Source organism: Diabrotica virgifera, chromosome 9, assembly GCF_917563875.1.
Source record: "Diabrotica virgifera virgifera chromosome 9, PGI_DIABVI_V3a".
Classification (NCBI taxonomy): domain Eukaryota; kingdom Metazoa; phylum Arthropoda; class Insecta; order Coleoptera; family Chrysomelidae; genus Diabrotica; species Diabrotica virgifera.
In genome coordinates, this window is record NC_065451.1 from 13965671 (window position 1) to 14082263 (window position 116593).

Below are 116593 nucleotides of genomic sequence, written 5' to 3' on the forward strand. Positions count from 1 at the left end.
AATCAAATGGGTAGGTATGGTATGTTAAACAGTAAATGGTTAAGTTCAATTAGTTACCACTATAAACAGCCCGGATTAACCGATAATAGTATAAAAGGCTCGGTTTCAGGTAAAATTTATTTTAGACTTTATTATGGGAGTACCGTCTAGTCAGTGTTAATTGCAAAAGACCAACTCTGTCTACCTCGGTGGCTTATCGCTCCGGGTGGGTCTTAACAATGGGCCAGGTCAGATAAATTTAATAATATTTACGACCTCACTAATTGAACTCAAACCTTTTACTGTTGAACAAACCATACATAAGTTAGAGAGAGAAAAAATATTTTAAAATACCCAAATTATGGGTACTTTGTAAATCTTCTCGGGCTCTTAAGCATCTTATTATAATAGTTTCACTAATCCGCTTAGGCCCAGCGGGGCTTAAGCTGTTTTGAATGGCACCCAGAGCAATAGTAATTGTAACTGACACGTTTATGGACTCAAAAAATGTGATTTCGATAAACTGTAATTGCAATTTTCGCCATAATTAATCATAATTAAGAGCTGGCGCAATGATAAGAATTGACCGTTAATTTAAAACGATTTTTTTTTATTAAACGAATCTATTCGTATAAATTTTATTGAATTTGAGTGACATTATATTTTCCATAAGATGTGTGCGGTGTCCAATTAGACGCATATGTGGCTTATACAATATAAATACCTGGGTAAAGAACAGAAAAGAAGAGTGGATTAAACACATAAGCAGGATGTCTGAATCAAGGATAATAAAAATAGCCAGGGACAAGTCACCCATGGGCAAAAGAAGTATAGGACGCCCAAGGAAAAGATGGAATGATAATTTAGGGGCAGAATAAAAGGTACCGTTAAAAAAACAGGCAGTACTGCCTATATAAAAGTAAAAGAAGAAGAGGATTTTTCAGCTGTCTATGTAGCAATGGGAACATAAGGGCATTGACCAATCTGACCTTAATCGAATTCCAGGAAGCTGATGTCTAGCCCAAAAATGTAGCTAACAACAAACCATCAACAATAGTAAGTGAAGTGGTAGCTAGCAACGTTGAAATAGTGTTAAAATCTAAAATATAATGCAAATAGTTGAAGTAAATTAGTTAACTCCCGTTCTCTAGTGCGCCACTGTATTCAACAACAGTTCAACACTACTACTATCCACATGTATTTCTATTTTATATTTATCAGGTATTAATATTCATCAAGTTGAGACTGTTTATTTTTGTCCTTTAAGGTGTCTGGTAAAGTTTTCCGCCGTGTCGCGGCGCGTAGCTAAAATGATCTTTTGTAAATTTGTCCGTAGGATTAAATTGGATTAACCGTCGCAAATTCGGGCGGCATTTGTCACAATTCAGACTTAGTAGAGCACGAATGTACACCATTAAAGTATCTTAATATTAGTCGGCTCTAATATATTATACAGAACAAACGAATTTTAGAGAGTCGAGGAAATTAGAGAGGAATATCTAAACTTGTACACGGATTCGTTCGATATACACTGTGGGCCGAAATAAAGGAGTACATTTTTTAGTTGAAAATAACTTTTTTGTTTTTTGGGCGATTTAATTTCTTTTTGCAGGGCTAATAGCCTAACATGTCCTCAACATTATTGAAAATTTGGAAGCAAAAATAACGTACAGGGTTGGACTTATAAAAAAAATTATGGAATGGTGCATTTGAGCTCGTTGCAAATGAAAACTGTCTTGGATAAAATTGAACTGATATGCTGTTTTGATAGGTTAACTATCCAGAACACTTCAGTAAAAAGGAAATTTTTTAAAATTACCGGATTCGCAAAATATTATTTTTCTATTTAAATAATGGTAAGGATATGCCTTCGCCATAATATTTAAAAACATCCCTAATTTGTGAAATTCATTTTTCACTTAAATTAGGAAATCTTATTCGAGTACTTTTCTAATATGTTCACCAGAACGAAAGCCTCTTAACACTAAATTACATCTTTTCCATCGTTTTTGCCTCATATTGGCAGTATTTTTTTTTAAATGTCTTAAGAATTTCTCAAACGCTCAAATATGTCTATTTTGCATAGTAAGTCATGACTGCTTAGGTTGCCATGGAATTTGTTTTACATTTATAGTTTAATAAGTACATTGCCAAGTTCATAATGCCACTTTTAAGCAAAGAGGACAGAGTATAAATTAAATATTACCGTGAAAAAGATAATTATGATGCAAGAAAAATTGTAAATGTATTTTCTGAGAAAAATGGACAAATTGGAATGATAGGAAAGTTCTTAAGATATCTAAGGGAAACCCATGGGTCTATTGAACATAAAAGTGGAAGAGGAAAGAAGCGAAGCTCATAAGAAGATTCCACTCTCGTGCAGACATTACAAAAATATGGTTTTCAGATGAAAAAATGTTTTATTTACGGCCTCCTAAAAATACCCAAAATAATAGGGTGTATTCTGACTTACAATTTAGAGAGAAATTCCTCCAGAGCATCTTTTACTTGAAAAAAGTCATTTCCCAAAAGGTGTAATGGTTTCTGTTACAGTATCCATGTTGGGAAAATCTCGTCTGATTTTTGTTGATACCGAGGTAAAACTTAATTCAGAAACATATCAAGAACAAATCTTGCAGCACCTATTACCTGAAATTAAAGAAGTATGTTATGATTACACTTTCCAGCTGGATGGTGCTCCTTTGCACACTTCCCACAATACAAAGATATTCTTGAGTAAAAATTGCCCGGACTATTTTGAGCCAGAGATGTGACCACCTAACAACCCAGAATTAAATCCGGTTGGCTATTCAATTTGGGGAATTTTGAAAATTTAAAACAAAATTTGTATGATGGACAACAATTTGAAACCATCGAATAGCTCAAAGAAAGAATGTAGTTTGTTTGGAACAATTTCAAGACTTCAAGAGTGATAAACAATAATGGTGGCCACATTTATAATATTTGTCTAAGTTTTAAAATTATTAAACTGTTTTCAAAAATGTGTTATTAATTAAAATATTATATTTTCCTAATTTAATAAAAAAAATGATATTTTGCAAATTCCGTAATTTTGAAAAATTTCCTTTTTATTGAAGTGTTCTGGATAGTTACCCTACCAAAAGAGCATATCAGTTCAATTTTAGTTAACACAGTTTTCCTTTGCAACGAGCTCAATCCACCATTACATAATTTTTTTTATTAGTCTGACCATATACGTTATTTTTGGCTTCCAAATTTGCAGTCATGTTGAGGACATGTTAGGCTATTAGCCCTGCAAAAAGAAATTAAATAGCCCAAAAAACAAAAAGTTATTTTCAACTAAAAAATGTACTTCTTTATTTCGGCCCACAGGTATATGCTTTATGGGATAAATCAACAAAAAATTCACATTTGTCTTGTCTCTGAAATCGATTTTACAAATGAGGGTGGTGTCGTTTTCATGTTCAGCAACCCCAAAAACCCCACTCTAATCTGTTTGCATCAATTTAGTGCACTCGAATCTCCAGAAGATGACTTGCCTTAGCAGTGACACTGGGCACCAGGTGCTCCGGGGGTAGGTTCTGATGGCGTATTCGTGTTCAGCGATCCCAAAAACCCCCGATTAACAAAACAATATGAATATGAATAGTTTGACATATCTATGCAGTTTAAGCTGCAATGTATACACTTTAAAATGCAATTATACATTTGAAACCAATTTTTATATACTTAGTGGAGTCACTGAAGGTTTTCACCTCCGATTGCGTTGAACCTCCATCGATTTTCATGAAAATTGGTAAGTATGTAGAGGATACCTCAAGAAACAAAGGTGACATGGTGCCAACTTGCGCTTTTACCCTGGGGGGATGCCATCCCTTCTCGCGGGTGGAAATTATTTTATTAAAAATAATACCACTAATCGATAGAGGGACAAATTATAAGTAAAATTTGTTATATAAAGTTATTTCAATAAATCAATAGTTTTTGAGTTATTAAAGATCGAAAGTTTTGATTTTTCCTGAAAAAAATCCATGTTTTAAAGCAGTTTTTCATAAATAACTCAAAAACCATAAGTTTCTTCAAAAAAGTTGTTATAACCAAAATCGAAGATAAGATAAAAATAAATAAGCTCTTTATTCGAAAAATCCTTTATTACACATACAAAGTGAGTTATATGCAATTGAATGTATATTTTTTTTTCCGCGAGTACTCAAATCTTAGTATTCAAGCTTAAATAACAGGAAAACGATGCACTTTGTTAAATATAGATATTAAACATTTTAATAAAGTACTTAAAGTTAACTATCAAAAAGCTATATAAGAAGTCGATTGCATCAAAATTAAGCAAGTTATGATGGAAATAAGAGGACCCTTTCAGATTTTTTAGGGAAGAATGAAAAATGAAACATACGTCATTTCCACAAAAATTAAAATTTATAGTAACCCATTTAAAACTTTATTTATTTTAAACTGACTAATAACTTCAACAATTTCTACCGGTTTAGAATGCATATTTTTGAACAAAAATACGATTAAAAAAAATTAGAATTTTTCAAATTTTCGTGAATTTCATTTTCTTTTGATAATAACTCCAAAAATACTCGATATACTTAAAAAATGGTAGAGAATAAAATTTTAGTTTTAACTTTATTTAAGCTTTTTCTTTTTTTAATATTTTTTTTGCGACAAAAAATAACCGAGATAGAAACATTTAAAACCTAAATTTTACTGCGACAACCATGTAACCGGGGCCCTTTCACCTTGTATTTAAAAAAAAAATAAAGGATTTAGAAAATTATGTTTAATACAGTGTTATAGAACTTTTACTTAGCTTTGTAATGGTTTTTGTATAAATCTCATATTTTAAAATTTAACGGTATTATTTTAAAAAAACCAATAACATTTTCTTTGAAAAAATTTTATAGCGGATATTTTGTATGTATACAGGTTGTGGGAAGTCCAATTAGTCGTTTGTTGTAGGAGATACGAAAAAAGTTTATTTAGGTGAGATTGGGGCATAGATAATATCAGAATTTAAATACATTTCTAAATATACAGGGCCACCCATATTGACAGGGTGAAACAAAATTATCTTTTGTTTAATGGAACACCCTGTATATTTTTACATTTTTGGATTCTCCTCTATGTTTTATTTCTTAAAATATCAGGTTTTGTGATGTTATACGAAGTAGTTTAGAAGATAATTACGTTTTTATTTTCAAATCTCATAGCAATATTCACCCCCTGTATAATTGTAGTGATTTGACATTAGAAAATCAATTTATGTTCAAGTGATTTTTAACATAATCTATTATTGTTAAAAATTATTAATCTAGCAAAACGTTTAATTTTAGCTAATACAGGGTTGGTCGAAACTGAATGAGTGTTTTCTCAAAGTTTGAGAGTATGAGTTTTCTCAAACGGAGCAGCCTGTAATGCCTGTAATGAGCATTGTAATGAAATGCTATTGTATGGCACTTTATTATTTCCCACCCTGCCAGTGAGAACTGAATTTATTTTTGAAATCCCTAAATTTTTGTCTTTAATTATTTTAAACATTGTAAACGATTAAAAAACAATCAAATTAAATTGAAATGAATAACCAGTGTATATCTTCCACATTTACTTCATATTTAACGTAGCCTGTACCATAACATTGCACAGATTATTATCCCTGTATAGCAACGATATACCATGAATGTGAATTCATACTTGAGAAATGTCCTATATCCAGTCTCACAAAAAAAAGGGATTCCTCAAACATAATATATATGCAGACACAATCAGCCAAAGTGATTTGCGATATCTAATTAAAGGCCCTACCAAGTTGGTTTTGTTGAATATAGCATGGAAGCACGACGATACTTTAGTGATAAGCGTATTTTTCGTAGTAGCTCTAGTATGTTGTTTTATATTATGTATTACCTATATTAAATTAGTTTTAGTACGTTTCGTTTATATAAAAAAAATGTAAAACAAACAAAAATTCTGTTTATCTTGTAGTTGTTTTTTCGTATAGATATTGTTTTATATTGTAGTAAATTGAATTTAGTTTTAGTATGTTCCGTTTGTTTGTAGAATTATATTTAATTAGATTTGCTTTAATTACTAAAATAAATAAATTTTCAATTATATTTTATGTATTTGTGGAAAAGGAAACCAAGCATTAGCGGCCACATTTCTATAACGGCCAATTGTTTTCTATTTTTAGTGGCCGTTATTGTCAGGTTTTACTGATACTTGATAAAAGAAAGTTTGCTTAGAATTTACTCCTCTATCTAATTATGGGGTTATTTTTAATAAAATAGTGTTCACCCATGAGAAGGGGTAACATCCACCCCCAGGATAAAAGCGCAAGTTGGTACCACATCATTTTTGTTTCTTGAGGTATCCTCTAACTACTTACCAATTTTCATGAAAATTGATGGAGGTTCAACGAAATCAGGGGTGAAAACCTTCAGTGACTACCTTTTTGGAAATATAAAAGATTAATTTTTTTCGTGATTGTCGATTTGCTAATTTTCTGATTTTTGGTTGCTATAAGGTTTAAAAAATTAATAAAAATTATAAATCATGCACATAAATGTAAAAAATATTTATTTTACTTAATTAAACGAGATTGCTTGAGCCAGAATGCTGAAATCTGCATTTTTATCATTAAAAAAAAGGTGGATTTCACCCCTAAAATGCAGAAAGCGCAACTTGGTGCCATATCACTTCTCTTTTTTGAAGTATCCTCTAACTAATCAACAATTTTCATGAAAATCGATGAAGGTTCAAAGAAATCGTGGGTGAAAACATTCAGTGACTACACTTTCAGAAATATAGAAGAATAAGGTTTTCGTGATTTTCGACTTGTTAATTTTCGGATTTTTGGTTGCTATAAGGTTTGAAAAATTAAAAAAAAATGTAATTCATGCACATAAATATAAAAAAAATATTTATTTTTCTTCATTAAACGAGATTACTTGCGCCATAATGCGGAAATCTGCATTTTTTACAATTTAAAAAGTAGGGGTGTATTTCACCCCTAAAATGCAAAAAGCGCAAGTTGGCACTATGTCACCTTTGTTTCTTGAGGTATCCTTTAACCACTCACCAATTTTTATGAAAATCGATGGAGGTTCAACGAAATCTGAGGTAATAACTCATATCCACCTTCATTGACTCCACTAACTAGGTTTTTTGAACACAATGCAAAAAAGTGTCTATGTGCTGTGTTTAAAAATCGATTTAGTCCGCTGTTTTTAGTGCTAAATGCTCTGGTCTAAAAGTATGGAGGCACATTGTAAATGCTCCTTAGTCATAAGAAGTAGCTGCCTACACAGATTCTAACATAGGTGTAGAAATGCTCAACCCCTGCTTGTTAAAACAGCCAGATATCTACCGTTGATTCTGTAAAATTTCTTGGTATTTTTTTAGACAGCAACCTCAAATGGTCCCTTCATATCGATTTGTTAAGGAAGAAACTCGCCTCAGCCTACTATGCTATAAGATCTGTTTCGAAAGAACTCAATTTAGCATCTTCTAAACTAACATATTTTTCCTTGTTCGCGTCTCATCTTCGATATGGTCTTCCTTTTTGGGGTTCTAGTACAGCTGCCCAATTAGATGTTATTTTTAAATTACAAAAAAGAGCAATAAGGTATCTGTTTGGCCTCAGAAGAAAAACACATTGCAGAAGTTACTTCAAAGATCACGGAATTTTAACCCTTCCATCTTTATACAGTGAGGACGTTTGTGTTGGAATAAATTCATTATCTGGAGAATGGGTGAATTTGGAGAGAAGTCCTGAGATAGGTCGATTTTTATTTTTAAATTATGACTTTTTGGCATATATATCATACCAGTGACGTCATCTATCTGGGCGTGATGACGTAATTGATGATTTTTTTAAATAAGAGTAGGGGTTGTGTAATAGCTCATTTGAAAGTCTATTCAATTTTCTATTCAGTAATATAAACATAACCTAATTATTCATACAGGGTGGAAAAAAATATTTTTTAAATAAATTAATTGACACAAAAAGAAGAATGTAAGCAATTTACTTAATTCAAAATACATTTTACTGCTGTCAGCAAATAGGTAAAAATGTTTTCCACCTACCTCTACTGAAAGTATACTTTTCCGGACCTGATTGTAGGGAGCAAAATTGTACTTTTCTTCCCTAGGGAGGAAAATATTTTTCCTCCCTAGGGAGGAAAATTGTGGCTTATTTCCCATAAAAAATACGTAATTATAAAAATGCCACAAGGAAATAGATTCAGAACAACATTAACGTTTATATTACTGAATAGAGAATTAAATAACCTTTCAAATGAGGTCTCATACAATCCCTACTTTGATTTAAAAAAATCATAGATGACGTCATTACGCCCAGATGGATGACGTCACTAGTAAGATGTATATTCCAAAAAGTCATATAATTTAAAAATAAAAATCGACTTGTCTTAGTATTTTTCTCTAAATTCACCCTCTCTCGAGATGATGAATTTATTCCAACTCAAACGTCCTCACTGTATATTTCAGAAACTGTTTGCTTAATTCGAAAACACATGCATGTCTTTCTAGCAAGGCTCTTTGATATCTATTTACCGATCCCGTGCTCTGAGTTAGTAAAGAAAGCTATATTATATTCCGCAAAAAACTATACAACCATCTCCCTTTACAACTCAAATCTGCAACATCTTTCCCCAAGTTCCGTAAAATGACAAAAGCTCATCTATCTAAAAGACCATATTATTCAGTAGAAGAGTTTCTTAATGACTAACTAAGAAATTATAGAAATGTGCAAGTAACCAAACTTATCTATATTTGGGTGTCACATGCAGCAGCTTAAATTTAGTAGTTCCTATGTCTGTATTTTACTTTGTTTTATGTGCACTTTGCAATTTCTATTAATTTTTGCAATATATTGGTTTTGTTTTATTTTCTTAATTTATTAACTTGTATTTTTTTATATTGACGATTTCTCAAATTTCAGAAAATTGTATTTGTTATTGTTATTGTTATTATTTTTTTTCTGACTTTATGTTAAGCTTTGTCCATAAAATTTGTATAATTTTCAGTGACAATAAAGCATATTTCTATTCTATTATAATTGAAGATCTCCATTTCTTTATTCATCTTTCTCAGAACCTCTTTGTTTGTGACGTGTTCTGTCCACGATATTTTCAGAACTCTTGTGTACACCCACAGCTCGAATGATTCTAGTTTTTTCATTCATGCAGCACTCAAGGTCCAAGCTTCCATTCCATAAAAAAAAAGTCGAGGAAACGTAGCGCCTAGCCAACCTAACTCTTAGCTCCAACTTCAAATCTCTTGTGCAGAGCACTTTTCTCATTTTGTTAAAATTTGCTCTAGCCTTTTCTATTCTGATTTTGATTGCCTGTAAGTAATCTCCTGTGGAGTTGATCATTGTTCCAAGGTATACATATTGGTTGACTCGTTCGATATTGGATCCGTTTTTGAAGAGATTCTCGTTATTTATTTGAGTTTTCGATATTCTCATAAACTTTGTCTTCTTAACGTTCATTGTTAGACCTAGACCGTATTCTTGTCCAAAATCAGCTATTCTGGTCACCAGCCTCTGAAGATCCCCAATATTTTTGGCTAAGATGACAGTGTCATCCGCATATCTAATGTTGTTAATGGGAACTCCATTTACCTTTATTCCAGCTGTTTCACCCTCAAGAGCTTTTTTCAAGATCTCTTCCGAGTAGGCATTAAAAAGAATTGGCGATAACACGCATCCCTGTCTCACTCCACGTCTGATTTCAATTTTCTCTGATAGCTCATCGTTAACACGTACTTTTGATATAATGCTGAGGTCATTGTAGTCTATTTTCTTTGATTCCAGGACATGCATTAATTGTTCATGTTCAGAGCTTTTTTCAAGATCTCTTCCGAGTAAGCATTAAAAAGAATTGGCGATAACACGCATCCCTGTCTCACTCCACGTCTGATTTCAATTTCTTCTGATAGCTGATCGTTAACACGTACTTTTGATATAATCCTGAGGTCATTGTAGCCTATTTTATTTGATTCCAGGACATGCATTAATTGTTCATGTCGAACTCTGTCGAATGCTTTATTATAGTCAATAAACACGCATATATATCTTGATTGGAGTCCAGGCACCTTTGTATAGGTATGTTAAGCGAAAAAAGAGATTCATGAGTTCCTAGGCCTTTGCGAAACCCAGTGGGAATACTACACCGAGAGAACAATTTCTTTTCTCCTAAAACACCGATTTCTTTGAGCAATATTTCTTAAAAGTTAACATATCCTATTAACTTAAACATACCGGTTCACATATAAAGAAACGAGTTTTTTAAACACAACTCAATAATTTCTTACAGATAATTTCTTCAATACTAAGAAATACATTAATGGTTACGTTTAATTTTCTTATGCTAAAGTTTTTATTTCTTAAATTGAAAACTACAAATATTTTGCACTATAAGAAATATAATGTTAAGTTAATCCATATTTATATTTGTGAACAAGAAATTTTCTTGCAATCAAATAAATGTTTTAAACCACAAGAAATAATTCTTCAGAAATATCCTCTGTACTAACTGTGGTTATAAAATAAAAAATTTGTCATTAATGCCGAAATGTTACTTGCAAAGAGATTTTCTTACACAAAAGAATTGCGCAGATTAACTATTTATGATTTAGTCGTCAGTGTTTGTCAAGATGGCGTGATATGTTCATGTTCATATAGATGGATGTTGGATTTATTGCTGTACTTTAAAAAAATTAACGGATATTTTGAAGGTACGTACATATATAGGTATTAAATAAAAGTAAATTGAGTAATTTAAGATGTAATAATAATATTGTTGCGTATCAGAATGGTTAAAAAAGAATCATAATCGTATCTTTATATGCTTTTTAGGTATAATGATAGACGACTCTGAAATAAAGGAGCTTATTATTCTAACTGGGAAATATGCCACAATTTAAAACGGACAGAATGATATAATATATAGCTTCAGAACAATACATATTAAGAAAGGAGTTATTAACCAACTGCGGGGCCTTCCAGAAATAGTAGAACTTCATACATGTAAGTACCTTTTTAAAAATGTGTATACTTATGTATCAACTATAATAGGTTTCTTGAATGTATCGTCTTCTATAAAAATATACAATGCAACGCTATATCAAACATGGCGGGTGCAACGCTGAGGATTTTTTCTGTTAATTTATTTGAGATGAAGAAATCAGTAAGTCTAAAAAAATATATGTTTATGGTTAAGAAATGTTATTGCCGAAAACCGTAAATTAGTTAATATGTATTAAATGACTTAGATGTAAACTAATAATACTTTACCGTAATAAAATTTCTTAATGATTAGGTATGCTGTCTCTTTTAGATTATAAAAATTAAGAAAATTACATATTATTATGCCTGCTTTAATGTTTTACATTGGTTGTATTTTCATTCTTGTTTTAGCTAAACAATGTTTATTGTGTGACTTAATATTATACAGATAAATAATTAATATTTCATTAACAAAAAGCAAAAAATTAACAAAGATGTGTAGGTTAAATAATGCTATGTTTGAACTAAATATGATTGACTAATATTAGTATTAATAGTTCTTATGTGGGGTCGTGTATTTTGTTTTTTTTTTTTTGTATTTTCTAAATTTGTCAAAATAAATATCTATATCTTTATAAAAAAAATTGTATTAAAGTAAGTATACTCTTTCTACATAACGATTTTGTTTTAGTGAATGGCTGATATACAAAGTGCTATTAACAAAAGATGGAAAATTTGAGGAAGTTGGATTTGCCTCTCCATCCTTTTATTGTTGTGTAGAAGCCAGTGGTTTAAGAGTAGAGAAAATATTTGTATGTAATAATAACGTTTTATATCTTGTTTTATTAATAAATAATGATTTTACCTTAACACAATGATTTATTTCGCGTATGTAATATCACTTTATTTTCAAGAAATATTAACTTAACTCTAAATATACGTTTATCTCTGCGAAATATATTTCATAACATTAAATAAATTAATTATTAATACTAAAATAATAATATTTCTTACTAAGAAATATTATTGCCAGAAAGAATATTTTTCTAATGTGTAGAAAATATATTTTTATGACTAATAAAATTAATTAACATCAAGTGTAATTTCTTTCTGATAAATGGGTTTGAAGTTTGCCAGAAAGTGATAGTTCAATCATGTTTAAGATATATTTCTTTGGCTATAGTAGAATTTATTTGAAATATTTTAGAAAATTATATCTTACATACAAAGATATATTTCTTAGGCAATATGCCAAGTCGATATTTCTTAAATATTAATAAAGTTTCTTTATGTCAAGAATTTTTTTCTCTCGGTGTAGAAAGAACTAAACCTTTCAGGTTAGTGTAAGACCTTTTGAGTTAGTGTAAATAGTTTATGTTTAAACGTCCTGTCCTGTCCTTATGCTGTCCTGTCCTATGTTAAGTGATATCTTTAAGCCGGTTAAAAAAATTGAGAAATATCATTGGGGAGAATTCAACAAACATTGACTTGACAAACATGACAACTAACACCTCTTAGGTATTTAAAAAATATATTTCTAAACTAAATGCAGTGATCTAAAAATATATTTCTATAAAAAATGGACAAGAATAATAAAAGAAGTTATTTGGACATTATGTAGGTACTTTTATTGATTACAAAACCGTTTTAAAATGCTATATGACCTTTTAAAATATGAAATATGTTACCTAACGAGACCATCTAATAAAGTTGTTATTTTACTGTTGGTATTTTAATGTTGTTTAACTTGCGCACTCGGTATGTTATGTACATACATTACCCTGGGATAAATTGGTCTAATTACTACAGTTGATTGTCGACCTTTAATTGACCATGAAATTTTTAATATCAGATTCAACCTTTTGCTTCCCATATTGGTGATTCCGCGAATATATTCAATATGATGGTATAATATGCAATAATAAATGACATTAATGTAGTTGTAAAATGTTAATATGGGTTTTGCTGGGAGTTTTTGAATTCGTAAGTGGTGGAAAAACTGCTGCAATTGTGAATGTAAGTACAACTTGAATTTTAGGAGAAAATGATCAACGTCGAGAAAAAGTAAATTAAAATCTACGTTATCAAAACAAAATCAAGAATGCTTTATAATATTAATTTTTTTTCATAATTAATGGATTCGACCGTTATAGTCATAGTCAATGATCCCAGGCCTATTTTCACCATTTACTACTAACAAGCCAATTTTTCGTGAGTAGCTTTATTTTGACGAGACGCCCAACTTTCTTCCTTGCAACAATTTCCGTATGTGTATGTGTGTGTTCACAAAGAGGGGATGGCATTAGATGAACTGTTTGCCACAGATATTTGGAAGTTGAAGATTGAAGATGTCATATTAAATTTTTATTTTAGAATCTTTATGAAACTGTACGATAATATCATTAATAGTTCTGGTGTTGAAGCCAAGTAGGTGTAAAATATTCAGCGGTAAACTTACATTTTGCTCCTGAAGTCTAGCAATTAGTGCTTTCTTATGGTATTTATTAAGTTCACAATTCAATATTATGTGATTTAAATATGCAGTAGGGTAGTTATCACATGAACAGAGAGAGTTGATACGCATTCCTATTTTAGCTAAATGCGCAGGAAAATTGCCATGGTTTAATCTTAAGCGACTTAGGGATGTGGAATAAAATCGAGTAACGTAATAATGAAATATAAGTGGGATATTTTGCGGAAGTTGTGGGTATATGTATGTGTATGGATTCCTCAAAGTTTGTACAAACTTTAGCCAAATAGTTTCCCATTTCTTTCTTAATTTTTCATGCAATTCTGGAATGTAATCGCTGGAGATTGTTAAATCTACTATTTCATTTAAAGTTGCTGAATTCTTTGCCATTTCACCCACTATCTCACTACTTTCTTTGATTCCGGTATGCCCTTTTACCCAGATAAAGACCAAGTCACTGCTATTATTTTTAAATCGAGCGATTGTCTTTTTAATATGGCATAACAACGCATTGTTGTGTTTTTTGGTTATTGGTTGTGATATTGCCTCAAGAGCAGATAAAGAATCTGATAGTATAACCTTGTCTACAAAGTTCTGTTCAACCGCGTACGTTAGAGCTCTTGCAATAGCATAAAGTTCGGCAGTAAACATAGATGTAAACTTAGGTAGTCTAAAAGAATTACCACTTTTTATATTAGAAACATAATAAGCGCCACCTACAGTATTACATGTTTTTGAACCATCTGTAGAGATGTTAGGTCTGGATCCCGCGTATGAAAAAAAATTGATTAATAGCAAGCTGAAAATTTGTTGATAGATTAAGGGTTTCTAGTCGGATAAACTTTGATATATGGGAACCCTGGAACAGGTTAAAAATTTGGAACGGTCAGACCACGAAAACGGCACATTTATTTTGTCCGACAGAATAGACTTAAACTCTCCGAACATAGATTAAACTCTCATGCAAAAATCAGACTGCTATTTATCACCAAATGGGCGTTTTCATGAGTGGAACATGTAGAATTTGTCAAATGACAGGAATTATGACAGGTGATAAATAGCAGTCTGATTTTTGCATGAGAGTTTAATCTCTGTTCGGAGAGTTTAAGTCTATTCTGTCGGACAAAATAAATGTGCCATTTTCATGGTCTGACCGTTCCAAATTTTTATTCCGTTCCACAATTAAAACTGTCCCTGTTCCAGTGTTCCCATATATCAAAGTTTATCCGGCTAGACACCCTTAAGCTATTAACAAATTTTCAGCTTGCTATTAATCAACTTTTTTTTCATACGCGGGATCCAGACCTATGTATTTATAATTAGAAAATTCAAATAAAATTAATTTTATAATTTTATTGTTTTGGCATGGTAAGTTTCTGTATGTAGGTTTTATGATCTTTGGAAATATCTTTCGATTTCCTCAATAGAAAGGTTATATATGGGTAATATTTGTTTAATGTTTAATGTTAGAAGTTGTTAGTTTCTAGATAGACATCTGTAAGAAGGGGAGAAGAATAAGAATTTAATTTAATTCTCCAATAAGAATTTATTAAATTATATTCAGTGAGACTGTTAATTTTACTTAATAATTTATGTGAGTCGAAAGTCCTGGTCTTTAATAGAAACTTATTAGACAAGAATTCTCTTCTAAGTTTTAGAGGAGGTTCCTGCGCTTCTGCTAGAATTGCAACACATGGCGTTGACTTAAACGCACTAATACATATACGTATTGCCTTATACTGAATATGATCGATTTTTGATAAATTAGATTTTGACGATGAACCATATAAAAAGCATCCATAATCAATGATTGACCGGATATACGATTTATAGAACATTAATGCTATCTTTGAGTCGGCACCCCATCTAGCTTTACATATTTTATGCAACGAAGCATGTATAAACATTTTTCGCATTTTTTGATAATGTGATTCGCGTGGAGTGTCCAGGTTAGTTTTTTATCCAAAACTACGCCCAGATACTTATGGTGAGAGGATACATTAATATCAACATTACTTAAATTTATACTGGTAGGGAAACTTAACCTATGTCTACAGAAAAAAGTGATGCTAGATTTCTCAGGGAATAATTTTTTTTTTTAATTTTTAAAATTTAAAAATTTTAAAAATTAAAAAGGATTATTCCAGTCGAGTTAGACGAATAACAGGCCTAACCTTGTATGCCGAGCTGCCCCAAATATTATTTTTCTTATCTTTAGGGAGGGTCAGTAGTAGTTTAAATTTAAAATCTCGACTGAATTCCACCGTTGCGTTAGCAGTCATTTTGATTTTAAACAGGAACTGTTCTACCTCAATATCTGCGCCATTTTCAACTACTCGACAAAAAGTATGACAACTAAAATTGTTGAAAATGTAATTTTCTATCATTTCTTCTATTACAATATTTTTCGTGCGGTCGATATTTTTAGAGTTATGGGGAAAAATAATAACTGTCATTATTGGCCCCCATCACTCTGAAAATATCGACCGCACAAAAATATTGTAATAAAAGAAATTATAAAAAATTACATTTTCAACAATTTTAGTTCTTATACTTTTTGTCGAGAAGTTGAAAATGGAGATATTGAGGTAAAACGGTTCCCGTTTAAAATCAAAATGACGGCTAACGCAACGGCGGAATTCAGTCGAGATTTTAAATTTACACTACTATTGACCCTCCCAAAAGATAAGAAAAATAAAATTTGGGACAGCTCGGCATGCAAGGTTAGGCCTGTTATTCGTCTAACTAAGCCGATTGGACTATCCCTGCTATCTTTGTTATATACCACATACGGAAATTGTTGTAAGGAAAAAAGTTGGGTGTCTGGTCCAAATGAAGCTATTTACGAAAAATTAGCTTGTTAGTAGTAAATGGTGAAAATAGGCCTGGGATCTCTGACTATTACTTGATGGAAATTCATTTTATCTAACAATAAAATACTGAAAAAAAAATTTCAATACTTTAATAAAATTTATTTTAAGTTAATGTTACTACAGCTTGCTGTTTTGGCAGAAAGCTTTTTTCTGTAGTGATGTATTTTACTGGCTGTCTGTACTTTAAAGTATTTAACTGAATAGTGGGGAGTGGGGAGCTGTTTAACTCAAGTTGGTCATTGAGAATTATATCTGTATTTTTTTAGTTTATTGATTTCCATTGATTATAATAAAAACAGCTTACGGCCTTTAAGGTAATACGTTTACTACTCAAGAGATATGAATAGTTCATTGTACTAGAAACAACAAACGTGATGGAGGAATGCACAAAAGCCTGTTTATGCTGTTCTAATATTTTATCTTTGTATTATTGTTCTATTCAGAAATCACAACTACAAATTGGAATTACCTTGATATTTTTTTCCTATCTAATATAATAATTTAGATAGAGTAGTTAACAATTTACGCATATTCTTTCAAATAATGCTGACGTACAACTTTTAATTTTAAATAAAAGTAGTTCTAACAACAGAAGACAGAGATTTGTCGGAATGAAGAGCATTATAGGATGAAAAGAGTGGAGATCATGGATGTATAATCAGAAAAGAATGAGACTACAGATTATACGGTTGGTAAACTGTGTAAACAAAAAAGATAAAATACATTACAAATAAACAAAAAATTAATAGACAAAAAATATTCCCATGAGATTTTTCTGCATAACCACATTCGCGAGACACCCCAGAATAAGGTTCAAGAAGTCGCCCACGCGAATAATGGTCCAATTTTTTTTAACATTTTTTTTAATCAAATTGCAAAAATCAATATTTTTGGGCCGGAGAAACTTTTTTTTTTTTTTATTTTTCGGGCCATTCCGGACAGAAAAGGTCTGTTATAATTTTTCTCTTAAGTTGATCGTGTTCGAGTTATAAGCAATTTAAAATTTGAAAAACGTGAAAATGGCCATTTTTAAGACTTAATAACTCCGTTAAAAATTATTATTATAAAAGTCAGAAAGTGACTAAGTCAAATCTAAAGCCCCACCTTCATGATCCTGAAGAAATTTGTGTCAATAATTTATTACTAAGCTATTATTTTTAATTCTTAATAATGAGTGGTAAGATCGTATTGACGCGGCTGTAAATGTGAGTGCGAGTGAGATTCGCCATTGGACTGCCGGAATCGCATCTCTTTCGGACTCATCATGGATGGCCGCCTAATACGTGCATGGCGCTCATTATTTTTACTTAAAAATAACAGCTTAGTAATCAAATAATGACAAAAATTTCTTCAGGATCTTGCAGGGGGGACTTTAAACTTTGATTTAGTTACTTTATGACTTTCATAATAATAAATTTTAACCGAGTTATTAAGCCTTGAAAATCGCCATTTTTCGTTTTTTTTTCAATTTTAAAATGCTTTTACCTCGAAAACGATTAACTTTATAGAAAAATTATAAGAGACCTTTTTTATCCAGAACGGTCCAAAAAACCTAAAAAAAAATTGTTCTGGCCAAAAATATTGATTATTGCAATTTGATTAAAAACATTTTTAAAAAAAATTTGGACCACTTTTCGCGTGGACGACTTCTTGAGTCTTATTCTGGAATGTCTTCGAGAGAACCCGCTGTTTTCTCCTTGTCTATAATGGATACGGAAATAAACTTCAGAGAAAAAAATAAAACACGAAATTAATATATATTTATAAATACATGAAAAAGAAAGGACATAAGAACAATAAGAGCCAAAAGAAACAGTAATTACAGAGTGGTGGTATACAAACTAACATGTGGTGATTGTCTAAAAACTTACATCGGTCAGACTGGCAGAAACTTTTGACAAACATATAGAACAACATAAAATGACTTTCAATACATAATAGGAAAACCGATTTTAATAATAATTATTTGAATGAAGAGTTTTAAATTCTTCATTATTCAAAATCTTCTTTCTTTTTCTCGCATTCCTTATAGCCTATAAGAGCGTCGAAGATCTTGTTGGCATCTATACATTGTATCCTACCTTTTATATTATCTATACGTTACCCTTTTCATCCACGTTTTCCTGTCTTCTGCCATTTCCATCATCTGTTGCTTTATTTTTCCTCTCTTGGTCCCGATTTCCTGGATTTGTTCTATCCACCCCTTCCTCCCAGGCAACCAAGTGACGTCAATAACGTCGAGGAAACGTTAGCTTTTAGTTGAATATATACACGTATTTAAACATTACGTCGTATAAACGTCTTTTGTAGGTGATTTTAAATACGTATTATTAATTACGTTAAAATACGTTTAAAAATACGTTTTCATTTCAGACAGCCCAAGTCTGACTTCAACAAAATGGGAGGAGCTTAACTGGTTAATGCTTATAATGTTAATGTTGTATATTGACATTGACGTTTATAAGCTTAAATTGTCATCACATTGTCATAAGAAATTTTTCATTTATTTTTTATGTGCTTTGTGTGGTAAAAATGGAATTTTCATTTAGATATTTAGGGCCGGTTGTTCGAACGCTAATCAACAATGATCACTATCAAATATTTAATTACTGTCACCAAAACTGTCAATGTCAACTTTTATTGGGTTGCTGAAAACATAATTGATTATAATTATGAGATTAGTTAATCAATTAACATAACAATTATTAACATAATTGATTAAGTAATTTCATAATTATAATTAATTATGTTTTCAGCAACCCAAACAAAGTTGACATTGACAGTTGGTGACAGTAATTAAATATTTGATAATGATCATTGTTGATTAGCGTTCGAACAACCGGCCCTTAGTTGAAGAAACGTGTTAATTAAGAGATTTTTATTCGTTTTTCTCAAATGAGTAGTGAGTTAGTTTAATGCAATAGTTCTTCTTGAAAACGGTTTGAGGTTATGTGTTTTGTTTTGGTGAATATTTTGTGTTAATGAACTAATTAAGTGTTATTAAGTTTAATTAAATGAATTTGTTAATAAATTGTTTATTAGTTTATATGTTGTTTCAGTTTTGACACAGATATTATACCATAGCCTATAAGCTAAATTTAAAACAGTTAAATGAAAGATTGCAATATGTACCAACAATACCCATACGAATAATTATTATTGTGTATTTTGAAAACCATAAAAATAAAAATAATCTAAAAAGAACGACATAAAAACTACGATTTTTATATCAACTATTTAAAACGTGATAAAATTGACGTCAGTTATGGTGGGATATATTCACGTTACTTTCGACGTCGAAAAAACGTGACAACCTGACGTGGTTTGGTGATAATTATGCCGTCTTTTCAACGTTTTGTAAACGTTATTTGGTTGCCTGGGAGATCTTTCCTTTCTTCTTATTCCTTGTATTTTGGCCTCTGTCCTACTCTAATTATATTGTATCCATACTAATTCCTTTATTTTTTCTTTGTGTTTTCTTAAAATTTAAATAGCTTACACCTCAACTTAAACTGTTTGTTTAGCTAATCTTTTATTTTCAACGCGAATGTGCTAAAAATTCAAGTACTTCATTTTGATTTTAGGGCTTTCATAGAGCCAGAGAACCTGCACTGGGAGATTTTCCATTTCAAGCTAGTTTGATGCTCCAAGTCAACAACACTAGCTATCTGACGTTTTGCGGAGGCAGTCTGATACATCCAAAATGGATACTTACTGCCGCTCACTGTTTAGAACAAGACGGAAAGCCTTTTCCTACGTAAGTAAGAAGCTTTAAATTAATTTTGTTTTAACATTAATAAACAGATGACTTTGATAGAAAAACAATATATGGGGTTTAAAACGGCCTATGTTGCATCTCTTCACCTAATCGCCATCTACTCCTATCCTGGACGTCATCTTCCTCCAAATCTCGATGTTCCATGGCTTTTCTTAGATTTTCATTGCAGGATAGCCTTGGTCTTCCCTCTTTCTCTTACCTGGGGGATTCATTTTTAATATTTTTTGGTCAAAGCTGTTCATCCATCCGAAGCAAGTGACCAAACCACTCCAGAAGAATCACATTAACTGAAACAATTATGGAAAGATGTAACAGGGATCAGAGTTTCATAGAATATACTAAACTGGTTGTATAAAGTTATATGCCTTTCCGTTCCTAATCGCCACTCCTTTCTATTGTAGCAGTGTTCATCTCTTAAATTTCTTTCCAACGACATTTAACTCAGAGACTTTAGCGAGACGTGGCAACTCTGTTATAACACCTGTACCTACGCGACTTGAAAATGTTGGTTACTTTCGGCTGGCTTCGCAAAAGGAGAAGGATCTTTGCTACATGGCGAATAATTTATCGTTGCTATATTTTATGGTGTCGCGTCCTGTCGAACTTTTAAACTGGTCGACTATTTCAAATGTAGTTCAAATCATCAATGAGCCAATCGCGTCCACTGCTGGCTGGACATAGGCCTCCCTCAGTTCCTTCTAGTGTTCTCTACACTGGGCTGCTTGTAGCCAATTTCCCGCTACTCTTTTTATGTCGTCGGTCCATCTAGTCGTCCTCAGCTTCTTTTATATATTCTGGGCCTCCATTCCATGATTCGTAGTGTCCACCGTCTATCTTGTGTTCTAGCTAAGTTCCCTGCCCAGTTCCACTTAAACATCGGAGCTCTTTAGATGGCATCTTGAATTGCTGATCTTTGCCTGATTTGTTAGTTTCTATGTGGTCTCGAAGGCTCACGTTCAGCATTGCATGTTCCATGGCTCGTTGTGTAACTCTGAGTTTATTCGCGGATTTTTGCGTCACTGTTAAAGTCTCTGAATTGAACTTTTTAGAATATGGCTTAGTTTGCCAAATGCTGGCCATGCAAGGCCTATTCGCCTCTGTAATAGTTATATCGTCACTCGTTACGAGATTTGTCATAAGTTTAGTTTTCTCAAAGTTTATTTTTAATCCTGCTCTGTTATGCTGGGGCCACACTACCGTCTAATGCCGTTAATTATCGCGTTATTTGTATTACAGAGATGGCAAATAATGCCATAATTAACGGCATTAGACCTTAATGTGGCTTCAGCATTATAGTTTTAAGCGAATGTATCATAGAAATTGTATCCTGTAAGTTAGCTGCGATTTTTACAACATCATCCGCAAATCTCAGATTATTTAACCTCTTTCCATCTATATTAATGCCTACCCAGATAGCATGTAAACTTGTGGCAAGTTTGATTATTCTTTGATTTTAAATTGCTGCGTCAGATATGAAGAGGCAAGTTTGTGTCAAGTTTGCTGCAATATTGTTATGACAAAGATGATGATTCATGTTTGTAGCAACTTTGCTGCAAGCTTATAGTAGCAAAGCCACGTCAAGCGTGCCATCTATTTGGTTGACTTACTCGTTACGGTCGGTTCAGTTCGGTTTCGTTCGTTACCCTGGCTGATGTCACGCCCACGAAAACGAGAGTGTTGGCACCGTTGGTAAATTTCCCTTTCTGCGAGAATTTTCAACATAAAAGGGAAAAAGTTAACTTATAAGGGAATCTTTGCTCCAGTCCAAATTGTAAAATATTTATAAAAATCACAATCTTTGAAAAAAATTCAACATATTTTCACAGATTTTTTAAATAGGAGCATAGGAAGGAATTTTATCATAAAAGTGGGAATTTTTAAGATACGTTGAGGGAAAAAGCTTACTCGACAGCTGGCAACACGGGAAAAGTAAACTGCCATGCCATCCTGCTAAGCGGTGATAATTTGTGGTTAGGTATGTCCTATCCTATGTTGATATTTTTCTTTGATTTTTTTACAACATTTACCGTACAATTCTCAGAGACTATTACTTTAATTACTAAGCTGAAGCTTGTTTTGTTCAGTTTTTCATAGACCCACCTGCTTGTGGTGATTAGGTACAGATGGGTATTCTTTTTGCTTTGGTGAAATTGAGGTAAGTTTTTTTTATGTTTTTCGTAGCTTCTTACTGTATTTACATACATCGTACTATCTAAAATAAACATATTATAATATATTATTTATAAATAAGTTTTAGGTTTTATTGTAAAATTGTTACTTTAACATGTTTTTATCTCTTTTAATAGCAAATATTAATTCTGTTCACACAGCAAGACTTTATAACAATTTCTTTTATTTGTTTCAGAGCTGAGACAAAACTGAGCATGGGAATCAGAAGCTAGCGGGTTTAATGTAAGTTCCAATAAATAATTTTAGACAATAGATTATATTTTAGTTGAATGATTACTGAATAAATAGTTATATAAAATGGTATTGTATTTTTTATTCACATTATTTTATTCAAATTGTGGCTAGTATGTCAAAACAAACCTTAAGCAAGTTAGCATCAAGTTTGAAAAAACAAACTTCATGCAACAAAACAAAAACAAACCTTCAGCAAGTTTATTATATCAAGTTTGAATCAAGTTTGAAAAAACAAACTTCAAGCAAGTGTGTCACACTCCAACTCGCAAGTTTGATTTAAAATTGCTGCAAGCTTGCAAAGTTGCCATGGCAAACCTGCAACAAGCTTTCATGTTTGATGTATCAAACTTGTTGCAAGTTTGAAAAAAGTTTATATTGCTATCTGGGTATATCTTGCCATTGAGTGTTCTTAAATATTGACTCTAGAGTTGTCGTGAACAATTTAGGTAAAATATTGTCTCCTTGTCTTACTCCTCGACCGATACACTGTATTAACTGCATGTTGGTTTGAAAAAACACTGTCACAAGTCGAAAAGTTCTAATTTCTAGGAGCGACGTTTTAAAATTTTAATGTGCTAGTTTTCATTATAATTTTGGTAAGGTAAAAAATAAGAGGTAAAATATTTTACAGTATTAAAGAGCCCATTATTATCATTTAAATATAAATAGAAAGCTCTTTCTTGTTCTCACCTTTCTACCTGTAATTAGCATTTGGAACAGTTTTTCCCAAAATTTGTTCGAAATGTTACTGTATCACTACTGTTACATATCTGTTACTGTTACATATCTTATAAGAAATACTTACCTAGGACGAAATGTAATTGTCTTGCATTAAATATTTAACACAAGATCCCAAAAAAATACGTTTCTTTTTTTAACTTGTAACACTGTTCTCCATAAAACACGTGGTAATTTCCACAACAAGTGAAACACAACTATATTGCGCCGCTCTTCCATAAAATGTAATGCATGGGTTTGACAAAATCAAACTGTCATAAGTCACCATCTAGCGGAAATTATATGAGTGCAACTTCTGACAATTTTTCCGATAATAAAGTTTAACATTTAGAGTTGGTTAGAGGGTAAATCTCAAAAATGGCAATTTTTGAGTTGTGACATTCTTCTTCTAAATCAACGAATATGTTCCGTTTTTATTTGGCTTATACTGTATATAACCTGTAAAACAAGTAAGTAAAAGAAAACCATTTAGCTTTAACGGCGTAATAATAATGTAGCAAAACTAAACATCAAAATGTAGTAGCGAATACTGAGTACACATTTGCAATTTTATTCCATCATAAAACTTAAGCTACTGTTAGGATGGTCTTACAATGTTCAACAGTAACAAAAAAGTAATAAACAGCAGATTGGTAATGAATGTTTCACTGTCAGTAATTGTTTCTGGATCAAACTAAAGTTTTCTTAACTACATTTATAAGGGAGGATGTTTTATTATTATGGACGAGTAATGATGGCTGGTAATCTTCCAAAGCTTTAAGAAAGAGAAAATTGGTTTTTATTGGTCACAAAAGGCCGGTGGAAATTGATCTATAAAACATAACATTAACAAGAAAGAAAAAGAATTTAACATTAAAACTCCAAAAATTTCGTTCTGCATGTCGCCGTCTCCGTATCTCTCTATATATTTATCGTCTTTCTGTTGTCCAATTTTGCTGCTTTAGGCTTCGAGCTCTATTTTTTAGGGATTTGGTCAGTCCTTCTTTGACGTTTACGTTGTCAAAACACCACTCTTAAGTTCTTTTCAACCATACGCATGCTGTTGCCTACAAAATCGAGACCAAGTATTTCAATTTTGAAAAGACATAAAGTAATATCTTAATTATACATTTTGGCAGATTTTTTTAAAAATAATCTTTTTTGAGAACGATTTCCGGAGTGGAAGTCGAAACGTCAAACATTATTGATTAAAAAAAATGTAATTTTCATTACAAGTAATAACTGTGAAATAATCCTATGTAAACATAATATTTCAACTTTACACAGAATAGAAAAAGTAAGAAGGAAATAATAAATAAATGTATTGAAGGTTCTGGAGTTTTTAATTCGTGTCCTAATCTCTTTTGAGTGATGTAGCTGAGTGTTCTTCGCCAACATCATAAAATAAATAAATTCCATAAGACTCCAATGGGCAGGGCACCTCAGAAGACATTCTGACCAAAGAACAGACTGGTATAGGAAGGAGTCCCAACTGGAAAAAGACGGCCTCGACTCCGGCGGCAAGACCTGAAATAGTAGGAGACCTGAAAGCTATGGGCGTGAAGAGTAGAGGTATGTTGTCGAGTCGGCTAAAACCCATGAGGGATGTAAAGCCAAGGAGTAAATAAGTTTCTCACACCGGCTCACACCTCAACCATCGCCATGGCTAAATTGCTCAAATTGGGCTACTACCCTAATAACACCAAACATTTCATGTATGTTCCTAGAATGTACACACAGGATATTGAAAACATTCCTGGAATGTCCTCAAAAGCACAAGAATGTCCCCTAAATGTCCCAGGAATGTCCTCTGTCAGCATTGTAAATATTCCTTGAATGTCTTGTTGGAACATTCCATGAATGTCTACGAATGTTCTTTGGACATTCACAGTATATTTTTTATACATACCCTGGATATAGTCGCTGATGTGACATAATACCTCCGATTTGTTTTTTCATGAGTTTTGTAAGAGACACTAAAAACTTTTTCAGTCACCCCTATTTTCATATGATATTTTTTGACATGTTTTGTAGTAAATTCAACTATCTATTTACTACAAAACATGTCAAAATTTACACGTGAAAACAGGAGATGACCATAAAAATGGTTTTTCGTCTCCTACAAAATTCATGACAAAGCAGATAAGAGGTATTGTCACATCACCGACGATATACTATAGAAGTATATGTGGCCATACCAAATAATACATCCTTGATAAATCTAAACATTTTTTTGCACAAAATCTTGTCATTATATTTTTTCGATAATCATCACTACGATGATGAATCATTGTATTGAATTGTACATTACAATAAATTAAAATCTGGTCCAATGACCAATGAGCAATTTTAATTTAACCTCAATTACTACTGTTACTTAAAATGAAGAGCTTACCCCATAGCGTATCTTATCTAATCTAACAAGCACACAAGCACTATGCTCTGCTTTTCTAACCGCACTATTCTAACATACACAGGCACACAAGCACTATGCTCTGCTTCTTTTCACTATCACCTATCACTCAAACTAGTTCAAAAGGCTTTGTCCTCTTCAATCTTCTAGTTTGCCCAGTAGTATCGAGGAGCTGGATTTCCTCAATATACTTGTAGGTACTTATGAAGTTGTTACTCCTGACTTCCACCTTTAAAAACAAATCCAGCTGTAATAGCTATTTGTATAACAACGGAGGAAAGTGCTACTTTTCCTCCCGAGAATGAAGTTTACTGCCCGACGCGTAGGGAAGGGCAGTAATCATTCAAGGGAGGAAAAGGAACTTTACTCCCATGTTATACATATGGTTTTTCCACCTTCCTCAAATAACAAGTCATTTTTTTATTTTTACTTAATTTATTTATGTAAGTAACCAACAAAATTTATTAGAACTAAAACTAACAAGTAGGTACAATATAACTGTCAACTGTCAAATATAAGTCAATTTATTAATGTAAACATTGTTAAATCAGAATAACAATTTACTGTTTTTTACCATTCTGCAAAATACAGAGTGTTTTTAAATAAACGTTAAAATGTATAGATACTTACGTAATAGAAAATAGATATTGTACAGGGCGTCAATAAGTTATATTTCATTAATGAAATACCATGATGTCACTTTTACTTTTCCTCCCTAGGGAGGAAAAATATTTTCCTCCCTAGGGAGGAAAAGTACAACTTTGCTCCCTACAATCAGGTCCGGAAAAGTATACTTTCGGTAGAGGTAGGTGAAAAAATATTTATCTGCCTGAAGGATTTTTTATGCTTTCATCGGCTGCTTAGAGTAGTAACTGTGAGACTCCACCAGATATGTATAAATATCTATAATAGTAATTTGGTGGTATTTACTTTACTGTAAAATCCAATTATGACTGAATTGTATATGGATCTTAAATCCTCAATTATTTTCAGCTTCAATAAATATTTAAAACAATAAAAGAAATAACGTTAATATTTGCAAAATTCATCAATATTGATAAATATCAGAGAAAAATGAACAGTAAATAAAAATTTTTCCCCTACCTTTCTCCAAACATCTGGAGTTTTCAATAATAATTCCTTTAATAATCACTTTGCATTGTGGTAAAATGTATAAAGTTCACAAAATACAGCAAACGAAATCCAAAATAGACAAAATACGACGATAAACAATATTGAAAAATAGATATTACAATAACCGCTGTAACTTTTTGTATGCCAAGCCAAAAATAAAATTTGTCACGTGGTTTGGATTACCTAATACATAGATACATGCGCGGCAAATTTGAAAATGAACGCAAATTGAATAGTAAATGGCCTCTCTTAAATTATAGGACATTGGTAGTATGTTCATAGAATGTCTTGTGGTAACATTCCACCAATAATTTAATCAGATATTCACCGAATGTTCCTTGAATGTCCTAGACATTCATAGAACTTTGATAGTACATTCCTGGAATGTTTTGTGTATTTAGGGTAATTGTTGCTCCATCCACCGTATTTTCCAGATTTGGCCCCATGTGACTTCTTTTTGTTTCCAAACTTAAAAAATGCACTCGCTGGGCAGGAATTTAAGTCGAATGAAGAGGTCATCGCTGCCACTTTTGGCAAACTACGCAAACTACTTTTGCAGACCTCAAGAAAACATATTTTTCAAATGGGTTAAAGAAGTTGAAGCATCTCTGGGTCAAGTGAATCGAGCTAAAATGAGGCATGTTGAGAAATAAATCGACATTACTTCTCCAAAATTTTCTTTTTTCTTGCATAGGCTAAGTACTTTTCGGACCGTCGTATACATACATACATACAAACTGGAATAGAAAAAACAATAACAAGGATAACCTCTGGTCTAATAATTAAAAGACATCATTAAAAGTTATTCTATTATATTTATGTAAGTTACCCACACAATTAGAACTAACCGCAGTATATGAAGTTATATCAAACTAGACTTGTTGGCGATTATAACCGTTCACCCTTAATTCGTGGTTTATGCAAACAGAGAGCTCAAAATATACGCGTATATGAATTTGCTGTTCAACTTGCTAAATAAACATTTGTTTCAATTTCTCTTTGAAATACTCGCTGTTTTAAAGTGTCAAATTTAAACTAAAATGTAGCGTTTAACTTGTTTTTGTAATTAATCCTAAATATGGAACTAGGTTGGAGTGTTTGTAGAACACTTACGAACATAACTAAACTAAAAACGACAGAATTATATTATAGGATGGTCTTTGGTGATGATATAAAGATTTTGCTCTGTATGTCGTTTAATCCCATTATAAAAATACATAACAAAAAAGAGTACAATGATAAGAATTCATAAAGCAAAGTATCCACTTACCCTGTTATACGAATATGTATTTAAAAGCTGGGTAATAACGCAAAAAGATAACTTTTGAACCCAAGCAAGCAAAATGAGGTTTTTGAGAAGAGCAAAAGATAGAGGTATGGTTAGAAAGTGGTACCAACTCAGTAGGAACGGGATCTACATAATAGCTTATTCAGACGACATAGTTGGCTTGCAAAGCAGTAAGTTGGAGAATACACTATGTCAGAGATTACAAGTTGCTGTCAGACCAATAGAAACATGATGTAAGGAACATTGACTGTCTATAAACTCGATGGTACTCTTCACCAAAAAAAGGATCACGGACTTACACAATATCACCAAAGATTCTAAACTGCAGTCTAAACTTCTCTGAAAAGGTGAAATACCTTGGTATTACCTTTGACAAGAAGTTAGAGCATTGAAGTTCCACTTAGATAGTAGAGCTAAAATAGCATAATATGTATTGTCTATGAACAGTGTCGACGAACCGTCGCGTCGAACGCACTTGGACCTTTCGCCCCAGATGATGGCTTGGATCTACGCTACTGTCTAAGGTATTTATTTGGTACCAAAAGTGCTACCGGCAATCACCGAATGATTGCCGGTATAAGCAATCCCACCACTTACTGACCAACGGCTTCGGGCGGATGAGTTGGTAAGTGGTAGGGCACTCTTTTGTCTTAGGGTCAAGAAATTGGCCCTAAAGGCGGATGAACCAATGAAGTGGTCAACGGCATAAGGATACGGAAGGGAACGAAAAACCACTGTATTGAAGGTCTAAAATGGCATTCCTAGATAATCATAATGGCATTTGAGAAAGCCCAAAGACACCTTACTGATCATGGAAGTCGGAAACCAAGATCCGGCAGGAGAGGTACACTTGAAGAATATATGAGGCCTCTCAGGTCGTCAGCAAACCAAACCCTAATAATCAGAAGGAAACCAAGAAAACCATTGGTTTGGAAAAAATAGAAAAAGGAAAAAACCCTAAAACTGGCCACATGGAACGTGAAGAGTTTGTATCAAGCAGGTAAGCTCTATGACCAAACAGCTGAAATGAATCGCCTTAAGATAAATATATTCGGTATCAGCTATGTTCAATGGCCCAATTCAGGAAAACTAACCACAAACAACGGCATGATGTATTATGTTGTGTTGGTAACAATGATCCAAGACATCGATATGGAGTTGCAATAACAAATAAATATGTCGTTGGTTTTACCCCCTACTCAGAAATATTGATGAAGATTCAGTTACAAACATTCTCTAAAAAGATAAACGTTGTCCAAATATATGCACCTACTGCCGACAAAGATGAGGCCGAGATAGAAAGGTTCTACATGCAATTAAACGAAATCATAAGATCCACAGAAAAAGATGACATATTGTTGGTGATGGGAGATTTCAACACCAAGATTGGAAAAGGAAAAGTGGATGGATGTATGGGAGAATTTGGCTTGGGGGAAAGAAATCAAAGGGGGACAGACTTGTCGAATTCTGCCAAAGCGAGTAACTGGTAGTAATAAATACATTATTTAAATTACCTAAAAGAAGACTTTATACCTGGATATCACCGGCGGCTTCGAAAGATCACATTGTAAGAAACCAGATAGATTACATTTTAATCAAATCCAGATATAAAAACAGTATAAAGTCTGTGAGAACATACCCCGGAGCTGACATAAATTCAGATCATAATCCATTAGTAGGCGGAGCTGACATAAATTCAGACCATAATCCATTAGTAGGCGTAATGAAGATAAAACTGAAAAAGATCCAAAAACAAACAAATATACCACGATTTTATGTCTCAAATATAAAAGAAGAACCTTTACGTCAGAGGTTAACACAAGAAATAAATGATAACTTAAAGAAAATCAAACAAGACGTGATAAAAACAACAGATGTTAATGACAAATGGAACATGATACAAGAAACGTAAGTAGAGGCCGGAAAGCAGATATTACCCACAAAAATAATAAAAAACAGAGATGGATGAAAGATGGCCTTTTTAAATACATAAATGGAAAAATTATTATAGAAGTCAAAGAGAAATTAAAAAAGTGGAAGACATACATAACAGATCTGTTTGATGATAATAGACAAGAACCTGAAAAATCGACAGCGAAACGGGACCAGAGATCATTATGGAGGAAATCGAACAAGCAATACGAACCGCAAAAAACGGAAAAACTGTAGGTCCAGACGAAATACCTGCGGAATTACTGAAATGTCTAGACAATGAAACTCTACCTGTACTACTGGATCTGTTTATTGAAGTATATAAAACCGGAAAAATTCTACAGGAATGGTTGGTATCCACCTTTGTAACAATACCAAAAACAATATATGCCAAAGATTGTTCGGACTATAGGACAATATCACTAATAAGCCATATATAATACCCTCAAAATATTGCTAAAGGTGATTCATGGAAGATTATACAGAAAGCTAGAATATAATATGGATGGTACCCAATTTGGGTTCCGCAAAGGACTTGGAACAAGAGAGGCATTGTTTGCGTTTAATGTCCTCTCTCAAAGGTGCTTAGATATGAACCTGAATATTTATTCCTGTTTCATCGACTTCGAAAAGGCGTTTGACAGGGTCCGACATGAAAAACTAATAGAATTATTGGAAAACAGAGATGTAGACAGACGAGATTTACGAATTATCATCAATCTGTATTGGAATCAAAAGGCCAATATAAAGATAGAAGAACAAGAATCCGAGAATATTGATATAAAGAGAGGAGTAAGACAGGGTTGTGTTCTGTCGCCGCTACTGTTTAACCTGTACAGTGAAGCCATATTTCAGGAAGCGATAGCGGAGCTAAGTGATGGAATCTCTATAAACGGAAGAATAGTAAATAACATAAGATTCGCTAATGACACCGTTATAATGACAGACTCCCTGGAATCGCTACAAGAATTGCTAAATAGAATAAACGATTTTTGCATTCGATACGGACTAAAAATAAACAAGGAAAAAACTAAATTTATGGTTGTCTCAAAAACAGAACATGGAAATTAAAGGTTAATGATAGAGCAAACCCAAACAGAAAAAGTGAAGACATACAAATATCTGGAAACCTGGGTTGATGCCAAAAATCACCAAAGCCAAGAAATTAAAGTCCGAATTGAAACTGCACGGCAAGCATTTATAAAAATGAAGACACTGCTTACAAACAAAGACCTTCAGTTGCCTTTCAGATTGAGGGCTCTAAGATGCTACATATTTTCTATATTGCTATACGGAATGGAAACTTGAACATTGAAGAGACAACACATAAGAAGAATAGAAGCGTTCGAAATGTGGTGTTACAGAAGAATATTTAAAATTCAGTGGGTTCAAAGGATTACCAATGTTGAAGTGCCACGACGTTTAAATAAGGAGTGAGAAATTATGAAGAGTATAAAAACTGGAAAACTGTAATATTTGGGTCATATTACCAGAGAAGAAAAATATGAGTTGCTGAGAATTATTATACAAGGAAGGATCCAAGGAAGAAGAAGCATAGGAAGAAGGCGCATCTCCTGGCTGAGGAACCTTAGAGAATGGTTTAACTGTAGTTCATTACAACTGTTCAGAGCAGCAGCCAACAAAGTGACCATAGCCATTATGATATCCAACCTCCGATAGGAGAGGGAACTTTAAGAAGAAGAAAATTGCTATAGGCAACAGCGATCAATAAACTAAACCATATTCAGTGGATGGCTTACCTAAATGTAACAGGTGCCATGAAAACAACAGCAATTGCTGCAATGGAGTTGCTTATTTGCATCACCCCTCTAGACATATATTTATATCAAAGAGATGGCGCTGGTGACAATGATGCGATTGCGCTCAGCGGGTGCAGACCCGCCTGATATAAGAATGAGCTTGGAGAATTGGATGGAGATGGAGATTACTCAAAACAGAGAGGAATGAATTCATGTTGTCAAGTTACAATGATGCCATCGGCTCTATTTATATATTTAAAAGATGGTTAGTAACGCAAGGAGATAATCCTGGAACCCAAACTAGCAAAAAGGGATATTAGACGAAGCAACGAAGCATTAAACCTAGGAAATTTGTGCAGTAAGATGAATCGTCATGCAACTTTTTGCATTCGATTAGAGAGAGTGTCAGGCAACTTTGTGAACTAAATTCATCTAGGGCAAAAATTTTTGTGCATAAGAAAATACATTTTAAAAGTGCATTTCGAAGAGGTGAAAATGAAAAATTTATAACTTGGGCAATATTAATGGAAATGAGTTGAATTTTTATAATCGGGGGTTTTGGGGATCGCTGTGCACGAATTTCATATCGGCGATGGTCTCCAAGGTACCTGGTGCGCACGGTGGAACTCGTCGCCTAGAGTTTTACGTTATAATCAATAAAAATCAGTCAATATCCATTATTCAGGGGTTTTTGGGGTCGCCGGCCACGAATTTAGTGTTGGCGATGGTCTCCAAGATACCTGGTGCCCAGGGTGGAACTCGTCGCCTGGAGTTTTATGTTATAATCATTCAATAACCATTACTCTGAGGGTTTTGGGGGTCGCTGAACAAGAGTTTCGTGTGGTCGATGGTCTCCAAGATACCTGGTGCCCAGGGTGACGCTCGTCGTCTGAAGTATTATGTTATAATTATTCCAAATCATTTAAAACCATTACGCGGGGGGTTTTGGGGGTCGCTGAGCACGAATTTCATAACGGCAATGGTCTCCTGTGTACCTGGTGCCCAGGGTGGAACTCGTCGCCTGGAGTTTTATGTTATAATCATTCAATATCAGTCAATAACCATTACTGTGAGGATTTTGGGGGTCGCTGAACAATAATTTCATGTGTTCGATGGTCTCCAAGGTACCTGGTGCCCAAAGTGGAACTCGTCTTCTGGAGTTTTATGTTATAATTATTACAAATCATTTAAAACCATTACTCGGGGATTTTTGGGGGTCGCTGAACATGAATTTCATGACGGTGATGGTCTCCAAGGTACCTGGTGCCCAGGGTGGAATTCGTCGCCTGAAGTTTTATGGAATAATCATACAAAATCAGTCAATAACCATTACTATGGTTTTAGGGGTCGCTGGGTACCAATTTCTTGTTGGCGATGGCCTTCAAAGTAGGTATAAAATAATCTAAAAAATACGTGTTAAATTAAATGATATTGCACGTATTTATAATCAATTTATTTGTATAATATAATGAAAAAATTAATAAAAAAGTAAAATAAAATAAAAAAATATATTTACTTACTTGAAGTTACACAAATTTCTCTCTTCCGCGATTTCGAAAACCAAAATTATAAAACAGCGCAGCTATAGATTGTAGATAATGAAAATTCCTTTAATACCAATCTTAAACGGCTTGATATTATAATATTATTATTTATTCTGTAATTAACAAAACTAATAAGTATAAAATATATGACTTTTTCAAAACACCAACATTAAAACCTTACTTTGCTTTAAATACGGTATCACTTTTTAGATGTTTTTTTATAATTAATTAAACATTTTTAAAAGAACAGAACTATATAAAAGTGTAGCTTGTAGGTATTCGCATATAGTATTTTTACTACAAAAGCGATATTACGTAGGTCAAAATTTGTGACGTAAGAGAACTGTCAAAACATTAGAATGTGACTTTTCATTATTGCCATGCTTATTATAAACATGGCAATAATGAAATATCACAATCTAATGTTTTGACAGTTCTCTTACGTCAAAAATTTTGACCTACGTAATATCGCTTTTGTAGTAAAAATACTATATATACTATGCTTTGTTTTTAAACCAGGAGCAGTAAAATAAAAAGACAGATTCACACCCAAGAAAGTCAATAGAAAAATCACCATATATATCTTCTTTTTTGGTTGATCATATCGGCCTTCGACGGTAATCCATCAACATTATATTATACTAATACGTCGCTAAAGAGTTCTAAAAACCACTGTTTTTTATTTAAAGGCAGACTAGAAATCTAAAAATTAATATAATACCGCAGAAGACACAAAAAATCGCATGATATTACCCTTGAAATGCCAATTATGTCAAAATTTCATAACTGTCATTAGTGTCAAAATTTAACGACAACTGCTTTATAAGTGACAAAATTTTAAAATAATTTTTAAATAGCTAATTTTTTAGGATATAATATAAAAGTGTTTTAAGAAAAATTATTAATGAAAAATATATTTAGCGACCCCAAAATACCGAAGTAATGGATATTGACTGATTTTGAATGAATATAACATAAAACTGCAGGCGACGAATTCCACCCTAGGCACCAGGTACTTTGGAGACCATCGCCGACATGAAATTCGTACTCAGAGACCCCAAAAACCCCCAAGTCATGGTTATTGACTGGTTTTGAATGGTTACAACATAAAACTCCAGGCGACGAGTTTCACCCTGGGCACCAGGTAACTTAGAGACCATCGCCGACATGAAATTCGTACTAAGCTTCGTACCCCCAAAACCCCCAGATTAATGGTTTTTCACTGATTTTTAATTATTATGACATAAAACCCCAGGCGACGAGTTGAACCCTGGGAACCAAGTACCTTGGAGACCACCGCCAACATTAAATTGTGCTTAGCGACTCCAAAAATCCCCCGAGTAATGGTTATTGACTAATTTTGAATGGTTATAACATAAAACGCTAGGCAACGAGTTCCAACCCTTGGCACCAGGTACCTTGGGCACCATCGCCGACATGAAATTCGTACCCAGGGACCCTCAAAACCACCAGGGTAATATGTAGCTTTTAACTAATTTTGAATAATTATGACTAAAAACTCCTGGCGACGAGTTCCACTTTAGGCACCAGGTATCTTGGAGACCATCGCCGACATTAAATTCGTGGTCAGCGACCCCAAAAACCGCCGTGTAATGGATATTGACTGATTTTTAATTATTATAACATAAAACTCCAGGCGACGAGTTCCACACTGGGCACCAGGTACCTTGGAGATCATCGCCGACATGAAATTCGTACTCACCGACCCCCAAAACCCCCAGGGTAATAGTGTTTGGCTGATTTTGGATAATTATAACTAAAAACTCTAGGCGACGTGTTCCACCCTGGGCACTAGGTATCTTGGATGCCATCGCCAACATTAAATTTGTGGCCGGCGTCCCCAAAAACCCCCGACTAATATCTATTGACTGATTTTTAATGATTATAACATAAAACTCTAGGCGACGAGTTCCACCGTGGGCACCAGGTACCTTGGAGACCATCGCAGATATGAAATTCGTGCTCAGAGATCCCCAAAACCCCCGAGTATAAAACTTCAACTCATTTCCGTCAATATTTCCCAAGTTTTAAATTTTTCATTTTTAACTCTTCGAGATGCACTTTTAAAATGCATTTTCTTATGTACAAAAATTTTTGCCCTAGATGAATTTAGTTCACAAAGTTGCCTGACACTCTCTCTAATCGAATGCAAAAAGTTCCGTGATGATTCATCTTACTGCACAAAATTCCTAGGTTTTGGGCTTTTTAGTGCTTCGTTGCTTCGTCTATATCTAAGAAGAGCAAATGGAATTACAAGGCTTGATAAACAAAGAAATGAAAACGTAGAACAATATCTGCACTAATTAATGATAGAATAAAATAAATAAAATACAAATATATTATTGATTAAAAATAAAAATACAAAACAAAATTAAAACAATGATTCTATTCTAAACTAGCAACGTATTCTGCTATATTTATTATGCAGATTCGCTTCAGAGAAAACAGTAACGTTACAATACAAAATAAAAGTTTAATTTTTAGTACTATGTATGCAAGTTATACATAGTTATCTTGGAACTACCCTGTATGGTGATATGTCGTATTGCTTCGCGTATTAACATAAACATCAGGACAAAATTTCGCAAAGAAAAATGGCGTACTAGAGCAGCTTTTATGAAATTGTAATATACTGAGTTTTTTTCCCTGGAAGCCGTCTGTTGTGAACCGGTTGTACTGCAGCCACTTGGCTTATTGTACATCTTCCATTGTTTATGAAACCCTTTCAGAATTCTGGAACCCTGTACCAGCTAGTACAGGTCTAGTGGGTGGGTGCCATATAATTTTGGAGTCATTTTAAGTATTTGCCGCCTCCGATGCAATGCCTCACATTCATGCAAAATATGGTTGACTGTTTCAGGTTCTCTGTTACAGAGTCTGCAGCTCAAGTCTCCATGAAACAGCCCCATTGTATGCAGGTGACCCTTAACTGGCGCATGCCCAGTGAGGAAACCTGTTATGACTCTGAGCTGATTCCTGCTTGTTTTCAGCAGTAACTCAGCTCTACTAGCACATGTCCGTCCGATATACATCTTGCCATGTGTTTGTATCTTGCCATCTGGAACCCATACCAGTATAACACTGTTATGTTGTGCCAGTCTATCAAGTTCTTGTCGACATTCCCACACCAGCCTAGAGCTCACCTTAGGGCTTATAAGAGCCCCAATGGCTGCTTGGCTATCTGTGCATATGTTAACCCGCTGCAGTTCGAATGCCCTCAGGTTGTTTTCTCTTGCACACTGCAATATTGCAAAAATCTCTGTCTGAAATACGGAGGTACATTCTCCCAGTGGAATAGAAATGTTGAAATTTCCACCACTATAGAATATTCCTGCGCCCGAACTGTCTGCAGTTTTAGACCCGTCCGTAGACCAGGTGCAACCCTGCAGTCTGGGTCGAGAGTTTCCTCTGTCCCATTCGTCTCGTGGGCAAATGTCCACTTGAAAAGGTACTTCAGGCATATATCTTGATGTCATATGGTCAGAAATCATCATCCATTCGGCATCATTAATTTCATTCGTTATTTTACTATGTCCTGATTTAACTGGTACGTTGCTCAGGTTTTCTCGCAGTCTATAATAGCCCATTCTCGCCTCACCTCTTATTGTTATATGTAAAGGAGGGAGATCCAGTAGTGCCTCCATAGCTGCCGTAGGTGTGCCCCTCGTAGCCCCCGTGATCCCGAGACAAGCAAGTCTTTGCACCTTGCTTAATTTGATGATGGCACTTTTTTGCTGCACTTTTGGCCACCATACCACTGATGCATATGTAATTGTGGGTTTTACTACCATGTTATAAGTCCAATATACCATGTCTGGTCTCAAACCCCACATTTTTCCATGAGTACGTCTGGCTACCATTAACGTAGATACCGCTCTCTTCGTTATTCTTTCTATCTGCTGATTCCAAGTAAGTCTTGAGTCTAATATTATCCCGAGATACTTTACTTCACTCACCAGATTTAAATGCACACCATTTAGACTTGAGGACCCAATTCCTCTGAATTCCTTCTTTTAGTAAATTTCATGATTTTGGACTTTAGAGGACTGATGTTAAGCCCTACATTTGAAGTCCATTCTGTAACTACGGTCAAAGCCTGTTGCATTCGATCTCTGACTGTACCATTAAATTTTCCGTGGGCTAAGATGACTAGGTCATCCGCATAGCCCAATACGTGATGCCTATCGTTGTCGAGTCTAGCTATCAGGCCATCCATGACCAGATTCCACAATAGAGGAGATAAGACTCCCCCCTGTGGGCAGCCTCTGGCTACCTGAGCTGACACTGTATCTCCTAGCAACGTAGCATATATCACACGGCTTCTCAGCATGCAGTCTATCCATCTACAGCTTGTTTCGTCTATTCCTTTTAGACGGATCGCCCTTGTGATCGCTTCGTAGGAGGTGTTGTCAAATGCTCCCTCAATATCGAGAAATGCACCCAACATCACCTCTTGGTTTTCTAGAACGTACTCCACTCTCTGTACAAGATGGTGCAGTGCCGTTTCTGTGAAGAAAATAAATAAAATACAAATATATTATTGATTAAAAATAAAAATACAAAACAAAATTAAAACAATGATTCTATTCTAAACTAGCAACGTATTCTGCTATATTTGTTATGCAGATTCGCTTCACAGAAAACAGTAACGTTACAATACAAAATAAAAGTTTAATTTTTAGTACTATGTATGCAGGTTATACATAGTTATCTTGGAACTACCCTGTATGGTGATATGTCGTATTGCTTCGCGTATTAACATAAACATCAGGATAAAATTTCGCAAAGAAAAATGGCGTACTAGAGCAGCTTTTATGAAATTGTAATATACTGAGTGCTTTGTTTAGCTCATAGTGGCGTCTTTCTAGATAATAATAAAAATTTAACACATAACTTAGAGTTAAATTTCTGAAACCTTAGTTTTATTGTGCATCTTATCTGAATTGTATTATTAGTCCGTTCTTTAACCGTAAAATATTGCAAAAACTCTAAATTTTAAAGAACCGCTTGGATTGACATGAAATTTGGCATACACATAGCTAACAAGTCAAAGAAAAAAAGTGATATTGTGCCGATAGGTGCTTTTACCCTGGGGGTGGTTTTCGCCCCCTTTTGTAGGTGAAAAAATATTCGTCCAAAGAAAGTCAGGAAATGGATAAACTGGCTAATTTTAAGTAACTTTTGTTCTATAGATGTTTTTCACTAAGTCAATACTTTTCGAGTTATTTGGCAGTGAATATGTTCATTTTTTCAACAAAATAACCACGCTTTTAGACGGTTTTTCGCAAATAACTCAAATAGAAAAATTTTGTCGAAAAACATTCTTAGCAAAATTATAGCCTGTAAAAATTTTTTAAAAAATGGTGTATATATCACGTCTCTACACCTAGTAGAAGCAGAGTTATAGCTAATGAAAAATAGGTTCATATTCGTCAAATTCCAAATGGAATATTTTAACGTGAAATAACCAAAAATAAAGCACATTTCGGGGAAAACTCATTACAACTTATTTAAAGTGTTTAAAAAAAGCTTTATTTTTGTTTTATAAAAAAAATTTCTAGCATTAAAATTAAAAAAGTTACGCTCAAAATAAAGTTAATCCCTTTTGGTTTTGGTAAAAAAATCGAGAAAATCACCCCCTAATTAGTATCTTAAATGAACTTAATCGTTACGACTTTACAAGTTTCTTGACTCGTGCATATATTGTTTATATGATCTGTAAGTTTCATCGGTTCAAAGTCCTTATTATTGAAAGGGCTGTAGTTAAAAGGGGTTGAACGAGTCACTGATCACGAATGTATGCAAATTTAGAAACACGAAATCTTAATCAATTTTTGTCTAACAGATAAACAGAAAAATACATGATATTTAGAAAAGCAAATCTGATTTTTTTGTTTTTCGAGATTTTTGGTATCTCTAACAATTTTTAAGTTATTTTGAAAAAAAAGCATATTTTTCAAAATTTAAATTTTTAAAAATTTTAATTTGAAACCAAATTTTTTCAAAAATAAGCACTTTGAATCGATGAAACTTACAGATCATATAAACACAATATAAGTAAAATAATTTGTGGAGCGGTAGCGATTAATTTCATTTAAGTTGCTAATTAGGGGGTCTTCCCGATTTTTTTTTGCAAAAACAAACGGGACCAACTTTATTTTGAGCGTAACTTGCTTAAATGTAAAGCTAGAAACTTTTTCTAAAAACAAAAATAAAGATTTTTTAAACACTTTAAAAAAGTTAGAATGGGTTTTCCCCAAAAAGTGCTTAATTTTTTGGATATTTTACGTCGAAATATTCTATTTGAAATTTTGTGAATATGAATCTATTTTTCATTGGCTATAACTCTGGTTCCACGAGATCCAGAGACCTAACGCGTACACCATTTTTTTTTACTTTTTTATAGGCTATATTTTTGCTTAGAACGTTTTTCGACAAAATACTTACTTTTTGAGTTACTTGCAAAAAAAACGTCTAAAAATGTGGTTATTTTGTTGAAAAATGAACATGTTCACTCGCAAATAACTCGAAAAGTGTTGATTTGGCGAAAAAGCTCTATAGAACGAAAGTTACTTAAAATTAGTCAATTTACGCATTTCCGGACTTATTTTCGACATATCTTTTGTCACCCCCAAATGGGGGTGAAAGTCACCCCCAGCGCAAAAGCACACATCGGCACAATATCACTTTTTTTTTCTTTGACATATAAGCTATACGTATGCCAAATTTCATGTCAATCCAAGCGGTTCTTTAAAATTTAAAGCAAAAACCGTGAAAGAATGGACTATATAGTAATTGCAGTATATACAATAAACAGTGCTATTTTATAGAATAGAATAGAATAGAATACTTTATTGGTATAGCTTTACAGCTGCCATCATAAAGATGGATATACACGTCAGATATACAACACAATATAGTCACAGACACATAATCAAATACCTATACATACACTTAAATTTTAGATTTAACATAATGTACATTGATAAATATGAAAATTATTAATATTAGACAGAACTCATAACAGCAATCTAGTTGCTAAGTATTCTTCTACACTGTAGAATGCATGTTTACATAGTATACTTTTCACAACTCTTTTGAATTTCACCGGATGCAAAGATCTAACTTCATTTGGAAGATGATTATATAGCCTGACCCCCACATAATCTGTGGACTTCTCAAATTTGGATAGTTTGTGACCAACAGTAACAAACTGATTGGCATTCCTAGTTGAGTATGCATGCAAATCAGAATTTCTCTTGAATGAATGTAAATTATGCTTAATATACAATATGGATTTCAAGATATATATGGAAGGCAACGGTAAGATATTGTTATTAATGAAAACTTGCTTACAAGTATGCCCAAAAGGAATATTGAAGATAAGTCTAATAATTCTCTTCTGTTTAATAAACACTGTGTCTGATTTTGTGGAATTACCCCATAACGTAACATTATAAGTAAGGTGACAATAAACCAAAGAATAATATACATTAATGAGAGTTTTAATACTGAGTGTTCTCTTCAACTGTACTAAAGCATAGAATGAACAATTTAGTTTCTTATTAACATATTCAACGTGAACATCCCAACTCATAAACTGGTCCAAGAATACACCTAAAAATTTTATGTTTGGAATATTTACAATTTCAGGAATAGACACAACTGGCATATTTCGTTTGCATCTAAAATGTATATACGATGTTTTATCAATATTCAGTTGTAGCAAGTTTTGTGTACACCATGTTTGGAATAATCTGATAACCCTTGACACTCTATTTTGAAGCTCTACGTATGTATGTGCTGATACAATCACAGATGAGTCATCTGCGTACATTACAATGTGGTCATGAGTAATATGATCGGGTAGGTCATTGACAAAAATAAGAAATAGCAGTGGTCCCAACACAGATCCCTGCGGCACTCCTACATCTACACTGAAGATGTCTGACCTTTCCTTGTTTAATTCAACATAGAATTTCCTCTCCAGAAGATATGAGTTCAATAAATTTAACATGTTACCTCTTATTCCGTGGACATACAATTTGTTAAGGACAAATTCAAATTTAAGACTGTCGAATGCTCTGGAAAGATCAAAGAAGATACCCACTACAAGAAGACCATCATCAAGATGCCTATAGACAGATTCCATAAATACTTCAGTAGCCCCCTCTGTTGATCTTCCGGATCGAAAGCCATGCTGTTCTGAACACAGTGCATTATTTTTGTCCAAAAACTGTATGATCCTAGTGTAGTAAGCTCGTTCAAAAATTTTTGAAATTACATTTAACAAAGAAATAGGTCTATAATTATCAATACAAGTGTGATCGGATTTTTTATATACTGGAACAATTTTACTTAATTTTAGGTTTTCAGGAAATTCACCTGTGTTGTATACTAGGTTAATTAAATATGCCAGCGGTTCTGATATAACATCCTTGATGTGTTTGATCATTCTTGTGTTTAATTCATCATTTCCAAAAGAATGTTTATTTTTAAGACCACAAATAATATCAAGAACTTCATCAGATGTTACTGGAAAATAAACAAAACTGTCTATAGTCCACCTATGTGATAAAGTACAGTTTTGAGGGTTATTGTCAAGCCTATTTTTTAGTGCATTATTTTTGTCATTGAAATGGCATGCAAAATATTGAGCTAAATTTTTATCATCTGATATTAGTTTGTCTTCAATTTTGAGTTTAATTTTATTAGTACTTTGCTTTCTCCCTATAGTTTTATTTACTATACTCCACATAGTTTTTTGTTTATTATTACTACTTATAATTTGAAGATAATTGAATTCCCTTTTCTTTTCAGCAATAAGATTATTGTATTCCTTCTTGGTAGCTTTATACTCATTCCAGATGTTACTATTATTAGAGTTTTTAGCTTCATTAAATAGGTTTTTTAATTGTTTACTCCTAGCATATACGTCATGATCAACCCAACCTTTACTTTTATGCACGTCCCTACCTATTTTACTTTTAAGGGGACAGTTTGAAGTAATAGCAAAGTTTAAAGTATCCATAAATTCGATAAAAGCGTTATTAATATTACTTTCATTGTATACCTCGCAAAAACCAATCCTCATTAAGTCTTGTTTTAGGATGTCTAAATTATTATCATTTAAACACCTAAAACACTGCTGTTTTATATTAGATTCCATCCTATCCTGATTACGACTTACAACAATGTCAAAAATAATGGCAAGATGGTCACCCATATTGGGTTGATTGACTTGACAAGTATGATTCATAGTGATATTATTAGTAGCAATGTAGTCAATTTTTGTTTTAGTTACTTTATTGTTATTCATGAAAATACGTGTTGGTATATTTGGGATATTAAGAGACAAACCAAACGATTGAAAAAGATCATCTAATCGAAGTTTTTCATTGCTCTGAATTAAGTAGTTGATATTAAAGTCTCCACAGAGATAAATTTTATCAACACGGTTGTGAAAATGACCTAAAATATTAAAACAATTATTTATAAAAGAATCTAGATTGCTGTTAGGCGTTCTGTACACATTAATGACTAGAAATTTACAGTTACTGATTAAAATAGTCACAGCACAACATTCAAAGCTTTCTTCCTCAGAGAATTTACGGCAATCAACGACTGAGACTGCATACTTGTCTGTCCCAGATTTAGATAAAATAAGAGTTCCACCATGTATTTTATTTTTTCTAGTAAAATGGGTTACTAAAGTGTACCCTGGGATATAAATAAGATTAATATTATCCTCATTACACCAGTGCTCCTGAATACATAGAATGTCAGGTTTTTCAGCATTAGAAAAAAGCTCAAGATTTAAAAGTTTGTTTGTTAAACATTGTACATTAACCGAGATTAACTTCAATTTAAAGTCATTTACTATACGTGAAATAGTTGTATTGCTTGAGGACCCACCTAATGCGACAGCGTCCTCCTCATCTTGAAAAACGAGACTAATGCTCCGCTGGACCAGATTTCTCGCTTCCATGCATTCTTAATTAAGTCTCGTCTAATGGTCACTTTCATGGATGCATATATGTCAGGTTTTTTGGACTGATGGATTTCGCATTTTACGCCATCTAAATGATTTTCCAGGAACTTTTCTAATTGCTCCGGTTTTGTGTCAGGCTTTAGGCGAGTCACATGTAGGTTGATCATTTGTGGAACAGCCTCAATGTTGCAAGGTGACTCGGTACTTCCAACTAAGAACTTCCTCTTTTTTCTATGAGCTACCTGTGTCCACGCACCGTTGCTTGAAGACTCTGAAAGAACCGGAGCATTATTTTCAGTGTTCAACAGATTATGTAAAACAGTTTGAGTTTTGGCTTCTTGCATTGCGGCACTCATTTGTCTTGATGTAATGTATTTTTTTTCATTTGGCACTTCATTTCCAAAGTTTGTCGATGTTGAGGATCGTGCTAGCGTTCCGTCTGCAGGATTTTTAGTCACTACTAATTCAGTTTGTTTACTATTAGTAAGGTCATTAACATTTTGTAGTTGTTTATCATCTTTACCAGGGGAAGTCCAGTTTTTTCTTTTGTCAACGTTAATTACCTTGAATTCAGGTTCTTTAGTTTTTTGTTTTACTTTTTCTTCAAGGAGCTCGTTAGTTCTTTTTAACAATTGATTATTATCAAATAAAATTTTATATTTTTCCTCTTTTTCACTTAAAATTGTTTTTAGAAAATCAATTTCCAACTGTAGGATATGTGCATTTACCTCTTGAGTATGACTTACTGAGTTTCCTTTGGGATTTTCAGATTGTTCACATGTCTCACATACAATTCTAGTATCACATAACTTTATACATTTCTGCTTTTTTCTTGATGAACAAGATAAATGAAAAATACTTCCACATTTTATGCACACTATAACGTTAGTAGTTTTCTGGCAACATTTGAATGCTTTTTCCTTAAAATTCTCATCATTTACAGAGAGGAGTAATTTCACGTGCGCATCGTTCGGCGCCATCTTGATATGATGACGATATATCAGTCGGATATCGGATGTTTTCCCTTAAAATTGGTTTTTAGTCGACCAACATTACATTTTTTGCAAACTATTGCTTAGTAAACTGGAAAACAATGACTCAGATTGATTGTTATGTACGAGTAGAGTACAATCCCAATTATCTAGGTCAGTGGTTCCCAACCTTTTATGTGTGGCGACCCACCTTCTGATGTTTTTTCATATTCGCGACCCATCCCTCACTCATGATGTTATATATTTACGGTATTCAGCTACGGTAAGAGCCACGCCGCGACCCACCTGAAATCCGCTCGCGACCCACTAGTGGGTCGCGACCCACCGGTTGGGAATCGCTGATCTAGGTTAATCACCGGAAGGAACTGCATGGATGTCCGGAACGTCAGACATATTATGAAGAACATTAGCTAAAACATTAAATATTAAAAATTCTTAAACATTTAGACTAGTTTGTGACAATGGTATATGGATGTTCAGATAAACTGTTCATATAAGGTAAAGAATATCTACTGTTAGATACTTTATAAACAATGAAATAAAAAATTAAATCATGTTGACTTCTTTATTCTATTTTTTATTAATTTTTCTATCACGCTTATTCCTTGTTTTGGACAGTACCTTAGTTTTAGTTTGTTTATTGTTATTCCAGTTACTGTTAACAAATCATTCAATATTTTAGGGTTGTATTCAGATTTTTTTGGTTACTCGTTGTTATTATGAACAGCGAAGGACTTATACCTTCTTTTTGTTTCGTTCCTTTGGTGATAAAAAGTTCTGATCTCATATTTTTTCCTGTGACATTGTCTTTCTGTAAAGCTTTTGAATGTCTCTTTTAAGATTATGGTTAATATTCATATTAAATAAATATTTTCAAATTTTAGCTCTATGGGTTCTATAAAAAGCCTTCTACATATCAACAAATTTATAGCTCTTTAACGACTCTAAATATCTTCCTTTTCAAGCTCTGTCAGTCTATCACAGTCTGACGTTAGTTGCGGTGTCCTCTAAAATCCTGTGTTTCTGTTTGTATAAGCCTGATGGAAGGTGTAATAAATAAAACAAATTCAATACTATATTAAATAATTATTGTATGTTTAACACGTATCTTACTTCACATTTTTACATGCCGGTAACAGGTAACGCTAACGCTAACCTAACAAGTAACAACCCTGCACCTAACTCCTGTCACTGTCACCTCGCTGTCAAGTCATCTTTTTACCAACATGAATAATATGAATCCTAACTCTGTATCATACATCCTCTTTTCTTTTTCTTTCTAGGTTGAGCTTACAAGGTTTTTTAATTTGTCTCCCTGACCGTGTACAGTAAGTATTAGTAGGATTTGACATTTCAGGTGTATGATTGTCAGGGATTAATACTTCTCTTGATTGAGGGTCCCTACTTTCAATACCCTCATTGTCTGGTAATTCATGACCCATATTAACATCACCACCCAAATGATGGTAGTGGTTACTCTTTATTTGATCATCACCAAGGTCTACAATATGTTTATTTGCTGATGATTATGTGACATCTGTTCCTTCTGATAGAGTTTCCAGTGTCATCTTCCAGGATGTATGATCTAGGTGATTCATGTTGATTCAAGATTTTTGCAGACTTCCAGGTGTTATTACGGTGATCAAGGACTGTTACATCCATGTCTCTGTCCAACGGCTTCAATACTGTTGCATTTTTACGAAAAGTTGTTTAATTTAATTCTCTTTTAGCTTTCATTTTCATTTCAACATTTTCACACAAACATGGATGTAAGAATTCAACTGAAATTGGAACCTTTGTCTTACATCTCCTACTACTAAGAAGTTGTGATGGGGAGTATCCCATGCCTTTTAATGGATAATTTCTATAATTTATTAATGCTGACTGAAGGTCTGCATGCTTTCTTTCATCTATGGTTTTCCTTAACATGTTTTTTGCAATTGAGACTGCTTTTTCTGCTAATCCATTTGAACGTGGATAGTTAGGACTACGAAAGATCAAGGTAAAGTTCCAATTTCTGCTAAACTTTCTAAATTTTTCACTATTATAAGGTATGTTGTCAGTTACAAGAAAATCGGATGATCAAAATCGTGCAAAAACTGTCTTAATTTCATCAATTACTGCCTCAGCACTTTTGTCTCTAATGGGTAATCCCTCTAACCAGTTAGAATATGCGTCAAATAAAACTACGTAACTTTTTCCTGCATATGTGAAAATATCAGACCCTACCCTTTCCCATGGCCTTTTAGGTAGTGGATATGACAATAGGGTTTGTTTTGGGTTTTTTCTAGCAAATTTTTCGCAACTCTTACATGCCCTTATATATGATTCAATATCCATAGCCATACCAGGCCAATAATAAATTTGGCGTGCATGCGCTTTTGTTTTTTCTATGCCTAAATGTCCCTCATGAAGTAATCCTAGAACTTCTTTTCGTAATGAAAAAGGGGCAACTAATTTATTGTCTAGAAAAAGAAGATCATTAGTTATAAATAGATTCTCTTTTATTTTGGCGAAGTGTCTCACATTCTCTGGAATTTTATATTTTTGCTCTGGCCAGCTACTGATGATAAAGTCAAAAACAACTTGTAGTTGGGGGTCTGCTATTGTCTCTTGTCGAAACTGATTTTTTCGTTCCTCAGATAACGGTAAATCATTGACAATTGAATGAACCGCAAACTCTATCTCTGTATCAACAGATCTTTTATTGTTTTTTAGAAATGCCCTTGACAGTGTGTCAGATATGTACATGGTTTTTCCTGGTTTGTATGACACAACTAAATCATAATCTAATAATTTTAACCTCATTCTCAGGATTCTCGGGGAAATAGACTGTAAATCTTTTTTAAAAATCGATTCCAGTGGTTTGTGATCACTATGAACTTTCACACAAGTTCCATAGACAAAGTAGTGAAATCTCTTTACTGCAAATAAAATAGCCAGGGTTTCCTTTTCTATTTGAGCATACTGCTGCTCAGTTTTTGTAAGGCTTCTAGATGCAAAGGCCACAGGTCTACCTTCTTGCAACAAGCATGCCCCCAGTCCGTCTTTTGATGCATCTGTTTCAATTTCTATTGGTTTCTTTGGGTCAAATACTGCCAAGATTGGTGAGTTAGTCAACAGATGCTTTAGTTGATCCAGTGAATTCTGATGCTCACTTGACCACTGCCAATCTACATCCAATCTTGTCAAGTTTCTTAACGGGGCAGATATTTTTGATAGGCTTGGTACGAACTTGGCTACATATTTTACCATTCCTAAAAATCTTGCAACATCTTGTTTGCACTCTGGTGTGGGCATGTCTAATATTGCTTTGATATATTTATCACTTGTTTTCACTCCATCCTTTGAAAATATCTGACCCATGTACTTAACACTGGTTTGTTTGAACTGTACTTTCGACTTATTGAACTTTATGTTGTATTTGGTAACACAGTCAAGAACCCTTTTTAAGTTCCTGTCATGTTCTGCTACTGAGGCACCAGTGACTATTAAATCATCAAAGTAAAGGTCTACGCCTTCAAGATCTCCAAATATTTCAAAATTCTTTTTTTGGAATACTTCTGGGGCTGAGCAGATACCGAAAGCCAGTCTATTAAATTGGTACCTACCAAATGGTGTACCAAAGGTCATTAAATCTGCACTTTCATCATCCAGCTCCACTTGCCAATATCCATCCTTCATGTCTAAAACAGTGAAGAATTGTCCCCTACAAAGTAAAGTTACAATTTCATCAACAGAAGGAATTTGAAAGTGTTTTCTCTTGATGGCCCCATTAAGTTCTTTTGGATCAAGACATAATCGTAAGTCCCCATTTGGCTTTTCCACAATGACAAGTGGGTGAACCCACTCTGTTGGTTTATCTACCTTTGTTATGACTCCTTGTGCCTCAAGGTCACACAGTTTATTTTTTAAACGTTTTCGTAAAGCATGGGGAACCCGTCTTATCGTGCTTATTCGAGGTTTGGTATCTTCCCTCAAGGTTATATGGTGTTTTGTTGGAAATTTTCCTAACCCTTCAAACACATGTGAATATTTTGTTACTAGATCATTTAAACTGTTAAATTTAGAACTTACTAATGAATCTACCCGTTTGATTAAATTTAATTCTAGACATTCCTTAAACCCTACAAAGGAACCGGATTTTTTGTATCTACAACTACAAAAGATATATCTTTTTTATCATTTTTAATAACACAAGGTAATGTAACTTTCCCTACTGTTTTAATTTTAAAATTTGAATCCCCATATGTTACTAATGATATATTAGATTTACGGATATGTGCTGTTGGGGCTATTTCTTTGAGAATACATAAAGGCAAAGTGCTTACCTCAGCTCCAGTATCTAATTTAAATGACACAGGCTTATCATTAACATAAATATCAGCTGACCACATATTTGGTCGAAATTTGTGTTTACATTTAGAGTTTACTGACCTGATAAAATACTGATGTTCACTGCCATCACTTTCACTTCCCGAACTGTGCACATCACTTTCACTGGCTTCTGTCACTTAATGCACTTTCTTCTTCTGCTCTTTCATTCTCTTTCTTGGACTTTCTGGTTTCCTTGCCACACTGCTCCCACTAGGTTTATGGTCTTCTCTGCAAACTTTTGCAAAATGGTTATGCCCTTGACACTTGGCACATGTTTTACCCCAAGCTGGGCATCGATCATCTCTCACATGATTGTATCCACATCTGGTACACACACGAACATGTCTTGGTTCTCTTCGTTGAACTGCGTTTATTAATGACTCATTTTGTAACATTTTAGACTGGTCTTTACTTATTTCTATCGCTCGACATATGTCAACTGCTTTCATTATCGTTAAGTCTGACTCTCTAAGCAGTTTTTCTTGTGTTGCTTTGTTGTGTATGCCCATTACTATTCTATCTCTGATCATCTGGTCTTATTGGTCATACTCTGTTGTTTTAATGGCTTTCCGTAGTTCTGTAACAAATGAGTCAAAGGGTTGCCCTTTGGCTAATGCTGTTAAATTTAAATCTTTCAAAAATAACATTTTTCTTTGGTGAACAATATTCTTCAAACTTCTTTTTAACACAAGTTACTGTTCTGTCTTCATCTTCGGCAAATGTGAAGGTGTTGTACAGCTCTAATGCCTCATCACCCACCAGACTTAAGAGAACGGCCAGCTTTTTACGTTCTGGTTTGGAGGTTAGGTCCGTAGCTATCATAAATAGATCAAACTTTTGGCTAAATTTTCGCCAGTTTTCAAATATATTCCCGTCTAATATTAGAGATTCAGGTGGCTTAAACATGGATTCCATGATGATACCAAGAAATAATACTCACGTTGTACAAGCTTACAGTTGAGTATATATCCAAACAAGAAATGGTTTCACCATGCTAAGATTATCACACCTGACACCATGTATAAGCCTGATGGAAGGTGTTATAAATAAAACAAATACAATACTATATTAAATAATTATTGTATGTTTAACAAGTATCTTAGTTCACATTTTTACATGCCGGTAACAGGTAACGCTAACGCTAACCTAACAAGTAACAACCCTGCACCTAACTCCCATCACTGTCACCTCGCTGTCAAGTCATCTTGTTACCAACATGAATAATATGAATCCTAACTCTGTATCATACACTGTTTAACTTTAAGAAAAAAAGTTCGACAAAACTAGGGCGCCATTTAAGACTATTGCAAGTAAAAAGTATGCTGCATACATTTTTCGGCATTTTTATCACTGCCGCCATGACATCAGACCCTAAGATTATCTCTAGATTATTATTGGATGCCGAGAACTCTCTAGACTTACAAAAGCCGTTCGAATAAACTCAGAATCAAGCTTCCTTACTTGAAATACGCAAGTCAAAATAGATCTGCCTACAATACAGCTGTTACGAAAAAAACAGCAACAACGTGGTGCCTTCGACGTTTAATGTCCGACTAAATTATTCTTTATATGCAAAAAATTTGAATGAATTTTGAATTAATTAGTTTTCAAATGAGTACATTTACCAGCAATAGTCGTAACGTAATTGTGGTAACCATAGTTTTATTTAGGTTGTTATTTGTCAACTTAACATTATTTAACTAGTTATTTAAATTTAATACCCTAGGGCGTTATTTTTCAAAATAACCTCCTAGGGCATTATATCATACTTAACTGACTTCGAAATCATGTCATTATTTTTTTGTCATAATATAAGTACCAGTCGGATATTAAATAATATAACGCCGGAATTCTTTATTAAGTGATAACCATCCTTATTATTTTATGGTAGTCATCCAAGGACTGATCAGAAAATTAGCATAAAAATGTCACAGATGTATGATCCTTATTTTTAAAATATTACCACTTCAATTAAAATTATCAGTAGTAATTGCACAAGAGCTCTAAAATTATTTAATTTTTCCAGAGTGACACTTTGACAGTTTTAATTGCACGACCCGAAGGGGAGTAAAATTATATTCAAAGTTTCACGAGCACGAGGGCAAAACAAATCGATAATTTTTAAGACTTCGAGTGTAATTTGATAAGATTATTTCATGAACAAAACTGTTTTTTAAATCATTTTGACTAATATTTTATTGATATCTTCGCCTGAACATTTGCTAAACCGGTTCCTGATGTTCTCTTTGACAAGTTGTAAAACATGAATTGTCATTCATGTCACTGAATCTTCATTTTTTCGTAGCAACGAAGGGCATCTGACGTAATACTTGACGACAGGAAACTATCGAAAAAGATTACCGTTGCAATCTTTATTTCTGTAGTTTTCTATTGGTCAGAATCTCTATGAATGAAATAATCATGGAAATTTTCTTTTTCTAATTTTTCTTTTGCTCATAACTCCAGTAAGTAAACACTCAATATAAAACTTTTCCTATACAGTTGAATGAGAGTCAGATACGTTAAGTCACCCCCTTTTTAAATTTGTTGCTCTATTCATACATTTGTTAGGATATCAGACATGAATTTCAATACGTAACTTCACTATAGGATGAATTTCAATGAAGTTCTGTTTTCATTGTGGAAGGAGCAAGTAACAGTAAACCTGATATATTGAATAGTTTCAGGGAAGTTTATTGATGCGATATTTTATGTGTTAGATCTAACAAAGTGGTACACAAAATTAGAACAACAGTCTCTGAAAAACTTTAAATCTTTGTCACTTTAGTGGGCATACTTATATTTTAATTAAAAAGACTTAAAATAAAACAACCATGTGTCCAATGTTAAAACATTGTTTTTGAATTGTCATCAACCACAAGTTGTCACTTTTCTAATAGGTATACAACAGGGTGTCAAGAAACTCTTCTGACTAACGAAGACCGGAGATTCCTCAGATAATTTTAAGACAACTTAAACCCTTTAATTTAATTTTGAAGATGGCGCCCTGTAATTAGTTTTTTTAAATACCTCCAGTACGCTTCTATTTAGCAAAACGAAAACTGGTACATTTATTTACCTTCCAGAGGTAAATCGATTCCATCAATTGTCTAGTACCGGTGATAGGCGTTCCGAAATCGAACTCAAAACGTCAAATAAATTGAATTTCCAACTTAGATTGTGGCATATTTCCCAAGTAAAATAGTATAAAAAGTATAGTAAAAAGTAAAATTGCGTAAGATTCCAAAAAGAAATAGCTTCAGAACAATATATTAAGATAATTAGCGTTAATTAGGTATTTGTTAATTTCGTTATTTAAATATAATTATTATAATCTACATATGAGACTTTCGTAAATCTCCGGTTAGTGTGACGATACAGTCGAACCCGCTTATTAGAATACCGGTTAAAGGAATATCCCGGTTAAAGAATAGAAATTTGAGGTCCCGAAACATTTATTGTAGCAACCAATGATCGGTTATTAGAATATCCCGGCTATAGGAATACTTTCGCTTTGCACGAAGGGTATATATGAATAATAATCGAATATCAAGGGAATTAGGATTTGCATTTATTTCCCACCGCGGAATAAATGTATATAGGGTGAGGCAGATAAAGGGCCTATTAGACATATCTCGAGAACTAAAGGCAACAGAATCATGAAAATTGGAATGAAGAGGTTTTGAAGAGTGATCTATTTAATGAAAATATTTCCATCTATTTTCTACTTCCGGTTATACCGGAAGTTGCTCATAACTTCGTTTTTTTAAATGGGACACCCTGTATAATTTTACATTTTTGGATTTTCCTCGATGTCTCCTTTCTTAATGTATGAGGTTTTATATTATTATACAGGGTAGTTTAAAAGATAATTACGTGTATTTATTAATTTCGTAGCAGATTTCACACCCTGTAGAATTATAGTACTTTGACATCAAAAACTCTATTTACGTTCATATGATTTTTAATATAGTCTACCATTGTTAAACATTATTAGTATATCTATATATTGAATTTTAGTATACAGGGTTGGTCAAAACACGGAATGAATATTTTCTGAGTTTTCTTAAATGGAACATCCTGTATTTTAGTATTGTAATGAAATGATATTTTATGGTACTTTTTCATTTTATAAGCATTCCCTATACCTAACTGTTTTAATTTGTGAGTTATTGGTGATTCAAGCCAAACATTAATTGGAACAAAAAATACGTGAAATTTTATTAAGTTGGCCTTGAAAATATTCAGTCACAAATAATTTTTCGGAAATAAATACATATTTATCTAGATTGGTCGTTAAAATTCCCGATAATGGTTAAGCTGTCAAAATACTTACGTAGTTAAGATTCTTGGTGCGATTAACAATTAAGCACAAATTAAAGCAGTTAGGTATAGGGAATGCTTAAGAAATAAAAAAGTACCATAAAATATCATTTCAATACAATACTAAAATACAGGGTGTTCCATTTAAGAAAACTCAGAAAATACTCATTACGGGTTTCAACCAACCCTGTATACTCAAATTCAACAATTAGCTATACTAATAATTTCTGACAATACTAGACTATATTAAAAATCATTTGAACATAAATAAAGTTTTTGATGTCAAACTACTTTAATTCTACAGGGTGTGAAAGTTGCTACGAAATTAATAAAAGAACGTAATTATCTTTTAAACTACCCTGTATTACAATACAAAACCTCATATTTTAAGAAATAATACTTCAAGTAGAATCCAAAAATGTAAAAATATATAGGGTGTCCCATTTAAAAAAACGAAGTTATAGGCAACTTCCGGTATAACCGGAAGTAGCAAATAGATGAGAATATTTTCATTAAATAGATCACTCTTTAAAACCTCTTCGTGCCAATTTTCATGAGTCTGTTACCTTTAGTTCTCGAGATATTTCTAATAGGCCCTTTATCTGCCTCACCCTGTATAGAAAGGAGGTATATGGCTCAACGCGCCAGATGGTAAAATATGTAATGATGGCTAAACTTTGAAAAGACGTCATAGTTATCACCAAACCACGTCAGTTTATCACGTTTTTTCGACGTCGAAAGTCAGGTGAACATGTGCCACTATAACTGACGTCATTTTTTATCACGTTTTAGATACGTGATATCAAAAACCTAGTTTTTGTGGTTTTTTTTAGATTATTTTTCATTTTATGGTTTTAAAAATATGTACACAATAATAATTATTCGTATGGGCATCGTTGGTATTGCAATTTTTCATTTAACTGTTTTAAATTTAGCTTATAGGCTAAAAGTAAAACCAAATGGATGACTTTATAAAAAAATGCATAGAATTACAATCAAATTACAATACCCTCAATGCAACATTATAGAATTTTCACTTTTTATATAGGTATACTTAAGGCGGCTGCACAATTGCCCGGGAACGGGAACGAGAACTTAACCTCTACGTAAATAAATGTTTAGATGCACAATAACCGAGAACGAGAAGCTGTCCGGTAACGAGAACGGGAAAGTTTCCCATGTTTCAACTTTCTTGTTCCCGTTGTATTCCCGGAACCAATCAGAAGGCAGTATTAAAAATACTATCAAATGCCCAATAAAAATTTGTTAACAGTGTGAGTGACCCACTGAGTGACCAAGTTTTAGTGACAATTGTTATATATTTTGCACTAAAATGAATGACAAACTATTGATTTCTTTATTGGAAAAATGTCCTCATCCGTATGATCGATGCAGATAATAGTGTATGATAGATACCTACATAATAATAATATAAATATTTAAATGATACATGCTTTTTATATTTATGCTTAAGGAAAAACCTTCTTTGTGATTGCCCACATTAGTTGCAAGATTATAAAAAACGAAAATATTAAAAGCTCGTCGTCAAATAAATCCATAGTTTCAGAGTTACCAGACATCATTTTTTAATAAAATTAGAAAAAGATCGTTTGACAAAATTTATTTTGAGAAGAAAAATAATTAACAGCACAAGTGACAATCACATAAAACAGCTGTTTGCCATTTAATTGTGAATCTGCTGATGCTTTCATGGTCCAAGAGCTGTGAGACATTTGTGAGTAGGTATTTTAGGCAACCTGAAAATTTTTCAGGTGACTCTTCCATGATAGTCTAATACAAAAATGCCGGTCTGGCTGGAGGGTAGCGGTTATTTTCCCCAAAAATCCCCCCCCCCCCAAAATTAAACAAAAGGGTAAAAATTGTTATTACAAAAAATATCATTGAAGTGACTTTAAAGTAAATTTAAATATTCAAATATAAAGAAAATAAACAGGCCAGGCGATTTGAGGGCGATTTTAACTCTGCAAGATACTTGCATGGGCGCCCCAGGATTATTTTCCGGGGATGAATCTGAACTTCAGAAGATTTCATCTGAATCTGTACATACTATTAACGAGTATAAAATATACAACTATACATGCATAGCTATGTACATTCCTTCCGGACAGGGAGGTGCAATTGTTATTTTGACAGGGTATTTTTTAATATTAAAAATAAATATTCTAAAAAAAGACAGGTTTTTTTGGAGAAATTTTCCAACTGCCTGGTGATCAAACAAATTACGCGTGCATATAGATGAAAAGCGCTATAGGTAAGCAGCAGCGTGAGAAAGAGCGTATACCGATAGCTGTTTGCGTCCTCTGTTGTAGCTGAGCGAGTCCGTCCGCTCGAGAAAAATCACGTGACCTGGCGATATCCATGTTGTTGTTCCTCGAAACGTTAGAGTAATTATTTTATATTATAGTTTTTTACGTAACTTTTTGTTTATTGAAGAAAAATAATACATGCTATACAATACATTTTGCAAATATGATAGAAAAAACAAATTTATTATTATAAATATATAGGTAGAAAAGTGTAAAACTATAAACTAAATTAATTCTGTATCCGAATCTCTCGGATTCGGACACAGAATTAATTTAGTTTATAGTTATAGTTTTTATAGAAGAAGAATTCTCTTCTTCTTCGTCAGACTCCCATCGAGACTCAGATTCCTCTTCTACATGATCTGTAAATAGTTGTAATATGTATTTAGAAGTAATCAAAAATTAATTAGTGATTAATTAGTTGAGTTGCTACGTATTCTCCGTCCTTTTATACGGAGTCGAAGCCTGGACAATCACGGGCGCATCTGAAGAAAGACTTTCCGTTGTTGAGATGTAGAGTTATCGAATAATGTTTAATATATCATGGACACACGTAACAAACACGGAAACATTAAGAAAGATAAAAAAGCAAAAGAAATACTCAACACTATGAAGGAAAGAAACATGAGCTACTTTGGTCATATACTAAGAAATAAAAACGTGGTGTGATTGGTTATATAAGGAAAAGTATTATAAGCATTGGTTATATAAGTAAGAATACGTAGCAACTCAATCAATTAATCACTAATTAATTTTTCATTAATTCTAAATAAATATTACAACTATTTACAGATCAGGTAGAATGGTAGAAGAATCTGAGTCTCGAGAGGAGTCTGACGAAGAAGAAGAGAATGTATATTTATTTTAGCTTATTTTTCTTTCCTTCATAGTGTTGAGTATTTCTTTTGCCTTTATCATCTTTCTTAATGTTTCCGTGTTTGTTAAGTGTTGCGTCCATGATATTTTTTACATTATTCGATAACACCACATCTCAACAATGGCAAGTCTTTCTTCAGATGCGCCCGTGATTTTCCAGGCTTCGACTCCGTATAAAAGGACAGAGAATACATAGCAACTCAATTAATTAATCACTGATTAATTTTTAACTAATTCTAAATACATATTACAACTATTTACAGGTCATGTAGAAGAGGAATCTGAGTCTCGAGGGGAGTCTGACGAAGAAGAGATTGAACATTTAAGCTCAGATGAGGAGTTTGAAGAAGAAGTACAAGATTTGGACACAGAATTAATTTAGTTTATAGTTTTATACTTTTCTACCTATAAATTTGTCTTTTTCTACCATATTTGCAAAATCTATTGTATAGTACGTATTATTTTTCTTTAATTAAGAAAAAGTTACTTAAAAAACTATCATCATCATCAACCCGTACGCGTCCACTGCTGGACATAGGTCTCCCTCAGCTCTTTCCATCTTTCTCTGTTTTGTGCGGCTTGCATCCAGTTGCCGACAATACGTTTCAGATCGTCAGCCCATCTGGTTGGTGGTCGTCCTCTGCTCCGTAGTGCTTCTTCTCGTGGCCTCCACTCGACAATACGTTTTGTCCATCGGTTGTCTGACAATCTGGCGACGTGTCCTGCCCAATTCCACTTGAGCGACGCGATTCTTTCGACGGCGTCCGCTGTTTTTGTTCTACGACGTATTTCTTCGTTTGGGATTCGGTCCCTCAGGGAGACACCCAACATCTGGCGCTCCATAGCCCTTTGAGTTATGCGAATCTTGTTCACTACCTTTTTTGTGAGTGTTAATGTTTCCGCTCCATAAGTGAGTACAGGCAATACACACTGGTCAAAGATTTTCCTTTTCAGGCATATGGGTAAGTCCGATTTAAATACATAGCTCAGTTTACCAAACGCTGCCCAGGCTAATCCTATGCGACGTGGGAGCTCGCACGTCTGGTTATCTCTTCCCAATCGAATTTCATGTCCCAAGTACTTATAAGATGCAGTCTGCTCAATATTCATTCCATCAAGAACAATATTACGATTTAGCACCAGATTAGTCATTATTTGTATCTTGTTGATGTTAATCTTTAGTCCGACCTCTAAGGAAGCGTGATATAACTTGTTCAACATTATTATTGCATCATCCATACAATCGGCTATAAGGACGATGTCATCTGCGAATCTCAAATGACTGAGCTTCTCTCCATTTATGTTGATACCATATTCGTTCAGATCTGCCTTCTTAAAACTGTGTTCTAAAAGGGTTGTGAACAGCTTTGGTGAGATGGTGTCTCCTTGCCGTACTCCTCGCTGTATACAGAATTTATTTGTTTGTTGATCAGATAGTCTTACGCTAGCCGTTGCGTTGTGGTAGATATATTTTATCATGTTAGTATAGCGATAATCTATTCGGCATTCTGTCAATGCTTTTAACATTTTCTGCTGGTTTATGGTATCGAACGCTTTCTCGTAGTCCACGAATATCAGTGCCAATGGTTTGTTGTATTCCGCACACTTCTCGATCAAGTTTTTTATTACCAGTAAGTGGTCGTTAGTGCTGTATCCGGATCTGAAGCCAGCTTGTTCTCTAGGCTGATAGAAGTCTAACTTAGCCTCCAGTCTCTTTTTGATAATTTTTGTGAAAAGTTTATATATGTGTGATAGCAGACTGATAGGACGGTAGTTTTTTAGATCTGTTATGTCACCTTTCTTGTGCAATAAAACAATGACTGCATTGTTCCATTGAGAAGGCGTTTTTCCTTGGTAAATGCATTCGGTGAAAAGTTTGGCCAAAACCTGGATAATTTTATTTCCACCTTGTTTGATTGCCTCGATCACTACTCCGTCATCGCCAGGGGATTTATTATTTTTCATTTCTGAAAGTGTCTTTTTAACTTCGTATGGTGTTACTTCTGGCATTAATTCTGATCCCTGGTTTGTGATTTTGGACAGGAGCTGATCTTGCCTTGCGTTGGTGCTCTCATACATTTCGCGATAAAACGATTCGACAACCTTAAGGATTTCGGCTCTATCCGTAGCAATGCTGTTGTCTTTATTTCTTATTCTGTACATATTTTTGTTGCCAATGTTTTATTCGTATTTCGCCGCAAAACTTTTAAACTTTTGTTTTCTTGAATTATTTGAGTTATTTCTCTTGTATTGTTTTCTCTTATGTCTTTTCGGATTGACCGGTGGATATCTTTATTTAATTTCTTCAGTGTTGTGTAGTTGGAGTCGTATTTTTCCGTCAGTTGTCTTCTTTTACTTATTAACTCTTTGGTATTTTGGCTTAATTTTTCTTTATAGGTCACGACCGTCGGGCAGCACTCCCTTTCGGTTTCTTTAAGTGCCTCCGTTATGAGATTATTTGCTAGTTCGATGTCTTCTATTTCGTTTTCTAAGTCTTGTATACGTCTGGTTAGTATATCTTCATAGAGGTCGTTGTTTTCTGGGGGAATCCATTTCTTCTTTCGTGTTTTGAAGATCATCTTAGTTCTTTCCAAGTTGACATTTAATTGTATCCTTGCTCGGATTAATCTGTGGTCGCTTTCCTATCGAAAATTTGTTAAAAAAAAAAAACTAAAATAAATAAACTAAAAAACTATAATATATAATAATTACTCTAACGTTTCGAGGAACAACAACATGGATATCGCCAGGTCACGTGATTTTTCTCGAGCGAACGGACTAACTCAGCTACAACAGAAGACGCAAACAGCTATCGGTATACGCTCTTTCTCACACTGCTGCTTACCTACAGCGCTTTGCATTTATATGCACGCATAATTTGTTTGATCAAATGGCAATTGCAAAATTTCACCAAAAAAACCTGTCTTTTTTAGAATATTTATTTTTAAAATTAAAAATTACCCTGTCAGAATAACAATTGCACCTCCCTGTCCGGAAGGAATGTACATATCTATGCATGTATAGTTGTATATTTTATACTCGTTAATAGTATGTACAGATTCAAATGAAATCTTCTGAAGTTCAGATGCACCCCCTGAAAATAACCCTGGAGCGCCAATGCAAGTATCTTGCAGAGTTAAAATCGCCCTCAAATCGCCTGGCCTGTTTATTTTCTCTATATTTGGATATTTAAATTTACTTTCAAGTCATATCAATGATATTTTTTGTAATAACAATTTTTACCCTTTTTTAAATTTGGGGGGATTTTTGGGGAAAATAACCGCTACCCTCCAGCCAGACCGGCATTTTTGTATTAGGCTATCATAGAAGAGTCACCTGAAAAATTTTCAGGTTGCCTAAAATACCTACTCAAAAATGTCTCACAGCTCTTATACTATCAGTTTCCGTTCTCGTTCCCGTTTCTGTTCTCGGTCTCGTTCCAGGTCAATTGTGCAGCCGCTTTTACTGTGTCAAAACTGAAACAACATAATATAAACTTATAAATAATTTACTAACAAATTATCCAGCATAATATCTTAATTTAACGTAACGTTGTCCATTAAATCAAAAAGAATCGTGAACAACACATAATAATTATTAGTTCATTAACAGAAAATAAACACCAAAAGTCTTATTCTACCACACAAAGCACGTAAACAATAAATGAAGTTTGGAGTCAATGTCATGTCAATATACAAAATTATTAGCATTAACTGTTTAACCTCCTCCCATTTTTGTGACGTCAGAATTGGGCTGTCTGAAATGAAAACGTGTTTTTAAACGTATTTTAACGTCATTAATCTTACGTATCTAAAATCACCTACAAAAGACGTTTATACGACGTAATGTTCAAACACGTGTATATATTCAACCAAAAACTGACGTTTCCTCGACGTTATTGACGTCACTTGGTTGCCTGGGCTATCCCTGGTTAGTTATTCTCCGTTCAGCTCACAAATAATGCCCTACTGGATTTCTATTCGGTCTTGTGTACTGTTAGAGACGGTATAAGAACACATTTTGTTTAATACATAGGCGATCTCTAGACGATACAAGTATTTTATCGTCACAAAACAATCCTTTTGGATTCCCATGTCAACCTGGTCTGTCTACCTGTACTACAAATAACTGTTTTCATTATTTATCTATTAATCATTATTTTTTTATAGGAACATAGTAACTGTTGCTTTGGGAAGTATCTTCACTAACGGTAGCAAAGCTCAGCGACTTGCAGTTCAAAGCTTTTACATCCACAAAAAATATTTTGAAACCAACGGTGGATTCGATATTGGACTGATCAAATTAAGAACCAACGCCAGACTGGGAAAAAATGTTCAGCTTATCCGACTGCATAATAATAATAAGGAGACCCTGATAGGAAGCACTGCGTATTTAACAGGATTTGGAATTATTGATGGTAATATTTTTTTACACTTTCTGTTGCAGAGTTTTAAGAGATGTTTCAAGTACCTATATTTTAAATAGAGTCGGAGAGAGGTAACATCTCTGTTTTAGACCATTGTGTCATCATTATCATCATCATCATCACCCCGTACTCGTTCACTGCTGGACATAGGTCTCCCTCAGCTCTTTCCATATTTCTGTTTTGTGCGGATTGCATCCAGTTGCCGACAATACGCTTCAGATCGTCAGCCCATCTAGTTGGTGGTCGTCCTCTGCTCCGTAGTGCTTCTTCTCGTGGCCTCCACTCGACAATACGTTTTTTTCATTGGTTGTCTGACAATCTGGCGACGTGTCCTGGCCATTTCCACTTGAGCGACGCGATTCTTTCGACGGCGTCCGTTGTTTTTGTTCTACGACGTATTTCTTCGTTTGGGATTCGGTCCCTCAGGGAGACACACAATATCTGGCGCTCGATAGCCCTCTGAGTTATGCGAATCTTGTTCACTACCTTTTTTGTGAGTGTTAATGTTTCCGCTCCATAAGCGAGTACAGGCAATACACACTGGTCAAAAATTTTCCTTTTCAGGGATATGGGTAAGTCCGATTTAAATACATAGCTCAGTTTACCGAACGCTGCCCAGGCTAATCCTATGCGACGTGGGAGCTCACACGTCTGGTTATCTCTTCCCAACCGAATTTCATATCCCATGTACTTACAAGATGCTTATAAGATGCTTATAAGACCATTGTTTACCTTAAATAAAACACTATCTTTAAGACTCTGTCTTCCTTTCATCTTACCACAAGGTCTGTCAGTGTTATCCGGTTAGCTTTTATATGTCTGACGATGTTTTGAGTAGCACACAGTCACCAATTCAGCATTGTGCTACCTTCTCCACTCTCCTGTGAATACTCTTTGAGAGCCAAATATCATTCCGAAAACCTTACTTTCAAATACCAGCAGCCTATTTATTTCCCGTTGATGTAGAGTTCATGTTTCACTTAGATATCTAACAATTGGGCGAATAATAAACAAGTACCTACAGTGTTAATTTAGATTGTCGCTTTAGCAGCTTAGATCTTAATAATGAGGATAGGGGGTATAATGCTCTATTCTCCGCAGCTATCCTTGGTGAGACCTCTTTTTCTATGTGGTCGTCATCTGTGATTACCGCCGCCACATATTTAAACTCTTTTACTACTTCGAAGTTGTCGTCATTAATAGTTATGTTTTGCCTAACTCTTGATCTTGGATTTTTGGTTACCTATCCTAACTTTATTCGCTGCTACATATTTGGAAAAGTCCGATTGTGGATATATTGAACCACTTTCTCAGATTTTGGAACCAAGATATACTTATTCTCCCTGGTCTTTTTTTTCCAAATACCTTGTGCTGAATAATGAGCTGTAAAAAGTTGTTAAGAATCTAGTACTCTTTACCCTTGTTTAACAAAATAAATTATTTTTGGGACCAAAATTATAATAATTAATTTAATATCTTTAGCTTCCTTCTTTCTTTTCTTTCATCTAGATATATTACTTTTTCTAAATGATGTAATAAGGATAAGTAACGACAAAACCATAATATGAGATCTGTTTTCTTACCCCAGATTATTATCACCAAGCGACAAGATTGAGGAAAGCAATACTCCACATCGATTCCCCGACCAAATGTTTGATGAATTCAGCCGAATCCCCAGAAATATGTTGCACTTCGACTATATCTGAAGGAAAAGCGTGCAAAGTAAGTAACTTTTTACAATAAAAATCTCGAAGGGGTTATAGGTTATAGTATAGGAGCTCCAGCTGGAAACTTTTGTTTGTGGTTTTTGTCTATGAATCCAGACAACTGAATATTCGGAAAAAGATTTATTGACCATTAGTACTAAATAAGAATGTAAATAAAGATGTCTTCTCCATTAGAAGACAATATGGTTACGAGGATTATCATCTTTGTCATAAAAGTGTAGGTACTATCGATGATTTGCAAACGAAGTATGTCGAAAAAGCAGTTTTTTAAATTAAAATAAGTGTGCGAAATCATTTTTGTTTTAACAAGATAAATAAACATCCGAGTTTATAATATTTTATAGAATCAATATCGACAACGTAAAATGGCCACTGAGTGTGAAAATAAAATCAATTCATTTATAAAAAAAAACGAAGAAAATTTATTGCGTCGAATATTTACCTATATAATTTACACAATGAAATGGGCTAAAAACAGAGAATTTTTTCCAAATTACACTAGGTCCAAATATGATAATCATCATCAATGGTGCTACAGCCCTATGAAAGAGCCTCGACCTTCCCAAGTCTATTACGCCAGTCAGTCCTATCCATTGCCAACCGTTGCCAGTTTGCTGGGCCTATTTTTCTCCCATCCTCATCTACACCATTCTTCCATCTAAGTTTTGGCCTGCCCCTATTTCTACCTCCCACAGGTTGTGACATAAGGATTCTTCTAGGAGGATTGTTATGCTATGATCTTGTTAGATGTCCTGCCCATCTTAGTCTTCCTATTCTAATAATAGATACTACGTCTTTGCCACCAAATATATGTTTATATATGTGGTATACCTCGTAGTTGTACCTCCTCCTCCAAATACGATTTTCACAGATGCCACCGAATATTCCCCTCAGAATCCTTCGTTCAAATATAAGCAGAAGGTTTTCATCTGTCTTGGAGATGGTCCATGTCTCCGATCCATATATCAACACTGGTTGTATGAGGGTTTTGTATATGGTTATTTTTGTTTTTTGGCTTAAGTTTCTGCTTCTCATATGTCTACTCAGTCCAAAATAGCATTTGTTCGCTAGGATTATCCTTCGCTTGATTTCTTCCGTCATGACGTTCTCCTTGGTGATCAGGGAGCCTAAGTATGTGAATTTGTCCACCACTTCAAAGGTAGAGTTATCAACAGTGAATTGGTGACCCATGTTTCTGGCTCTGTTGTTGGGTGTTGATGCCATCATCTTAGTTTTCTCCTCGTTTACTTTCAGGCCTATATTTTTTGAGGCATTAGAGAAGGTGGTATACATTTCTTCTAGTTTGCGTGTTGTGCGAGCAACTAGGTCCACATCTTCTGCATATACCAAAATTTGGGATGATTTTTTAAAAATATTTCCTCTGTTGTCTATTCGGGCATCTCTGACCGCCTTTTCCAGAGCTATGTTGAAGAGGAGACACGCCAGCGTATCTCCCTCTCGCAACCCAACATTCGTTTAAAACTCCTGTGATTGTTCGCCCTGCATTGCGACTTTGCAAACGACTTTACGTATTGTAAGCCTTAACCAATCTTATCAGTTTATCAGGGATTGGAATTCATCCCTGTCTTCATACAATTTATTTCTTGGGATACTATCATAGGCCGATTTAAAATCTACGAAAAGATGGTATGTGTCGATATTGAATTTATTGGTTTTTTCCAGTATTTGCTTTGGCACAAAGATCTGGTCTGTTGTTGATCGACCAGGCCTAAAACCACTTTGATATTCTCCAAGAAGCTCCTCTGAATGTGCACTTAGGCGACCATAAAAGATACTCGAAAATATTTTATAAGCTTTATTAAGGAGGGTTATTCCCCTATAGTTTCTTCATTGCAAGTGATCACCCTTTTTGGTGATCACAATACACCATTAGAGCCTCCATCAATTCAAGAAGTACGGGATGCAATAAAACGCCTAAAAAATAATAAATCTCCAGGAAGTGATGGTATATCCGCGGAACTTATTAAATATGGAGGTGCTACTCTGACTAATAAAATATATAAAATAATACTGAGAGCCTGGAATGAGGAACAAATCCCGGAAGAGTGGTGTATTCGAATCGTTTGCCCGCTACACAAAAAGGGTGATCAATTGGAATGTAGATATGATAATAGCAGAAAGTATTATGATCACAGAAGAAAACGGAATAAAATTGCTTCACTACCTGTGCAATCAAATGTCATTTCAGACAAAGGCCCACTGACTGGACATAATCTACAATAATTACGACAATACAAAAACCTATATTTCTTATCTCACATGCCAGCAAGATAATGGTACAAATTACTGAGACACTGAAAACTTTCACACAAAATAATATCTATACCTACCAGAAAAGCAGGCCGATTGGCAAAGGTAGAGGTACACGAGAAAGTATTAGATAGACCAGGGAGCTTATGGTAAAGCTTTATAGGTTTCCAGGTCAGGGAATTGTGAAGTAACTGGATCTAAAGTGATTCTAAAGGAATATCTGAGAACCAAGGTAAAGAAGGCCGCTGAAGCTGTCTGGGCATACAGAAGAGCTTTCGGAGACAAATGGGATCTGCAGCCGAAAATTCTACGTTGGATATACCAATCTATAATAAAACCCTTATTGACGTATGCGGCCCTTGTGTTCTGGCCCTGGGCTGTTATGTTCTTCTTGTGGGCTTATTGTTAGAATTATAGAATTGACGACAGTTTCTTATTTAGTATTTATTGAATACAAACTCATTTATTACATTCGGATTATATCTCAAGAGCCCCCTCGACCTCTCTGTCAAATGTCCATGTCCGTTGCCATCTTCACTTCACACTTCACACCATGTCACTAATGTTAAGGCAGGTTTACAAATATAAAGGTCAGTTTACAACTTAACACTACATAACATGCCCCTTTTTTTTTTAACAAAAAAACTAAACTATCCATTCAAATTAAATATACTTGCAATATTACATTGCCACATTACTATTCTGAAAATGAAAACCTTTTTGGTCTATTTACTATTCGACCACTCCTGGTACAAAATTGATTATTTACATTTTGTCTGTGTGTCCTATCTACGTTAACATTCGAATTGTTATAACTTTGAGTTGAAATTGTTGTATTGTTGTTCATATTTGGAATCTCATGCAAAGTGGAACTAGCTGCTGTACTATTTTCATGCTTAACTAACACTTCACTATCATGTCTACTAATTGTACTGGCAGGCTTTAATATGTGTTGTCTGTTCCTACGATAATGTACACCTTCAGGTGTTCTGACGACATATGATCTTGGAAAAGGACCTATTTCTATCACAGTAGCAGGTAACCACGGTGATGATGGAACCTTTTTATAAAATACATTTTCCCCAACAAACAAATTTGGTAGGTTTCTTGCTGACCGATCGTGATATTCTTTTACTTTCCTTTCTTTTTCCTTGATGAATTTGCTATATTCATCTCTATCTATTGTTTTTGGTATGAGTATACTTTCACTAACTGGTAATTTCATTCTTAAATTACGTGACATTAATAACTGAGCTGGAGAATAACCACATTCTAATGTCGTATTTCTGTATTGCAATATTCCCTGATAAGGATCAGAGCCTGACTCTATACACTTGTTAAAAATATTCTTTACAGTCTGAACTGTTCTTTCTACCAAACCATTACTTTTTGGATAATAAGGACTAGAACTTTGATAAGAAATATCCCAATCTGCTAAAAATGACTGAAATTCTTTTGATGAGAATGGAGGACCATTATCAGACATTAAGATCAATGGTATTCCATGTCTCGCAAATATAGACTTCATTGTACTAATTACCTCTTTTGCTGAAGTATTATTTAAAGGTGCTATTTCAAAGTATTTGGAATAGTAGTCTACTAATAATATATATGTGACTTTACTATAATAAAAAAAATCGACACCAATTTTCTGCCAAGGCAAAGTTGGTATTTCATGTAGTAATAGTTGTTCTGGACTATTTGATTTATGATATTTAATACATGCTGGACACTGTTCAACTTTATTCTTTATATCCATTGTCATGCCTGGCCAAAAAACCACTGTACGTGCTTGTCGAACACATTTTTCATATCCTAAATGACCTTCATGAATTATTTCTAATATGACTTGACGCAATGACTCAGGAATTACTATTTGGTTTCCTTTGAAGACTAGACCATCTACAACATGTATTTCATGACTAAAATTGTAATATGGTTTAATTTCTGTTTCCAGTTTATTTTTAGAACTTGGCCAACCTTCATTATAATATGTTATTAATGATTGTAAAACTCCATCAGTTTTGGTTGCTGCCTGTATTTCCATTAATTTCTTTGAAGACACAGCTAAATTGTTAACTAATAGACTTCCATGTATACGTAACTCTTCATCTCCACTATCAGTATTATCTGGACCTTCTACTGGTGCCCTACTTAATGTATCTGCGATGAAAAGAAATTTTCCTGGAGTATAACTAACTTCCAAATCATAAAGCTGTAAGTTTAGCATCATCCTTTGCAAACGTGCTGGAACCTCAGATAATGGTTTCTTAAAAAGACTGACTAATGGTTTGTGATCTGTTTCAACTTGTACTTTTCTACCATATATATATTGTTTAAATCTAGTACATCCGAACTGGATTGCATACAACTCTTTCTCTATTTGTGCGTAATTTGACTGAGACTGTGACAAAGATTTAGATGCATATGCTATAGGTTTTTTGTTTTGTAAAATTACTGCACCAACTGCAAACTTTGAACTATCAACTGATAATGTTAAAGGTAGATTGTTATCAAAATATGCTAGTACAGGCGTTTGACTAATAGTTTCTTTAAGCGACTCAAATTCTCTTCCATGCTCTTCTGTCCAATGAAAACTAATATTTTTTTTCAATAACAACCTTAAATTCTTTGTACGCTCTGCTAAATTATCTATGTACTCACCTAAATAATTAATCATTCCCAAAAATCTTCTAATATCAGCTACACAGTTAGGAATAGCCATTTGACAAATTGCACTCACCTTACTAGAATCTGGATATATGCCTTCTGCATTAAAAATGTGACCCAAATATTTAATATCTGACAATAGAAATTTACATTTATCCATATTGAATCTTAAATTGAATTGTTTTGCCCTCTCTAGTACTAGTTCTAGTATTTTATTGTGACCTTCCAAAGTTTCACTATAAATTAGAATATCATCTATATACAAACAGACTCCTTGTATGTCTCCGACTATTTCATTCATTACTTTATGAAAAATCTCAGGAGCGCAGCTTATACCATAAGGTAATCTTGTAAATCTAAACCTTCCAAAGGGTGTATTAAATGTGCATAGCTTAGAACTCTCTAAATCTAATTGTATCATCCAAAACCCTGATTGTGCATCTAACGTTGAAAAATATTTTGCTTTTGCTAATTTTGACCTAATCTCATTAAATGTTGGTATGGGATAATGACATCTTTTTAAAGCCTTGTTTAAATTACGAGGATCCAGACAAACTCTCAAACTTTTATTATTTTTTTCGACTAAGACTATTGAATTTACCCATTCACTCGCTTCATTGACTTTTTCTATAACCCTCGTAGACAACATTCTGTTTAATTCTTCTTTTAATTTATCATGTAAAGAAAAAGGTATTCTTCTTGGCGGTTCTATTATAGGTTTAATATTTTTATCAACTTCTAAGTGACATATATTAGGTAGACAACCTAGACCAGTAAAAACTTCTTTATTTTTCTCTATGATAGACTCATGACTTACTAGACTAACTCTTTTAATTAATTTTAACTTTTGACAAGTATCTAGACCCAAAATTGTTTGACACTCCAAATTCACAACAATGAACTCAATACTTTCTAACCTATTCTCAATTTCACATAACAAATTTACTTTTCCTGCTACAGGTATCACATCGTTTGAAAAAGACTTTAAATTTATACATGTAGGTACTAGTTCTAACTTTTCTACATTAACCTCATTAAAAATTTTTATTGACATAACATTAGCTTGTGCACCTGTATCTAAATAACATAATACATTTATTTTATTGATGCTGACTACAATTGACCAATTCTGATTAATACTGTTCTGACTAATTGTTTTAATAACAAAAGATGAATCATTTCCATTATTAGATGGTTGTTCTGTATTTTCTCTTAAATTAATATTATTTACTCTTTTAGTTAAACAACATCTTGCATAATGACCTTGTTTATTACAAAAATAACAAATAGCTACTAGTGCTGGACATTTATTTCTATGGTTTTCACCACATCTTTGACAAACCTTTCTTACCACTTGGTTATTTTCATTATTCCTATCCTGATTTGCATATAAATTATTTCTTGATCTAAAATTAAAGTTCTGACTCGTTACCTGACTTTGATTGTTTGTACCATCTACGTTATACTGTTGATTATCATTTCTCCAACTTGGACCTGGGACTTCATTCCTATACCTCCAACGATTTGAATTGTGACTCTTGTAACCGTTATTTTGGTAATCATTTGGACCTGGATCATCTTTATTCTTCTCGACTTTGTATACCACTGCTTCTGAATTTTTATTTAACTGCTGTACTTGCATTTGAGTTGTTATTATATTTTGAGCAATTTGTAATACCTTTTCTGTCTTCAGATCTGCTTCTTGCAATAGTTTTTGCTTAATTGAGTGGTGTTTAGGATTTAAACCAATAATGAACATGTCACATACCAAACTTTCTTTCAAATCTCCTAATTCACATGTTAAACTCAAATTTTTTAAACTTGTCATGAAATCTTCAATGGTTTCACCATCTTTCTGTACTCTAGTAAGAAAATAATGTCTTTCTACTGTTAAATTCTTCTTCGGGTTACAATATTTTTCAAATTTTTCTACTACTTCTTTAAATGTTACTGTATCCATGTTAACCTCAAATGACTTATAAATATTTCTTGCCTCTATACCAATGTAATGTAATAATAGAGCTACCTTTCTCGCATCATTTTCTTCCTCTAAACCTGTAGCCCTCAAAAATATTTTAAAATTCATGCACCATTGTTCCCAGTTGAAAGCTAAATTTCCATCCATCGACAAAGGTTGAATTTCATTGCCTACTATGTTACTTTTTATTTTTACAAGGACAGGTTGGTTCTGCTCTGCTGCATCTTGTTCTGCCATGGTTAATCTTTTTCTCTTTGACTGCTTTTTATTAAATTTCTTAACACTGGCCACGTGTTGTTAGGTTATGTTACGACTTTTTCTTTTGACTCTTGTAACGACTCTTCGATATTTTACTTAACTTTTTACTTCTGACACCATGTTATGTTCTTCTTGTGGGCTTATTGTTAGAATTATAGAATTGACGACAGTTTCTTATTTAGTATTTATTGAATACAAACTCATTTATTACATTCGGATTATATCTCAAGAGCCCCCTCGACCTCTCTGTCAAATGTCCATGTCCGTTGCCATCTTCACTTCACACTTCACACCATGTCACTAATGTTAAGGCAGGTTTACAAATATAAAGGTCAGTTTACAACTTAACACTACATAACATGGGCTAAACTGATTTCAGCCACGGCCCAATTGGCTCACCTCCAAAGGTTCGCGTGCGTTGGTATCTTAGAAATAATGAGGACCACTCTTACAACCAGATAAAGATATAGACGAAATAGACAACATACTTACAGCAACGATGCATGGTTACATCAGGAAAAGAAATAGCAAAAAAGGATGTAAAAAAGGACAACTATGTATCAGAAGAAACAAATAAGTTTATGGATAAAAGAAGAAAGAGAAAAGAAAAAGAAATAAAAATAGAAGAAGTAATACAGAACAACAAGAATATGAAATGCTTAAGACCGAAACTCGGCAGATTTGAAATAAACAAAATAAAAGACGTAAACGGAGTAGAAACAAACATTAAAGACGACATCATAAATATAATCCAACATGTCTACTCAGAGTTATATAAAACAAAAAAGGAACCATCAGAAGAAATTAAAACCCAACTTAAGTCGAAAATAAAAAATGTCAACTCCGAATTACAGCCGGAAATAAGCAAATCAGGAATAAAGAAGGCATTGAAAGAAATGAAAAACAACAAATCGCCTGGAAAAGATGGAATAACTTCAGAGATGCTGAAATATGGTAAAAAAGTGGTAATTAATACTCTCCATTCCCTTTTTAACAAAATATTAAAAGAAAAAAGAATCCCAAACAACTGGAAGGAATCCGTAATCATTATCCTACACAAGAAAGGGGACAAAGCAGTCATAAAAAAACTACCGTCCTATAACACTCCTCAATATAATGTATAAACTCCTAACAAAAATTTTAACCAATAGATTGACAACAAAACTCGACGGATACCAGTCGAAAGAACAAGCTGGTTTTAGAAAGGGATTTTTTAGCACAAGTGACCATTTATTAAGTATGAAAATCCTTATAGAACGAGGAAATGAATACCACATCCCTCTATATATAGCGTTCATAGATTTCGAAAAGGCTTTTGACAGTGTCGAACATTGGGCAGTGAAAAGTTCTTTGATTAACAGCAGAATTGACCACAGATATACAGACCTAATAGCCAATATATATAAAGAAGCCACAACAACAATTAAAGTATACGAAGGAACACAATCAATTCAAATAAATAGAGGCGTAAGACAGGGTGACACAATATCACCTAAACTTTTCAATCAGGCTCTGGAAGATATCTTTAAAAGATTAGAATGGGAAGAGAAAGGTATGAAAATTTGTGGACAACGCTTGAACCACCTAAGGTGGTTCAATGACAATGGATGACATTGTATTGATAACCGATAAATAGAAGAATTGTTTGAAATGATCAAGGAACTGGACATAGAAGCCGGAAAGATAGGCCTTAATATGAATTACAGCAAGACCAAAATCATAACAAATACAGATGAGGACATCACAATGAGGATAGGACAAGATGAAATAGAACAAGTTCACGATTATATATATCTGGGTCAAATTATAAAACTTAACAAGGAAAACCAAACAGCAGAGATCAAAAGACGACAGTCATGGGCGGCATTTAGAAAACTAAGCTACATCCTTAAAAACAAAAGATATCCACAACATCTTAAGACCAAGGTATATAATCAATGCGTACTCCCTGTTCTCACTTACGGTTCCCAAACGTATATGTTTACGAAAGCAAACATGGACAAGATCATAAAAACGCAAAGAGCAATGGAAAGGCAAATGTTGCACATAAGACTAATGGATAAAAAGAGAAACGAGTGGATAAGAGAGAAAACGAAAGTTAGGGATGTTAGACAAGAAGTTGCAAAGTTGAAATGGAGATTTGCCGGACACACTATAAGACGAAAAGAAGGACGATGGAACAAAATTCTCATAAATTGGAAACCGTGGGAATATAATCGAAGCAGAGGAAGGCCACAAATGAGATGGGCAGATGATGTCAAGAAGCACGTGGGCTCTAGGTGGATAACTGTAGCGACAGACAGAGAAAAGTGGAAAAGAATTGGGGAGGCCTATGTCCAGAGATGGACCGAAGAAGGCTAATTAGATAGATATATACTCTTACAGCAGCTCTTAAAGCTCTATTGGGTTAACCTCCTCCACATCTTATTATAGATCACGAAGCCGTTATGGTAGCCTATCGGCTCAACAGTTCTGGAGATTAGTTGGGAACGACTGGTGGTCGTATGGGTCATTGTAACATTTCGAGACGGACCATCGAGTGTTGTCCAGTGATTTTTATGGTGCAGGACAGCATGGCCCCTCAATTTGAATTATCATTCTCCATAGTGGTTACATTTCCTGACTGGAATGAGTGGATGGAACTAGAACTTGCATTGATCCGTTGGAACGGACTCATCTGGTTCAATAAGAAAACCTAGTCAGGAAAATTAAATATCCCCATATACATTTGCTTGATAGATTATCTCCAGGCGTTTGACAAAGTCAAGTAGCTTCACTTTTTGGCAGATACTAAAAGAATTAAGAGTCCAGATTACTATTTTTGAGTACTACGCAAATCTAAATGCTTTATAATTGGATGGGATTTTTGGGGAGAATGGTAACGACAGTACCGATTATAATTCTAAGAATTCAAGTGATAGTGAAGATAAAGTCGTCTCCTAACCTGAACTTGATCCGGAACCTAAAGATAATGACGATGATTTCCAAGCAACGACACCAAATGCGAATGGTAAGTTGTGGAAAGAAATTCATCATAATCCTGAAATATTTAGGTATTTTCCAAGAAAATGTTGGTGTGAAATTGGATATGTCAAATACAGCTCCAACGCTGATGGACTTTTTTTTCTGGTGATTTTTTGCATTAGGAGGTGGCGGTACAAGCTAATTTATATGCAGCGCAAGAAATTGAAGAAGACAACACAATAAAAATCTAATAGGTTATCAAATTGGCAAGACGTTAGTGGTGCAGAGATTAATGACCTTGTTTTCCATCAATTGAACATTACTGGAGCACAAACAAACTATAATGTAAACTTTTGTCGAAGTCGATTCCAGTTGTTACTTCGTTATTTTCATTTGGTTTATAACTACTATATGTCTATACCTACCTGCTTCCGACAGATTAGACAAGGTAAGACCAATGTTAAATCATTTCAATAATATTATGCGTGGAAACTATCATCATCATTCTCTTTGCCTTATCACTATGCGGGGTCGGCTTCCCTAATTGCATTTCTCCACACAATTCTATCTTGGGTCATATCAATGTCAATCCCCTTTACCAACATGTCCTGCCTTATCGTCTCACCCCAGGTCTTCTTTGGTATTCCTCTCCTACTCCTTCCAGGAATCTGCACTTCAGCTATTCTTCGTATTGGGTGATTAACGTCTCAACGTTGAACATGACCAAACCATCTTAACCTATGCTCTCTCATTTTGGCATCAATTGGTGCAACACCTAGACTTCCCCTAATATACTCATTTCTAATTTTATCCTTCTTTGTCACTCCACTCATCCATCTAAGCATTCTCATTTCCGCCACATGCATTCGTTATTCCTCTTTCTTCTTCACTGCCCAACATTCAGTTTCGTACATCATAGCCGGTCTTATGGCTGTTTTATAGAATTTTTCCTTCAGCTTCATTGGAATTTTTCTGTCACACAACACACCACTCGCTTCTTTCCACTTCATCCATCCAGCCCTTATTCTACTGCATGCATCTCTATCTATTTTTCCATTACTCTGTAATACCGATCCCAGATACTTAAAACTATTGCTTTTTACAATCAGTTCACCATCCAAAGATACCATTTTATTTGTAGTAACGCCATCTTTAAATGATCATTCCAAATACTCTGTTTTTGTCCTACTAAGTTTTAAACCTTTTTACTCCAGAGCTTGCCTCTACTCTTCCAGTTTTTGTTCTAAGTCTTCTTGACTATTTCCTACTAACACGACATCATCAGCATACATGAAGCACCATGGAATGTTGCCCTGTAGTTTCGCTGTTATCTGGTCCAAAACTAATGAGAATAAATACGGCCTAAGCACAGAGCCTTGGTGCAATCCTACTTTCACATGAAATTTATCAGTCCCTCCCACACCTGTCCTAACACTAATCGTTACTCCCTCATACATATCTCTCACAATCTTTACATATTTACCAGGGACTCCTTTCTTATTGAGTGCCCACCACAATGAATAGCATATTATGAGCGTTTGTTTCTTTGCTCCTGTATTTTTCCATCAGCTGCCTTATATTGAAAATTGCATCTGTTGTTGATCTGCTCTGCATAAAGCCAAATTGATTCTCGGATATTTCGGTCTCTTCACGTATCCGTCGATCAATTACTCTTTCCCATAGTTTCATGGTGTGGCTAAGCAGTTTTATGGCCCTGTAGTTTGTACATTGTTGTTATCTCATTTGTTTTTGTAAACAAGTACCAGTATACTGCTTCTCCATTCGTCTGGAATTTGTCCAACTTCCATAATTCTATTAAATAGACCTGCTAGCCACTTTGTTCATGTCTCTCCCAATGCTCTCCATACTTCCCCAGGAATATCATCTGGTCCTACCGCTTTTCCTTTCTTTATTTTTTTGAAGCTTTTGAGCCACTTCCTCGTTTGTTATTTTGGTGACCATTGCTGCTACTGTCTCCGTTGACTCTACAGGCTGTCTGTCAAATTCTTCATTTAATAAGCTGTCCAAGTTCTTTCTCCATTTCTTTTTGACATCCCTTTCGTGAACTAGTATGCATGGAAACTATGTCAAAAGAAATTTAAAACAACAAGAGCCAACACAGTGGAGTACTTATACATACTCACATTCCGTGAGTGCCCAAAAACTTACATCGGTCAAACTGGTAGAACCTTTAACAAACGAATGGCAGAACACAAAAGTGCTTTCAATATTAATTATTAAACAGACACAATTTTGTGTAAGTGTAGAAAACGAAAGTTTACAGTGTTTTATTTTTATATAAAATTAACTTCCATCAAGTAACGGTGGAGTCCATCACTTATTTTTGAAGTTATACTTCTTTACGCGCGATATGAGGGTGAATTTTTATATGTTAAAACCTACGATCCCGGCGCATGCGCATTATAACTGTGTTCTGATTGGATGTTCAAATGACATGTCAAAAATTATCCAATATGGCAGCTGTAGCGCAGCTGTGGTTTGGACGGTTGACAGTTTGGTTATATGTATGGTTGTTGCGTTTTAAAATTTGTGGGAAGAGAAACAACAAAGGTTAGTTCATAGTTATACTGCCTTTTTAAATAGTTTTCATATTATATTTTTGAAGTTATACTTCAAAATGTTTTAATTTATGTATGTATCAGTCCAGAAAAGGTGTGGAAAGAATATATTAGTGTTTTTAAATATATTTTTCTACAAACGTGTTAAAAATGCAATTTTTAGGACTCCATAGGAGCGTTAAAAATGCTACTTTAAGGCACTAGTGCTTTAAAAATTTTAAGGCACTGCAGTTAAAAGTGAATTATCAAATTGTGAAACGTCAAAATATTTATATTTCCTTTATTAACATTAATATTAATAATACAACTTGCGCAATTTGAAAAAGGTGGTTTAAAAGGTTTTTTATTATAATTTTGTGTCTTTGGATTTGTCTTCCTTGGGCGTAAAATAATAAAACATCTATTTTTATATTTCACTTGTCACCGTGATGTATAATTATGTATATCTGAAAGGTAAGTAGCATGCGGCTTGATGGCCTTCTTGGTAGAGCATTGGACCAGAGATCAAAAAATCGCGAGATTGCGGATTCAAATCCCGGACGATTCATATTTTTTTCTTTTTGTTTTGTAATATTTGGCATTGTTAAGTTTTGGTTGATTTTTGGTAATTATTGTTAATTTTTTGTATTGTAACTGTTAAGTAGGTATATTTATTTCGTTGAAATTATATTATAATAGAAGTATAACTTCTTACGTGCGTACAAAGTACACACACATTCTTTTTTTATACTTATAACATATGTTACAGTTCAAGTTGATTATCCAGTTGGAGTTGACTTTTCCTAGTTCGAGTCGACTCAAACGGCTGGTTTTAGTAAAAGTTGATTATAAATATAAAATGAAGATTTTTATTCAACATTTACTAGTAAAAGTAGACTTCAACTAGTTAAAGTATACTCTTCCCAATGCCATTTAGTAAAAGGTGATTCACACAAACAACCGATTCTACAAATTAAATGTTACTGTATAGTATGTTCAAATCATGATATTTATAGTCCAGGTTGTATCGTCGCCCCCGTTAGTTAAATTATTCCAGTTCGATTTTTTTGCACAAACTTACTCAAAAAGAGGTCCTTATAACGAATTCACAGGGTGTCAGGTGGTACCGTAATGGAAAAATTGTTTAAACATTTTTTTTAAAGAAATTCACAAAAAAATTCACTTCGGACATTTTTTTACATCAATAATTTGGGTCATTCGAAGCAAAAGAGGTCTTTTGTGATTTTTCTGTAAAATTTATTGTTCTCGAGTTATACGCGATTTAAAATTTGAAGAATGCGAAAATGACCATTTTCAAGGCTTAATAACTCAGTTAAAAATTATTATTATGAAAGTCAGAAAGTCACCAAATCAAATTTTAACGACCCCCCTACAAGGTACTGAAGAAATATTTGTTATTATTGTATTACTAAGCTGTTATTTTTAATTATTAACAATGAGCGCTAGGAGCGTATTGAGGCGGCTGTCAATGTGAGTGCGACTGGAATGCACCATTGGACGGTCGGAATGGAGGATCTTACTTGCACTCACATTGACGGCCGCCTCAATACGCTTTTAGCGCTCATTGTTGATAATTAAAAATAACAGCTTAGTAATAAAATAATGACAAAAATTTCTTCAGGATCTTGTACGGGGGCTTTAAACTTTGATTAGGTGACTTTCTGACTTTCATAATAATAGTTTTTAATCGAGTTATTAAGCCTTAAAAATGGTCATTTCGCATTTTTCAAATTTTAAATCGCGTATAACTCGAAAACTATCAATTTTAGAGAAAAATCACAAGAGACCTTTTTTGCTCCGAATGACCAAAATAATCTAAAAAAATTGTCCGGAGTGAAATAATTAGTTATTTATAAAACAGTTCGTGAAGTATGCTTTTTGCGCACGCACGCGATGTTTAGAGCACGAGCGGCCCGAGTGCTATACATCGCCTAATTGCGCAAAAAGTACTTCACGCACAGTTTCATACAATATTTTATCTACCAAAAAAACAAATAAAAAAACTGCAACTCTTCGTCACTGGAATACATTCCTATTTTACAATTTTTTAGAACTTTGACATTTAAAAATTCAAACTTCTGTCAAACCACAAAACTGTCAAAACTTTTTTTGTAATTTATTGCTCACATGTCATCACCATGACAAGGCGAAAGTTAAGGATATTTGATTATATGAAAGTGTGCTAAAAAACAGTGCGAAAAAGTAAATCCCATTAAAAATACATGATTACTTCAGCCACACTTTAAACCCTTCATGTACTGCTATCTATATTTACAATTTTCACACAATAAAAACTTATACATAATATGAGGTAGAGTAGATAAGAATTATTTTTGTGAATTTGGTTAACAAAAATTGGTTAAACAATTTTTCGACCGCCGTACCTCCTGACACTGTGTATTTGTTATAAGGATGTATTTGTTTGAGTAAGTTTGTGCAAAAAAATCAAATCAGAATAATTTACCTAACGAGGGCGACGTTACAGCCTGGACTAATAAGTAGTTGAAACGGTCAAAACAAAGAGACGCACACTCATCAAAAATGCACGTGAGATTATACTCGTATAAATTGTATAATCTACTTTTACTAACAAGGGTTAGGAAGAGTCAACTTCAACTATAGTTTATTTTTTAACCAGGAGGAGTAAACTAAAAAGACAGATTCACACCCAAGAAAGTCACTAGAATAATAACCAAATATATCTTCTTTTTTCGTTGATCTTGTCGGCCCTCAACGGTAATACATAAATAATATATTCAATTAATACGCTGCTAAAGAGTTCCAAAAACAACTGCTTTTTATCTAAAAGCAGACTAACAATCTAAAAATTAAAGGAATAACACAGAAAACAGAAAAATCGCCGATATAATTTAATTAACCTATGAAATGTCACTAGTGTCAAAATTTGATAAATGTCATTGGTGTCAAAATTTTATAACACTGGAGTAAAATTGCCTGCGGTTGGACCAATTACAAACAAGCAATACAGCGCGGTAAATTTGAATCACTCGTCTTAATTAAAAAACAAACCATAGTAAAAGTTGATTTAAATTTTTCAAATCAACTTTTACTGCTCGTTTCAGTTGGAGTTGCCTCGAACTAGGAAAAGTCAACTCTAACTGAAAATCAACTTGAACTGTAACATATATAAAACTTACAGTTAACCACACACAGATCCCCATACTAAAAGTATCCTTTTTTCCAGGGAGATAGTGGCGGACCACTTACAATCCTCAGAAACGGAAAATACATTCAAGTGGGAATCACTAGTCATTTGTCTATTTTACCATTGTGCAGGATATCGTTCAACAATTCCGTGTACACCAGGGTGTCTGCTTATATCGCTTGGATTTCAAGGGTGACCGGTATCGATTTCTCGAAATTTAATCAAAGCTGAAGCGGACATTTTTCTCTACCTTTGTTAATGAATCTAGTTTTACATTGTAAAGAATTTTGACTTTTTGTATTAAGTATAATTAAATTGGTTTTTTAGAATTTTCTGTGTCGCTTTCATCTGAAAATTCGATTCCACTTTAGTGTATCTAACAGTGCACCAAAGTAACGAAGAGTCGTGATAGTCAGAAATATCTACTAATTATGTATTAGAAAAGGTGGACCAGACCAGTAACGGATCTACGAGGGGACGAACGAATGAAACGAACTTCTCTTTAATATATACTCAGAAGAAGTACCTATTTAAGACAGCGCTGGAGGAAAGCACAGAAGACATAAAGATAAATGCAGAAATAATTAATAACATAAGGTATGCTGATGACACTGTGATTCTAGTGAGTGTGAGTGAATGGAGTCGCCTGATGAGTAAAATACAAAAAACAAGGGCACAATACGGACTCAAACTAAACATCTAGTGCAGTTACTGAAAGTTTTCACCTCCGATTTCGTTGAACCTCCATCGATTTTCATGAAAATTGGTGAGTAGTTAAAGGATACCTCAAGGAACAAAGGTGACATGATGTCAACTTGCGCTTTTATATACCACATATAATACCACAATGTGTAATAATACCACAAATCGATAGAGGGACAAATTTTAAGCAAAATTTGTTATATAAAGTTATTAATATAAATCAATACTTTTTGATTTATTAAAGATCAAAGATTTTATTTTTTCGTAAAAAAATGTATGTTATAAAGTTGTTTTTCGCGTATAACTCAAAAACTATAAGCTTTTACAAAAAAGTTATTATTTCCAAAATTGAAGATAATAAAAAATTTAATACACTTCTTACTTAAAGAACTAAACTAATGTTAATTCGAAGTGAGTTATGGGTAATTAAATGTATATTTTTTTCGATGAGTACTCAAATCTAAGTATTCAAGCTGAACTAACGGGAAAGCGATGCATTTTATAAAATATGCCTTCTAACACTTATCAAAGTAATTCGGAATATCTATCCCATGAGCTCCAGAAGAAGTTAATAGCATAAAAACTAAGCAAGTTATGATGAAAATAAGAGAACCCTTTCGATTTTTTTAGGAAAAAGTGAAAAATAAAACATACGCCATTTCCACAAAATTGGAAATTTATAGTAATCCTTACAATAATTTCTTTATATAAGCACAAGTAATGATTTCAACAATTTTTACCGATTTGAAATACATATATATGAAAAAAAGATATAATTTAAAAAATTCAGAATTTTTAAGTAATTTTCATGTTTTTTTGATAATAACTCCAAAAATACTCAATATAAGTAAAAAATGATATATAACCAAATTTTTTGTTTTTTTTTTTCTGTATCAAATATTTTACCTGTGTTACTATTTCTGTAGGGTAAAAAATAACCGACATAGAAACGTTTAAAGCTTAAATTTTGTTGCGAGAACTATGTAACCGGGGCCATTTAATCTTTTATTTTTGAAAAGTTAAGGAGTTTAAAATATTAAATTCAACGTGGTTTATAGCCCTTAGAATTAGCTTTCAAGTGGTTTATCAAGTTGAATCTGATATCGTAAAAACTAACGGAGTTATTTAAAAAAAAAAACAATACCGTTTTGTGCAAAAATTTTTAAAAGATAAATTTTGAAAAATTTTTAGAGCATTAATTTTAATGCTATCAACTTGTTCAGGGGCTCATTTGATAGATATTTCTAAGTACTTTGACAAATGTTTAATAAGTTTATGTTATAAAATGCATCATTTTCCCGTTATTTAAGCTTGAATACTTAGATTTAGGTACACGCCGAAAAAAATTTACATTCAATTACCTTAACTCACTTTTAGTTAAAACTAAAATGTTTTTCTAGTAAGGAGTTTATTTCATTTTTAATTAGCTTCAATTTTGGTAATAATAACTTTTTTGTAAAAATTTATAGGTTTTGGGTTATTTATAAAAAAATCAGCTAAAAACATGCATTTTTCTCACTTAAACCTAAAATTTTTTATCTTTAATAACTCAAAAAGTTTTGATTTTTTTTAATATCTTTATATAACAAATTTTCCTTACAATTTGTTGCTCTATGGGGAATTATGGGGTTATTTATAATAAAATAATTTTCACCCCAAAGGGGTGGCATCCACCCCCAGGGTAAAAGCGCAAGTTGGCACCATGTCACCTTTGTTCCTTGAGATATCCTCTCAATAATTTCCATGCAAATCGATGAAGTTTCAACGGAATCGGAGGTAATAGCTCATATCCACCTTCAGTGACTGCACTAATCACAAAAACCAAATGGATGTTAGTAAGCAAAACCCAACAACGACAACGACCAAGACAACTGACGAACAATCGAAGAGTTGAACACGTGGATTCGTACATCTACTTAGGAACAACAGTTATATTAATTCAAGTTGGGATCAAGCGAAGGAAATACGTATAAGAACAGAAAAAGCAAGAGCGTCGTTCACTCATGAAGCAAATTTTCACCTCTAACAGCCTCGCCCTACCTTTCAAAATCCAACTTTTGAGGAATGGAGGCATAGAAAATAACCGCAACATTAATGAAAAAAGTAGAGGCCTTCGAAATGTGGGCATACCGACGTATATTACGTATATCATGGACCGAGCACGTGACCAACGAGGAGGTACTATCATGTACCGTCTGCAGCGTGGTAAAGTTCCAACGGAAAATGAACCTGGTTACTCTATAGGAGTAATACTAATATAAATGTATATTATGTAGTATGTAGATATACTTTCTAACAAACATCTATCGAATTCGGAAGCCCGCCAGCCTCCTGAACAGGAACCTAAATTCAAATTTTCTAGACCAGTAAGATTATGTAAATTTCTATATAAAATATATCGCATAATTTTGGGCCACTGTGAAAAATCGAACTTCGTTAAGCTCGTAATAAAAAGACAAAATGTTTAAATATTTCTTTATTTATAATGAATATTTTAAATTAGACACCATTAAAGTGGTACTCGCACGTTTGGAGTTAATCAAAATCAGACTCTTTTAGAAAGAAATATATCTAAATCAATCAGTATAACCAGATCATTTCATATAAAAATATATATGCACTTTAGTATAAAGGAGCAAGCTTATGTGGTAAATGATAATGTAGGACTGATGTCCAAATTAAAATTATTGGAGCGTATATATTGTTTAAAGGTATGTAGCTGTTCTAAAGTAATGCCCTGCCAACTTTCTAACTCCGATAAAACCTTCAAGTTCGTACAACTGGCCATTAGTAATTCTACAGTCCTCATGTTCATGTCACTGCTGTACAGCACCCTCAACTCTTCAAGCCACTTCATGGGGTTAGTATTCAAGACTTTTACCATCACCGCATGTGTGATTCCAGTGGAAGAACCCAAATGAATGTAACGAATGTTGTAGGCATGATTCAAGATGAATTCCAGATGACTCACGGCACTATCTACGACCCAGAAGATCCTTTCCAGATCTATAAACGGTTGTACTTTTAATTTGTGGTACGGTACTACACTGTTGCGGAAATCACAATTGTAACGCACCAACTTTTTCAACTGGGGACATAACTGGCTAATATCAATCAATACTTTATAGTCCATTTCTTCCACATGCTCCAAATGAAGACTAGTTATATTAGTACCTCTAATTCCTAGAAGTTGCTTCAGGTAATCTCCGTAAAAAGCACAAAAAAGCAACTTCAAGTCTTTCAAATTGTCCAACGATATCAAAACTGTTAAATCAGAAATCTGTACGTCGTGAAATAAGCTCACGTACTCAATTTTAGGAAACATATCTACCAACAATCTCAAGTTTTCGGTGCTAATATCCCTCGTCTGTATCTTCCTCAACTCGAAAGGACCTTCACTGGGAAATTTATGATATAGATATTTTATCACTTTTCCGAAATCGTCACATCGACCGATATCTTGTAACTTTGGAAGTCCTACGATCAACTGAGCTAAACCTTCAGTCGTCACTGAGGTTCTGTGCAGTTGTAGCTCTTTTAAATGCCTACATTTCAATAAAAAAGGTATACATCTGTCGGTTACGGAGCCTGAAGAAGTGAGATCGAGACATTGGATCTGTTGGCAATTATCACCTACTGTTTGGACTATGATATCTGTGCTGTCGAAGCACAGACACAATGACTTCAAATGCTTCATTTTTGCTATGCTTTCTAACAAACATCTATCGAATTCGGACGTCCGCCAGCCTCCTGAACAGGAACCTAAATTCAAGTTTTCTAGACCAGTAAGATTGTGTAAATTTTTGTATAAAATATATCGCATAATTTTGGGCCACTGTGAAAAATCGATTTTCGTTAAGCTCGTAATAAAAAGAAAAAATGTTTAAATATTTCTTTATTTATAATGAATATTTTAAATTAGACACCATTAAAGTGGTACTAGTACGTTTGGAGTTACTCAAAATCACACTCTTTTAGAAAGAAATATATCTAAATCAATCAGTACAACCAGATCACTTCATATAAAAATATATATGCACTTTAGTACAGTAATATAAAGGAGCAAGTTTATGTGGTAAATGATAATGTAGGACTGATGTCCAAATTGAAGTTATTGGAGCGTATATATTGTTTAAAGGTATGTAGCTGTTCCAAAGTAATGCCCTGCCAACTTTCTAACTCCGATAACACCTTTAAGTTCGTACAACTGGCCATTAGTAATTCTACAGTCCTCATGTTCATGTCACTGCTGTACAGCACTCTCAACTCTTCAAGCCACTTCATGGGGTTGGTATTCAAGACTTTCACCATTATCGCATGCGTGATTCCTGTGGAAGAACCCAAATGAATGTAACGAATGTTGTAGGCATGATTCAAGATGAATTCCAGATGACTCGAAGCACTATCTACGACCCAGAAGATTCTTTCCAGATCTAGAAACGGTTGTACTTTTAATTTGTGGTACGGTACTACACTGTTGCGGAAATCACAATTGTAACACACTAAATTTTTTAACTGGGGACAACACTGGCTAATATCAATCAATACTTTATAATCCATCTCTTCCACATGCTCCAAATGAAGACTAGTTATATTAGTACCTCTAATTTCTAGAAGTTGCTTCAGGTAATCTCCGTAAAAAGCACAAGAAAGCAACTTCAAGTCTTTCAAATTGTCCAACGATATCAAAACTGTTAAATCAGAAATTTGTACGTCGTGGAATAAGCTCACGTACTCAATTTTAGGAAACATATCTACCAACAATCTCAGGTTTTCAGTACTAATATCCCTCGTCTGTATCTTCCTCAACTCGAAAGGGCCTTCACTGGGAAATTTATGATATAGATATTTTATCACTTTTCCGAAATCGTCACATCGACCGATATCTTGCAACTTTGGAAGTCCTACGATCAACTGAGCTAAACCTTCAGTCGTCACTGAGGTTCTGTGCAGCTGTAGCTCTTTTAAATGCCTACATTTCAATAAAAAAGGTATACATCTGTCGGTTACGGAGCCTGAAGAAGTGAGATCGAGACATTGGATCTGTTGGCAATTATCACCTACTGTTTGGACTATGACATCTGTGCTGTCGAAGCACAGACACAATGACTTCAAATGCTTCATTTTTGCTATGCTTTCCAACAAACATCTATCGAATTCGGACGTCCGCCAGCCTCCTGAACAGGAACCTAAATTTAAGTTTTCTAGACCAGTAAGATTGTGTAAATTTTTGTATAAAATATATCGCATAATTTTGGGCCACTGTGAAAAATCGATACTCTTTAAATGACAATTCAAAACCACTTCAGTTAAACTAACAGCTACGTTCATCTCCGTGAGGAAAGTAGCTATGGAGGTGTGCGGAAAATAGGTCTTCTTCGTAGCCTCTATAAATACCTTTACAGCTAATAGTACTTCCACAGCCATTTGATCATACAGGTAGAACGGAACGTGTGAGGATAGATGGTCATTTAACCAAGTGAGACTCGTCTGTAGACTAGATATTACTTTCTGGGGTTCCTTGTATATACTTATTTTGGATAAAATAAGCGGAGCCACGTGGACAACTAGAGTACCTATGCTCTTTAGGCAAAGCGACTGAAGGCTCGGTACGTCTCGATGTTTTGGCATTATCTGAAAATAAAGAACTGGTTAGCTGTTAATTTTATTTCAAACGTGTTTATGTATATAGATAACTATCTTTAGGTATCTTTAAAATTTCAACTTAATTTACGAAAGCGGAAAAATTCCTAAAGATTGGCTTAAATCCTTATTTGTTGTTCTACCAAAAAAACACAGAGCTACAAAGTGCAGCGACTATCGCACCATCAGCCTAATGAGTCATACACTGAAAACTTTTCTCAGAATAATTCATCAAAGAACATGTAGAAATATTGAGGACAGAATCTCAAGTACTCAATTCGGTTTTCGCTGTGGCCTTGGAAGGCATGATGCACTATTTGCAACCCAAGTTTTAATTCAAAGATGCAGAGATGTAAATCATGATGTTTTCATGTGCGCGATTGAGTTTGAAAAGGCTTTGATAAAGTTCACCATGAAAAAATGCTACATATTCTCAAGACTTCCTGTCTGGACGGTAGGGACATTAGAATCATCGCAAATTTGTATTGGGGCCAGGCTGCATGTGTTAAGATTGGGAATCAGTGCTCTGAAGAAGTAAAAATCAAGCGTGGAGTTCAACAAGGCTGTATATTGTCACCAATGTTGTTTCATTTTTACGCTGAAACAATCTTGAATGAAGTATTGGAAAACGCAAAAGAGGGCATACTCATTAATGGCGTGCTTATGAACAATATCAGATACGCAGATGACACCTTGTTAGTGACAGGATCAATTGAACATCTTCAAGCGTTATTGTACCGAGGTGGCGTTCTGCGCGATATATAGACTCAAACTCAACGCAAGAAAAACAAAGTTTATGATTATTAGTAAACAGGCAGCCGTAAATAATAGATAATAACTATAACGTAACAATTGGTAATGACTCAATTGAACGCGTAAGTTATCTGGTATATCTGGGTACTCATATTAATGAAAGCTGGAACCCTAGTACAGAAATAAAAAGTAGAATTGCCAAAGCAAGAACAAGTTTTATGAAATTTAAGAAAATCCTGTGCAGCCACGATCTCAATTTGGAACTTCGCATAAGAATGGTTCGATGTTATTATATTCCCAGTACTACTTTACGGGGTTGAATCATGGACCCTGGCAGAATCGCTTTTAAAAAACCTAGAAGCATTTGAGACGTGGGTCTATCACGGTATTCTGAAGATCAGTTGGGTAGAAAGACACAAACGAAAGGGTTTTGCAACGCTTGAATAAAAGTTGTGAAGTAGTGAACACGGTTAAAAGGCGTAAAGTCTGAAAAATATGTCATACTTCACATTGTCATGCAAGGTAAGATAATGGGAAAAAGAATTGTGAGCCGCCTTAGAACTTCTTGGCTTAAAAACCTACGCCAATGGTTTGGGAAAACTAGCACTGAACTATTTCGTGCGGCTGTAAATAAGACAATGATTGTCAATAGGTTGGGCAACATGAGAGTCAACGATCGACAAGCGGTCTCGGCACCTGAAGAAGAAGAAAATTTCAACATATTTATCGAAGAGGAAAGAATGAAGATACTTATCATAATGAATTTGAATTGAATCAAAATGAAACCATCTATTTTTATTTAAGTTTCATGACATTTGGCTTCAGCAGAACAGTTATCATCACTCTTCAGAATCAATGTTTGAAATTACTTAAATAAGCTTTCTCAGATAGGTGAATAGGAAGAAGGGATAGAATTGAGCGGCCAGCAAGATTTTCCGATTTACCATTATTACACTACTTTTTATGGAAATATCTTAAAAATGAATACAAAACAAAACATGACGATCTGGATGATCTTAGAAACAGAATAGTAATCACAAGACGTCAAATACCAAAATAACAATTACGCATGTTGGCATTTTATTATAAGACTTGGATACAGCCAAACACGACACTGGGGGCACTTTGAACATCTACTTATATGAAGTTCGTGTTCTTGTTGAAACACGAACTTATAACTTAATATCTTTCTTAATTTGGTAAATTGACAAAATGTACAAGTACCATTTAGAAAAAGATACCTTTGCATTATTTTGAAGTAATGGCGCACCCTGTATATTTATATTTTACTTCCATAGATAACTTGATTTATTAAAAAAGAACTTTTTGTGCAAATATGTCAGCAATCCAAATATTAGCGAGTTAGAGTGCTTTATAATGGAGATTAATAATGATTGATTAGATGATGATTAATTGATTGATTGATAGACTATGATACATAGTAGTAATTAAAAAATTACAAAGGCAAGTATATAAAACTCGAGTACTGCGGAAATGAAATACATATATGTATTCCAATGTTCTTCTTCTTTATGTGCCTGGTCCTGTCTCCCTAACAATGGCAACTCTGGAGAATTTTTCTCGATTCTGCACAAGTTTAAACAGTTTTATTGACACTACGGATACCTGTCCAATATCCTATTTTAAGTAAGGAAAAAGATAATAAGAACAAGGAACGGATTAAACATGCAGTATTTTAAAAGAAATTGGCATACAATATGTACTTGCAAAATAGTAAGGAAAACAACAAAATAGGCAGAAGGGAGCTCTCATAATGAAGCAAAAAAGAATTGAAATCAAAAGACGCTTTACTTTCTTCTTCTACAATGGTTGTACTAAGTAGTTTTTTTCAATACTAAAAGAAACCTACACAAATAGCATAGATTTCTTTCTTTAATATCATCGCCTAAGTTAGTAAATTTAAGAGAATTATTTCTAACTTCAACTATACTTACTGTATATATTTTTTAACCTCTTGCCACAACTATCATGGATTTCTACCCTGAGAGACAGCTTCGCAGCTTATTTGTATAAAGTGTACTGGTGTTATTCTTTCACAATTATCACAGGCAACCTTCCATTTGTTTTAGTAAATAAGTTGTTCTGAAATCAAACAAACGAAAAATTAAAAATACATCAAAATGAATCAGAAATAACCAAAAAGCAATATTTGAAAGAGTATAACAAATTATACAACAGTTGAAAAGAAGAGAAACTGATTATTTAAATCAAGGGCGCCAAAAAAGGAAGTGATGGGTGATGGGACATATTTCAATCCATTTAATGGGACATATTCATATATCAATCCAATAAAAATATTGCAAATGAGTAATAAAGCAAAAAGATTCATAAAAATAAATTTATTTGGAATGCAAATACAAGGATTAATTCCCATTGATGTCAGGATGTATAAAATTTATTGTTTAAATAATTTATGAACTAAAAATAAATTGTGGCAGGTTTCTTAGTAAAGATATTAAACTTGTTAAAAATATTTAGGACTATAAAAATATTTCCAACCAATCGCAGTGTGTTTTTTTATAATACCTAGATACCTATTTAAATACTTTGGAAAGAAACTTTCTAAAAATCTGTGTATTATGTCAAAGATGTTGCTAAAAAACCTTACCAAAGAGAACTTGGGTGAGCAGTTAGGCGAACGATTTTCAATAAAAATGTTACAACTGGGCCTCAGTGCTTGTGAAATATAACAGAAGATGCATGTTAGGCTGGCCCCAGCCCACATAAGGGAGATTCCCCATTACTCTGGGCTAATTAGCAAAATACAAGGAAAAGTTAGTTACCTGCAATTTTATTGCTGGAATCGAATCTTATGACTGTATATATTAATAATATAGGTATGCAAAATCCGCAGATAGTATGCTACTTTTTTTATAAACAAAATGGCGCCCGAAAATCGTTTTTTTTTTTTAATTTTTGCTCTATAACTTCAAAGATTTTAACCTTTCACCAAAAACACCCAAATAAAAATTCACCGTAATTAATTCTGCATAGACACGTGTTTTTTCCGATTTACTTCGACAAAAATTTTCCCCGGAAAATGCGGGTTTTTCCAAAAAAATATTTAATTTTAGATCAGTAATTATTTATCAATAATTAAATAACTTGGTAATATAAAATCTCTTTCCATATAGATTATAATTCCAAAAGCCGATGGAAAATGAAATAACAGTTTAGCAACAGTTAAATTGGTATTTAAAAATTTACGGTCGCTATAATAATCACAATACTTATGATACATAAGAATAATTATGATTTTTGTATAAAAAGACACTGTACCTATCTAATGTACTTTACAGAATTGGAATTGGACTATTTAAGTGGCCTCAGGAATATTTTAAAATCATAAACAATTTTTTGGCTTATAAACAAATAGAATATCTCGGGAAATATTAAATTAAATTAAATCATAAAAACGGTATTGGAAAAAAGCGGCAGGACGCTTCTTTTAAAAGAAAAATTTTTTAATTGTGATTAGTGGTTCCTGAGATACAACCGCTCAAAGTTGACCGGCATTTACGGCAAAGATATAAACAACAGGATCATAATTTTTAAACCATCACCTTTTTATTTTTGTCCTTTTTTTTTCACACAAATTTTCATATCTTTAAATTAGTCATAACATATAGGTATTATTATAATAAAAACTATCGATATTACGGGTCAAAATTGCCAAAAATAGCAAAATTCCAATCAAAAATTAGGTTGAAGAAAATGTAATCTTAAAGTTCAAAATCAGTATACGTTAAAAAAATGCATTTTTTAACTCGAGTAGAGCCATCTAACTAACGCATTATTAAATGTCAAATTTGCTTTTGTTTTGTTATAATAAATTTATTTATTTATTTATTATAACAAAATTTTTAATTTGTTTAAATAAAGGTTGTTTAAATAATTATACAGCTTTCAAATGAGAATATTTGTGTTTTAACGTTAAAAGGTACACTTGTAAGAAGTTTATCTAAAAAAAGTCTTCAACTGGAAAAAATATGTAGTTTTCTTTTCTTATAAATAAATTAATCTATTATAACAAAACAAAAGCAACTTTGACATTTAATAATGCGTTAGTTAGATGGCTCTACTCGAGTTACTTGAGAACAAAAAAAATTAACAAAATTGCTGCATGGGAAGCCGAGAAAATGCATTTTTTTAACGTATTCCGATTTTGAACTTTGAGATTACATTTTCTTCAACCTAATTATTGATTGGAATTTTGCTATTTTTGGCAATTTTCACTCGTAATACCGATAGTTTTTATTATAATAATATATATGTTATGACTAATTTAAAGTTATGAAGAGGACAAAAATAAAAAGGTGATGGTTTAAAAATTATGATCATATTGTTTACATCTTTGCCATAAATGCCGGTCAACTTTGAGCGGTTGTATCTCAGGAACCACTAATCACAATTAAAAGTTTTTTCTTTTAAAAGAAGCGTCCTGCCGCTTTTTTTTTCCAATACCGTTTTCATGATCGAATTTAATTTATTATTTCCCGAGATATTCTATTTGTTTATTATAAGCCAAAAAATTGTTTATAATTTTAAAATATTCCTGAGGCCGCTTAAATAATTCAATTTCAATTCTGTAAGGTACATCAGATAGGTACAGTGTCTTTTTATACAAAAATTAAAGTAACTAAAGTAATTAAAGTAATTAATTAATTAAAGTAATTAAAGTAAAAATAAAAGTTAAAGTAAACTTTTAATTAACAATTCAATTGTTGCTAAACTGTTCATTCAATTTCCATCGGCTTCTGGAATTATAATCCATACGGAGAGAGCTTTTATATTACAAAGTTATACATATAATTATTGATTAACAATTACTCATCTAAAATTTTAGTTGAAAATTAAAGATTTTGTTGGAAAAACCCGCATTTTCCGGGGAAAGTTTTTGTCGAAGTAAATCGGAAAAAACACATCTCTATGCAGAATTTAATTACGGTGAATTTTTATTTGGGTGTTTTTGGTGTAAAGTTAAAATCTTGGAAGTTATAGAGCAAAAATTAAAAAAACACGATTTTCGGGCGCCATTTTGTTTATAAAAAAAGTAGCACACCATCTGCGGACTTTGCATACCTATATTATTAATATATACAGTCATAAGATTCGATTCCAGCAATAAAATTGCTGGTAAATAACTTTTCCCAAAAATGGCCTATTCTCCGATAATCTGCCCAGACTACATGGTAATGATAAGATGGACAATGAGCTAAGGATGACAGCTCCCTGGGAGGATGCTAATAGGTCAATGTTATTGTAAGTGCTGTATGACTTGACTAGCCCTCCCTACTTTATATCTACAGATACAGAGATATAACAGAAGATTAGAGAACTACAAAAAATAAGAAAGAAAAGAGCACAAAAATATAAATATTAGTGGTGTTTAAGAGTAGATATGTTTTCCGTGGAACCAGATATAAAAACTTTAGTTTATAAGTTTTTTTTGGTTTATAAAACTTTTAATGCTTTAAATTAACTGAATTTCTTAACTATTCAGTAACTGTTGAAGTTTTGTTTGTACTATACAGTAAGGTCTCGTTTTATGCGGTGGATACGTTCTTCAGAAAACCGCATATAAAAAAATCGCATAAAACAGACTTTACTTGCATTGAAAAAGTAGGGATACATTCTGAGATTTTCTAAAATCACATAAAATGGTGGACGTTTGTCCACCAAAAATTGTGTCTTTGATGTTTTTTTTTCTTCATTGGACCAAATAAAATCTTAAAGAAGAAATTAAAAATGCAGACTAACGATATTGAGATTTCAAAAACCTCTTCTAATGGAACATAAAACTTTACGACACTTAATTAAATGTTTCAATCCAGAAATCACAATGTGCTGTTTATTATACTGCAACTTGAAATCAGCAACATTTAAATTTAATGTCAAAACAATTACAGGTTATACAGTATGTCCCTGTAAGTTGTATCCATATGGAAAACTTTCTTATTATTAACTTTACGAAAAAAAGTTATTCTTCATAAAAAGCTCTGCATGGCCCAAAACCTAAGATTTAACCATCAAATATCAATTTTTTTGAATATTATACGAGGTATGTCAAAAAGTTTGAATTTCACTCAAGAGTAAAGTAACTTTATTTGTCACAATATTGAGAATTGCTATTATGAAAAGTTGTTTGGAATTAAAAACTATATTCTAATATACAATTACATCTTTCTAATTGAAAAAAAAAATTTTTTTGAAAAATTATGGATAACTAATATTATTTCCAGTTATTTCAATTTTGATAACTCTTATTATTAATTTTACGAAAAAAAGTGATTCTTAATAAAAAGTTCTGGATGGTCTAAAACCTAAAATACAACCATCATTTATCAAATTTTATCAATTTTATACGAGGTATGTGAAAAAAGATAAATTTAGATCAAAAGTAAAGTATTTTTGTAGTTCAGAATATTTCAATTAGAAGGATGTAATTACATACTGAAACATAGTCTTTAATTCTAAATAACTTTTCATAATAACAATTTTCGATATTGTGAAAAATAAATGTATTTTACTCTTGAGCGAAATTCATATTTTTGACATACCTCGTATAAAATTGATAAAATTTGATATAAGATGGTTGTATTTTAGGTTTTAAATCAGGCAGAACTTTTTATTAAGAATTACTTTTTTCGTAAAATTAATTATAAAAGAGTTATCTGAATTGAAATAACTGAAAATAATGTTAATCCATAATTTTTCAAAAAAAAAATTTTCAATTAGAAGGATGTAATTGCATACTAGAATATAGTTTTTAATTCCAAATATCTTTTCATAATAGGGATTTTCAATATTGTGAAAAATAAAGCTACTTTACTCTTGAGTGAAATTCAAACTTTTTGACATACCTCGTATAATATTCAAAAAATTTGATATTTGATGGTTAAATCTTAGGTTTTGGACCATGCAGAGCTTTTTATGAAGAATAACTTTTTTTCGTAAAGTTAATAATAAAAAAGTTTTCCATATGAATACAACTTACAGGGACATACTGTATAATAATACCTTTCAATGCGAAATTCAGATTTAGACAAGGCGGAAACGGCGGGTTCGTTGGGAAAAATATTCCCATGAGATATTTTTGCATAATCACATTCGTGAGACATCCCAGAATAAGGTTCAAGAAGTCGCCCACGTGAAAAGTGGGCCAATTTTTTTTTAACAATTTTTTTTAATCAAATTGCAAAAATCAATATTTTTGGCCCGGACTAATCTTTTTTTTAGGTTTTTTTGGACCATTTTGGACAAAAAAGGCCTTTTATAATTTTTCTCTAAAGTTGATGTTTTTCAAGTTATAAGCAATTTAAAATTTGAAAAACGCGAAAATGGCCATTTTTAAGACTTAATAACTCGGTTAAAAATTATAATTATGAAAGTCAGAAAGTGACTAAATCAAAGTTTAAAGCCGCCGCTACATGATCCTGTAGAAATCTGTGTCATTAATTTACTACTAAGCTGTTATTTTTAATTAAAAACAATGAGCAGTTAGATCGTATTGACGCCGCTGTAAATGTGAGTGCGAGTAAGATGCAGAATATTGAACTGCTGGAATGGCTTCTCTCTCGCACTCAGAATTTACAGCGGCCGCAAACGTGCATGGCGCTTATTACTATTACTTAAAAATAACAGCTTAGTAATAAAATAATGACAAAAATTTCTTCAGGATCTTGTAGAGGGAGCTTTAAACTTTGATTTAGTCATATATTGACTTTCATAATAATAACTTTTAACCGAGTTATTAAGCCTTGAAAATCGGCATTTTTCGTTTTTTCCATTTTAAATTGCTTATAAGTCGAAAAAGATCAACTTTAGAGAAAAATTATAAGAGACCTTTTTTGTCCCGAATGGTCCAAAAAATTAAAGAAAAAATTGTTCGGGACAAAAATATTGATTCTTGCAATTAGATTAAAAAAAAAAATGTTAAAAAAAATTGGCCCACTTTTCACGTGGGCGACTTCTTGAACCTTATTCTGGGATATCTCACGAATGTGATTATGCAAAAAAATCTCATGGGAATATTTTTCCCTTCGGACCCGCCGTTTTCGCCTTGTCTAATTGATAATAGCTGCATGGTACATCATGTAACAAGGGGAATACCCGAATTGCAAACTCTCAGACTACTGGATGGGAATAATTAATATTAATTATACTAATTGTTAATAATAGATTTTTTGAATGAAATACCAACCGCATAACTTCAAAATCGCATAAAAAAAATCCGCATAAAAAGAGACCTTACTGTACTAAATTTACATTCAAGATGCAGTAGAAATAAACAAACCAAGACACGTTAAATGCTACTAGGAGAGTAGGAGCACTCCCGAATCATAATTTACAATTTATATACATTGTAAATTCCAAATCATGATTTCCACTGCATTTGGTTTGTTTATTTCTACAGCATCTTGATTGTAAATTTAGTATAACCCCCAAACAGACAGGCAAATCACACAAAACTAAATGACAGATTTTTTATTCTTATTTAAATCCAGAAAGATAAGAGTCTTAATAAATATGATTGAAGTAGGTACTATGAATGTGTAAAAACAATTAATGCACAGATAAAACAAACATGACACCCAACATTTGGGTGTCACATGCAGCAGTTTAAACTTGTTAGTTCCTAAGGTTGTACCTATTGTGCTAATTCATGTAGAATGTAGAGAAAAAACTAGGCATCATTCTGAATCAAGTAAGATAATAAAATATTATATCTGCAAAAGGAATGCAGAAAAAAATGTTCTCAAAAATATTTTATATCAAAAAAAAAAAAGGTGAAAGAGAAAGAAAGATCTAAAATAGGGTATACAATATATTTGAATCACTGAATGAAAGAACAATATAAACGCCAAAAACGACATTTTGAACTGAGATAGCCAAAATACGTTTAAAATGTTAATGCATCACTGGGCAAAAGAACAGTATAAATACAACTCTCTGCGATTTAATATCGACAGGGCAATTTGGTATATGAGTGAAAGAACTGTATACGTGCAATGCTTATACTGTTCTTTCACTGCATATACTGTTCTTTCACTCAATGGCATTACGTCGTCGCGTGCCACTTGTAATCAGGATTAATTTAGTGATTGACAGTCAGAGGTTAACAATCTTGCATTCCATGCATTGTTAATAAATATTTCTAAACAAAACCAATAAATGTAATTTCAGAAATGTGTTTTTTTGTAATTGAGTGAAAGAACAGTTCATGTACACTGTACACGATACATTTTTGCAAATATCTTTTTTCTGGACTTTGTTTTAATAAATTTTATTTGGCCATTTAATAAATAAGCACAAAAGCTACAACTTTACAATGTATGAAAATATCAAAAAACCACTAGATTTTTGTTTAAATGGTTTTTTATAATTTTCTTAAAATGACATGAGATTTTGGAGGGTTTTGGAGATGTACTATTCTTTCACTCACTGATTCATTTAAGATCTGAGGTTGAAAACAACCAAGATATAAAACACTAGACAAAAACAAAGAACCTGTCACTCAAGGTCATGAAAAGTTTATACATTAAAGTGTATTTTTCTTTAATTTTCATTTCTAAAGGGTTTATTTTTATTGTTACACATTCTCTGGATAGGTTTACAGGAAACATCTTCATGTCAGATTAGTCACATAAGACAGCAAACCTATGGCAACAATTTTAGAGATTTCGGCAATATAAAGACAGGACAAGGGAATAAACAAGAAAATACTTTCTGCATTCAATATAGACTAATTTTTAGGCAGCTTAATTTGACATAAAAATAAAATGAACAGAAATGATCTCCTTCCTCTTTTATACTGGATAATATAAACACCATAAAAAATACAACCAACTTGTTGACAATGAAATAATAGTTACATAAAGCTCATTTGAAGTATACAATTTTTTTAATATTACAAAAACTTGGCTATAAGCACATAATTCTATAATTACACTTACCACATATGAATAGAAAAAAAACTACAAAATAATTACAATACTTCGTAAGTAACTAAGGGATGGACATTAAAGAACTTCAGTATTTTGTATCTCACATATTAAGCATGTGTTTGTTTATATTTTTATTTTTATCGTAAGTTTATTACATCCTTAATACGCAATATAAAACATTTTAACCAAACGTCATGAGGATATAAAAATATTTTGACAGTTACCTAATTAGACAAACAAAACATCAACACATATGTTTCTTCTTCTGGTTTTACTGTCTTTTACAACATATTACATTAACCACAAAATATTTGAAACAATTTAAAGTCAGAAAACTAAAATATCACTTCTGGTGGTTGTTTTAGGGCGCCTCAGTTGAAATTTTAGCTTAAAATACAAATAAACAAATAATTAATTAAACTAATTATTGAAGGTTTACATCTTCATTTTGTATACGTAAACGTCATAACAATAACCCTACTTTTGACGGTTGGGTAAGATAGAAATTAAATGTTTTTAAGATAAGCTTAAATAAACTATAAAATATAAAATGGTATTTTAAAGATCTCGTAAAATTATAACACGTACAAAATGGAACAGGAGAAGGTAACGCTATTGCGTTATAGAGGGTCCAAATTGGACAAAGTGAAGAAGTTGGATATGTTTCCAAAAGTTGAAGAAACGTTTAAAGAAACGTCGTCTGTAGGCGGAACATGTAAGTGTACTTGATAAAACGATACTTTATTTCATAAGATCCAAGATAACTTAAAATTGCTGGTCTTAAAACTGATATTCCTAAAATCTCATGTTGGTGTATATTTGTCCAATAACTTCACAGTACAGTAGAACCCCGATTATCCGTACACGGGACCGGACGTGGCACGGATAATTGAAAAGTACAGATAAACCGGACATTTATTTCTTATTTGTGATAAATATGTACACACATACTTATGAACCTACCTGCTATAAAAAGTACTCTGCATAAATTCAAAAGGTCCGAAGGTTCTAGTTGCTTAAGTGTAGTAGAATATTGGTAGCTTTCTTGGCCACTTGATTAGTTTCTTTTTGGATTGATACCGTCCCATCATTTTCTTCATCTTGACTCTCATTTTCAGATGAATCAGTTTGAACGGTTCTTGTATTTTCAAGTTTTTGTGAAAATTACCTGCTTGCTTAGCACACATTGGTCCAAAGATTGTTTTCTTTGGTCAATCCCAATGCCCTGACCTTTTCTTCATAAACTATTTGGTTGGAAAGTGCTGGATGTTTTTAAAACAGTCAGACTTAGAGATGAAATTTTGTAGAATTTCGTATTGTTTCCTTGTCCTCCTCCTAAGTGCCTTCTCTATTGAGGTTGGTGATCAATATGGCAAATTTCTCTTTGTTCTGGGCTTGATGAATTAGGACAATTAGGTCAGGGAGCGTTTAAGTATTACATAACGCAATTGATTTTTGACCCCCCCTCCCCCTATGTAAGGCACCTTAATGGGGCGTTCACGTATTACGTAACGCAATTTGTGAAGATTTTTAACCCCCCTCCCACGTTACGTAATACTTGAACGGTCCCCTATGGCGCATTATGTGTCCCAGATATGACATCTTTCTAATTTTGATTGTATTGACCAGACGAGGATGTGTGTTCATTATTTCCAGTACTTCTTCATTCGTAGTTCTGCTGGTCCAGCTTATTTTCAGCATTCGGCGGTACATCCACGTTTCGAATGAATTCAGTTTGTTGACCTCATACTGTTTTAATGTCCAGATCTCACAGCTATATAGTAATAGAGACCACACATAACACTTTAGTGTTAGGTTCTTTGCCAACTTCATAGATTTGTGATAATTTATTTATTTGTTTATTACGGGATACCCGATTTTTACAAATAACAAAAATAAAGTATCCTAACCATAACACAAATACTAAACTAAGTATTAAACAAGTAATTGGACTTCGTAAGTCCTAGGTTTTCACCCAAAGTAATCGAAAGTAGAACTGGAAGACGATATTTGAATTTTACGTGTAACTTTGCGTGGATTGATATATGAATTTACTAATTTTGAGTCATTTTTACTAAACTTTGGGTCATCATTGTTTAAACAGAAATAACTTTAAAACCGGAACTAAAGATTCAAATTCAACTTTTCAATACGCTTCGATTTATGTGTTACCTACATACTATTTTTGTGCCTATAATGAGTATAATGGCACTTCTGGTTATAACTTTTTAACCGGAAATTATATAAAAACCCAAAATGTTACAGTTGTTCTCATCTTGCTAAGCCACGTTGAATAATATATCACTTATACTATTTCGGTGACTTTAAAATAGTACTTACGGTTGCAACTCTAAAACCGAAATTCGACGTCAAATTTCTCATATTTAATAATACCATCCTTGGGTTATAAGCTTTTATTCGACACCTCATTTGTCATTCTATCTGTATTAATCACGGAGGAGTTGTATTCGCGGATGGACAGACAGACGGACAGACAGTCATGAAACGGGAAGTGTATATTTGTTCTTGTCTTGCGAAGGCGCGTCGAATAATATATCACTTGTACTATTCCGGTGACTTTAAAACAGTACTGTTTGGAATTTACTCGTTTCCTGTCGCTGATAATCGAAATAAACACTAGTGGACTGTATGATACTTGTAATTAATTGAAAGAGGTACAAATTACATAAAATACACTTCTTGGTTCGCGTATTCGTCTGTAGTCTGTTTTCTTGTCTACACTCTTAACAACATTCGTTCCCGAATTCTAGTTTTTAGGTGTCACTGAGGCGCGCGCGGTGTTGCCACCGTTGCCATTTTTTATAAAGGTTAAAAGTCCTAACATAGCCCCCCTTTTGAAGGGCACCTTCAAAAATATATACATAAAATATTGAATAGTAAAATATCTAAATACACAAAAAATAAAACAAACACAAATAATTGTCAATTGTTGATGTCTTCTTGCATTGGTAAAGGACACAAATGTCTTACTGAACGAGTAACTGATCCCTTCATGGTGGTTACTTCTGCTACTCTGGTTTCTCCATCTCTACCTTGACATAACTTAGTGATTCGTCCAGTAATCCATTGACAAGGAGGAACAGAATCATTTTTAATAAGAACCAGGGTTCCTAATCGAATTTTGCTAGCTGGATCCTTCCATTTGTACTGTTGATGTAATTGAGACATATATTGTTTGGAAAATTGACCCCAAAATTGCTGGTACAGCTGCTGCACATGTTGGAATCTGGTTAAGCGACAGCTGGCTATATTGTGAACGTCATACTCTGGCAATGACGTAAGAGGTCTACCAATTAGGAAATGGGAAGGTGTAATAGGAGATAAGTCATTAGGACTATTTGACATGTCAAACAATGGTCGTGAATTTAATATACCTTCTATCTGTACGATAAGGGTGTTAAATTCTTCAAATGTTACATTATTATTAATTAATATTCGTTTCAAATGATGCTTAGTGCTTTTAACAGCTGCTTCCCACAGCCCCCCATGATTAGGTGTATAAGGAGGAATGAAGATCCATTTTATTCGTAGCTCGCTTGTAGCCGTTTCAATAGAATTGTAATTTTTCTGTAAAAAATGTCCTAACTGTTTCAGATAATTGTTGGCTCCTACAAAGGTACTGCCGTTGTCTGAATAAATAGTACTAGGTATACCACGTCGAGCGGTAAATCTTTTTAAACTTGCTAAAAAATTCTCTTTTGTGAGGTCCGACACAACTTCTAAATGGACAGCTTTTGTGCAAAAGCAAATGAATAATGCCAAATAACATTTTAATAGTTTAGCTCCGCGCCCCTTTTTACTAAGAATATTAAAAGGACCTGCATAATCTATACCAGTCACATCAAATGGAAAATTAGGTTTAATTCGATTATTTGGTAGATTTGACATTGGACTTAAAAAGGGTGTAGGATTAAACTTGAAACAAGTCAAACAATTTTTGACAGTTTGTTTTGCTAAGACACGTCCTGCTATAGGCCAGTAACGTTGTCTTACTGATGCAAGCAATAATTGAGGACCTGGATGAAATAGTTGCTTATGTTTATACTCAAAAATTAACTTAGTAAAATAGTGTTTGGATAACAGAAGAATAGGATGTCTAGTATTGAACGATAAATACGTATTGTTGAGTCTTCCACCTACTCGAAGAATTCCTTTATTATCCAAAAATGGAGTTAATGAAGAAAGTCTATTATTTTTTGGATGTTGCTTGCCCCTTTTGAAAAAGGATAATTCGTCAGCAAATGACTCTAATTGAGCTTGTTTGACGATACTAATATGGGCTTCATCTAATTCTGCAATAGATAAATTACCCGTACGTTTATTAGATTTATTTCTTAAATTGTAAATGAAACGTAAACAATAGGCTGTTATTCTTTGAAGTGTAATAAAATGTGAGTATCTAGTGATTAAATCTGACAATTGTACTGATATAACTTGAAACACTTTAGAAGTCTTTTTCAACTCTGTCAGTTCTGAAGTTTTTAACTTAAAATCCACATTAGGCCATTCTGGCTGTGGCAATTGCAAAAACAGTGGTCCGTTCCACCAAATTGTATTGGAAATTAATTTTTCAGGCATAATACCACGAGATGCAATATCTGCTGGGTTACTTGAACTGTTAACATAATTCCAGGTAAATGTGTTGGACAACGATTGAATTTTGGATACTCGATTAGCAACGAAAACTTGTAATTTACTAGGATCCGTATGAATCCAACTTAGTGCTACCTGAGAATCAGACCACATGAAAATAGGAACATTGACTTGAATGGCTTCTGTTACGGTGTTTATTAGTTGTGCACCTAATAAACAAGCACAGAGTTCTAGTTTCGGAATAGTTACAAGTTTGATTGGTGCAACTTTAGTTTTTGAACACAAGAGATTAATGTGATATTGATTTGAATCATCGATGCTTCGAAGGTAAATGCACGCAGCATATGCAGCTTTTGATGCATCACAAAAACAATGAATATCAAGTAAAGTATTCGAGACAACTTTACGAGGAATAGATATCTGATTAAAAATATTAATATTATTTTGAAATTGTAACCAAGTCTGTTGCAAATCCAAAGGGATTGGAGTGTCCCACGAAATATGAAGAGTCCATAATTGCTGAACGAGCATTTTTGCAATAATAATAGACGGGCTTAACAGACCTAGAGGGTCATATATTTGTGCAATATTCGATAGAATATGTCTTTTAGTAAATGGTTCGTGACTACGTAATTTGTTTATGTTAAAGGTAAACGAATCAGAAGAATTTAGCCACTGGACACCTAATGTTTTACAACTATCGTGATCTCCCAAATTTAATACTGAATTTGAGACATCGGATTCTTGAAAATCTGTAATTACTTGCTGATCATTTGAAATCCATTTTCTCAGAATAAAATGAGCTGATTTGAGCATATTGTAAATAGATTTGCATCTTTCTTGTAGTTCGCTTAGATCATTAGATCCTGTTAATAAATCATCAACATACATATCATTTAAAATTGTGCTAGAAGCTAATGGAAACTTGTCTAAATTGTCTTCAGCTAATGTTCTGATACATTTAATTGCTAAATAAGGTGCTGATCTAGTGCCATATGTGACAGTATTCAGTTGATAAATAGAAAATTCTTCATTATTATTTTCACGCCAAAGAATTTGTTGTAAATATTTATGTTCTGGATGTATGAGTATCTGTCTGTACATTTTAGAAATATCTGCTGATACAACATATTTATAAATTCTGAATCTTAGCAAAATGTTTAAAATATCGTTTTGCACTTTAGGACCTACATATTGAAGGTCATTAAGAGAATATCCTGATGAGCTCTGGCAGCTTCCATCAAAGACAGTTCTAAGTTTTGTAGTTACACTAGACTCTTTTAATATACCATGATGTGGTAAAAAATAGGAATGTTCTGAATTAATAGAAATTTTACTCATATGACCTAGGTTTTCATATTCATGAATAAATTCAAAATAGAGTTGTTTAAAATAGGAATTGGAGAATTTTGATTCTAATGACTTAAATCTTTTAATAGCTGTTTGCTTTGAATCACCTAATAGACTAGGAGAATATTTTAATGGTAATTTTACCACGAATTGTCCATTCTCATTACGAGATGTGTCTTGTTTAAATAAAGATTCGCAAATGAGATCGTCTTGAGACAGAAATTCATTCTTGGTTTGAACATCCTCTAGTTCCCAAAACTTTTTTAATTGATCATCCTCAGGGATGTGTACTTCAACAAAATTGCATACATATTTATCTGAAATAATTGGAACTGTACCTGTTACAACCCAACCTAAATGAGTATTGATTAGTAATGGAAGATTTTTACCTAATGATATTTTATCTTGCAATATAAGATCCCAAAAAATGTGAGCGCCTAATAACAAGTCAATTTCTTTAGGACAATTGAATTCTGGATCTGCTAAATTAATATTGTGAGGTAATCGAATATTATTCATATCAATAGGATAAGCAGGTAATCTACTTGATATAACGGGTACTACAAAACATGATATACTAGAATTGAAATCTGAAAATTGTGAAAATATTTTTAATGAACATTTTTTACTAATGTTAGAAGAACGCTGACTAATACCAGTAATTGAACAGTTTGTATCAGTTAATTGTAGTTTTAATTTATTGCAAAAGCGTTCGGTGATTAAATTCATTTGTGCACCGCAATCAAGTAATGCTCGGCACTTATGAAACTTACCATCTTGGTCTTTAATATTACACATAACTGTAGCTAATAAAACTTGACTCTCATTTTTTGCAAAATTTATACTTATTTGCTGTTCTACACCATCATTTCTATGATCAAAAGTACTAGGTGAACTTACTTGATGATTAGTGTCACGAATTGAAACTTCTGCATAATCTTTATGAAGCAACGTGTTATGTTTGTGAGTCTTACAAACAGGACATGGACCAAATTTACAATTTCTCTTATCATGACCACTTAATAAACAATTTTCGCATAATTTAAGTTTTCTAACTTCCCGAAACCTCTCTTCGACTGATAACGCTTTAAAGGTGGGACATTTATAAATTGAATGTTCCTTTCTACAAAAATTACATCGGTTTTTAACCGCAAAGTGCACTAGATTGTTAGATCTGTTATGATACTTATTTGAACTTGAAGACTGTGATTTAGCCGTTTGAGATTCATCCAAACTTTGTAGTATGTCCGTCTTATTTTTTAAAAAATTGATAAAATGTTCTAAAGTAGGCAAATCGCTTGCAACCTTAGTTTCTTTCCATTCGCGTATAGTATTTTTCTGGAACTTGTTGATTAAGATATGTATCATAAATGAATCATATAACTTTTCTTTTGGTACGTCTATACCTTCCAAAGAAGTTAAATGTTTGGATATCTCGTCTAACATATTTCGAAAACTAGCATAATTATAATTATCTTTTTGCATCATGGTTAAATTTAGTAATGATTTAAAGTGGCTGTCTATTAAAAACTGTTTTTTATCGAACCTATCGCATAATAAATCCCAGGCTTTCTGAAATGGTTTATCTACGCTCTCTAAACCTTCAATACAACTGGCTGCGTACCCTTGCAAGGAAGCCTTCAAGAAATGAAACTTCTGCCCATCACTAAGGGATGCATTATTCGCAATGGTCGCATTGAAGCTATTTTTGAAACTAACCCAAAATTGAAACTCCCCAGAGAACGTTTGCAATTTTATTCTCGGTAATAGGACATTTTGCAGGGGATCACTCACTGCTTTAAATTCACTAGATTGACCTAATTGACCGTATTGTACGTTATTACTGTTTACCGCTACCGGTCTTAAAATGGTTTTTAAATATGCTTGTGCCGCATAAAATCGATTTTCAAACTCCTCTCTTTCTGAATAGTGCTCCGGTAATTGACCCTCAGAACATTTCTTTTCTATCTCTGTTTGAACTATATCAAAATCATTTAATAAGTTTATATGATTATCATATCTAAATTGAACATCTTGAATATCAAAGTCACCCTTGTCTTTTGTTTTAGTAATGAATTTCTCTAGCAAAGTTAACTTTTGTTTATTTGTTCCACGAAGTCTAACTAAATCTTTTAAATCGTCTACTACTACTACTTCATTTGAGGTCGCCATCTTAGTAAATAAAATTGATAAACTCGACAAATGGGTACTTATAATTTAACTATGGATTATTATTGAAATTAAATATGAAAACACATATATAATTGTACACAAATATCGCAAACAGAAGGTAATATCATTTAACTAGATTGATATTGATAGAATTGCATAAAATCGTTTATAATTATTGTCAAATAAACCAACGAATTATAAAATGATCGGTTAAGAATGAAATATATAAAAATGGAAGGATCTGACCTTTATTTGCAGTGGTCCTGATGAATAGCTGTCGCTTGTCGCGTACCTTGTTGTACGTACTTCTCTTTCGCTGAATTGGGCCACTGGAAATGACACTAGAACTTGGAACTATTAACTTGGTTAGCGTCTACTAGTTTTTGGCGCTAATATTGCCTCATGCCGGCTAATAGATAATAAATTCGGCTCTTTTGACCAAAATGTTTGGAATTTACTCGTTTCCTGTCGCTGATAATCGAAATAAACACTAGTGGACTGTATGATACTTGTAATTAATTGAAAGAGGTACAAATTACATAAAATACACTTCTTGGTTCGCGTATTCGTCTGTAGTCTGTTTTCTTGTCTACACTCTTAACAACATTCGTTCCCGAATTCTAGTTTTTAGGTGTCACTGAGGCGCGCGCGGTGTTGCCACCGTTGCCATTTTTTATAAAGGTTAAAAGTCCTAACAAGTACTTCTGGTCGAATTTCTAAAATCGGAAGTCCTAGGTCAAATTTCTCACTTTTAGTACCATCTTTGGATTATAAGCTTTCATTCGACACCTAATTTGTTATTCTACCTGGTATAGTGACGTAGGAGTTATATTCGCGGGCGGACGGACCGACGCACAAACAGCGTAGGTCAAATTTCTCACCTATAGCACCATCCTTGGATTATAAGCTTTCATTTGACACCTCATTTATCATTCATCTGATATAATGATGGAGGAGTTATATTCGCGGTCGTACGGACCGACGGAAAGACAGCCTAGGTCAAATATCTCACCTTTAGTACCATCCTTGGATTATAAGCTTTCATTTGACACCTCATTTGTCATTCTACCTGGTATAATGATGGAGGAGTTATATTCGCGGTCGGACAGACCATTAAGGTCAAATATCTCACCTTTATTACCATCCTTGGATTATCAGCTTTCATTTGACACCTTATTTGTCATTCTACCTGGTATAATGACGGAGGAGTTATATTCCCGGTCGTACGGACCGACGGAAAGACAGCCTGGGTCAGATATCTCACCTTTAGTACCCTTTGATTATCAGCTTTCATTTGACACCTCATTTGTCATTCTACCTGGTATAATGACGGAGAAGTTATATTCGCGTTCGTACGGACCGACGGAAAGACAGCCTAGCTCAAATATCTCACCTTTAGTACCATCCTTGGATTATAAGCTTTTATTTGACACCTCATTTATCATTCAAGCTGGTATAATGATGGAGGAGTTATATTCGCGGTCGGAGGGACCGACGCACAGACCGCCTTAGTCAAATATCTCACCTTTAGTACCATCCTTGGATTATAAGCTTTCATTTGACACCTCATTTGTCATTCTACCTGGTATAATGACGGAGGAGTTATATTCCCGGTCGTACGGACCGACGGAAAGACAGCCTGGGTCAAATGTCTCACCTTTAGTACCATCCTTGGATTATCAGCTTTCTTTTGACACCTAATTTGTCATTCTACCTGATATAATGACGGAGAAGTTATATTCGCGGTCGTACGGACCGACGGAAAGACAGCCTAGAGAGCTCAAATATCTCACCTTTAGTACCATCCTTGGATTATAAGCTTTCATTTGACACCTCATTTGTCATTCTACCTGGTATAATGATGGAGGAGCTATATTCACGGTCGGACAGACCGACGGACAGACCGCCAAGGTCAAATATCTCACCTTTAGTACCATCCTTGGATTATCAGCTTTCATTTGCCACGTCATTTGTCATTCTAGCTGGTATATTGACGGAGGAGTTGTGATTGCAGACAGACGGACGGACAGACGGACGTGGATAATACAAAGTTTTCACATTTTTTCAAAATTGGGTGAAAACAATAATCAAGAAGGAGTAGTTCCCTAGGTTGGCTGTATACCATATAGTCTCTCTAACATGAAAAAACTCTAACATGAAGTAAAAACCACTTCTATGTAATAGGTATATATTTATTAAAAATTAAAAAAAAAATTTAATAAACATGTATACCTATTACATAGAAGTGGTTTTTACTTCATGTTAGAGTTTTTAACTATATTAAATAATTATTAAATTTTGTTAAGCCAATGATTAAAATTTAAGAAAATTAAATTTCCTGAAAATATTATTAAAATGAAAATCGCTGACAATTAAAATCAAATGAAATGAAGAGAAAAATTAAATCATATTTAGTTCTGTAGTCTTCTAATGAACTGATATTTAGCCTTGACCTTAATTCCACCGAAGACATGTTCTTTAAGTTTAATCTATGAGCACAAATTCGGAGAAACAAATTTTGAATTTTTTCAAGGGTGTAAATATGGTTAAAATAGTATGGTGACCATACTATTGAAGCATTAGACAGGATGCTGCGGATGAAAGTAAGATAGAAAATTCTTAATGTGCGTACGGAAAGATCTCGAGTTTCTTGTGATAAAACCTAGATTACGGTATGCTTTATTTGACAAATTGCTAATGTGTGGAATAAATGACAAGGAACTGTCAAATAACACCCCCAAATCTTTTATTTCAGTCACTCTTGAGAGAAGGCTTGTATTAATGTGATAGTCAAACACATTATTTTTAGATTTACTAAAGGATATAACAAAACACTTATCTTTATTCAACTGGAGACAATTGGAAAGAGACCAATTGTATAGAGAAGTCGTGTTTTCCTGGATCCTTAGACAATTAGACTGATTTGAAACTTTGAAATATACCTAGCTTAAGGTCATCAGCAAATAGCAAAACTGACAAACTTTTATTACCTCAGAAATATCATTATTAAACAAGTTAAAGAGAAGAGGACCCACATGTGAGCCTTGTGGGACCCCTGAACTGACCAAGATAGGAATCGAAAGTGAGCCCTTTATAAAAACATACTGAACTCTTTCATTAAGATAACTACTCAACCATGAAAGAAACCACTCAGGAAAACCAATACATCTTAATTTAAAGATGAGTAAAGAGTGGATTACGCTGTGTCAAAGGCCTTCGAGAAATCAGTATAAATGAGTCGACAGTTTCCCTTTTCCATTTCTATTTAAAAATGTTTGTTCAATTGTTAAAGCATTTCTTTTGCGTTTACCACTGGTTATTTCCATTTTGAAGAAAAGGACATGTGTTTAGAATATATCAGAGTAACGACTCTTTTCTAGTGTGCAACTAAATCTCATACATTTGGCATAACACACAATAGCAGCTGACAAGTGAGTAATTTCCAGGGATTCCTCAAGCACTGTTGATATCGCTATTGCATTATGCGTCTCCCTCATGGCATATATAGTATCCATCGAGTGATTTACAGTGAAGCTATTTTGATAAAACCTCAAAAATGCAATTTGAATAATGGAAAATCATAGCACAGATAATCCACAGCCCGGATAAGCTTCTCATAAATAATCAGTATTCTATACTGTACTTTTAGGAATAAAATTAAGTTAGAGGTATTCCAAATATGCTTGCATTATAGGGTACAAATAACTATTTTTCAAAAATGGTTCAATCTCATAGATTAATCTTCGTTTTCTTTGTTTATTTTAGTTTCAATTATCAGTTTCTTACTAATAATATGGCTAATATATTCTGAAATAAGTTACTACTTGGATAGCAAATTCATTTTCAAGTTTTCGCCAGATGTGGAATTAGACGAACAGTTGAAAATTAACATTGATCTAACAGTCGCTATGCCATGTCACTGTAAGTATTATAATAGTGTGTAATTATATAACATTTTTTCATTTTATTTATTTTTTAAATGATATGGAATCTGTATCTGTATGAATTTTAATGTATTATTGTAATAATTGATCCTGTATATATCCTGTAATAATGGTAATGCAACTATGAAATATAACATACCAAAAAAAAATAACTACAGATCAGGTGTAAACAATGTAGCTCTCATAATAACAGAAAAACTGAGATGATTGTGACATATAGCATTATCACAACATACCATTCATCACAGGATGACTTCTTCATGTCGTAGCTGTGTGGAATTAGAAGTAAGGAAACATCCATAAACTGCATAATAAAAAATTTGGACTTATTAATACCCTGCCTCTGCTTCGTCATAAAGCATCTTTTACTGTTGAGGCTCATATTCAGATTCATCGAAATAGATCAAAATAGAATCAGCATATTGAGCGAAAATTCTGTTATTTTTTATTTTTACAGTTTTTTGGTGTAAAAATATATACCACCTGTTATACATACATATTCTTTCAATTGGAATTGAACTGAAGGACAGTAAAGCTAGTAAAAAATTATTATACAGTGAGCACGCAAAGGTTGAAATGAATTCATTTTCTCGAGAATGGACGATTTTGGAAAAATATCCCGAAACAGGTCAATTTTTATTTTTAAATTGCGACTTTTTGGCATATGTATAATACTAGTGACGTCACCCATCTGGGCGTGATGACGTCATCTATATTTTTTAAATGAGAATAGGGGTCGTGTGATAGCTCATTTGAAAGGTAATTTAATTCTCTATTCACTAATATAAACATTAATATAATTATTTATATAAGGTGTCCAAAAAAAATTTTTTTTAATTAAATTTATTGACGTAAAATGGAGACTGTGTGTAATTTATTTAACTCAAAATACATTTTACAGCTATCAGAAAACAGGAAATAATGTTTATTTGACAAATAAATATTGTTATTTGCTTAAATTCAATATTAAAGCCGCCACCCACCTTCCTCTTGACAGTTTGAACATTTAATTTAAGCAAAAGCAATGACTATTTTTCAAATAAACATTTTTTTCTGTTTTCTAAGAGCAGTAAAATGTATTTTGAACTAAATAAATAACATGAGTTCTTCTTTTTATGTCAATAAATTTAATTAAAAAAAAAATTTTTTGGGCACTCGGTATAAATAATTATGTAAATGTTTATATTACTGAATAGAGAATTAAATTACTTTTCAAGTGAGCTATCACACAACACCTATTCCCATTTAAAAAAATCATCGATGACGTCATCACGCCCAGATGGTGACGTCACTAGTATGATATATATGCCAAGAAGTCGTAATTTAAAAATAAAAATTGACCTGTTTTGGGATTTTTTCCAAAACCGTCCATTCTCTAGAAAATGAATTTATTCCAACCTTTACGTGCTCACTGTATTTACATGCATACATACATAATCGGTTGCCTCTTTTACCATTAGGTGTCGAGGATTCCTCCTTTATATAATACTCTGCAAATTTACGCCACTTCTTCCTATCTGCTGCTAAAACTTTTGCTTCTTGCCACGATGTTCCTCTTTTCTTGAGTATTTCGTTTACACTAGTGTTCCAGCTTTTCCTTGGTCTGCCCCTCCTGCTTTTACCCACTGCTTTGGCCTCCCATGTCATTTTCACTTGTCTCTCACCACTCATTCTTATCACTGTATTTATAGAGAAAATAGCGACAAATTTAAATACACCAAACGACGTTGGATGTGCACTTATGCCCCCTTCCCACTCATCCTCCGGTGGTATATCATATAAAGTAACATTTAAAGGGTTTTTACTCATGTATTTAGTGGCTTTAAACATATATTTAGTACCAGTACTGAAGATGGAATATTCATTCTGAAAACATTCTGTGACTTGGCCCGAAAGGGTTCTTTTAAATAAATGTACCTCTTGTAAAGGATTTTTTTAATATTGTTTTTTATTTCTATATATAGTTATAGGTGCTGATATCCTAGACTCTACCAATCAAAATACATTTAAATTTGGCACCCTTGAAGAAGAGGATACTTGGTTTGAATTGGCTCCAAATCAACAGATTCATTTTGATAATAAGAAACACTTTAATTCTTATTTAAGAGAAGAGTACCACGCAGTGAAGGTAATTGCATATACTCATTGTTCATATTATATGTCAATGCTAGGAATGACTTTCGAAATTTTGTATGAAATATGTATTGCTATTTTGTACTTCATCTGTAAATGCTATATGCGTTAATAAAATTTTGATTTGATTTGATTTGAAGAGTACCACGCAGTGAAAGTAATTGCATATAGGTACTCACTGTTCATATTATTTGTCAAGGCTAGGAATGACTTTCGAAATTTTACCCATCTGCGTGAGGACAGACAGAGAAGTATTCGGGGAAAAAGAAATGGTTGAACTCCGGGACTTGTCTACCTGATTTTTTAACGTACTTGCTCTAGTTTACTTTTCTTACTAAGATAATTTGCAGTAGTTTTAATGGGCATCAAATGAGCATGCTGATTGTAGGGTTTTCAAAGTTGTTCCTAGTTTTGACCAACTGTACAATGTCTTATCTTCTCAGACTAATATTACATGGTAATTGATGGACTAATCATTTTCGTAGGATTTACTATGGAAGAGCCGTTTTTCAACCCACTTCGGGGACTTACCACCAAGAAGTCACATTCCGAACGTTCCTCACGACGCTTGCCGAATACACGGTGATCTAATACTAAATAAGGTCGCTGGTAATTTCCACATTACCGCAGGAAAGAGCCTACATCTTCCAAGAGGACATGTACATATCAATGCCTTTATGTCAGAAAGGGATTATAATTTTTCGCACAGGATAAATAAGTTCAGTTTTGGGGATCCCAGTCCTGGAATTGTACATCCTTTGGAGGGAGATGAATTAGTAGGAGACTATGGTAAATTTGCATATATTGTTCATGTTTAAAGTTAACACCACAAGTTTATTAGTTCTTTTCCATTTTGCCTATATATCCTTCACCTCCTTATTTTTTATTTGGAGTAATTTTTTCCTTACTTTTCTTCCATAAATTGTATCTTTGCAATAATCTAGTCAAATTGGAAGTAATTCTCACTAATTAAATGTAAAAGCAAAAAGAAATCCAACGAACCGGACAACTAAAGATTTCTTACTCTTGAAAACAAATTTTGTTTACAACCCAAATCCGAGCCTTCTACAATTTAAAAGGCATACGGACGATAAATGCATAAACATTGGGGAATCTACAATATGCGTTCTATGACATGTCAATTTATCTAGGTAAAAATCCAACGAATTTGATTTCTACTACTTAATTTGTAGTCAACGAAGGTTCAGAGACCACCACCATTTGTTTATGCACATTTCGTTCTCTTGAACTCCTCAGAAAAGCCTGTAGTTGCTGTTACGTCTTTTGCAAATTATTTTTCATTAATTTGCTAACATGACAGGAAGATTTAGTTTCGATTCATAGCACACAAGGGCCTGTCCTGAGGAGTTCAAGAGAACGAAATGTGCATAAACAGGTGGTGTAGGTCTGAAACGAAATTAAATCTTAAGCTTTGTTTCATTTCTCACTAATGTGGTTGAAAAACATAATGTCCGTTTTTTTTTAGGCAGAACGCTTTTCAACTACTTCATAGAAGTTGTACCCACTAAAGTTAACACATTCCTTACATCAGTCAATACATACCAATACAGCGTTAAAGCTATAAGTAGACCAATAAACCACGACAAAGGCAGTCACGGCATTCCAGGGCTGTTCTTCAAGTACGACGTGTCTGCATTGAGGGTTGCCGTCAAACAGGAGAGAGATAGTCTAGGTACTTTTCTTGCCAGGTTGTGTTCCATTGTGGGAGGAGTTTTTGTTTGCTCAGGTATGTCTATTTTATTAAAAATTATATAAAAATAATGCTGGAGTTGCCGAAACAGTAGAGAATACAGACAGTTTTGAAATGATGAAAATATAACGTTATTATTAGTATAAATTCCTCTGTTCAGAGTTACATTATTTCTATTTAGCTGTTTTCACATTGTGTTGAAAGAAGTATGCTAAGTACATACAGTCGGAAAAATGGAAGAATACCCATGAACGATCACATCAATCACATATTATTCAGATTATTAATAATCTATCTCTTTCGTTTGACATTTATGGAAAGAAAACATCAAATACAAAATATCTGATTATATTGTGTAACCGTTAGTTTGTTTATGTTATGCACAACTTTCAAAGCAGTTGGTTATACAGTAACAATGTAAAACTGTCGTAGATGACAGAAAATGTATATATGCTTATTGATACAGTAAATACTGTGAAGATAGACAGTGTGGAATAACAGTTCAATCATCATCATCCAGCCTCAAAAGTCCACTGCTGAACATAGGCCTCCTCCCCTCGTTTCCAACCCCATCTATCCTGCGCCGCTCTCGTCCAGTTTTTATTTACTTTTCTTAAGTCGTCAGTCCATCTTGTAGGCGGTTGAACGACGTTTCTCGTGTCTTCTCTTGGCCTCCATTCCACTAACCTCTTCGTCCATCGCCCATCTGTCATTCTGGCTATGTGTCCTGCCCATCTCCACTTCAACCTGGCTATCCTCTCGATGACGTCAGTCACCTTTGTTCTTCTCCTGATTTCTTCGTTTCTGATTTTGTCTCGCAGAGTTATTCTTAACATTGACCGCTCCATTCTTCTCTGCGTGACTCTTAGTTTGGTAGCCGAGGCTTTTGTTAAGGTGAGTATTTCTGATCCGTACGTCAAGACTGGGAGGACGCACTGATCAAATACCTTTCTCTTTAGGCATGTGGGCAACTCACTTTTAAAAGTTTCTCTCAGTTTTCCAAATGCTGCCCACCCAAGACCTATTCTTCTCTTCAGTTCATGAGTCTGGTTATCCCTGCCAATCGTAATTTCATGTCCCAGGTATTTATATCTATCTACGAGTTCTATTTCCTTCCCAACAATACTGATGTTTTGGTTGGGTACCAAATTTGTCATTATTTTTGTTTTCGAGATGTTTATATTTAAATCTACATTTTCTGTAGCCACAACGAGTTCTTGTACCATCTCTCTTGCCATACCTAGATCCCCAGCTACTATGACTATATCATCGGCGAAGCGTAAGTTGTTTAGGTATTCTCCATCTATTTTTATTCCCTTTGTCATCCAATCCTAACTCTTAAAAGCATGTTCTAAGACCGTATTAAAAAGTTTAGGTGACATTGGGTCTCCTTGTCTAACCCCCCATTCTATTTTTATGCGATTACTGTTAGTATGTAATTTGACAGTGGTTGTTGCCTGTAAGTATATTTTGTGTAATAATTTTGTATACCTATAATCTAGCCTGCATTCTTTAAGCGCCTGTAATATTTTGCTAAGCTCAACTGTGTCAAAGGCTTTATGAAAATCGATAAAAACTAGAACTAGAGGTTTATTGCATTCCACTATTTTCTCTATTAGGGTTTTTATACTTTATAGATGGTCATTTGTTCCGTAACTTTTTCGGAATCCTGCCTGTTCTCTTGGTTGATAAGTCTCTAACAGTTCAATAAACAGTTCGAATGCAGAGTTTTACAGCAGAAAATCATTGCACCCTGTATCATCTGCATTTACAGTGATACCAACTTTCTATTATTAACATTGTATTTTTACTTTTGGTTTTAGGAATTATCAATGCGGTAGTACAGTTTGTATTGAATCAATTTAAAAAGAATCTCAAGAAAGAAGGAATCCAGATAGACAGCAACGTATCACTGGTAACTGGGGATGCTCCACTTCCAGGAGTTCGGACATTGTAATTTTTATACATCACATCTTTTTCTGTCATTGTTTTGTTTTGTATTTTATAAATGTCTTGATTTTAAATAAATTATTTTTACACAAAGTTTTTCAGTCATTATTCCTTGATTATTGTATCATTGTCTAGATGTTAATACTAGTCTGGGCGTAAGAACTTTACTTCCTGTGAAAAAAAGAGGCACTATACAACCTCTTAGTCTCTTCGTTTAGATTTTATAAAGAATTTCTACATATGTGTCAAGAGGCTGGTGGGTCTATAATTTTCCAAGTTATTAATATTGCCTTTTTTGTGTAACAAGACTATCACTGCAATGTTCGTGTCTTTTGAAATCGTACCCTAATGTAAGCATTTATTAAGCAGTTCCCTTGCTGACTTTAGTAGAATTTCTCCTCCTCCTTTTATTTCCTCCAAAAGTAGTCCCATCATCAACAGGCCATCGATGGTTCTTCATTTCCTTTAAAGCTGCTCTTACTTCTGACACTAATGGGTAAAAATCCTTCAGATTCCCGATTTATAAGAGTCTTTACTCGTGTCGGAAAATTGTCTTGTGATCTTTGGTTGGTATAAAGATCTTTATAAATCTCTAGTTATTTTCAGAATGTCTTGTTGAAGCTATACTTCTTTAGGCGCGATTGAGAGTAAAATTTCATAATACTGCGCGCATGCGCACACAGACAGTATGGCTGTGAAAATATATTTATTATAATTTTTGTGTCCTTGGATTTGTCTTCCTCAGGAGTAAGATGAGTATTATTAAAACATTTTATTGTATATTTATTATACTTGTCTGTTTGTTACCGTGAATTGTCATTAGGTACGTCCGAACCGATGCAGACACAGTCCTCGTAGCGTATTTGGTATAGCATTCGGCCAGAGATCGAGAGGTCTTGAGTTCGAGTCCGGAGCAATCCTATACTTTTTTTTTATTTTTTTGAAAGCGGTAAGCACAAAATTAGTTTGGTGTTTAAAAAAATTAAAACAAACTGTTTAAAGTATATTTATTTTTAAGAAATCATATAATAGAAGTATAACTTCTTACGTGCGTACAAAGTATACACACATTCTTTTTTTTTATCTCTTGTTACTTTTCCGTCTTTGTCTCTCAGTTTGTATATTTATTTTTTAATGGGTGTGAATTTTCTTTTCGTTATCTTTAAACCTGTCTTCTCTTCTAGTGTTTGAGTAACTACATTCTTATTTTTTCATAGATATTTTCTAATTTCTGTTGAAATTATTTTATTTAGTTTTCTATTTTGTTCTTTGTTTCCCTTTTCTTTCTCGCTTGGAATTCGTCGTATTTCCATTATTTCGCTATATATTTATATCCGTATATTTGCTAATCTTTTTGCTTTTCATTTATGTCATTTCTCTTCCTGCAAAATTTGAGTTGTGCGTTCTTAAACGAGTCTGTGATTAATTTATTGTGATCATCGATACTTGGAAGTTCGTAATTATTTACTCTATAAATTTTCGGCTATTCGCGGTGTGCAAGTACTTGGAGGCGATACGAGAAACGATCGTGCGAGAATAGCGGAGAAATATTGTAACTTTCTTAAATAATTCATTGTCAATTGAAATTGTCAAATTGACGTATATTTCATATCTACTGTCAATGAAGAAGAAAAATTATACAGGGTGTCCCGAAAAGATTGGTCATAAATTATACCACACATTCTGGGGTCAAGAATAGTTCGATTGAACCTAACTTACCTTAGTACAAATGTGCTCATAAAAAAAATTACAGCTTTTTGAAATTACAAAATGAAAATCGATTTTTCTCAATATATCGAAAACTATTAGAGATATTTTATTGAAAATGGACATGTATCATTTTTATGACAGGAGCATCTTAAAACAAAATTATAGTGAAATTTGTCCACCCCATAAAAATTTTATGGGGGTTTTGTTCCCTTAAACCCTCCCACACTTTTGTGTACGTTCCAATTAATTCATTATTGTGGTACCATTAGTTAAACACAACGTTTTTAAAACTTTTTTGCCTCTTAGTATTTTTTCGATAAGCCAGTTGTTATCGAGATGCGCCTTCTTTTTTAATATGTTTACATAAAAATTTTATGGGGGTTTTGTTCCTTTAAACCCCCCAAATGTTTGTGTACGTTCCAATTAAACTATTATTGCGGTACCATTAGTTAAACACGGTGTTTTTAAAACCTTTTTGCCTCTTAGTCTTTTTTTGATAAGTGACCTTTTATCGAGATGTGGCTTCTTTTTCAAAATATACCTAAAAATATAAATTATAAATAAATTTTCAGTTTATTAACAGGTTTCTATAATCATACTTAAACATATACAAATATCTCGATAAATACTGGCTTATCGAAAAAGTACAAAGTGGCAAAAAAGTTTTAAAAACATTTTGTTTAACTAATGGTGCCACAATTATAATTTAATTGGAACGTACACAAAAGTTTGGGGGGTTTAAGGGAACAAAACCCCCATAAAATTTTTATGGGGTGCACAAATTTCACTTTAATTTTTTGACGATGCTGCTGCCATAAGAATGCCACTTGTCCATTTTCATTAAAAAATCTCTAAAAGTTGTCGATATATGAAAAAAAATCGATTTTCATTTTGTAACTTCAAAGGGCTGTAACTTTTTTTGTGTGCACTATTGTTTATAGGTAAGTGAGGTTCAATCAACCTATTTTTGACCCCAGAATCTGTGTTATAGTTTATGACCAATCTTTTCGGGACACCCTGTATGTTGCTCCACAATATTGATATGATATGCAATTATTATATAAAGGTAAATGTAATTAATTGTATTTTGCTTGCATTACTGCATTTTAATAACTAATTTTATTTACTACATACAATTGTTTACGTTTTAATAACAACCTGAATCTTATTTTTTCTTCTTGTACTTTTTTTCTTGTCTTTTTTTTTGTATTTGTACTTGTACTTATTATTTTTTTGGACTATGGCCTTGACAATTATCCAGTAACAAGGACTAATATAATTGGCCAATATAATTAAAAGCGCAAATAAAAGTGCAGAGCGAAGAAACCAGGTGTCGCTTTTCCGAACTTGCACGGTCCCAATATGTATGCTTCTGGTTGCTTTAGTAGATTCCAAACTATGCAACGTTTGCAACTGTTTATCATCTTTGTGCTTTTTTTGCAGGTTTATCATTACTCTTGAAGCGTTTTAAATGTCGGCTCAGATGGGGTCATGGATAAAAGTAACTACATGAATACTGGGGATCGAAATGGGGCTTAAGAAGAAGGAGCAGCCACTCAAACCTTCTTTTGCGAACGACAGCTCAGTGGTTGTTCGGTGGCAGGTCGTGGAATCGTTTTGAGGAATGGGAGGGATTTTAAGAAGAAACTA

General features: G+C 33.4%; 4 protein-coding genes across 4 annotated transcripts; 2 read left to right on the forward strand and 2 right to left on the reverse strand.

The window, feature by feature from the left end:
* The first annotated feature begins 12839 nt into the window (after nucleotides 1–12839).
* Nucleotides 12840–78622, forward strand: LOC126892191 (elastase-1-like). Its single transcript, XM_050661674.1, has 5 exons — nucleotides 12840–13030; nucleotides 19942–20114; nucleotides 60424–60671; nucleotides 62269–62402; nucleotides 78333–78622. The coding sequence occupies exons 1-5, from the start codon at nucleotides 12962–12964 to the stop codon at nucleotides 78522–78524; spliced, it is 816 nt and encodes a 271-aa protein (XP_050517631.1). The 5' UTR covers nucleotides 12840–12961; the 3' UTR covers nucleotides 78525–78622.
* A 2714-nt stretch (nucleotides 78623–81336) lies between these two features.
* Nucleotides 81337–82876, reverse strand: LOC126892188 (uncharacterized). Its single transcript, XM_050661669.1, has one exon. It carries the CDS (start codon nucleotides 82816–82818, stop codon nucleotides 81637–81639), a length of 1182 nt encoding a protein of 393 aa, XP_050517626.1. The 5' UTR covers nucleotides 82819–82876; the 3' UTR covers nucleotides 81337–81636.
* LOC114330664 (uncharacterized) lies at nucleotides 82876–95585 on the reverse strand. Its single transcript, XM_050661667.1, has 3 exons — nucleotides 95369–95585; nucleotides 87347–87494; nucleotides 82876–84629 (listed from the first exon to the last, which is right to left on the reverse strand). Exon 3 carries the CDS (start codon nucleotides 84624–84626, stop codon nucleotides 83064–83066), a length of 1563 nt encoding a protein of 520 aa, XP_050517624.1. The 5' UTR covers nucleotides 84627–84629; nucleotides 87347–87494; nucleotides 95369–95585; the 3' UTR covers nucleotides 82876–83063.
* Nucleotides 95586–95805: 220 nt separating this feature from the next.
* On the forward strand, nucleotides 95806–113326 carry LOC114330662 (endoplasmic reticulum-Golgi intermediate compartment protein 2). Its single transcript, XM_028280069.2, has 6 exons — nucleotides 95806–96074; nucleotides 107261–107416; nucleotides 109404–109567; nucleotides 110058–110361; nucleotides 111059–111319; nucleotides 113107–113326. The coding sequence occupies exons 1-6, from the start codon at nucleotides 95951–95953 to the stop codon at nucleotides 113238–113240; spliced, it is 1143 nt and encodes a 380-aa protein (XP_028135870.2). The 5' UTR covers nucleotides 95806–95950; the 3' UTR covers nucleotides 113241–113326.
* Nucleotides 113327–116593: the final 3267 nt, after the last annotated feature.

Excerpts from the sequence above, each read along its gene's own strand:
- LOC114330664 (XM_050661667.1), bottom strand. The coding sequence starts at position 84,626 with ATGCCAAAACATCGAGACGTACCGAGCCTTCAGTCGCTTTGCCTAAAG.
- LOC114330662 (XM_028280069.2), top strand. The coding sequence starts at position 95,951 with ATGGAACAGGAGAAGGTAACGCTATTGCGTTATAGAGGGTCCAAATTG. Across the intron at positions 109,568-110,057 it reads AAGAGTACCACGCAGTGAAG|GATTTACTATGGAAGAGCCG; the intron begins GTAATTGCATAT and ends TCATTTTCGTAG. Across the intron at positions 111,320-113,106 it reads AGGAGTTTTTGTTTGCTCAG|GAATTATCAATGCGGTAGTA; the intron begins GTATGTCTATTT and ends TTTTGGTTTTAG.
- LOC126892188 (XM_050661669.1), bottom strand. The coding sequence starts at position 82,818 with ATGCGATATATTTTATACAAAAATTTACACAATCTTACTGGTCTAGAA.
- LOC126892191 (XM_050661674.1), top strand. The coding sequence starts at position 12,962 with ATGTTAATATGGGTTTTGCTGGGAGTTTTTGAATTCGTAAGTGGTGGA. Across the intron at positions 20,115-60,423 it reads GACGGAAAGCCTTTTCCTAC|GAACATAGTAACTGTTGCTT; the intron begins GTAAGTAAGAAG and ends ATTTTTTTATAG. Across the intron at positions 60,672-62,268 it reads AGGATTTGGAATTATTGATG|ATTATTATCACCAAGCGACA; the intron begins GTAATATTTTTT and ends TTCTTACCCCAG.